General features: G+C 38.4%; 2 protein-coding genes and 1 long non-coding RNA gene across 3 annotated transcripts; 1 reads left to right on the top strand and 2 right to left on the bottom strand.

The window, feature by feature from the left end:
• Positions 1-431: 431 nt before the first annotated feature.
• DPYS (dihydropyrimidinase) lies at positions 432-29,522 on the bottom strand. The gene is made up of 10 exons (XM_008924014.3): positions 29,121-29,522; positions 26,548-26,706; positions 24,178-24,357; positions 23,154-23,343; positions 16,882-17,038; positions 15,793-15,934; positions 13,769-13,911; positions 4,175-4,382; positions 2,537-2,642; positions 432-670 (listed from the first exon to the last, which is right to left on the bottom strand). Exons 1-9 carry the CDS (start codon positions 29,388-29,390, stop codon positions 2,568-2,570), a joined length of 1,524 nt encoding a protein of 507 aa, XP_008922262.2. The 5' UTR covers positions 29,391-29,522; the 3' UTR covers positions 432-670; positions 2,537-2,567.
• A 6,531-nt stretch (positions 29,523-36,053) lies between these two features.
• LRP12 (LDL receptor related protein 12) lies at positions 36,054-84,095 on the bottom strand. Its single transcript, XM_029959278.1, has 8 exons — positions 83,896-84,095; positions 83,649-83,827; positions 55,724-55,780; positions 48,876-49,011; positions 47,252-47,454; positions 43,747-44,848; positions 42,745-42,877; positions 36,054-39,271 (listed from the first exon to the last, which is right to left on the bottom strand). The coding sequence occupies exons 1-8, from the start codon at positions 84,093-84,095 to the stop codon at positions 38,408-38,410; spliced, it is 2,874 nt and encodes a 957-aa protein (XP_029815138.1). The 3' UTR covers positions 36,054-38,407.
• Positions 84,096-85,765: 1,670 nt separating this feature from the next.
• On the top strand, positions 85,766-88,514 carry LOC108640272. Its single transcript, XR_001921050.2, has 2 exons — positions 85,766-86,259; positions 87,927-88,514. It is a non-coding gene; the product is annotated as an uncharacterized LOC108640272 (long non-coding RNA).
• Positions 88,515-121,896: the final 33,382 nt, after the last annotated feature.

Below are 121,896 nucleotides of genomic sequence, written 5' to 3'. Positions count from 1 at the left end.
CAAAGGGAATACTTGAACACACCAAGAAATGTTTTGTGGTGTAGTTGGCAGGGAAAAAATATATAAAGTTCTTTAAAGACAGTGACATGGAGATGTGGCACCAGCTCTAAAATAATGAGTGTTCTCCTGAATCAGCATTTCTCTGTACCTGACCCCTTCCAGGAAGGGAAAATTAAAAACTAAAATTCAGCATCTGCTAACAGAACTCATCACATTGCCAAGCACAACAGAGATCTTCCTAATACATGAAAGTAGAGAATTAGGATTCATGTCCTGTGACCCAACAGAGCAATAATTTAGAAAATGCTTAAAGACCATTGTTCATTGCTTTTACTTTACTGGGTAGTTGATACCTTCTAAAGATAAACAGTAAGAAATATCATCCCCAAACTCATTTACTTTTAAGAATGTACAGAGCTGTTGCCACACTATAATTGTAGTTATTATTTTATTATTACTCCATTTTCTAAAAAGAATTTTCCAGTTCTTATAACAAAATTACTTTTACAGAGAAATTGCAATGACAACTTTTATGTAGGAAGCCAAGCATAATGCTTATTGGTTACTGTTGTTTCATCTTGGCTCTTGAGAAGTTGATTGTAGATTGACTGTTGGACCCAGAAGGCACTGCTTTGTTGAGGACAGCAGGGTCATTTTCATTTGCTTTTATCTACAGAGAAAAAAATACAATATGATATAATCTTTCGAAAGAAAATCTCTTCTTTGCAATTTGTCACTCAGAGAGGTAATAATGGAGAAACAGTGCTAGGAGCTAGAAAAAACGATTATTGCTCCCTCACTCTATTGAAGCTTTAGCCTTTAGTCCTCTCTATTAGAAAACCTTTCTCCCTTATGACAGAGAAAACAAATGGGATGCTGCACTCTGTTGCTGCTACTGATGCCCTGGATGAGGTTTAAAGGAATGATACAATAAAATGTGGAAAAGCTAACTTTACCCTCCCACTATAGCAGATTTGTTCCTGTGCCCATATTAATTAACACTAAGAACAGGCCCATTTTATGTGAGGTGCAAGCTGGGGCTTTATATTTTTCTGTTGGAAAGTCATCCCTCAAACTAGCTGGTCTCATTGCTGGTACACACGCGCACCCAAAACCTCAGCCTGGATTTTGTCATGCTTACTGCCACCCACTGTTCCCCCAAAACATATTAATCAACTCCTCTGCTGTAGCAGAAAACATTAAAGCTGCAGTTGGCATACAGCAACATCATGGCTCAACTATGCTTGCTGAAGGTCTTACCGGGTTCTTTTACCTCTTCCTGAAGCATTTCCTCTGCTTGTTGAACTGTTAAAGAGTTAAGTGTTGTCACCTAGTCTTTGTCCCCAGCTGCCTTATCCCATCCATATGTTGCACTGTGCTGATCTCTGCTAGGTTCTTCTAGGAGACACTTGAACTCATCAAGGCAACCAAAAACTAACCCAGAAAAAAGAAGCTATTGGTTTCTGCTCGCTTAGCAAGGAAGTCAGCTCAAAGGTCTGCCGAGCACCAGGGCATGTACAGGTGAGAGACTGTCATTAACCGAGCTACACACTGTGAACACTGGAGAGGAGGGAAGGGGAGATGCCAGGTGTTATTGCCTTGTTAGCAGAGATGAGCTTACACTAACTCAGCCAGCCATTAGACCACTGCTGTCATTGACTGCAGCACCACTATTCATGGAATCGTAGAACAGCTTGGCTTGGAAGGAACCTAAAAGATCATCTGGTTCCAACCCACCTGACATGGGAATGGACACCTTCCACTAGACCAGGTTGCTCAGAGCCCCATCTAACTTAGCCTTAAACACTTCCAAGGATGGAACATCCACAATTTCTCTGGGCAACATGTGCCAGGGCCTCACCAACCTCATGGTAAAGAATTTCTTCCTAATATCTAACCTAAACCTACTCTCTGTGTAAAGCTGTTCTCTCTTGTCCTACTACTACATGCTCTTGTAAAAAAAATCCCTCTCCAGCTCTCTCATAGGCTCCCTTTAGGTACTGAAAGGCTGTTCTAAGGTCTCTCTGGAGCCCTCTCTTTTCATAAAGACAGCTTTTGTCCTTGCAAAACAAATCTATCAGCTTAACCCAAACAGCACATTTGTTGGAGGGTTATTGTCTGTAACACAGGGACACCAACAAATTTATTTTTTTACATCAAGTTGTTTTTGTTGGTGGTTCTGTTTTTTTTCTGTAAATTTGCACCCAAACATTCATGCTTTGTTTGTACTCCTGTTCATAACTGAACTCAGGTTTTCTATGGGCCTTTATACCCACGGCTCAGTCTAGCAGTTAAACTCCATCTGTTTCTTTCAGCCTAACTTCTTAAATGATGCTCCAGTCAGAAAGATGCTCTTCATACCTGGACTGCCACACTTTTTCATCAAATTTACAGATACCAGGACAACTCAGCTTCTGCGAGGGCTTATTTCAGACAAGCCTGTCACTGCCTAGGCAGCCTGCTACACTTTTGATTTCTTGAAGTTTCAGAGTAGCATTAAATAAAGTAGTTTTCACTAACCAAAAGAGATGGTTACCTGCAAGAGCCAGAACTGGTGAATGAGCACATTATTTTTGCGTGATGGATATTCCTGAGACCACGCCTGTATATGGTGCTCTCTTGACAGGAGCAGGCTGACAGACCTGCAATAAAATATTTTAAATTTTTTGTTACTTTGTCTTCCCCTTGAAATTGCTAATTGGACACAATTAAAATAGCAGTCCTATGATGACCTAGCTTTTTATGTAATGCATCCCAATACTTTCACCAAACTTCTCTCTGAAAAAGATCCCTTGCACTGGGATTAAACTGTTCAGTTCTCAGCTTTCATCAGGAGCTGGGTGGCTAGATATGTTCGACATTGTAACAATGCAATTCTAAATCCATTTTTTTAAAGAAGCAAATGACCGTGTTCCACCTCATTTTGTGGATGCTTCTCTTTGTTAAAGTATTCACATTTTCCAGTGACGATTTTAATACAGGTAAGAGATGTTAATAAATATCAATGAAACAAAGCAAATTCTGCCTTGTGTGGATATTTACCATCCACTATTCCAGCTGCTGGCTACAGGAGGCCGAGCTAGTTGAAAAATCACTTCTGAAGACATACTGCAATTGATGTTTGGGTTGAGGAAAAATTCTCCTACCTTTGATGGGAAATGGAAACCACTATGTTCATGGAATTCTTACAAATTGTGTAATTATCAAATTTCTTATAAATTTTAGTTTAGTTTTGATACTAGTTATCTACTAATTATGTGTATGAACTTGTAGGCAGCTCATTACCTCCTGAGAAATTGTGGTCTTTAGAGGAAAGCCTCATTCAGCCACTTTTGCATGCTCTTCTCAGTCCATAAAGACAATAGCAGAAAGAAATATACAGAATTATCTTGGAAGCTTTTCACTAGGCCATATCTCACATGGATGTTAGTCTGATTCAACTTTTAGATCCTGCAGTGAATTCCACTGATTAGGTACATTTTAAAATTTACTTACTCTGGGTGCTTTTGAAAATCCTATTCACAGTAAGTAATGGTAAGGACACAAAAGCATCATGAATGCTTGCACAGTAAATAGGCACTGAAAATTCAACCTTCAGGTATTTGCAATATTTCTCTTAAAAAAATAAATAACAAGAGTTTGAACACAGCTATCTTGCTTGGTCCATCAGTGTGCTTTGTACGTGTTCAGCTTTTAACACACTCTTACTGTAACACAGCAAAGTGTTTAATATTCTACAGGGTTTAGCTCCAAAGATCCGATCCATGAAAGAATTAGAAAATTATTGATTTCTTCCTTGGTGCAAGACTTCTTGCCACAGATTTTAAGGTTCTCTGATTTTCAGTGAAATCAGTGATGAAATGCAGCAGCTGGTCAGATTACTCAGGAGCAAAATTTTGTCCACTTTTATTGTAAGTAGGACATGTCTATTTTAGAAAGTACTGAGGCTTATTTCACAAGTTGTACAGACTACCATAAGAGCAGGAACTAGTCTATGATATTTTTGTGTAGATAAAGAGCAATAAACACTGAGTTCTCTAGTTTCATTTCCTCCCACCTTGGCATATTTTGATTAGTAAGGAAAATTACCATTGAATCCCCAAACCTCTCTTCCCAAGAGCTAGTTATCCTCATGTTGTACAAGGCATTACAGAGATTTATTAGTTTAATTAACCTGCTCCCGCTGCCTGACTCGTTTGTAGACATATGGAGGGAACGGTGGACGGGAGACATATTTGCCTTCTCCTGCTGTGACATTGAAAACTCCACCTTCATAAACCACTTTGCCTCTAGAAACTGTCGCAACTGGGACTCCATGGCAGACCATTCCTTCAAATATATTGAAGTTATTTGCCTGGTGGTGCGTCTTTGCAGATATTGTCCTGCGTTTAGAAAACAACACTCAAAATTACTATGATCCTTGCATTTCACTTCATTATAAGCTTTTGATAAATTTATACAGGAAGAAAATTTAGCAACATTATTAAACTATGACACTGCGCAGTACATCATGAAACAGCTTTAAAAATAGGATAGAGAAATAACATTTCATTGAACAGTAATTGCATTTCAAAAGAATAAAGAGGGAGTCAAAAAGACAGAACTTTGCAGCCTTGAAATGCAAAATTTTCCAATAGAAAAGAGATTAGTGGAAAAAAAAATCAGGCTGCAATATTTTCTTTGGATAACATGATTTCATTTTGCCTTGTCAAGCAAATATCTATGCACAATTCAGTCAATCTGACCTTTTAGCTGGAATGACTTGCAATTTCAAATTTGAAAAGCATGGTTGCAATATTTCATGTGTTGAGACTCACAAATAGCACAAAGAACATTCCACTGGAAAGTCAGCAGATGATAATGATTTTTTGGTAACTCTTAGTGTGAGTTGGATTGACTCGATGATTGACAGCTCAAATATTTCAATGCTGCTAAATAATAATGACAACATCACACTTCTACATACCTTTCCTTCAAGGGTATTAAGCAAATTATAGTTTCAGACCTCAACAGTCTCAACAGTGATGATATTATTGCTTTTGTACATATAGACCTCATTCTATATGATTACCATTTTTCTGTACAACTTCTCCAACCCTAAGTGGCTACATTAAAGGCAGAGTCAGTGCTAGAGCTGACATTAGCATCTGGAAGCGCAGGCTGTGTATACTTCCTTTATTATCTATTATTATTTATTATCTATTCTCCTTACTGAGCTAATGACTGTGTACTGTATCTACAACAGGTCAAACAATTTTGAATTTTAGTTAATTATTTTATTAACTTCCTGTATCCAGTCTACAGAGTTTTTCTATACATATAGTTTGGAGAGTTTATATTTTTATTATTTGTAATTTCTAAAAAGAAGAAAGCTTCATGCTTTTGGCTACCAGTCAGACTTTTTCCAGTATAGGTGCTCACACAATCAAAAACTTATCATGCCTATATTATAATACATATATATGGATTCATATTATTCCAGAGACTACATCTTTTGCAAAGGAATTATCAAAGTCAAAAGCAATATGAAATATTAATAGATTAAAGTATTTATCTATTTGGAGAAGAATTTTCTAAAACTTTATTTTGCTTATCAAAATGAGAAAACCACAAAAAAATTCTATATCTTACTTGAATTATAGCCATTTTCAAAAGTTATCACATATTAAATATTTCAAATGATTATTTATACAGAGGAAAAAAAGAATTTGTGGAAGGATACTTAGTTTTCCTTTCATATCATTCTGTTGAACTAAGAGAAATTGGTTTGCTAAAGGCTACATTTAAATCTTATGGCAACTGACTTTTCAAAGGCTGTGTATGTAGAAATACTCTCTATGACCAATCTGCCCATAGGAATAAAAACTTTTCCTTATTCAGCACACCTTGGACAGAAAGCTTATGCATGCCTGCTCACCAGTATCAGCATCACCTTGTAGATTTTTAGTGGAAAGAGTTAAACATCTCATTTTCAATTTCAGTCCTATGAATACTGTCAAACAACATTATCCATGGGTGTTATAATAGCCCTACAAGGCTATTATATGTGAACATATGTGAATAGGTTCCCATATTCCTCCAGTTTATTGCATTACCCTTATGGGTCCAATTGCTAGAACAGTAAATAAGAACAACTGTAGTATAATTATCTTTATAATTCTCTAGGTATACATCATATCTGTTTGCATAATAGCACTGGGACCCTAAAAGAAAGATCCAAAAGGTAATTTCAGCAAACAAACATAAAAATAAGTGAGACCCTTCAACTCAACATGTGAGCTGTTTAAATGTTCTAGGGCAGGATCACTAGAGATAAACAGACCTCAGAGATAAGTACATCCTTCATTTAAGGATACAAAATGAATGGAAGTTGGCACATTTAAAAGTAATATCCATTTGTACAGCTAAACCTTACAATATTAAAAGATACATTTCCAGAGCTTGTCTCAACAACAAACCTGGATAGAACTCATTTTTAACTCTTCAAGTTACCTTTTCTGGAGATCAAGTTGCCTGCTGGAGATCACCAAAATCTATCTGTGATTTAACCCTTTGACATTATCAATGGGAGGGAAAGTTTCAGGTAGCAAGTGGGCAACCAAATAAAACAGAACTAGACGGTGGGCTTGGGTTTGAAGCCTACAACTCAGCAACCTTATGCAACAAACTGTTTACTGCTGTGTCACCAATTTAGCTTAGCAATGTGCTAAAGTTTGCCCTCAGCTAATGGCAAGAACAGTTGTAACCTATTAATAATCCAAAAAATCAAGACTGCCACCATAGTGGAGTACAATTTAACAGCTGTCTCCAGCATCCTAAATGATGTCTGGCATAAAGGATTACTCAGTGTGAGAGAGCGGATTCTGACCCCAGGCTTAAAAATATGAATTTTATTTTTTTAAATAAAATTTGTAAAAATCTCTATTTCTGGTTCTAATTTACAGTGGCTCTTGTTTCAAACAACTCTCAAATTGAGACTGAGAACAGAATGATTATTTTGTAATTTAAAAGAACATACTCCTCTAGAAAGAGGATACTGCAAAGACATCAGGTCCTTTATTGTTCCTACTCACATCAGTGTTTCTGTGCAGTTCACTTCAGCAGCTTTTGATATAGCTGGCTTGCAAAGATATTTGAAGCTATTAATATAAATATTGATATTCCTCTAGTACCAAAGAGGAAGACATGCTTCTGAAGTTGTCTTTTCCTCAACAAAGTGCTTCTGTCAAACTAATTTAGAGTCAAAGAGTAATTTAGTCTAAGAGTAATTACCAGATTTTCTCTGTGGCTAGTAATACTGTCCTTATTTATACTTTAAGTGATAAAGGGCTTTACAGACACTCCTAGAATATTATAACTAAATAAACTACAAACTGCAGCTTGAAAATTTGGAAAAGAGCAGCAGATTAGACTAATGCAGCAATATGTAGAATGAAATTCAAGACTCTACAGGTAGTAAGCTCAAAAGTTATGACCTAAAGCTTTGTTAAGGAGTTAGAGGTACCAGTTTTCATCTCAACAAACATCAATGTCTAAGGATTTCCCTTCATCCAGGTCCCCCTCCTGCCCAATTGTAACTCTATTTAGCATTTCGGTCTCTGACTGAGACATAGAAGTGATCTTCTACCTTTCATAATGCATAGATGATGTAGGAAGCTACATCATCTCTAGAACCTAAACTTTGACTGCCATGAGGATTATCCCTTCATTTTTCAAGATGGCACAAGCAAATAAAGAATTTCATTACTTTCAATAGAAACTAAATACATACCTCACCCAATTTTCTTTAAAGTTTCAGGTACTAGAATATGAAGGAAAGCTGTAGATGACAGCCCTTAAGGAAGAACAGCGGCTCAATGCCTCAGTAAAGGGAGGACACCTATTTTATAATACTATTTAAAATAATACTATTTAAAACATAGTAATAAAGCCAGCTAAAATTACATGAGTCCATTATTGAAAACAACTGCTTTGTTGACAGTTGCCTTAAAAAACCAGCTTATGTAAGAGTGACTATTTGAGCTGTAAGCAACTTCTCTCAGTGCTTACAGTGCAATAACTCTAAGCTTTTCAGAGCTGGGGGTAGGTGAGAAATGCCAGTTTGCTAAGGGTAGTACCAGCCTTTGCGAGTTGCCTTTTCACACCACTTTCAAATGCCTTTGAACTCCTCTCCTGTTAACCTGCTTTTCTAAAATCTAGAAAAAAAATAAATAGATCTTTCATTTTCTGTGCTTTCTGAGTCATCTGTTATTTATAATGATAATTAAGACTAAGTTTTATTAAAAAGAAAGGCATAGAACAGGGAAAAAAAGAGAAAAATAAGAAAGTCTTAAAATCTGTGCGCCTATATGAGGGTTAAAAACTCATTTTCTACTTTATATTAAGGAATTGCAATAACTGCACATGCAAATATATTCAGGCAACTATTTGCAAATTTTTTATTCTTAACCTCTTAAAAAACATCTTCAATAAACATTGTTTTTGAGTAAACAAATGAATTAAGAATTGTGGATAAAACAACAGATGCAAGAAAATGCAGGAAGTTAATTTTAGGAGCTTCAAGTCAAAGTGATTTATCTGAGGAATAAGATCTTTATTTCACGCGAGCATATCTTCTAAAATTTGTTATTTTAAGGGAGGTAGAGAATGATAACAATTTTACTTTTTTTTAATTATGGTAAGTAACTCATTTGTCAACAAAATTATCAGTCTGGTCCTACCAATCACTCCAAGCTGATATCAAACTGTGGGCACAAGAAAAACAGCACTGAGAAATTAAGCTTCTAGAAAATCATACAAAGAGAGGAAAACACAGATTAGTCTATTCAATGACTAAAGAAGGTCTTGGAGACCAGAGAGAAAAAATCAAAATTATATAAGAGAAATATAAGAAAGATTTATTTTTTTTTCATAACATTTCTCAGATTCAGTTCCCTGAAGAGAACAACTGACATTTTGGAGACGGCAAGTTACTAGAGAGACGTACATCATGTGTTCTCAGAGAGGCTTATCTTGTTACAATTCACAGAACCAGAGCGTCACTGAGGTTAGAAAGCATCTCTGGAGATCATCTATTCCAAACCCTCTGCTCTGATCAGGGTCAGCCAAAGTAGGCTTTTCAGGGCCATGTTAAATCGAGGTTTAAGTGCCTTCAAAGATGGAGATCCACAATCACTTTGGGCAACCTGTGCCAGTGTTTGATCACCCCCACAGCAAAAAAAAATATTTCTTATGTTTAAATGGAATTTCCTACATTTTAATTTCTGCCTATTGTTTCTTTCTCTGTGTTTTCTTAGTTTGAGATAGAGGCCTTTGGCAGGAACACTAATTCTAGTGAATTAGTGTACATTCACGCAAACACAAAGTTTCACTTGTGCAAAAGAATATGGGACTATTGAAAATGCCAGAACATACTTGAGCTATGCATAGATATTTGTATGCCACAGTATTTCATTTTGCCTCATTGTGACTAGATGCAGTTATCCATACACTCAGTATTCAAAATTATGCTCATTCATCAAAAGAGTAAGACAGTTGCAGAATTATTTATTCTAATCTTTTGCTAACATCTTGGTTTCTTCCTCTCTCATGTTACTAAAAATTACAGGCAGTTGGTTGGTAGAGTGTTTAAATGTAGTAACTTGTCCCTACTTAAGCCTCTGAGGTTGAAGACTTGACTACAAATGAGGCAGACATAGGTTGCAGATTTTGGTTCTGATAAATGCAGAAGATTTATCCATGAACATATCTACATGCAAACAAAGGCACTGAGGAAACACATGCCAGCAGACTGGGGAACTCTGACTTCTCACTGATTCACATCCAGTCACTATTTCCCCCAAAATGCATAAACACTGGAATCAGGGTAGAAAACACAGCTTCCTATCATTTCATAGCAGGTAGATTACAGAGTAACCTGTCCTTTTCCTTCCTCCTATCCTTACCTTAGGACTCCTGTATCCCTGCTGACCAGGAACCCTGCTCCAGCAGCTGTTTAGTTGGGGTGCAGCCACCACTGCTGTGCTCAGGGCCTGAGCCCATCTCCACCAGCACACCTGAGGCACACACTGGGCCTGCCAAAGAGGGACACTCCAGCAAAGCTGAAAGAGGATGGTGCTACCTGCACAACCAGCTCAGCTTCCTCAGTCAGAAGTATCTAACTTTTCAGCTATATTTAATGGGGGGGAAAAAAAATGGTGAGTGAGGCTTCCTAAACTGCATATTGTTATAATGAAGTGGCTGGACTTAGAAAGTTAAACTCTGTTTGAGACAAGATTTTTATCTTCCCATTTGATCTTGCCTTTGGGGCTTGATCCAGAATTTATTTGCAAGGCTCCAACAGGCTACAGTGAATTTATTGAGCCCTAATATCTGCTGGGGGCTGAACGTCTCTTATGAGATTTTTGGGATCTTCTGCACCTACTTTACAAGGGATGCTCAGCTCTTTTCACTGCCTGAATTGGGTACTGCAGTATTCAGATTCCTTGCTGAGCATTTCTGAAACAAGCCCTGGAGATTTTGTACTCTTGTTTGCTTTCAAATAGCTAAAGGCATCAGCTATAGAGGACATGGACTTGCTGACAGGTGATATTCCCTTTTTCTTGCTTACTCTGCTCTCTCCTCCTGGAAAAGCCTTTAGAGCTGCTTTTGTTTCACAGACGTGGGGTTGTTACATTATTTGTGTGCAGCTGAAAGAAGCCAATGAACAATTCTTGATCAAAGCACAGATTAAAATAAGATGGTACAGTGAGTACACATTTGCTGCCTACATGCATTTTCCCAAGGAGTTTTCACAGAACAATCCTGTGTGCACAGGCTGTACTTGGGATGCTGAGGGTGTTGAGGTCTGCAAGATGATGTTTGGTGGGACATGGCTTGCAATAAGCCAACAGGTCCATTTAGTGTTTGTGTGATCTTTTACGAATGCAATGAGTATAACGAAAGTAAGAAATAGACCTCATCTGGCGGGATCCACAACCTGTCTTTTGAAATGCAGTTTCTAACCAACTTGTACATTTAATGTTTCTTACCAATAATGCTTGCTGTCATGTAGACCTGCTAAAACCATTATTTAGATGCTTTTAAATAGAGTAATGAATGTCATAATTGTTCACGTAGTCTTTTCTCTAGAAATTACCAGAAACTGCTACAGAAACAGAGCAGTCAGTGAAGCTGACCCTTAAAAGGAAAGCCTCAGCTGAAGTGGCAGAGTGCTGGAAGCAGAACCTTGAATTGCAATTGCTCCCAGCTTGTGTAGCTGTCACATTGAATTCACTAGGTTTTTGCAACCTAGAAAGAGAAAATTCTGAATACCCAAATAGCACCCAACATGCTGTTATTGTGCAATGATGTGGGAGGCGAAATGCAGCCAATTTTGTAGGGATACAAGTGTTTGTATTTTGAAGAGATTCACTACCTTTCTGAATTACTCTAGAATTTTCCCTACAGAATTCCTCTGATTGTGATAATATCAGTTCCTCACAGAAATACTCCAGTAATTATCTAATTCTTTAGGCTAGTATCAGTCAGTATTTTAAGACTATAGCAGCACAACATCAAACCAGAACTGTAAAATTACATTTTTCTCTTACAAGATTTAGATTTGCAAACAAGAAAAAAAGGCATGCACAAAAGAGGAAGGACTAAGCAAGAAAGAGGAACAAGTCTATTGTGAAACTGAAAATCACTCCCCAGAGTCAACAAAGCACATGAAGCTGCACCTTGTGTAACATCTTAAATGGCTGAAGTCCATTAGTGAGATCTCTTTTTTTTCTGCTGGGCTGTTTATGCCCTCTTCAGGATTTGTGGTGAAATGAATAGACAAGCACCAGTGAGATTTATTTACACTTACTCATGTAGTTCACACAATTGTACAAAGCCAAATGGATAAACGATGGGAACAGCGCCAGATTAGGGGGAAAAATACCCCTGTCTGAACTTAAAACCAGCTTGCTCAGTAAGAAAATACAGTTTAATGTTAAAAAAATACTTGAATTAAAACTGCACCTTCACAGCTGCAGTGGGCAAAAAGGCAATTAGAGTACTCAGGAGAGAGTGAAGAGAAGCAGAAGGAATGTTTGGGAGGCAAAAAAGATAACTACAGGAGCTGACAAAGCACCTTGAGAACATTGTCAGAACTCTGCTATCCTTCTAGATTTATTTGTCCCCAGGCAGAGCAGAAGTGAGGTCAGAAAACAATCCTTCAGGGGTTTTTTTTAGTCAGAGTTCATAGCTCCAGTCTCCTGAAATATCTCATTGCTGGTATCTCAAAATATGCTTGCTCAACATGCCAGAGGGCATAATGCACATGAAAATCTCCCTGACCCAGCACTGGGCAGGCCTCTGTGTTTATTTGGGTTGTTGAGACTCCTGCAACTTCTTTTGCTGGTGCTGCCAGTTTTTTGTGGGACTTCTGAATAGCAACCTCCACGTCTTCAAACATTGCAGCTTAAGGCAAAGAACACTTTTCTTCACATTCTCACATGTTTTTGGTACTCATTAGTATACTGACATGAGAATTGCTTTATCAAAAATTAAAAAATTAGGAGATTGGTCAAGAAATTTTCGGTTTTGTAAGGTAAATCTAGGATTAGGGGTTTTTTTTAATCTATTTGGTCACCAAAATCAGATATGTCCAGTTATGTTTCAAAACTTTCCTCAACCATGAGCAGAGTCTTCAACATTTTTTTCAAAAAATATGGCTGGAAAGCACCACTGGATGCTCACGCTGCTTCCTGAAGTTGACCCCATGACAAAAGCACCAGCCCAGCACATCTCCTGACCTGCTGCTGCTGCTCTGTGCATGAGTGGTCAGAGGTAAGACTCAGTTGTTAAAGTGCCTGCAGGTTTAAGTTATCCTGCTCAGCACTGGAACAGTGGAGATGCACTCACACAGCCCACAGGCACCTCAGCTAAGAGGGACAACTCCCCAGGTGCTCTGGCTCTGTGACATCCAGCTGCCAGACCATGTCCAGGCAGTTTAAACAAGACCAGAACGGGCACAAGAGCCAGAGCAAAACTCAAGACATATAATTCCTGAAATATTTATAGTGTCCTGAGCAAGGAGCTGGCTGATGCTGTGAATGTACCTTAAGACAGGAATCAGCTGTAATGCAGAGTACACTGTGTGAATTAAGGCTCTTAGACACTGCTCTTTCTAGCAAAAATGTACCATGGCATCAAGTCATGCAGGGTGAGACAAAAGGACACCTTTTGTGCATCTGTTCTTGGTGTGACAAACTCTATTTTAGCAGAATTACTGTGCACACAATCAGAAAACTTAAATAAAAGCATAAGCCTGCACAGACTGAGCTTCAGAAATGTTTCCCAGATTTAAATATGTCTGAAGTAGTTGTAAATTCAAACCACAAGCTTTTAATGGGTCATCCTGCAGCAACACAAGCTCTTCTCCCTGCTCTTTGTAGTGGGAGGAAGACAAACATACTCCAGCACTGAACAGAGTTACTCTAAAATCTCAAAATGATTATTTTTACTCTGAGGATATCAAGCCCTGGTTGCATAATGTACAGACTTTTTAATTTTTGCACTTAGTCAGCAATCTAGGAGAATACTTTTTAATCCATCTGGGGATTAAAGATCTCTCCTTACATACACTATTGTAGGAGACAAAAAACTTATAATTAATTCCTGTGAGGTGCTGTTGAAAGACATCATAACCTCACCGAAAGGCTTGTTGTTTTACAAAGGCTTTGAGATATTTTTTCCTGCAGAAAGGTTGGATAGGGGGAAAATAATTTCCCATACATACCTTGTAGCTTTAGGATCCCAAATTACAATGTCAGCATCAGAACCTACAGCAATTCTCCCCTTTCTTGGGTAAAGGTTAAAGATTTTTGCTGCATTTGTGCTGGTAACAGCTACAAATCTGTTTTCATCCATTTTTCCACTGTACTGCAAAAGAGTACACAAAACCAAACTCATTACTTTTTTAAACAAGGAATGAAAAAACTGTTCCTCTTATTGAAAAAGCTAGAATGAGTGACATCACATCAATTTTTTTTTGATGTCATACTGAAGATTTTAAAAGAAGTAAAAATAACAATTTGTCTCAGATGCCCATACTGCAATGTACTTTCACTGAATACCATAACTTTATCTTACTTTATCCCACAGCAAAGAGAAAAAAAAAAAAAAAGACAACTTTAAAGCCAAATGCTCTGTGGATCCAGTCATACGTCAACTGAAATCAAATGTTTTAGCTGGCTTTAAATCCATATTCCTGTTCAGTAGTTTCCTCAGGAAACATGTCCCAGGTATCTAGGTTTTGGAAAATAGTGAGACAGGATAAAGGAGAGTCTAGAAGATGATGAAGAAGAGGCGAGGTACAATGTGTAATATAGGAAAACTGATTTGCAAATTTCTTCAGCAATAACAGAGAGGATAGTACTGTTCAGTAAATGTTGAAATCAAGTAGTATAAGAAACAGATTTGCTGATGTGATACATCAGTAAAATGGAAAATCATAACGGATATATATGTGTCTTGGGACTGTCCAGTGCTATGTAATTAATTTAATCCAGTGTCCATGACTGTTGTTTGCTTGGAAAGCCATCTACGCTGGCAGTAATATTGTGCATAGTCAGAATGTCTAGGAATCAGAACGTCACAAAAACATGTTTGTATGTCTGTGAGCAGTCATCTGAGAAGAAAAGCATAATGAAAATGCTGAACACTACTCTTCTAAATAATGGTGTGTGGGAAGGGAGGAAGCTCTCAGACAAACATTACACAGTTGTGTAATATTTTACAAGTGAAAAAAGGGAGGATAATACCGATTGAAGAACTTCTTTAAAAACTGTCTTGCCCAACAGGATACACTGTTCAAAAGCCACACTGATGTACATATTCATGTCTCACTTTCCTACGAAGTTAAATTTCAGTTTATGTCATAAAAAATCACACTAGAGCTATGCCACACCTGAACATAGGCATAAATGTGTGTCCTTTGTATAAAACATCCCAAAAACAATAAACAAGAGAGATCATGGAGCAAATGCTTACCAATGTGTGGGGTAGATAATTCTGCTGTGACCAGTGTAATATGCTTCACAGTGCATTATCAACATGACTTCATTACCACAAGAGAACTTAATATTAAATAGAACTAGAGCCTCCAGAACTGAACAGTTTTTTATTAGCCAGAAAAATCATAACACCCAGTATGCAGCAGATCCCTCAACAGATTGCCTCACGTCCCCCAAATCAAACATGGTCCTGAAAAGCACTGAGCATTCTTGTGTTGATGCTGAGAATCTGAAATCAGTGAGATCTGAAAGTGCTCATTTCATCATATCACACAGCTGAGGCACACATTAAAGAAGCATTTCTTAAAACCCAAATTAGAAGTTGAGAGGCACATACCCAGTGAAGAAACTCCTCCAACAGCTAGGTTTGAGAGAGATCAAAGAGGAAAAAATACAGTGCTGATCAAATTGAAACTGTGGGTATATCTTTCTTTTTATTTTCATTTCATCAGTTGAAAAAAATGCTGCAAGGAATTGTACTGTGCACTACCACTGAAACAATAGCAATGCCTTACTGCTGAATGATAGAAATGATTCTTTAGTGATATATTTTAAGCACCAAGAATCTTATTCCATCTTCCAGGACCATAAAATGAGAGTTAGTAATGACTCTGTTACAGTCTTCAATAAAATGAGTTAACCTATGATAAACAAACTTGATAAAAATGGACAGATAAAAACTGCTGAGAGATTATATTTTTTTGGAGAAATCGGCTACCTCCATGTTCTGACATTTTGATATACTTACAACGCCTTTTTCCCATATGACTGACATTCTGTCTTCCACACCATTCACTCCATTAGGGATTTTTGTGAAGTCATCTTTTCCCAGAGCTTTCTGGCACGTGTCAAAGGTGCAATTGTCAGTCCCTGTCGCAGACAGGTCATCACTACAGAGAAACAAAGTTCATTATGAATCAAAGCATGTGCCAGACAGTGGCATATAGGAAAATATCCTTCAAGGAAAAAACAATATGCCCTGCCAGCCTGTCTTCAGTTCCATCCTCCAAGAGCAGCTCCACAGTAACAGACAGTTCCCCTATGAAGTTTCCTCTTCAGAAACCCCTGGGAAGAAACCAAGCACTAACACTAACATCTTTACTCTGGATATGTCAAAGGTGTCCCACAAGTGGAGTACTGTTCCACTTTGCCCAGAGCAACCAGCTTAGTTTCATCCTCATTTTGGGCAATTTTAGTCTGTGCCTCTCCATATGCCCTGCGAAATTACTACAGATCCACACAACAATCACTGAGTGTTCAGGCACACCTTCACAGGCTCTTTGGTCAAATTCAACCCTTTTGTGGAGTTAACCTTAATTGTTAATGAAATACCAGCAAACCACACATCTTATTAACTGCAGGTGTCTGAAAGATATTTCTTTTTTTACCTCCTTCTGACAGAGATTTTATGAAGTGCATAACTTATATGTACTTTCAGAAGTTAGCAGGCTTATTTTTGTGCAACATTCAAATTTCAAGTGAAAAAGGTAGCTGACAACAAAACCCAGAAAACTTAGATGTGACCTCACTTTTTAAACATTTCCCACTGACTTACAGCCTTACTGTCCTCCTGGGCATGTTGCAATTTTTGCTGCAGTATTAGCAAGGCAAGGTTTATTGAATACAATCACATGGGGACAGAAGGCCACAAGAGTTCAGAGAAACAAAATCTGGAAACTGAAATGTTTTTCTTCTATGGCTTCACCTTCTATTTCTCCTTCCTGATAATGTAACATTCTGTACTTAGAAAATCTCCAGAGCATCAACCAGCTATTATATAATCCAGATAGAATTTGCTGTGCACTTGGGTATCAGCTGTCACTGTTCATCTGCTTACTTGGCCAGTAAGTTCATGAGGAAACCAGGAGTAGATGGATCAGGTCTCAGTGGAGGTCCCATCACATATGCTGCAGCATGAGCCCAGTCTTTATTCCAGTAGTTGGTGCCATCAGTGCCAAGACTAGCAGCAATAGGCTCCCCATAAACCACCTTTCCTGAAAAATGTAAAGCAATGGTGTGTCATCATCAAACAACATAAAAATGCACACCTTGTATTTTTTCTGTTGAGGATCTTTTTGGTGGCAATGAATTTAAATTTGAATGAGTGTTTCAAATTAAACACCACCATATGGAAGGACATAATAAACTAAGCTATAACACAGAATCTTTGTTCTGAATATTCTGCTGGTGATCTTACAATATATTTCCTTATAAGAACATTGCTTGGGCAAGTTTTTTAATTAAATTGTTGACATATATATTATAATGGGTTCTACACATTGTTTACAAGACATGTGATTGAGATTTCAAAAGGAACACCGTTCCAATGTCCTCAGTTGCATTAATTATGTTCAAGATTCATATACTTGGTAGCACCTATTGGTGCTCTGAAATTACCAACAATATAACAATGTAAGTTAATACATACAACATATAGACTTTACAAGGTGTTACTTTTAATCATCAGGCTACAATTGTGCCAGGAAGAACAATATGGCACTAGACATAAACTGAAAAGTATAAAAACACTTCCCAAATCAAAAATTATAAATAATTTAATTTTAAAAGTTATGTCCCAAATTTTAATCTTTAATCCTTTGTTGCACAGTATTTTAATTTCCTAGGAAGAGGACACCAACCCAGACTGGCTGTTAGCCCTTGGACAGAGCTAACATATTTTAACTATTTTTTCCTCCTGGGTAAAATGGGTTTGAAACTCGTCAGAACAAGATGTTTCACTCCCTAAGGAAGTTGTCCAGCCACTTTGCCGTTCTGTAGCTGGCAGGTGGCAATGCCCCCAACTGCAATGATCACTACAGAACCAGAGTGAGCTGGGACCTTCCACACCCACTCATAGGCTGCTTGGTTCTGGTTAAAGGCAGCCTGTGCTGGATCCCCACAAGAGTCTTCTCCCTCCCTTGTTCCCTGCAGACTGTGGGCATTTTGCTATGGATCCCAGATTTCACTCCAGGCTCAGTTTTTATTAAAACTACCACTGCATTACCCCAGCAAGGCCTCAGCTGGTAATTGCTTGGTAATACAAGTGACCTTTCTCTATCTTTCTGTGTCTAAGTCACACATTCATGGTACTGTTGGAAAGTGACAAAGCAAACCTTTGCAGATTGTACATTGGACTCTCTTTTAGACTTAAAATCATGATTTAGGCAGTAATTTACTTGTTTTTGCATCTTATGTTCAGGTCTTAAAGCACTGACTATGAAGCCAGGTGTGGAAGTGATATGACCACTCATTCAATGAGGAGGTTTGAGGCAGATCAGTGTTTTCCTAATGCAGAGCTCCTGCAGGAGATCTTGGCCTTCCCTGGGCAACTCCAAGAACTGTATTTGAGGGTAGGTTACCACAAATGGAGGTATAGAGAGAAAAATTCAGGTATATGTAATTACTCTATCATATTTACATATTAGGCTTTTGGCAGATTTTTTATGATCAAAGCCAGGAGAAAGGGAAGAGGGGGGGAAGTGTGTGTGTGTCTCTCCTACTGCATCTAAACAAGCTGAAGAAACTTCTATTCAAAGTAAACCTGTACTATGAATCATTAGGATATATCTATAAATGATTAAAGTTGAAATGGCAGTAAAAGACTGAGTTTTTAGCTTCCATAAATAATTTTCTTATCTCAGTTTCACAACATCAAAGCGAAAGGAAGTTTCCAATCTCCCAGTTGGATATGCTTAGTTGATTCTAACTCATGTACCACAGCTGATTTCTGCAGTTAGAATTTGACTTGACCAGATTCCTTTGTTCCCATGAGTGGGAAGAGTAGATAGAGTTTTTTCCACAAGTGATTTTGAGTCTGAACATTGTAGTTTCAATAGACTACCTCTGGACAGTTCTGCTGACTGAGAAATTTCTCACATTTAATTTGGACTGTGACTAGCCAGACTGAAGGATAAAATAATATCAAGACTCTGCTTTAATCCAAATAACAAGGAAATTCCGCACTGAGACTCTTTTAGCTCGATTGGCAACAAGGATATTCTGCATTAAGGTTATTCAAGCTTGACTGACTTCTGCCTATAGGCATAAAAGTAGAGTAATGCAGCAATAAATCGGGTCTTTCCACTTGTTATGTTTTCCTGCATTCAAAAAAAAAAAAAAAACCCAAACTGGAAAGTGTTCTGCTGTTTGGTCTTGCTGACATTTCTGAGATGCTGAGAAATAGCTCTGGATGTGGCGACTTCTTCATCAGATGCCCAAACTGGCTAGCAAGATTTATTTTCACATAGATTACTATATAAAAGAGAACATTCAACTGCAATATATTTTACCACCTATCAGAACTCACAAAGAGCTACAATATTGATAAACACCAAAAAACATTTAAAAGCTTGAAAATCTGATCTGTATGTTCTTAGTCCAGTAGAAATTTTAGAAGCACTTAAAGTCATATGGGGCAAGGATACTCACTTACAAGCTATGCTCTGAAAGGTGCAGAACTGCAAGGCAGGGTTTATTAAATCAGGCACAGCATTGCACCAGTTAGGCTTTATACAGTCTGGACCTGAGATGTCCTGCATGAGACAGCTAAAAAGTTGGCATTTTCAGTTGCACTCCTGTGCTCAGAATCAGCTTTAGAGTCTGTATACCCTCAAGTATGGAGATGCCCTTCCTCTCACTAAGAGGAGACCTAATCTGTGACTGATGGTAGGAACTGACCTTGTAAATCTAAGCAAACTTCTTGGAATCTGGCCAAGTACATATTTTTGTATGCAGTTTTTAGAAAAGGAAAAACATTTTTAAAGGTTGACTTTTTTAGCAAGATTTTGCTCTCCACTTCTGATCTTCACTAGAAATTCTCACTTCCCTGGCTGTAACAGCACAGCTAAATGAGCAAAGGGATATAATCTTTAATCATTATACTAGATGATCTTTAAGGTCCCTTCCAACACAAACCATTCTGTGATTCTATGGTCTCCAGCCTTTCATGCACTTAAGACTGAAAGCATTTTTTAGGAGGAGACAGTATAAATCATCTATCCCTAAATCATATTTGATTAGCCTTGCTTTCTGCATAGGCAGTTCTGGTGGAAGGAAAGGGTGACAGGGCCCCATTAAGTTTACCTCACCTAGTCCAAAGAAGAGAAGGAGCTACACTGCCTGAGAAGTGCTCTACAGCCCTCTCTTCTCATTGTAGTGAAGATTTTATACAATAGCAGGATGATGATCCTTTTTGTTTTCCGCTTAAGAGAATAAGACTGTCATGCATACAGATATATCAGACTGCCCTTCTGTAAAAGAATACAGTTCCTCTACCTAATCTATCAAGATTCAAGATCATGTTTCACACATGGATGAAGAAACAGCCCACTGACACAAGCAAGGACAGTTCTCACAGAGAGGCTGTCTTTGCCCTCTCAGTGGAGAACTGATGAACCACTGCTTTTACAAACAGTCTGGTAGGGTGCCCAAGAAAGAACAGGATGGGGTCAGGAGTTAGCCTGTCCCTCTCCAACATAGTCACAGTGTGGGAATTTTGGATTTTCAGTTGAATATTCAGCAGCTACTACTGATGTACATGAGAAACTTGCTGCTACAGTCTGGAGGTTTCCTTCAGTGAGTGGTGTTGCTGGAGATCAGAGCAGACATAGATAATGAAGTTTGGCATGGAGGGGAGAAGGAAAGACTTTCACTCATCTGATTCTCTTAAAGTTTGTTTAATCTAGAATAAGAACTACTATCCCTTTACAGTCTGTATAACTGATTTTAGCCTTTAAGATCTGAACTATAGGTCATAGAAGACAACAGAACTATGCCTACTGTGTTCAGCAAGATGTATCAGGCCTTTGGTCTCTAAAATTATTTCTCACCTTGTGTGTCTAAATGAGAGACAAAGAATTGGGCTCTGACTTACATTTTTGACTAGGAGAATCACCACCCATAGAACTTGAGAAGCAATGCTTCAGTTCTGGTATCACACTGTCACTCAGAAAATAGATTTCACTGACTGAAGACCCTCCTTCTGAGGTCAGTGATGGAATTGGAAAGGGATAGCAATCTTCCTCCAACAAGGGCGGGGATGAATATGCACACACATATTGTTCTTCATGCTAAGTGCTTGGAAAGGACCAAGAAAAATGTCACAATTGTAAATAGCAGGAAGCTAGCATCAAGACATGGAGAAATAATCTTGGAAAGATGAATAAACTCTATTAGAGTTATTTTTTTCAAATGTTTGAGAGCTTTCCAGTATTTTAAGAGTTTGCACAGTTTTCACATTCCTGTGGTTTTAATCTGTCCCAGTTGAATGTCTTTCATCAAAATATTTGAGTTTTGTTTATGTCATTCATATAATAGTTTGAGAATTTTTTTTTTTTTGTCTGGAACTCATTGTTTTCTACTATCACTTTTCACCAAAGAATGGAAAATAACTTCTATTGAAACCAACAATAATGAACTTCTAATTGCCAAAATTTATACAGATCAGTCTCATTAAAAATGATCATTCTTGTAACTACCTTTATTTACCTTTTGAAATTTCTGTTTTTGAGATTTCTGTTTTCTAAACAATACATTTCTATGCAAATAGATATTAACTATGAAGAAATGTTATATGTTGCTGTGCACAAAGGTAAGCATTAATGATTCTGACTACATCAGCCCAGGAAGCTACAAAATACAATTTGCACCACAATAAGCATAAGTTGTCCCAATTTCATCTTCTTACATATCAAAGAATCAGATACCTATCATCAGTTATCAAACTGGCACTGCAGGTTATTCTTATAACACATACTTAAGATTATTTTACAGTATTTACTGTCAGCATAAAATTCTGTACTTGAATAATGTATTATAAAACACCATCTTCTATCTTATCCCTTTTGTGTTCACAGCCAGTGTTTCATCTTTAAGCCGGGTATTTTAACTGTTGTAACAGCTTCTTGTAGTTAATGTTCACACCATGCCTGTGAACATACAAATAACCATGCACTGATGGATATAATCCACATTCCCAGCAGCACTGTCATCTAGTGGAGGAATCTAATATAGCACAGTACTAAAAAATGTGCTTGTAAAATACATTCTGACGAGTTCTTTTATAAACTTGAATTACTTCTAAGTCTTACTAGAAGTCATAGTTAACACATATTCTGCATAAACATATCCATCTATATTAACACAACGACATCACACTGGCTTTGATTCACCAAGCTCTCATACTCTACATTTTAATATTAATAATCTATGCCCCCTGTGAAGGCACTATCTAAAGTCAAGAAGTAAGGAAAATGAGGTCGGTATGCAATTCATGCTAGGTCAGGTGAAAACAAGTTGTAAATGCAAAAGATGTAAAAATGAAGCAAAAAAGATGTAAAAAGATAATGAGGACAGATATTCCATAAAGTTTTAGGTTTTACAAATCACAGGTTTCTTTCCTGTTCCTTCCACCTCATAGTCTCCTCATGTGCTGTAGTTCCACAGGCTGCTCTGGATGAACTTATAGATAAGGAGATAAAACATCCTAAACATTTACAGCCTTCAGGCTGTTTCTACTCTGTCCAACAGATGGTCAAAAAGGTCAGGCTCCCTTGGCTGACCAGATCTATTTATGAATGCAGCAATGCAAACCTGAGAAACCCTGCACTACAGGCAATTGAGGCTTTCAGGCATTGTCATCATCACCATAACTTCTAAATGACCAGTGAATAGGAGTTGTAGTCATATCATGGCACTGTCTGTTAAAATATGGTATGGTCACTGTCGTAGAATGTCTCAACTAAATAGTGGATAAAGTCTTGCAGACTCAATGGGGGGCAATAGCAGAGCATTTATTGCCTTGGACTGGTGACATAATTTCTAATGCAATAGTGCTGTCCTGGCCCTCACTTTGACCTGGGAGGTACAGTATGAAGAGAAAACAGTTTGCTCTGGAGAGAAAGGAAAGTCTTAATTCCAGTTGCTGTTATTCCACACTGCTCCCCTTGAGCCCAAGAACACACACACAGTTTTGACATCCCACTCCAAGAAATTCACCCATGTTCTGAGGCTATGGCACTCATGACAAGTAGGACACCAATGCTGTGTTTGGTTTTCCATGACCCCTTCTCCAGTGTCACTGTCCAAGCATAAAAGAATTAGGACTTTTACCTCCTCTTCGTGCATTACTTATCACCCTTGCTGAAGATTTACTCATTACATGGACTACATAAAGGGGGCAGTTTACAGCATTTGCTATGGTAATTGCTCTTTGTGTAGCTTCAGCCTCCACCTCTTCAGGACGACACAGCTCGTGACCCTCAGGGCCAGTTATTCCCATTGCCAGCATCTTCTTTGCACCCTGAACACCACACAAAAACATGTAAGAGTCAAATAAAGTGTAGCCATGGATTCATGAACGTGCTGCCAGTCAAATGGATTCTAAACCACCCACTGCAACCAGTTCAAGGGAAAAAAACCAACAAGGCAGTTACAATTTTTTCCTAGATAAATTATTGTTGTTTTATCTGAAATCCAATATATCTCAATAAACGCAGGTCTCAGAATAGCTAAGTAAATTCAGATTCACTAGCTTGCAGGGGTAAATCACCACTTTTGAAAACCCTACTCCTCTCTCAGTATGTGCTCTTCAATGATCACAGCCAGTAACTGTGTTACAGTAGTAACCCCCACAGGTAAAAAAGAAAAAAAAAAAAAAAGAAAAAGGAAAAGTCCTTACTAAACACAAAGATACATATTCAGAGCCTCTGAAAACTCCTAGGTTTTAAGAGGCATAAGATTTTGTCCCTACTATATTTCAGTAGCCCAAGATTTGCTAATTTGAGATTATTTAGCAATAACTTAATTTTCATTTTGGGGCCTGGGCCAGAGTCAAAGCACTGTTGACAAGAATAGTTGAAGAAACTATTCTAGTATAGCCACTATAGTTATAACTGGTATCTAGTATAACCAGGACAGTTATACTCTCAGTGCCTCCACATAGCACTGACAGTGGCAAGTGTGAAGTGAGGCTAATTACACATAGAGAGATGTTGAGACTTTCATGCCCTGTCAGTGAAACTTTGTCCTTACTTCTGGATTTGTTCCTGTTAGATAAGCTGACTATGTTTGGAGAGACCTAGGGTTGGGACCATCTATGTTCCTGACTCTGACGAAAAAAATGTCATATGTGCACCTGTGCAATTAGCTCCCCATTCTCGGCATGGACTTGAGCAACTGCTCCAAGCTCCTTGCAGCAGGAAAAGGCTGCAAATAACTCCTCATCATTGACCATGTATATGTCTTTATAGGCCATAAACATCTTGAAGGAGTTGACTCCTTTGTTTTGAACAAGATGTTTCATTTCTTCCTTCACCTGAAAAACAGTCAGCAATTTTCAGAATACAGCAATTATCTTTTACATGTTAGTAACCTTGTATAAAGAAATTGTAAGTGTGAAGGGTGAGCCTTCACTCACTCATCAAACATACGTTCAGTATAAGCAGCCCAAGTCACATATGTAAAGACTGACTTCTACTATTCTTGTAATAAATTAATTCTCAAAGTATATAAATGAGTAGCATGGCAGTGCAGATATTGGAGGCACAAGTGAATAGCATGAAGGGAATGCTTTTTGCAAAAGATACTGAAGCAGAATTTTATTCCAAATAAACCTCCTGATATTGAAAACACCCAGTCCAATATTACAGTCAATGCATCCAACTCACACAACATATACATTTGTGCAAAACTGATTTTGAAAATTGGATTGTAGTAGGCTTCAGCTTCTGGCAAACAACAGAATGACAGAAAAGATCTCATCTCTTAGAGCTTTGTCCTAACTCTAAACAACACACAGCCTTTTGAAATATTTTGTTGTCAAACAAAATGGTTCCAAAATGCTAAATGCAAGCCTGTTTTGTCTGTTTGTTTTGTTTTTCCTGGAGTGTGTGTGTGTGTTTGTTTGTGGGTTTTGGTTTTTGGTTTGTTTTTTTGCTTGTATGCAGTCCTTGATAATATGCCCTGCTTCTGCTAGGGTTTATGAAGCCCAGCAAAACATTATGTCCCAAAGAAAGAAAGACACAGATTTTAGTCCAAAGGCTTCTTGCTCAGCTGGTTAGCTGTAACAACATTATGTAACTTTGGCTCTCCCTTCCCAGTAAAATGATGGTGACAGTAATTGACATGAATCTGTAATGCTATTACAATTTCCATGGGATTAATTCCTTTCAAAAAGTACTTTTTTTTTTTTTTTTTACTTTTCATCTGCTCTTTAATAATCTGGTTGGATCTGCCCAAGAAAGGAGAGATTTATATAAAACTCAAGGAATTTTTTTTAATTTGTCCAGAGAAGGAATGAGAGCATATTTTAAGTGGGAATTATCAAATAAAGGCCCTGCTCTGGCACAAATATAGAGAGGCATGTCATTTGTTCTCTTCTTCCCTATTTACTATAAAAAAGGGAAGGTATTGTAAAGAATGTATGCTTTTAATCAATACTTTAAATCCTGAGGAGATGAGAGCTAATCAGAAGGGCATGAAATATTAGTCTTCTTCACCCAGGTCCTTTACAGCTACAAAATATTAGACCTTTTTATTTCTTTCAATCATGGCCTTTAAAAACATTTAAATTCTTAATATAGACCAGAACATTTAATTGATTTACACTTCTCTAGTTTTATTGGATTTTTCAGTACTTCACTGTTCTCTACCAAGGCTGTTTCAAATGCACATTACTCAAACTTCACTGGAGAATTTATTTTATGTCTTTGCTTTAAGCTAGAAGTTGTGGTCAGCCTATTTTAGCGCTCAGCATACAGAATATCAAAGATGTGTTGTTTGCAGAGTGAAGACTTTGGTACTCTTATTTAAAAATGGAAATGACTTAATATATCCGTGTACTGATGCATAGTTCTCTGAGAATCCAAAGTGATCTTGTAAAACATGGGGCACATTCAGATAGATATCAAGCACCTGAAAAATTAATTAATTCAGTAAAGTTTCCAGGTTATTAGCAAACATTCACTCAACAGGGATGATTCTCCCATATATAAATTCCAAAAAGGTTTTTTAGATAATCTCACATTCAATTTACTATTTTCTCCAGTCCTGCTTTACTTTAAGGGGATGTTACTGCAGTTACCCAGGAATAGAAATCCTCCTTTACAAATGAAGTAAAGTACCATATTTTTCAGTACCTTATTAAAAAAAACCCAAATACAAACTACCAAGACTCAACAGGAATATAAAATTTCAAGTGTTCAAGTGAAAAAAGGCAAAATTATTGCAGAAACCTTTCCCCCTCTGGTCTGCCTAGTCTTGGTCTTGCACAACTGCTACCTTTACCTTTGCGCAGTATTATCCAAAAATATAGACTATCTGCAGACTTTCTTTAGTTTTTTAAATATGTGCACTTTTAGAATGGTGTGGGCTATTTCAAATGCTGTTTTTACTCACAAAAATGCTAACCATTACACTGCCAGCAAGCTATATTTAGCACATGAGGACTAATTCAAAGCAGGTGTGATACCAATTCATGGAACTGATAATCAGCTCTAGTTTCTACCTTGTTGCTCCACCATGTAACCGCCACGTGCAGTGAATAATCACAGCAGACTTTAGGGTCTGCCCAGCTTTTCCATGTATCAAAGGCCTCAGTAAGAGAACAGCCTTTCTGAGGGATGGCAAAGTCGATGATCATAGTGGTCCCTCCTGCTATAGCAGCCTGAAAAGAAGAAAGTCAATATTTAGCAATCAAGAGAATGCAAATTTCCTCCCACCCTCTCCAACTCCCTGTGCAGCAATTAATCTTGATACACTGGAAAGCCAAAAGCCACTGAAGAGTTTCCCTGAGTGAAGTCTGAACTTGCAAAATGATTGTGGAGATTAATTTCATCTGCTTTGAGAAAGATGTTCTCAAAAGGTATTCAGGAGAATCACAGTGAAATTCTCAGACTGAAAGGAAAAGCTTTCGCACATGTACAAAAACTTATCCTAGATTTGGAGATGAGCCTGTAGCATTCATGCATCACTGAGTTTCCTTAAGTGTGTGGAATCACAGAGAAAGAAGAGCACCAGAAGACCAAGGTCAACTTGAGAAATGCTTCCTCAGAACCTATATAGGCCATAAAGCAAGCCTGTGTGACAGGGAAGTATTAAAGGGCAGATACACAATCAATAAACCAAAACCAATTCAGTTTGAACATATACTGTGAAAATTCCCAAACTCTTGTCTAACACCAACAGGATTGTAAAAGTGTTTTACAGTTATTTTTATTAGTGGCAGGATATCATTTAGTGAAACTGTATAGCAGATTTTTAAATAGAATGAGGTAGTTACATATTTCATATAAATATTTTCAAGTAATTAAATAAATACCCCCCCCTTACTTTATGAATGCATGAGAATCAAAAATTGCTTTTAACTAATAATTTTTTACTCTCCTTAATGGAAAATTGAATTATTACTTTTTTTTTACTTTGAAGGATTTTTATCAATTACTCGGAGAAATCAGATTCTTGAATAACAGAAATTGATTCAATATAGAAATTACTTTTCTGAAATTTTTGCTCTCTTGCAAATTAGCAAGGGAAGTTCTCTCTATTGCTCTGAACAATATTCCTTTGCAAACCACTTCAAATCAAAATATACATAGTTTAAATTCATGCTATATTATTACTCTTTCTAGATCAATCAGTCTCTTCCCTCCTGCAGTTCACTTAGTACTCAGAAGCAAAATTGTAAATATGTCAGCATATTTTGCAAAATAAGAGGTTGGGAGAGTGACATAAGTATTTGAAAATCTGTGATGAATTCAGTAAAACATTTTCTCCAAGAAAAGTTCTTCAAACTGTCAAATATTTTTCAACAAGACCATCTAATTTGTTAAACAGGATTTAGAATTAAAGAATATTTATAGACTTCAAGAAAAAAAGATGTCATGGATTCCACAACTCCACTAAAAGACTTTTTTTATCCCCAATATCTTTTCTCCTCTCTTTGTAAAGAGAGGTGCCTTTACTTATTTAACTGAATGAGTAAATCTTAGCTAATCATTGTAGCATATTTTGCAATAGTTTTAACACAACTGTCTCCCTGAATTTCTTGCCAAAATATTTGTCAGATAATGACCTTCAGTGAATAGCTCTGAATGCTTTCCACACTTTGACCTGGATTAAGAAGGTCCACAATATCTAACTAGATATCTGATCACTAAGCTGGATCTAGAATCTTCTTCTTGTAGGCACCAAAGAGACTATCTGGACACTCTGTTTTGTATATGTAGTCTCTTTTTCACAGCTTCCCTGTCCAGTATCTCAAAAAGTTATTCAAAAAACAATTACTTTCTGCTTTTTAGCAAACCCCAGTTCTGCTGTGAAAGGAACAGGATATAAAAGCCCTCTAAAGGTGCTGGCTACCAGACAAGCCAAGCAGGGCAATGTGATCCCTTCTGTGAGCAAAGATTTCAACCTTCACAGCAAAGCTTTTAGAAAAGTGCCTTAAAAATTTTGGGGAGCTCTGTATTTTAACTGTATAGAGATGATGCATAATACTGTTAATGTGAGGAATTGATACTCTGTTCACATGCAGGGAATATAACGAGATCAGCTAAAAAGCTAAAAAAACCCCCAACATACCTAGGGTAAAACTGAGAGAAATTAGGTAACTCCAGAAAGTTTATTTGAACTGGACTTGCACTGAGAGACACACTAAGCTCCAAAGAGAATGACAGAAGAAAAGTGTGCATTCCCCTATGCTAACAGAGGAGAAACAACAGATTACCAGAGAAGTGCTCCAATGATGGTGGGGAATTAAACTGTTGCTTTAGTTAATCTTTGCTCAGAAAAGTATAAAGCTTGATGCATGTACCAATGCACGTTGAGGGTAAATGCCTGCCTTTAACACTTGTCACCCTCAGCCAGATTAGTTTCTGAAGGAACCTAAGTAACATACTAGTTGAAGGTGAACCTCTGAGTACTCCAACTTCTTTCTTATGACAATATCCTGGTCAAGGGACAGTAACAATTGCCTGTGCTTGATTCACACTCTTCTTTCTCATTTAGAAGTAATACCAAATAACCAGCAGACAGATCTGAGAAAGCCCAAATGCATGCACAGACACACATATGTGCACCCACCTTGGTTCCAGTATAGAAGTCATCTTTTGACCTGCTACCCATAAAAGGGAACTCCATGTGTGTGTGAGTATCGATGCCCCCAGGGATCACCAGCTTGTTGGTTGCATCCAGCACAATGAGTCCAGTCGAGGGCTCTGGGTTTAAGTTTGGTCCCACCTGCTGCACCACTCCATCTTCCACATACACATCAGCCACCACGGAGAGGTCATCATTCACGACTTTTCCCCCCTTGATCAAAAGCTTCTGCTGAGCCTGTTTTTGGGGTGGCATGCCAGCCCAGAAGGTGAGAGTGAGGCCTCAACGCAGAAAGTTGCTCTTGCCTGAGAGTATTTCCCTGCCCCCCCTGCTTCCAGAGCACCAGTTATCTCCAAATGGCCCTAAACACACACCACAACGTGCTCTTTAAACAGACACTGGAACTGCCCTCAGTGCCCCTGGCTGCTCCACCTCCCACCTCTCCTGTGGCTCAGTGAGCTGGATGGGGGCAGAGCACTGGCATCAGGCCCCTTCTGCTCTGGACTCTGCCCAGGGAAAGCAGAGCCAGGCTTACAGGGGGGTCTGGCAGGGTTCTCATGGCACTTGCTCCAGGCTGGCCTATGCACCTAGGGGTTTGCAACATGCTGGGATGTTTTGAAAATGTGGCCCTTCATTGCCTTGTGATACCCAAAGGTAACCCAAGCTCTTTGTACCTGCATTTGAGGAAACCAAGTGTGACCTGAGCTCTCTACACAAGAGAGCCCAAGGGTGACCTGAGCTCCCTACAGCCATGTCCAGGGAGCCTGAGAGTCCTGCCTGTGCAGAGTGGCTGTCAGAGTGCAGCACTTGGTGGTTCAAGTGTCACACTTTCCTCAGTTGAGACAGCAGGGTCAACTCTGGGGTCATGGGGCTGAGCCACCCCCGGAGGACACTGTCCATCAGGAACTGTGCCCGAGCTGTTTCTCAGAATGTGATTTGGACACACAGCCCTTAGGATCGAAACAGAGCTCCCCCCACCCCCACAACACCACTTGGAGAGCACTCTGGCCTGAGGGGGAAGTCATGGGTGTGTGTCAAGGTCCATGTGAAGATTTCGGTAGCAGATGCCTTGCTCCATCTGCCCCACTAGGCCTGTGCTCCCACACCTCTGGTACCACTGCCTGCACAACTGCCTTTGGCCCCATCCAGCCCTGGCAGCAGCCCCCAGGCTGTGCTGGCCCCTCATGCCTCCCTGCCCCATAGGGGTCTTTCTGAGGGCCAGGAGAAAGGGAAAATAGGGCCTTCTGCAGTGGGTTTCACACGCAGGGCTGGCGTGACCTCAGCGAGGAGATGCACCTTTTGTGTTTCAGGATATAGACCCAGAAAGAGAGGTGGGAAAGTAAAATGAAGATAACTGGAAAATTAGCTAAAAGCTTGGTGCAGAGGAAGAGAAAAGACCTGCTCTGTACCATCTCAGAGACATGGTTTCTATGGAATTTTCCCACTTCCCCCATAACCCTATGTGTGCATACTCAGCAGTGACATTGCTCAAGCGTGTCCCTAAATCTGCTGAGCGCCTGCAACTTCATTCCCTCACCTCTTCCAGTTCAGTGGCAGCAGCATCAGCAGGCAGAACATTGTCTCTGAGGGCTGTGAGAGAGTGCACATACATGCTACCAAAAAGCCACTTTGACAAATGACATGAGATTTGGAAAAAATTCACCTTCCCATCAGTGTGTCACCTTTGTTCCTTGCCTCATGATGGGTAGGAAAGCAGTACCATATATTTGCCTTTCTATCTGCTCATCCCAAAGTATCTTGTCTTATACCTCATCTCTGTGTGGTGGGACAAAGACCCACTAGGACTCATCACACCACACAGCAACAGAAAACGTCAAAACTCATTTGGAAAAGCAGAGGAGACAATGAGCAAAATGCCTCAATGCTACTGAGGCAGCTGTGCAGTGCTGAGCAGGTAGGAAATGGCAACATGCACCTACCATGTCTGCTGCATTTAAAACTGTTAAACAGACAAGGGTCAAGGTACTGTGATGGGAATTCAGGCAGGAACTCTGGTTTGCTAATTACAATGGCATTGATGAGCCAGGAACAGCTGAGTTTCAACAATATGATTACTCAGATGAAGAGCTGAGGAATAAAGATGCAAGAGGGAAGTCAAAGTAAGAGAGCAATTGCAAACATTAGAGAGTGAGGACAGAAGAGGTCCAGGTGGGCACCAGAATGGGGCTATAATCTGAATCTCTGCTGCTGCTAAGGCAGTGAACCCACTTTTCCCAACATGTAGATAGGCACCTGAATAGCTGGGCTGCCAGGGATCTGAACATGTCTCAGGCGCAAAAGTTTCACTTTGTATAAATGAAGTGACCTTTGTTAAGTGAGGAAAGTGGGTAGCGAAGTCAGAGGTTCATTTGATCGTGTGCAGTCATGGGGGGTAGAGCAGTCAAGTTCACATGCCTACTTCAATGGATATTTAATGATTTGATGTGGAACAGCCTCAACAAAATTTTCAGTATATGTTGACAAAGAGACTTCACTCTGAAGCAGAAGTTCCGGCACCACCTCACTGCCTGAACTGCCAACCTAAAATAGTCACTTTCCTACTGTTTCTCCCTGGCCAATGAATACTTAGTATTTTCTGTGAAAGGAGTTTCTACATGACAGACTTAGTTACCTGCGAGTATGCTCTTGGGCTAGTGGCAGCAGTAGACTGTTCCTGATCAAATCCTTCTGCCAAATTGGTCAGAGGGAGATTTGAAGGTAAGTCAGCCACATCACAGCAGATCATGGTACGTACATACCAGGATATTCAATTCCCTTTTTGTGTATGTTGCACAGGAAAGAGCTGACATGACTTTGATACTTAAATGCATGAAGACTAGCACAGCTCAAAAACCTTCCTATCTGAAACTTCATGCCCAACTCAGATTTGCAGAGCTGCCAACAAATGGGCAATGTAACTGAGTGTCAGGTCTTACAATGCTGTGCCTAGAAAAACTAAATTTATCCCACAGGTGGTTTTGAACACCTGTATTAGCACATAACATTCTGTCTAAGCAGTCCATTTATTTAATCTATTGGCACCAGCAAGATAATCTCACATCAGTTGCATTTACATATATTTGGTAAATATTTAATATTTCGCAGCTCAGCTATCCCTTGAAAAAATGGCCTGAAATACCACAGGTGGGACAGAAACAATTCTTTTAACACTGTGAGAAGACAACTGGCCCCGTATTCTTAATGCTCACTGAATATGTATTGCTGCTGCAACAAAGCTTCTGGCTCCTAATTCACTCCATTTCCAGTGAGATAAAACTAACATAAAGGATACCAACAATTTTCGGTAATGCTGAATGGATAAAGCACTTCGTTTTGGAAAATTGGTGCAAAGATGTGTCAGCTTGAGGTGAACTCTGGATTTGCAGATGGGAAAGAATAGTTATCTTTTCCCACATTCAGAAAGTCAAAAGGATTGTGAATACTCAAGTAGGCATTTCTCTGCAACTTCTATAAAGAATCCATAATGCCATCTCACCTGGGATTTACTTTCACACTTCTTAGTGTGCATTTAATACTCATTCAATAAAACCAGATGGTCTACACATAATTGCACCTGCAAAGTCTTCATAATTGTGAGACCAGTCAAGGTGCCCCTTGTCAAAACCTCTCAACTATTTTTCAGAACAATCTGGTGCTGACTACTTTCATGATTGATTTGCAGAAACAAATGAGTGGTGTTTTTTAAAATCTAATCTCTAAAGCCTTCTTCAGCTGTAAATGTTTTCCAAAACCAGAAAGCACACTCTATTGGTTTTCTATTAAAAAACGAGGCTAAAAAAACGTTATGAAAGGAATTCAATCCTGTAGTTTCACATAAGTGGTACAATTATAAATATGCTCCCCTTAGTACAAGTACTAGGCCACATCCAAGATCCTAATGCCAGTCTTTCCTCAAATACATTGGAAGTGATGGTGCAGCCCATTAGCACTCAGCCTCAGGCTCCACATGTGTGACACAAAGGAAGGCAGCCAAAGCTGTGCATGTGCCATCCTACTTTCTAAAGCAAGAGTAGGTAGTAACTGTTCCTTCTCATTTTCATAAGGCCTAGTGCCTCTTCCTCCTTGAACTTGCTCAACACAAATGATGGACCACAGACAGCAGAACCAACAAAGAGAAAAGAATGACCAGGAACCCAGGAGAGGAACATCTAAGGAACCCTAGTATTGTGCTCTTTGTTCTTTTTACTGATCCTTGGCTCAACAAGTGTCAGTAAAATGTCCACTTTCTAAATATCTGTGAGGCAGTTCAACTCAGGCATTTAAGTTCTAAGTTTCAGGATGTTCTATGAAAAAAGAAGACTCATCATATCTGTCAGTTACTTACTGGTGGACGACATCAAAGAAAGAGTTCATAGGTGGGATTTTTCCAACTCCAAGAAACATAACGACAAAAGTGGAAATTAGCTATGTTTGGAAACAGAACTATAACTGCTGGCCAACATACTAGGTAAAATAAAGCAAAACCAAACATCTCTGTTCCTTGCCATACCACTGCAGAAAAAAAATGTCTGTTTATGACAGTCCTCACTATCCTGTATATTGCTCCAGACTGTTTTTCCTCTGGTGCACCAGAACCACTTCCTCCAACTGTGGCTGTCAACAGTGGCTGTTAAATAACCACAGGAAAGATGACAAGTTTTAAAAAAATAAATATTACCAATTGTTTTTCCTCAGTTTTATACACCTGGAGAGATGCTAAAATGTTTTCTTAATTTCTGTTAGCATACCTTTAGATGCACAACTATTTGATTGCAAAGGTATGAATGCAATTCTACTAAACCACGAGTCAACAATGCTTAGACAAAATCTGAGATTTCTGCTCTGAATTCAGACACCTGCCTCTGGTAGGTAACATCTACAATGTATGCTTATTTCAGGGGTCAGTTCCTTGTTCCTTAAAATAATTTTATTCCTTTGTCCTTTACATTTTCCATAAGAAATTATTATTTGTTAGAAAGTGCACAGTGAACCAGAACTCCTTTCTTTCTCCAACACATTCCTGATTTGACATGCCCTACATTGTTGGGATGCCATCCTACAACTGCTTACCTAAAAAAAAAAAAAAAATAATCCTTTGTGCAATGTAACAGATTATAATTATATTCCTTTAGAGTTTCTAGTCTGTTTTATTACAACCCTTTCATCAGACAAGTTCAAAATTCAGTGACTCATCCTTTCATCTTAGTTGGTTTTGCCTCCTGTGTTTCATCCCTTTCTTTCCTGCACAAGCAGCATACAAGGTAACTGTAATCTGAAAAAAAAAAATCTTCCAAATTGAATGCAAGTATTTCAGATTGTATCTTTTCTTTTGTTCTTTGATAGTATGATGCCACTTGCTCACAAGGAGGAATTAATGCTGAAAGCTAAACTGTTCTGCTAGATTTCAGTGTGTGTCTGTGGAAATACCACAAACATTAATTTGTACCTGGATATTCACAATGATTAGCTAAGTTTTGTTAATGCCAAATGCCTTTTCACAAAGCATGACTAGGAATCAGTAACCAAGACTGCTTATAGAGCAACATCTCCCATTAACTCCATCACCGATGTGGGAGTCTTGTCGTTCTGAATTCTCAGACGATACTTCAGTTTAGTGAACACTACATTCTCTTCCCTCAAGTTACTATTCACCAGATAGACCACAGGGAGGTACTGCATGTGAGCGGATGCCTGAACCGGACACACTGACTTGAATGTTCTGCTATAAAACTTCTCTATTTCAAGTCCAGTAATTATGGACTTTAATCTACTTTGATGAGGGAAAGCTAACTACAGTAGTGAAATTCCAATGGAGGATACTAGGGAAAGAGTTGTAACCATCAGTCTGCTTACCTCTCCATACTTTTGGTGAGTTGGCAAAGGGACAAGATAGACTCCTCCCTTGTCCTTTCAGAACATATCCCATTTTGGGCAACTGAGCTGTAGCTGATGTCCTGCAGGAGTTCAGTTACCAAGTGCTTATTTGCAGAAACCCACAAGGGAAGAAGGAAAGAGATACAGTCAAAAAACCCCTGCAAACCAACAGAACACACTCCACAAAAAGGTTCATCCCAATTACAGGAAGATTAAAGCTGTTGACTTAAGATTTATGGGAAATGTGCAGCACTTCCTCAGGACAACTGTCACGGTCAAACAGCTGCAGGAGAATGAAACATTCACTTTTCAGAAAGGAAGTAAAAACTCATCTCAAAAGTAAAAGTCGTGATTTGATCTGCTGCGAGCCTTTAAAATAAAGACTCACTGACAAAGTATTTGTGTCTTAACTTGAACTGTGACTTTCTCAGACTGAATGCAAGTTTTGACACAAGTTCTTGCTTTGGCATTTGGATGGGAAGTGGAACACATGATACTGTAACTAATTCCAGTATCCTCTCCAGGAACCTGCTTTGAAAGAAGAGTTATCAGCAATACTTGCTGAACTTGTACTGAAAATGGACTTTACCTTGGAAACAAAACAAACCCTCAGAAACTTAGCCGTAAATGTTTCAGTGCAAATCAAATGACAAAAGAAGTGTGATATGTGAAAAGGAACAATGACAAACTCTTTCCACGCTTAAAAAGCTTTACACGAGGAGAAAACTTGCCTCACAATAACCTGCATTCTTCAAAGCTTTCAGATGAAAGTAATTTATTACAGAAAACAAGGTAATTCCACAGTAAATAATTCTGACTTTTGTTCAAAATGCTCTAGCATTGTAGCACAGCTAAATCAAGGATCAATTAAACAAAACACTAATTCAAGCTCTCTAGAATGAAAAGAAATGGGGTAATAATGACCTATTAGAAGCCTTCATAAAAGCAAACTAAACAAATACAACTCCAACCACTAATACATTACTCAAAGGAAAAAATGATCACTCCTTTTAATATCACCAAGAAAAAAATCACTGCAACAAATTTGCCTCATACAAATATGAATTTTATTTACAATTTTCCAAATTCTCAATCAAATCCAACTTCTCATTTAAATGTGTAGCATTTCTCCTTTAAAACAAATTAAACATTGTGTTCTTTTTACATCTGCAATATGGAGTCCATAGGTACATGCTATTTGGGGCATCTAATGGAACAAATTTAGATCACTATGTGTGTTTAACGCCAAAGGTATTCTGTGAAGACTTTCTTCAAAATTTATCTGCCTCAGGGACAAGCATTTCTGTAACCAGTTTCTAATGACAACTAGTTAGGAAGGTTTAAAAACCCAGTATTTTATACCAGGACATACCGTTCACATATATTTCAGGGTGCGTTACCATGTTCCTATTGCAAAGTTGCCTGCTCTAAAAGCAATGCTACTGAAATCAGACTAAAGATTGCCCACAGATTTAGATATTATTCAATGTGAATAAAAATGGCCATTGATGACTTTTACTCGAGTATGTGTAATTATGGGCCAACCTGTACCTGATCTGGTACCAGTGTGATGTGATCTGTTCTGAAACTTGAAACCGCATGGGTCATTATAATAATAAAATTTTTTACAACTGTATTGCACATAACATTCCTCAAAAGCACAAATCTACATAATTGTGTCCTGAACTCAGAATTTACCTGCTAACTGTCATGAAAAAATCAACCAGATGTTAAAATCGCTTATTTTTCTCATCCCAGTGTCTGTGAATGAAGAGAAGAGGGAGAAGATATGTACACTTTGGAATCCGTTCAATTGTTTGTTTCTTCTGCATGTGATTTGTACTTCAGAGATGAGGATTTAAAAAAATAAAAAGCCAGACAGACCTTGGATTTATCTTTAAAAGTACCTCAGAAACATAACAAAAATTCAATTTAATTTTGATACATATTAAAATTTTAGTCAGTTCTGCCCGACAGCATAACACGACAGAAATGCACAAGACTTTAAACATGCTTTAAAATGACATTCAACAAAGTATTTAAAATTTAATAAATAGCATACAATCACACACAAATACATTTCATACTGGATCTTTAAGCCTACTGAAAACAGACTGGCAAAGAATAAATAAAACAGTAGTTGACATTTTTGTTTTTAAAAGTGTAGTTTCTTGTTGTCACACTAGTAGCCACATATTAACCTGCTTATCACAAAATTGGAAGTTATGAGCTTTTTTTCTCACTGATCTGTTTTGCTCCAACATGTAACATCATAAAAAAATACACAAAAGGGGTTTATTTTTTTTTTAAACAACCAGTCTGCAACCAAGTAAACCAGTTTTTAAATACAACGAATAAATAGGGAATTAGTAAAGCAAATTCAATTGCAACAAAAATGCAACACCCCAAGAAAAGAGCCATGGAAATATATAGCCATTGCAATATTAGACAATAATAGTACTTAAAGTGATAGTGCTTGTGCACTAAGCTCATTAGAGACCTTAATATGATTTTAGTGCAAATCCCTTGAGTCCAAACAAGCTTTATACCCTACAGTATTAGGGAAAGATCTATTACCAGTTGGAACTTATTCTGTAGTGTATTTGTACATATCAGATGTTTAAAGAACTAACACATATTGTAATATCTTCGGCCCTTTTTTACTTCAAATCGAAAAGACTAATGACTGGGGATTTTACATACAATTTGGCTGTACCATATTAGACTGCAGTTTAGGAAAGTCAGTGCTATAAAAGCTTTTGCCATCAGTTTATCTATTATGTCTAAATTTCATATATCATTGCATTTTGTACTTCTGAAAGAAAAAGAATGCTCCTGGAGAAAGTTTCTCCTCCCTTTAAATAAGTTCACATTATGATGAAATTTAAGAATATTTAGACAAAGTGTTGTATAAACTTAAAGAAAAGTACATATTTTACATTAACAATCCTTACCAGTACTTAGTATATTAAGTTACAAGTATGTTGGCAATAATACAACAGAGTCAATTCCTAAATGAAAAGAATTCTGTACAAATTCACCTGTTAATATGGGGTTAAACAGGCAGCCAAATGAGTCTTGAGCAGCCATGTTTCTGGTTTGAACTACAGTACCAGGATAAACTAAATTTGAAACTAACTGGGAAAACTTCGGTTTAAGGAGTAATCTGATTATACTGGATACACACTGTGTATTCAGAGCCATTAAAATGTTCACTCTAATAGTTCCATAATGTCATCCAGTATAAGAAAAGTTTAATCAACCACACAGGCTAAAGTAGTTTTAACATACTGTTGTCCTGGATTTTTTAAAACTAAAAACTAGTTTTAACTGTGAAGTACAAAACAATGACAGATATTGCTCCAACTTGTACACAATCTTTCCTAAACAATCCGTACCTAGCAGAGTAATAATGCCTCATCGTCACTAGTTTCATTTTTCACTGTTGCCTCTAAGCAAGTGTCAGGTATCTGGGCAGTGTGTACGATGCCACAGCTCTCACAGGGGCCATCTCGACTGCATGACCTTACACTGTGATGCGTTGCACTGTAAGGCTGTCTAAGCCCTGGTCCTTGATCTGAGCTGAGATCAAGTAGAGGTCTTGAACAGTCATTCATGTCAAAGTCTGATGCTACATCAGAGACTGGAATTAACATTTCAACATCATCATCCTCTTCTCTTCCACTTACCCCATTATCAAGCTGTCTCAAAGGACTTTGGTTCTGATTCACTGAGCTTGATCTCCCTAAAGTGAAGCGCACCCAGCGCAAGCCTTGAGTCATACGACTGAGTGCGCTCGTGAGCTGGTGACGTGCAGGACTCGTGCTCGGGGGCTCTACACTCGTCACTTCTCTTCCACCATCCGTGTTACTGCCACTGCCACTCTGAGCAGAGGAACTCCCACACGCTCCCACTGTTGCTTCTATTGCTGTTGCAGGAGGGACTTTTTGAGGCAAGGTGGCAGCAACACCACCAACTGCTCCTGCTGTGTCTCTTCTTTCATTTTCTGTGTCTGTATCATCAGATTCAACTGAAAATAAACTTCTGTGAGTATTATTTCTTTCAGTTTCTCTATTAGTACTTTGGTTGGCAACATCATCTCCATCTGCTGAGACCAATGCCAACGATCCAGAATGGCGTGACCTTGCAAAATTAAAAATTCGATTCCAAATATTACTTGATCTGCCAGCAATAGGAAGTCTGATTGAGGTAAATCCAAGCTGAGATCGTACTGCCAGCCTCAGGTTTTCCAGAACTGAAGCCTAAATGGGAAGACAAGCAACAAGCAAGTGTTAATAGTATGTTGGTACTGTTCTAACAAAGAAAGAATGATAATGGTTGTGCGAAACAGCCTATAACCACGAAGTAAAATGTAGAGCCTTAAATATTAAAACATGTTGCACTTTAATAATAAGGATCTGGTAAACGTAGCAATATGCTATTTTAAAAAAAAGTCGGCATGACAAAAGTCTAGATTTTCTAGAGGAAAAAAATATTATGAACAAGGAAATTAAGTGAAAATACATATGGAAGGGGATAAAATAGCAATGAGGTATATATAAGGTACATTTCTGCCCAAAACAAGGATCTTTAAATAACAGCAAAGTGAAAAGCAAGGCACTATAATCAGGATATGGTACAACCACAGACCCAATACAGCAGGCAAATAGTTACAAATAGTCTTACAAGGAAGGTAAAGTAGTCACTGTAAATTTTAAAGAAAAGCACAAAAAACATGACTCAAAAACTTTAGGATTTGAAAACAAAATCTTTCAGAAAGATTTAACAGAGGTGACCACCTTTTCTTAGCCACTACTATAGGGCTGCCTCAAAGGGACTAAATTAAATATCTTCTCCAGCAGAGCCTTGTAGTTTGTTTTTTTTCCCATTTTGGCATAATCAGTTAATTCCTGTTTCAAAATGTTTTAATGCCTCCGTTTAAATAAAGTTATCTTATGTGTTTTAAATCATACATTTTCCAAATTCAGTATGTATTTTCCAGCCATTCACTTATAGAGGAATGCATGCCTGAATTTTCCTCTTTAAAACTTTGTATAACTTTTCAACTGTAAAGTAACACAAACACATTAACACCTGTGACTTGCAGATCCCTTAGTCAAACTTACACAGAAAACACTGCCTCAGCTGAGTAGCTCAATTCTCAAATAGGGCAGAAGATCTGCCATATGCCCATGATTCTAAAGATATTCATGAATGTGTTTAATTACAGGATAATATTCACAACTTTTAATGAAGATTACAGCAAAAATAAAGAATATTCTTCAGAACAGCCATTTTTCCCCAATCAAACCCTTAACATATATGCACATATTTCCCTTTGTTTACAAACACTTCAGTTGTGTCATGCTGTCACCATCAGCTCCCTACCACCACCCTTCAGACAATACAACACAGTATCCAAACAATACCTCATGCACAACCTACCTCTTCCCTTCCAATAGTTCACAAGATGGCATTTGAATTCAAGCATATAAATACGTGTTCAGCAGCCTTACTTTCAAAAGCTACTGAAGAGATTGCTACTCATCCTCAAAAATCCAGCTCTGAAGGCATCAGATTTAGACGGAAAGCATTACATACAATTTAGAGCACTCAAGATTCCTCTAGATTGAGACTTTGAGAAAACTTGAACTATCTTCAGTCCTACTGAGATTTGCAATCTTAAATGTATATATTGCTCAAAACAAAGTTGAACACGACTTAACATTGACTCCCCCAATACTTAACTGTATTAAAAACTAGAGTTTTATAATTTATAGAATTCCATTTACATTGCCTTGAGCTTTTACTTTTACTGATGTTCTCAGCTCTGAAAAACAAAGTTTTTAAATCGTGCAACTTCATTGGTTAAGTAGAAGTTTTTATCATGGAAGCATCAATGACTCCAGAATGACTTTTTATTACTTTTGAAGATGATGGCATGCTCACTACTATTCCTTATTTTTATGCTAGTTAATTGCCCAGTATAGCTACTTCAGTTTTCAAGGCCACAAGTCTTATCTGAAACACTGGTCTTCATAGTGAGAGTTCAGTAACACTCTTTCATTGTTGAAAACTATTGTATAGGCATCAATATTTTTATGGAGTGTTAAATCATAGTTACAGAGAAAGACAATGAATCTTTTGTTGTGTTTAATTACAAAAGATTGCCATATGATTCCATTATATTGTAATTCTGAAAAATAATTTAAAATATATCCAAAGCAACAGTGGTTAATTCAATTAAAGTCAAACTAAAGATAAAAGAAAATTTTAATAATTGCACAGCTTTTTAACAGATCCAGTACCAAACTCTGACTGCCACTACATGTCTGGATTTTCCAGAAAAATTCTATGAGGAGATTTCATCTTAGTAAAAAACAAGATCTTAGGTCACCTTTGTGAGGTTTCATGATGAAAAATGGGTCTGAGCTAGCCAGGTTTTTCCTGCAAATCTTAATTACTACACATGTTCATGTACATCAAACCTGAAGTGTCCCACACAGGGTAGGGATCTGCAGGAGTTTGTTCCAAGTTACCTGTACTAAAGGACTTGCACATCTGGGCATGACAACTGCACCGTCTTAATAGACTTCCTTCAGCTAACCCTGCCTAAAGAGACTTGTGAGCACAGATCCGTCACAAACTGGTGAAGCCTAATTTTGGAGAAGAGGACAGCAAGCCAAATTTGAAAAGTACAGAACCATTTTGAAACAGGAACTTATTGATCTTTATTATAACCACAACTACTCATCCAACAAGAATGAGGGATTCCATGGTGTTCATTTTAGGCATTTATTACTAAGTTTGTGAATGAAGTTTAGTGCTAATTTAGCTCCTGAAAAATCTTTACAGTATCTTCTTTCTGACACATTTGCAAAGCCTCTCATGCAAACTTTTCCTCTCCCGAATCCTTTGGGGCAGATCATAGCTGCTTGTGAACATGTATGCATGAAAGAACATGTAATGGTCTTGTAACTATTTTTCTTACATGTTCAGCAATATCTGCTAACAGTAAACTTTGCTGTATTAATTGCAACACATAATACAAGTTAATCCCAACTCTAATACTGCACAGCAGGATTCTTAGACTAGGACTTTTCTTCTGTTTCTCAGAGGAGCTTTGTAACTTTAGTTAATTGAAAATGTCTTTCAAAGTTGTTATGATAGAAACCTCATTCATTAACCAAGTTAAGAATTGTGCTAATCATATATATGAGAATCTGGATGACTAGACACTATTAGTTGCCATTTACTGGCTTTTACTTTGTTACTCGTTCATGTTAATTTTATATGATATTACAGCCTTGCCTTTTCCATCATCTTTTCTATGGGCATGGTTGTACCCAAGCACATGTGGATATCAACTAGCATTCTGCATTAGAAGTTTTAATTCTTCTTTCGCAAATTTCCAAGTGCTATCCTGCAGTCTTAACTTACACAACGTTAATAGAGAACATACAATTAGATCTACCAATCTATTACTTTTCATGCAAGAGAGGTTCTATAGTGTGCATTACCGGCATTCATTATCAACAGAAAGGCCTGCAAAAAAACCTGAGTGGTGTTACTGTATTATGATTTTGTCCAATGGTTAATCATTAGTGTAACGTTATTGACTTGAAAGGAAGAAAAGGAAATGCTGTAGAACAAAAGAATGCAGATGAAAGTTAAAAAATCTTTATTTCAGTCTCCTTAAAATTTAGGTCGTCTGCCTGCTATTTTGAAAGCTTACCTGATTTGGTGAACAAACAGGAAAATCTTCAACCGGTGGAATTAAACCCTGGGCAATTAATTGTCCATAGGATGGAGGAGCTTCTCTTCTTAACAGCTCAGCCTCGACCCTTGACAAATGAGTTTCAAATGATCTTTTGAAGAGAAAAGAAATTTCAGAATATATAAGACACTGATTTATAGATTTTAAAGATTAAAAGTACATCAGACTATTATAATCTGAAATAATAAATTTCAGCAGCAGAAGTTTTGCTAATTTAATTGAAATTTAATTGACAAAGAATATACAATATGTCCTTTCAGTCCTATGGGTCTGTCCATGGGTCCTATGTCCCATTGTTATGGGTCTGTCCAGCTGAAATAAGAACAAAAAAAATCAACCCAAAAATAAATTCCTTAAAAAACAAACAAAAAAACCAGCCCAAAAATACGGGTTAAATATAAAAAGCACCATGAGAGATGCTCACATTATTTTATAAAAACTGAAGAATGCATAATCCTGGTATGAGCTAGTCTACAATAGAAAAGAAACATGCTGTCAAATACAGAACTGAAACATTAATTGCAATTTAATTAATTGCAGTTTGTCCCACACTTTCTTTTTGGTAACAACATCTGAAAGCTAAGCCTCAATAGATTAGAATATATCCTCTTTTCTTCACTGAGAGAGTGGTCAGTCATTGGAACAAGCTCCCCAGGGAATTGGGTCATGGCACCAAGCTCATCAGGGTTCAACAAGCATCTGGATGATGCTGAGCCACAGGTCTCAGGAAGGTTTAGTTTTAGATGTCCTGCCAGGAGCAGGGAGTCAGATTCTAGGTTCCAACTTGAGATACTCTTATGATTAACTGACCTCTTTTTACTCTCAAAGAAAAAGGAACAATGTCTTTAGAAATCACGCACAACAATGTCTGTATGATAATAAAACTGCTTCAAGTACAAACAAAAAGGACACAAAACCATTTAATACATTTGAACTCTCAAGACCATCTGTTCTACTTACCTTCGCTCAAACATCCTGAGTGAGTACAATTTACAAGTACATCCCAGTGCAATGACAAGCAGCAATCCACAAATGAGACTCCCAATGACAGCTGCAGTTATCACTCTAGTGGGCACAATGACTGGGCAATTCTCTTCATCGCTGCCATCGCCACAGTCATCTTGAGAATCACAAACCCAGCTCTCAAACACACAGCGGTTATTTTTGCAGTGAAAATTTCCTGGCTGACAGAAGAAACAATTCTTTTCATCCGAACCATTAGGGCAATGGTTCTGGTAGTTGCAGCGATCTGAACGAGGGTAGCAAACACCATTTCGAGAGCAGGGAAACTCATCTCTTTGGCACATGGTGCAGTTGGTTTCATCTCTTCCATTTGGACAGTGCCAGTAGCCATCACAGCGTTGTTGCTCTGTGTAGCAACCCCAATTTCCACCGCATGGGATTTCCCAGGGCAAACAGAAGCCATCTACTTGATACGTTGCATTGAATCCTCTTGCAGCATTCACTTTGTCAGCACAAAAATGCACTCTTATCTGTCCTGAGGATGAAACAACTGTGAGGGGAGCATGAGAGTCAAATGCTGTTAGTACACGCAACAGCCTCCGTGGATTCTCCTCTAATCCATCATATATTTTAACATAGTCTCCATAACCTGTACCATCAAGTTTAAAATCAGTGAATCGCAAGATTACTTTGCGATGATCACCAGTGTCTATCAGCCAGGTGCAGTTGCTGCCAGGTGGGTAGAAGTCAGGATAGTTGGGAGAACTGAAAGTACCATAAAAGTATTTTAACCACTGCCCACATGTTGGCACAGCACAGTCTATTTCATCTCCTAGGTCAAGACAATCAATGTTACCATCACATTTTAAAGACTCTGGAAGGCAAGTGTAAAGCTTGGTGAAGCGGGAAAGACACTGGAACTGATTGGAAGCACAAGATTGAATGGAAGTAGCTGTCGGAGGATTAGCTTTGGCACAGATTTCTTCATCCGAGTTGTCTCCACATTCATCCATATTATTACATTTCCAGCTTTCTGGAATACACTTCCCATTAGCACAATGAAACTGGTCACAATCACAACTTGGTTCATCAGATTTCCCTGAAAGAAAAAAAAAATATCTTAAGAGTTTAGCACTTCCATGGTTTGTGTTGCATACGCATTTGTTGCAGCAGGTACTCCAGAATGGCAAACCAGCTACTTGAAGTCTCTGTAAAAAACAGCAACTTCCAGTAAATTTCAGGACAGAACAGTTTTTTCAAGTCAAATTTCCATCAGCAAATCTGCATGAACCTTACCCTTAGCTGCTTCCAGTCAATTAACTTTAACCCAATCAAGAAAACAATGCTCATTTATAGCTATTGAGAAATCTGACTTCTAAAGTGCTAAAAATAAGTTAAAAAAATACTGTTTCTCTTCTCTATCACTCAAAATACAGAAACATTTTGTGCTGCAGTACTGGTAACCTCTTCAAATTCCTTTCCATTAAAAGCTTTCTCTCTTCTGCTTTCATAGGTTTCTATTTGGTACCAAAGAATCTATGGCAAGAGAAAAGCTGACAGCTGAAAATTACATATTACTGCAACCAAAGAGGAGTCTCTGTCTTTAAGTCCTCCCACTGTTTGCTCCTGCCTCTCCTCCAGTAACTGAGAGCGCAGCAAATGCAGATGCATACTTGCCTGAACAAAAAACGGTACTTTAAAAGTTAAGAATCCAGGTAATGGTCCAGAAAATGTGGAGGTGAGGGTTTTGTGGGGTTTTCTGGTCTGGTCTCTTTTTTTATTTTTTTTAAATTATTACGGGGAGAAGAATATGTCAAGAGACACCTTTATTGAAGAAAATGTGGTCTACTGTCTACTACTGCACTTACAACATCAAGGATATTTTTCAGGTCTTCACTTATTAAAGTTCCAACCATGTGAAACACAGAAACACAACTGAGAACCAAGTTAATTCACTTCTCCAACATTTAAGCTGAGTCAAATACCACGGTATCATTTTAAATCACTATTATTGCTAAAAAACACAGTACAGACTGTAAAATTGGCTATAAAACAAACTGTCATGGTCAATCCCCAAAAAAATTTAAAAAACCATCTGCAATGAACATGGTTCTACACAGCAGTAATTCGGAAAATAATTAGACAAATATATACCCATTCTAAGTAACATTATACTTAAGGCTTTAAAAAGAAAACAGGAAAGACAGTATGATGAACTCACTAAAATCCAGACGTTCCCAGGAGAAGCATGTTCTCTCTTTTTTTACAAGAGAACAATTCAGATTTGAATGAAGGTTATGTAATCAAATCACTTGCTCAAAGCAAGGCTAACTGAAGTTATTAAGCTCTTAAGGGCCTTCTCCAATCAAGTATTTTTAAAGTTCCAGTGCTTAAACATTCAACATGATAGAAGTCTTCATAGTGAGCCTGAATTTTCCTTGCTGCAACTAATCTGCTCTGATAGGTCAAGTCATATCACACCTCTGTTCCCTTTTTTTCTACTTTAGTGTATATTATAAGGCATTAAGAATAAATACTGTTTCTTAAAATAATTTTTTTAAAATGTGCAACGCATTTTTAAAATTTCACAAATGCTAAGGTTTTTAAAAAGTGAATGCAGGAAAACAGGAGTGATAAACATTATAAGCACGCTGAAGAGTGTTTAAGTCAACAAATTTGGTGACAAAGAGTGAAAGGAGAGCAAAATGTATGTGCTGGCAGTGATCAATTTACAGAAAATGTTCATTTCACTAACAAACATGGAGAATAGATGTAGTATAAATGATACCATCTTCTTGTTCTCTTACATATATATACATATTTTTATATACATAGTACACTCACACACAGTTCATAAAATTAGGATGTCAAATAGAACCTTGGCCTCGACTTCAAAACTTGTAAAACTGAACTACTAGACTTGTCCTACCTAAATTAAATGAATATGCTCCATAGGTGGAGGTAATACTAGTAGAATATGTGTCATTAGACCTGTTCAGGTACTGATTACATTCTAACTCAATCCTTCTGCATTGCAAAATCTGGAAGAGGTTGAGAAGAAAGTTATAACATGGAGTTATAAATATTGATGGGAATATTGCAGTATCAAAACATGATTTTTTCCCTCTCTTGCCATATTTATCATACTCAGAAATCTACCTAACTAATTTAATCAACTAATTTTAGTCCAATGAAAACATTTCAAATCTCAAACTATGTTAAAAAAAACCTTCCAGGTGCCTAGTATTAACAGGTAACTTTTTTTGTTCCCCAAATCATTCACTCTGCTTATTGCTATCATTGATTCCCACTTTGAATATTCAAGTTGTGCATGGGATCAAAATACCTTAACTAACATATATTTTCCCTAATTTCAATAAACCTTGAAGTGACCACAGGTATTTCCTGTAAAGGGAGTTATCCTCCTACATGGAAATACTTCTTGAAAGATGAAACAAAAGGTGAAACCATAAAATTATACTAGGTATCATTTGAAACATACCAGCAAAGTAGGCTAATCTGAAGCCTTTTCTGGAGATGCTATCATCTGAATGAAACCTGATCCAAACATGATCCTGTGAAGAGATGTATGGTGAGGGAATGGAAGAGCCGCATGCTCTGTAGCCTTCAACGTTCTTGTAGCTTCCAATTGTTAACCAGTCTGAGCTGCACCGCCGAGATCCCTGAACATCAAAATCTTGAAAGCTGAAAAACAGAAAAGGTCAAAATTGCTACTGAACTAGATGTTACACAACCAAGCTGATGAATTACTACACATAAAAATGGAAATTAGCTGTACGTTTTTTTAGCATGAAATAAAAGAGCAGCTTCTCTATCCCTGTAAGAATAGGACTTAACCTTGTGGTGATACTTTTATATTATGAGGACAACAAGAATCCATTTAGTTAAACAAAATATTGCATCCACTACTTAAAGAAGCAGTTTTTCTACAAAAAACAAACATTAAGTCTTCATATAAAAATAAATTCTGTTATTGAAATTGCTCTTCTGTGTCTCATTTAATGACTTTTATATATTAGTAAGTGGTTCTGTTTAACCCAAATTCCATCAGAATTTTAGCTAATTCTACACTTATGACAACGATATGATTTGACATTAAAAATACAGCTAAATTGGTCAAAATTATATTTTCAGGTAAGGCTTTCTCCCAATTGCACTACTCGGCTACCCAAACATTGTATTATGGAATGTCATGGTATGGCTACTATATCAAGACAGGCTGTCATGGTAATGAAGTGTGAAGGGGAGACAATCTGGGCAAAACAGGTCTGTACAGACAACAGAGAAGTTTATCAGAACTGAAATGTGATATGAATGGAAGAAAACAATGTGAAAGGGAGAAAATTAGTTTTATTAAAAATAAACAGTATGAAAAAGTTTAGAAAGTGTTCCAGTAGCTAAACAGTTTTACCCACTTTACATTGCATTTATGCCAGTTGAATATTTAGTAGAAAGATGGTTTAAGTTAAGAAGCAGTACTTTAAATGAATAACTGATGTCACAGCAAGTCTGTACTGGAAATCAAAGTAAATCTGCAGGTAATGCAGTTTCAAGATCAAGTCTATGAAACGGTATTAACTTGTATCTTGATGCTCAAATAAACCAGTAATGGCGAATGAATCGATAAGAACTTCAATCTATGATACAAATTTTTGACATTACTACTTTAGAAAAGTGACAAGATTTGTGAAACTATGAGGAGCTCCCTACATCAAAACTCAGCCTTTCCAAAACTGCAGTCATAGCTACTGACTCGCTATTTGTCCCTGACATTTTTAAGCATACCATGAGACTTCATAGCAATGAAGCATTACAGAACTTCCTCTACACATTTTTAATGCAAAATTCTTATATTTCAGACACATTGAAAAGAATTCAAATAAATGAGCACATTGAACTTCTTGCTAGGCACCAATTCTCCAGCTGAAAACAAAGGCTACATGGCTGTGTGAGAGCAAATCAGATAACAGGAAAGGCAGAAAACAGACAAAACTGAAATCCTTCACTTACAGGAAAGAAGAGAAAAACAGTATACACAGTTGGCAGCTAAAAATGTCTAGTTAGTACTTCTTTGATCCATGTGGATAAAACAGGAGCACTGTTACCTTATAGTAATGATCTCCCCTGGGTTGGCATGGATGTACCAGCTACAATTAATTCGGGCAGGATACTCAGAGGGCCACCCTGGACTTGTGATTGTTCCACTTGGTGATCGAATTTGTTCTGGAATATCTCCACAAGCTGAAAAATACATATATATTGAAAGTAATTTGATTAATTCCATTTTTTTTTAAAGCCAATAGGACAGAAAAAACCTCCAGCCAATCAGCACTAATTAGATTATATACCGATTAAAAAACCCAGCTTCTAAAGGAGTTTGTAATGGAACATGTGAGCCAAAACATGCTTTTCAACAATGCCAGTGCAGCAGTTCTTACTTATATCAATTATTATTACAGATTAAAAAAAACATTATTCTATACAGACTTTGACAACTTTATATTAAAGTGAAAGATTTTGTATTTCATAATTTTATTTTTGGCCTTTACAAAGATTCAGTTCAATTTAACCATGAACTTAACACCTTAAACTGACAAGTGCATTGAAGGTACAAAATAACTTGAAGCTAAATTATCAAGTAGTTGAAATTTCCTGTCTTAGGTAGACCCAGTGTTTGACCACCATTTAAATACCTGCCTCCCAGTTCTTGACATGGAAATGATCTTCACACACGATTCCAAATGCTTGAAAGGCAAAGAGCACTTACTGCAGCACACTTCATTTATAAGTATGAAAAGTTAGGTTCATAAGAGATTATTCTTAAGAGAGACTTGTGTTACTACTTTTCTGATTAAGGACTAGAAAGCTTATATTTATAGGTCTAATTATATGCAACTGAAGTAACTCAGCCATTTGTATTCTTTATTGTAGAGTAGCTTTCTGCATTGGCCTTAACTCAGCTGCTATTCCTCTTACAGGAGTGTTCTCAGCTCTGCTGATTTTATTTCAAGTAATGTATTTACTGAGTTTGTGGTTTTGTTTTCCTAGTTTTTTTCCCCTTAGCAGCCTTATATACAACACCTGTCATGTATCCGATTCACAACCTTCAAGGTAGTAGGAAGGCTAGAATACTCTCACTGTAGACCTTCAAATTATGAGGAAGTTTCAGTGGTCAGAAAACACATTAAAAATAATTGCCCTCTGTGTTTTTATTTTTCAATTTTCTTACTGCTAGTCCAAAACCTGCAAGCTCTTAAAGTTTACTGGTAGCACAATCAGTTTACACACAATAGTTTAAACACAAGAACTGTAACAAATGAGGAAGCATTTTCATTATTGTCTAATCACCAAAAGCTTCTAGAATTTCTATTTGATTAAAATAAATCAGAACTGATACAGTAAGCAAACATGATGAAAAACGAACTGCATTTAGAACAGTGCGAAAGTTGTAATAAAGTAATTTGTAAAGAGGATTTTTTTTTTTCTATTTTTACAATCAAGTTTTCAAAATAATTTTGCAATACTATAAAGACCTGAAATTATTGTCTGGCTCTAATACAATAAAAAGTTATACTCTTAAATTATTACTATTATTACTTTAAAATATTTCTGCATGGCATTACAAATACATTTCTAAAAATATGTTTAGAAGTATTAAAAGACAAAAGTGCTGGCAAAATGTCAGAATTTTCTGTGTTAGCTTAAATACAGTAGCAAAAATAAACTCAGTAAGTTTATTGCTTTCCTGTACAGCTGTAAGAGAACATTGCTTTAAATGGTTTTTCACATGCTTCTTTTTAGAGCTTTATTCATGCTGTAAAGTATTAACATTAACTACAGAACATAAAACCTGCCCTTATATCTAGGGACAAAAAAGTCACAAAATACAGAAAGATTGCACTTGCACATGCATCGTTCACTTTCTTTTTAAATTTTGAGCAAACCCTATAGGTGGTGCTCTAAGACCATGATATTTTGGAACACAGCTCCTGTGTAAATGATCTTGTGATACTTTACATTTGTTCAGGCAAGAAACAGAAGGTCAGGAAAGAAAAACTGGTTATTCACTTGTTGAAGTAAAATAGCAGTTTTAACTGTTTCAGAATAAAAATATGCAAAAAACTAGAAGAAGGTATAAAACATTTTGTACCAAGCCTGCAAATGTTGGCAAACATTTCCACATACTACTTGGTTACTACTGAAATAGTGCTCAGCTTAAAATAAGTTACCCGCAGGTGAAATTTATACTACTACAACATTCACCTGATATTAGATATTTACAAACTGACAGACATGATTTTGTTACTGAGAACCTCTAAAGAAGCTTTTAAGTTTGCCTGACAAAGGAAACTTTGCACTAAAATACATGAAAATGATCCATCCAATATATATTCATTCAATTTTAGAGAGTTCACCCCCAAAAACTTAAACATGCTCAAAATGTAAGTACAGTATGTGTCTGTTGAATAGGAACCTCCAAACACTGCTAGCAACTGTAAACTACAATGCAACTGGCTGGGCAAGTTCCTGTGCTGGCACAGCACTCCCAACAACTCTCATCTGCTCAATCTGATCCCTGCAGCAGCACAAACAGTAACTTTAATGCAAGTTTGAATGGAAGAAATCCTGCACTAAAATCTGTATAACCAAGGTGATACTTCGAGAAAACCATGAAAACTCCCAGTTTTACTCAAATTCAGGATTTTTTTATCCTTTGTTTGCAGAGCCAGCCATATCCCTATAGTTTCTATATTCTTTCAATAAGATGGCTTTTTCTCTGTCTCCACTAAAGCTCACAATAAAGAGCTGAGGGCAAAATATGACCAGCTGCAGCACCACCCAATATGGGAAGAGAGAAGCAGACTACAGAGGGCATGAGGAAGCAAGAATGATCGCAGGCATGAAACAGGGGAACAACACAGTGCTAATGCTGTAGAAGAGAGGAAAAAAATATGCATATGACAAAGTGTAGGTTGAAAAAAAAAAGAATGGACTTGAAAAGGGAATTAGAGCTTCCTTAACTTCAGGTTAGCTACATATGCTAAATGCACTTGCATACTTGGTATATATTAATGTAATAAACATCTCTTACTTATAACTCAGGAGACAACAGAAATCTCCCCTTTGCTTAAAAAAATGTTAAAAGGTCAAGATGAACTGTGCAAAAGTCGCACTTCAAAAGTGCCGTCATTTTGAGAGAGAATAATTTCTCAGCAAGATTTTTTAAATCAAGGATAACCTTTTGAAATAGAACAGTTTTAAAGAGAATATACTTGATAAAGATAATAGTGAGTCTTTAAAATCAGTTCCTGTCTCTCTGCCTAACCAAAATGTTTCTCCTAGATTTTTTGGAACTATAATTTAAGATACATTTTATTCATGTGTTTGAAAACATGCAGAATGTGAGCAACATCAAGGACATGGGATTGCAACCAAGGCAGAAGCAGAAGTGAAAGTGAGAAGGTTTTATTGTAGAAAGCAAAGACACCCAGTGATGCGTGTCTCAGATGTTCTCAAGTCTCATGCTGGTGGCTGTAAGATTTGGAGGGAGAACCTTCTACATGGGTGTTACCTCTGCCTACATTCCTTTCAATGCCCTTTTATTCTTGAGTACAATTCTGCTCATCCATCTCCTACCTGTTTTAAACTCTTTCCTTTGAGAACCTTTATTTTGCTAACAATCTATTTGTAAATTTGTTTGTTACAATACTGCAATTAGGACTGAAGATGTTTCACATACTATAGTGCAAAATAATGGTCAAAAGAGCTGTGCACATCATTTTCTGGCATATGTGGATTTTCCTGTAGATTTTTAAAAACAGGTACAACAGTTTTTCTTATTTCCTTCTTCCTAAAATTTGTTTACCACCCCACATTACAGAACATTACCATAAACTACCTATGGGATGTTAAGTGGTAAACAGAAGAGAGCCAATGAAAACTTTACCAAATTCAATTAGCAAGTTATAACATGCAAATAATTAAGAAACCTATGCAGAAATTCTATAACAAGATCTAGAGAAGTAAAGTACCTGTAGTAAGTAAGAGTGAACAACATGTCAAGGAAAAAAGTCACTTCAGAAAAGCAGGGAGAGGGAGATTAGGGATTTATCTTCACAGTAATGCCAGAAGATTAGTTGAAAAGATAAAAGAATTAGCTTTCAATGTGAACCACATGATGATAAGGTATGCATTATATTGGACATGGTAAGGACATGAATGCAGCTGGATAAATGATCTGAAGGTGTTTAAAACAGCTTAGAGTAAAAAGAGAATAATATTGTGATAAAGTCTAAACCATGAATAGGGAGGGTAATTATTGCATTGTAACTCTCAGGAGCCACTGACAGTCTTATTTGCAGAACTACAGGAAAAAGGTATAGGAATCTTTACCTCCAGGGCAAGCCAAAAAGCATTATAAATTAAAGCCCTTTGCTCAGCAATACAGAGACACACTCAGCCAAAAGAAATAGTTTATATATATCTATATAAATAAAAACAATTGTTAATGAACAACTTTTTACACCAGTGCTGAAATTCTTCAAAATTGAGAGTGAGAGGGGGGACTGGGGAGATGGAGGAATTGGTTTCGCAGTTGGCACAATTATGGCTCAACACACCTCAAAGGCAGACCTGAAAATATTTCTGAATTTTTCAGATTTTAAAAGCATAAACACTTTTCTCTACACAAGAGACAACATTTCACTATTGTTGCTGGTAGAGAAAGCATGCTCATATATTAGAGTACCTGTAACTTGGAAGATATAATATACAGCAGAAGCATAAATACCAAAGACCACAGAGGTCTGTGCTATTAAAACTTAATTTAGGAAGGTATGTCACGTAGTCTTACAGCAGCAGCATGACAGAAAATCTACCATTGAGACAATCGTTTCATTTTAAATCCTGTCTCAGTAGCAACCGTCCAAGAAAATCACTTGCTTGGTTTCAACACCAAGTGAAAGTTGGATTTAGAAAGATTAAAGGCCAGACGTCTTTGGTTCTATTTTACAGAAACTCTGCTTGAAACTGTTCTGCTAAATATAAAGCTGTCCAGGAATGCTTGAAAAACATATCATTTACAAGTTCAAAAATATGTTTGGGGCAACGAATTTATTTAAAAGGAACTAAAAAAATCATGTAATTCATCCCCATCTTTTATACTTGGGCCATGCACTTAACATTTAAGATGTACATACAAATAGCAGTAAGGAAAATGCCACTGGGTCGGGCTACATGCTTTCTTTGGGTTGTCATTAACAGACCATCCCCAGATCCATTATCTGAAAATTCCCCAGCGAAGAATTTGCACTTTATATTCAGACAGAAACTTTAGAGTGTGATATTTATTTTTTCCCATCTGGAAAGCTATTTTGGAACGCAGGAACATCAGAGCTACTTTTATATATATTTTCTTTTTTTTTTTAATTTTCTTTTTTATTTATTTTTAAATGGATCTTTCCTCTCAGTAGTTAAAGGTCTATCTACCAGCTGTTGTTATCTTGCGTAGAAAGTACGTTGTGTTCTGCTCTTCTTGGCACTGCCTATTCAAGCATGCTGGCCAAAGCAATGGAAGCAGAGTCAAACATTCCATTCACCTCTTGCCCAGCAGATGCTTTTCTGCCTGTATTGTGACCTGTGACATGACTGTTGCAGTAAACAAAGGGGTGTGAGGTTGTTAAAACATACCCTGAAAGCTGCATAGCTAGATTGTAGGCTGTGTATCTCATACATTCCAATTCCAGCAACAATTGTTCCAGCAGGGGCAAGTAGCTATGCTGATATTTATTATTTACAGTGTGCCATAAATGTACTATATATGATACTTGATGCATTACTACTGTTAAAAAGCAACAACATTTTTCATGATGCAGCACAAGAAAGGATATGAAAGGTCTTCTATAATTAGACTTTTAACAGTGTTTGAGTGGCAAACAATGAAAGGGAAATAGAAAGCAGTAGGGTGTAACAGAGACCATCCACTGACTGTACATTTATCCAAAAACTTAACTGTGAGCACAAGTAGAAATATAATGTTTGAAGCAATACTGCAAGCATAACTACAGTGAGATGTGCAAGCTGTTTTCAAAAAGGACAAGTTTGCATTTTGACTCATTTTAGAAGAAGGGTGTGTGAAAATCAGTTTGATTTCTAGGGATTAGTGCCAGCTTTCCAATGGAAAGAATCAGGCTTGTATTCTTCTACCTGCTGAGGAGTGTTTATCTCCCCATTTGCACATATCCTGAGTGTCTGTATCATAAAACACGCCCAGCAGTTGGCTGATGCTGCAAAACATCTGAAGAACAAAGACTGTGCAATGGCCACACAGTCACATCACTAACACAGAGCAGTCCCCACCGTGGCTGCTGCCTGGAAGAGGCCTGAGGCCGACTGACTGGAAGAGAACACAGCAACCTTGGAGCAATGTCTGCTGCTTTTATACCACATATTCTCCCAGCATCTCAGTCTCTCAGTTTCATGAGTTCTAAAATTCTTTTTTTTTCTTGTATTAAGGAAACTGTGCAGTCAAGTGTACAGTAGTTTCAGTTACTGCTTCAATCTAATCAGGTGAAATGCATAACTCTTGGATTTATATTATTTGACAGTAGCAATGTCCAAAATTACATTTCAGCAAATTTCATTTCACAAAAACTTTACTGTGGAAAGAAAATATCAATTCAACTTAAACCAACTTTTCTCTTAGTTCAATGTTTGTATGGAAAAATAATTAAGCAGTCCACTTAGAAAGGCATAATCTGTTCATGAGCATGCAGGTATCAGTTTTATCTTATGAGAATTTTTCCATGTTCCAGTTGCTTCATTCCTTATTACATGCTGCAAAAGGCAGTAATAATTTTTATAGCCAAATATCTCTTCATAAGATACCAGGTGGCTTTCAATATTTACTATTTAAGTCATGCATGAAATTTAAACATTACAAAAAATGACTTACCCGTTGACACTCCTGAAATATGCACATTTTCAGAATGTTCTGCAAGAGCACCATTTCCTAAAATTAAACATAATGAATAAGCTAATTTCCAAGATAAAATTTGTAGAAATTCTTCAGATACCTTTTTACAGAACAGAACGAACAAAAATGAAGTTATTTTAATTAATATTAAACATTAAAGGTCTTACATTAATTTATGATAAAACTTAAAAGAGAAAACGTAGAGAAAAGTTACTATACAATAAAGAAACCTCAAGTATTGGTAGTTTACTAGGAACAATTAAATATACTAGAAAGTTAAGGAACAAGAGACTTGACAGTGGTAGAGTTTTGCAAAACTATGCATTTTAGATAGTAGACTTGTATGATTGTGCATCAAATGCTATTATATTTTCATGAAGGGTTTATTTCAATGCATCTTCCTCATCTTCTCCTGGATCAAGATTTGTAAGTTAATGCTATGCAAATCCAGACATCCAGGGGACTACAACCATCTATTTCACAATGAATTGCAGTCTATACCCTTTATCCAGAAAGAGGGTTCAAACATAGCAGGGAACTAGTGACCTTCACCAGTTAACTCCCGTGAGCGTTCAGTAAAACTACGGACACTTGCGAAGATGAGCAACAAGACCCATGAGGTCATCAAGAGTTACAGACAGAAAAGTTACCCCTCCGAATCCAATAGTTTGTACTTCTCCAGAGTAAAAGCAGCCTGCTAAAGCAAATACCTTTGCTGATAGGTGGTAGCCCTGGTACATGGGACAGATCAAGTTGTATTTGTGCACATTTCTCCCACTGAACAGATTTCTCCTCTCCTTTATTCACCACCCTTTCTTTTAACCTTTACAATAAATTTTTAATAAAATCTTTCAGGCATTTCAGGAGGAGTCACTTTGATAAATAAGCTCCTCCTTTGAATATAGGCAGTGAATCTAAAATATAAAATACATCACTAAGCAAATCTTAAAACCACAACTCTTAATCCCTCAAAGTTTTGTAATACTGAAGATTTGCCATGTCACACAGATTTTCATGCACGTGAAATCAGTTGTTGCACCAGCATTGCAATGTAAGTGTGGTATGTCTGGGTGACAAAAACCTTAAGTACACAAAGAAAACACAAATTCCTTTTATACCAATTTAAAGACTGTTACGAGTTGACCTAGAACATAATACACCTAAGCAACCACAGCTCAGTGCTCCTCCACTGCAGTGGTTAAAAATAAAATGTTCCAGAAATTGCTCCCAGGGTTGACACCAAATGCACAAAGACATAATTTTTTATTTCTTAAAGACACCATACAGTTAAAAACCTGATGATCAGAATTTGTAGAAATACAGTAAGTGCAATTTATTTATTTTTTAAAAAACTAAATTCCTTGGCTCCTGAAAGTGACATGTTTCCCACCCCTTTTTCAAGGTACAAATTTCACTGCAGATATTTACTTATCAGGTTGCTTTGTCTCAATTTTTAAAAAAAAAAAAATCTACACTGTAACAACTCTCCTCAATGTTCAAAAGCCTGAAGTATTTTAAAACAAGAACTATTTCAAATACTGTATAAGTGAGTAACTATTTTCCAATTAAATTATTTTCTAAGTAAAATATACTTCTAAGTTTTAAAAACCTGTTCTCCAAATAATCCCTCCATTTTGCATATCACTGACATGCCAAGGAGTGCTGCCACTCTGATTTTGTGCCTACAGTAAACTCAGCTCCCAATTTACAAAATAAGCATCTTTGCTGCAAAGTGATTTTAATTGTAACTGATTCCATAGAAGCACATTTCTGATTGTTTTCTATTATTTCCATCAGCATAAAAAAACATTAACAGATTTCAAGACCTTTTGTTTTAACCTAAAAATAGCTTACTGATATTTCATCTTTCAAATACATTAGGGATTATTAACCTTTTTTTTATTTGCAAAAAGAGGTACTTGTATGTTTAAGTATATCTATAGTTGTTGTCGAACACTGAAAATTAACAGCATGACAAAAAAGAAGGAACTCACAAACATTTAGAAATATGAAAAAAAACCCAAAACCTCAAGTAACTATGCTGAAGACAGTCAATACCTGGGCACTCCACTGATGCTCCCAGAATCTGAATTCCTGACAAGCTCCCTATGCATAACAACCAGGAAAACAAAAACCTCAGAATACTAATGAAATTAGTTCTGATAAAAATATAGTAAGAAAACATGAAAAATACTGACATAACAATGAAGTGATGGAAATCAAAGCAAAGGAGAGAGAGAGAGAGAGAAACTATAAATCAGTAATAACGAGAAGCATACTAAAAAGGGAACTCACATCTAAATCTGGTACACACTGACCCAGAATTAGTGGGTTAAGAAAACTTAAGCCAATAATCAAAGATAGAGCACTTGATTATTTTCCATCTAAATATGCCTTACAATCTAGCAATTAATCTCTTGAGATAAAGTGATGTCACATTTATCGTCAACCTAACTTCAGTGATCAGTCAGAAGCAGCACTAACATGCCATGATGAAGCCTGATTTCAGATCCAATACTACAGTATAAAAATAAGGTGGGGTTTTTTTCAAAATTCTTTCCTTCCCAATAATCTTCCATTACATGAAAAATTAATCTGAGAAATCTGTCAGATTATTACTTCCTTTTTTTATTGGAAACTGTCACTGAAACAGAGTGTGTTCAGATGCCATTTCAGTGTTACTAACTGCTGACAGACACCTTTAGGAATTTTTTAGGCAATGATCCTTATATGATCTCTACAATTATGTCACATATAAAGTGAGACTACTAGAATATCAATATATCAGATAACAGATCAGTAATTTCCATTAAGATATGGGAACATAATTATCTTTGAAATTCCTGTTAGTCTATTTAACACAGTAGAGGATGAGTATGTAAAAAAAATTTCTTAGGTCACCAACAATGTTTAAAGAAATATTTGCTATTGATTTCCATTTCAACACAGTGCTGGAAGACACACAGAGAAGCTCCTGCCTTCCATTCAGCCTGTGAGAAATCAAGATTGTTTTTCTAAAACCAACATATTCATTCCTTTTTTTCTGTTGACTTCTTAGAAGAGACCACTTGTGTAGCCAGGACTACACCCATCTTCTTCACATCCTTTTATAAATATTTAGCAGAAATAGGCCACTTATTTTAAGTTGTATTAAACCAAGAAATGTTTGTCAACTTTAGCCCTGCAGCTTAAGATATGGTCAGCAACGGCATGTAAGTTAAATTCAAATGGAAAAGCTCAAGATAAAAACAAGTACTTAATATGCTTTTTCTAAAGAACAAAAAAAACCCCAAAGAATGTTTCCCAAATAGAATACAAGATATATTAAACTACTGGTAATCTTTCGATTAAACAAAAGCATGGAAAGTACTTTTAATGGATTTCTATTGATGTGCACATGAGTTTGTTGCCACCACTCATAGTAATACCCCTAAAGGTTCCCTGACTGCAATATAAAAAAACCCAGCCAACTGGTTACTAAAAGAGTTAAGACTCTTGATAGAGTGTTTTACAGCATAGAATGACCTTCCAATTTCTGCCTTTCTGTCTTTGATAACTTTAACAATCTCTCAAATGGTCAAAGAATGGTTATGGTCAAAGTTGTTCGTTGATTCTGACAGATGCATCTGTAAAATTTTATTTTACCTTCACAGCACAAAGCTAGTCCTTTTGACCTTCACCAGTTTTTTCTATTCCACTCAAATCCCCTGGGTTGCAATGCCACCTCACCTTACGATCAGGCAGAAACAGACAAGTAGTTCCACAGACACTTGAATTAATTCCTTTTGATTCATGCCTCACAACTGGCTGACTACAGAAGAAAACAAGACAACACTAGGTTTGCCTTCAGGTTTTACAGCAGTTGGGGCATTTCTCCTCTGCAAGTCTATATGAAACAATGGTAAATTCCCCACACCCCACCCAGAAAAGCGAGACACCCTCACATCATCAATTCCCAGCAACCTCGTCCAAAGTCCTACACAGAGTCTGCGGAGGCAAGCAGAATTACACAGAAGGTAAAACCCATAGCCTTGGAAGGTATTTGACTCAGTAACTACTTCTGAGTTTCGTCACAGGCAGGAAATTAAACACAGGCCAGGGGAGTGGGGCTGGTCACAACGAAAAATGTGGCACCAGCAAACACTCCAAACAAACAGCAGAGTAAAACACCTAGAAAACATGGCATATTTGGAAAAAGCGGCCACCAGGTTCTATGTATTTGAAACCCAGTCAGCAGCAGTGATGCTCAGCCGCAGTGTAGAAGCTACTATAATGCAGTTGCCTTCATTTTAGGATGTGATCCCCTACATCTGTCCTTCCCCACAGCCTATAACACCACAGCTCTCTCAAAAATGTAATGAGTATCAGACTCAAAGGATTATCTGCATATAACTTTGGAGCACCAAACTATGCCTACAGTCCTGACACAAGCTTCTCCTTTGAGTTTTACTCAAATTCATGCAGTTTTCAAAAAGGCAAACAGACCCCCAGGCTCCCATAATGAAGTGTCCCTCTTAGTCAAAATATTCAGATTAAGAAAGGCAAATTCTGCACTCCAGATACATATATGAACTTGAATGCTTCAGACAAAGAACAAGTTTACCTAAATACTGATATCTGAGATAGCAAATAATAACTCTCAAATGAAGCCTCATTTCAATTTTGACTTGACTAAAATTAGTAATACTAATTTAGTACAGTGAAGTGATGAATATTGCAAAAGTACACACGAAAATGTGGTACATGCAACTTTGTCCACTGTGATTGTAAAATCAAATTTTATAACTGTGGTTTGACAAAACATCATATATCTTGGGACTAAGCTAAATCCAGATTGTGTTTTACAGAAAAATTAACTTAAGTGTTAAAATGAAAAATTAAAAGAAAAAATTCACAGTGGTAAAGGCCAATTTAAGTTACCTTTATTTCTGCTGTTGCACCAAGTAGTTACTGTCCACAAAAAAATAAAACAAAACAAACCAACATGCACACCTATCTCCACTGAAGCTAAATTCTTCTTTATCAAGATTAAGCCTCTGCCATTATCTTTAACAGCTAAATTACAATCCCCCTATAAACAGAACTGTATAAATTGAAGAACTGCTGTAACTGAATGGCTGTGAAGAGAGAGCTTTTTCTACACTACCTTGAGTTAAAAGGTACTGTGGTGCATAATGAATGCTACATAAGCAGACTGGACAGGATATTTTTCTTGCACCACAATTATCAGGGACAAGAGATCAACAACACTTCCTGTATATAATGTGTTTCTAAACACCCTTTATCGTGGTACGTGTTCAACTTGCTTTACTTTAGACAATGTATTCCATGACCAAACTTCCTTTCTTCATCCTACTCCCAAAATTCCTTTGCACTCTGTACCTTATGAAGGGTAAACTTAACTTGTTTACTCTGCCTCTTGTTAGCTGAAGTTACTTTGTAATAATCTTCACCAAATTTTGCTCCTAACTGACCAAATGTGGATGATGACACCAAAAAAAGGTTAACTATATGCTTTCATGAACAATTTGGTGCTGACTTCCATATTCCCTTACTAAAAAGTGATGGCCTAGTTCAAAAATAACAATATCCTTCTTCATCTACAGAAATGGTAGCTGGAAAGATGCATGATGCCTCTGCAACATTCCAGGCTTTTTGGGAATGACTTCTTTTGTTACCACATTTTGTCACAGTCCCAGCCCACTTCCTGCAAACACCTAAGCACAGCTGTGCAGAAACAAGCTCCCCCTCAAGATGCCACTTTGTCACACTGAACTAGTCTGTGGGAGAAAAGCGGGCTACTGCCCACCCATCATACCTACCTTCAATTCATAGTTGTGATGTTACATGCAGCTCAGAGCAGGGCATGCAGAAGACCAACAGAAAAACAAGTACTACCACCGTCCTTCAGATAAACTAAATGATCTTTAAAGGTTCCCCCCAACACAAACCATTCTATGGCAAAAACGTTTATTCGGTGTGTAACCAAAAATACTGTATTGAATTTACATGTAGGTCACATGCAGTTAATGAGCTAAAAAAATTAGGTAGGAGCCTCGTCAGATTTTTTGGCTCATCAATTACAACTTCATCTCCTGAAAACACTTATATTTGTTAAACTACTGTACATTTAGAATTAAATGCATTAGCTGTAGGAATTTAATGCTGTAACAACTGCACAGCTACACATCCATAGGTACATGGCCACACTGCAGCCAAGCTCTCCTGTTCTGCAGAAGGAGCAGTATACTGAGAGTATGCGACTGAGAAAAACCACTTTCTGTAATCTCAGATGAACATGAGGTTACAAAAGGGACTAGACTTGTTTTTTCCTCATTTATAACCTAGAAGACTCTCAGAGAATATGGTTTCTCCTGTATTTTCTTTTCCATCTGTGCAACGTGTTCTCCAACCACTGCTAAACCGTATGACAGAAATTCAGATTTTGCCCTCCTCAGAAGACAGGAAGAGCTGCAGGTGCACTTCAAATTACAAGAGAAAAGGAACTGAAAGTGGAGCAAACAGTGGAGAAAAAAACCAAACCAACCGCAGTCTAATCATTTGAAACTTACCTTCCCAGAACAGCCTGTGAAATAAAGAGAATTATTGCTACAGGGAATGCTTCAAATTAAGGTGCAGCAGAGCTGCACACAGTCCACTGAAGCCAGGTAATTATTTGCTACATCTCTAAATCCAGTAAAAAGGAAAAGCAGCAATATCATTCCCAGATTTCTACAGAAACCAGTCACAGCCTTTACAAGTACCATCATTTTATTATTTTCTGCCTTCTGATGGCTTAGTTTGCAATCACTACATCCCCTCAATTAGAGATATGCACAAAATAAACTTAGTTTATGCACCAATACATATTTAGATCAAGTTCTTGGGGTAAAATTCACAATTCACAGGAATCTCATATTTTCCTGTCTTTTTTTATATAGTGTATTGCACCTTGACCACAAGTTTTTGTCCAACACGCAACTACTGCTACTTCCTTGACAAAAGGTCACACATAATTTGCACAAAAGACAATTTAAAAAGCACCATGAGAAGGGACAGTACTGACTTTTAGGCATTAACTGATCAATAATCTCCAGTTTAGCTGCAGAATCTTCCCAAGAGTTATTGACAAATTTTGTATTATTTATTTTTAAATCAACAGTTTGACCTTACTAGTTAAGTGCAGCTTTTTTTTTTCCCCCCTTATTTCCTTAGAGTTAGGTACTGGAGTCATAGGAATTTCAGGTGCTCACTTGTAAATCATCATTACATTGCACAGCAAGATACAAATTCTCATTTACATAATAGATGGATTAAATAACCATTTCTTTTAACACATACAATACACAGAAACATTGAGAGAAAGCCTTACTGCTGTGCAGACATCAATCAGAACTCTCTACTAAAGGCAAGCAGAGCAACATAGTGACAAGATTTATTCCAAATCCCTAACAGAAGAACATATGCTACAAAAAAAATACAGTAAATATATTTAAAATTTCAAACAGTGAAAGTAAGTGTTCAGAGGAAATGAGAAAGTGTTGTATACTCCAATACTACAATGGCATCATTAATTTCTTTAATTAAGAAAAGAATAAAAATGACTAATAGATGAAACTATACTGAAATAGTGGCTTATTTAAATGTTTAATGATACAAAAGTAAGTAATAACCACAAAATTTAACTGTAAAGGCAGATAAAGCACAGAACTTGTTTACAATACCCAATGCTGTTATTTTATGTGGTACCATTTTTATTTTGGGCCAACTGTGACGTAGCTTTATTTAGTAAACTAAGACAAGAACTAGAGAATCAATTCTGCAATGGAATCATTTTATGTAGGTTTTAGATTTTTATTTTTACCTTTTAGGACAACCAGTACCTACCATTTTGTGCTTAGACAATTATTTCTTGGGTATAAAATAATGGGTATCATACTGCTAAAAGTCTGCACTGTATACTTAAAACATGTTGTTCAGCACTGTTTTCTTTAAATCACTCTCTCGTTCTTATAGAGTCCTTTCCTCCTCACGTAGGGACTTTAAATGACATGCAGCTGTATGACATTTTTGAAAAACAGGTCTTTATTCAGTCTTGGTGAATAAAACAGTCATGAAACTTCCAAATCTACATGCACTGTATAGAGCCTAAACTCAAAGTTAATCACTACTTGAATGAACAACACACTTTCACATTATTAAAAATAGAAATAGGGCCACAAAGATGATCAGAAGGCTGAAACACCTGCCCTATGAGGAAAGGCTGAGAGAGCTGGGGTTATTCAGCCTAGAGAAGGGAAAGGTCTGGTGTGACCTTATTGCAGCCTTTCAGTGCCTAAAGGGGCTTAGATAAGAGAGCTGGAGAGGGACTTTAGACAAAGGCCTGGAGTGATAGGACAAGGGGTAATAGCTTAAAACCAAGAGAGCAGGTTTAGTTTGGATATTAGGAGGAAACTCTTTACTGTGAGGAACAAGCTTCATAGAGAAGTTGTGGATGCCCCATCCCTGGAAATGTTCGAGGTCAGGTTGGATGGGGCTTGGAACAACTTAGTCTAGTGGAAGGTTCCCTGCCCATGTCAGGGGGGTTGGAATTATATGATTTTTCAGGTCCTTTCCAATGCAAACCATTCTATGATTTTATAATCCTGGTAACACTGAATTAAAAATCCCCAAAGAAAAATATCCTACTACTCTTACATTGTTTAGTATTGTAACATTACCCCCACACTAAAAAAGTCTGCATTCTTTCTTCAAAAATTGACTATTAAAATGCATACTCTAAAAAAATCTAAGTTCACTCCATCAGTGAATGCTTTGAATTTGAATATTCAGTGATCAGGTCATTACAGATCTATTAGCTTCTCTAACAAAACATAATACATCCTGTACTCCTGATAACTTTATGGTGTTAACTTAGGACTTGTCCACGTTAGTCATTTACTTTGGGTAAGGGGCATGCTTTCTGAATCTCCTGATGCTCTCCACTTCCTGTGCTTTGGTTCACATTACACCATGGCCTTGAAACCATCAAACTGGATTTCTTTTAGATGATATGCTCCTACTTGTAACGGGTACTCAGTTTTTTGGGCCACATGAGAGCTAGTCCAAGGAAAACCCCTTAGAAACACACACAGCACAAACATACATCTTCAGGGTAACTTGTTTTGCACCACAAATCTGCTCCTGCCAGGCTGTTGGACGTGCCAATGCAGACACCCCAAGCATGCTCTCTGCTCCCCACAGCTCCAGTGCTTCAAGGGAGGCTCCACCTCAACCTCAGGCGTAAGCTCAGCCTCCGCAGTCACTCAGTGTGAGCAAGACCGGCTCTCATTCTGGATTTATTAAGCACTGCACATGTTACTCAATAATACTACACCAATGGTGAACGCTGTCACAACACACAAAAGAAAATTTCCAAAATTCCCCATCACCTGAGATGTTAGCATGATGCAAATTTGGCACAGATGCTGCCAGCCAGATGATACTGAACTATTGAAACAGAGCCCACAGCACCATCCGGACACATCAAGCAAACATTTGGAAGATGCTGCAGTCTACAACTGAGTCACATTCCTACTCTGTAGCTGTGGCTTCCCGGTCACTGACCACTCTTCCTTGTCCCTGGAGAATGCTGTCATTAAAATACACAATTTTAAAGTAATAACTAAACTAATTTGACTTCAGAAAAGGATTTTTGTGTGAAAGTAAAAACAATTAAAGCTCCTCAGTTGTAGTTTTAAAGGGCAGGGACAGGAAAGAACCTGACATTAGTTTTTATTCTCAATCAAAAATTCCTCAAACTATTTATAGACAGTTCTAATATACTTGGCAGCAAGCAGTGGAAATTGGAAATCGAGCAGAGACACTGGTTCAGCTTCAACAAGATGCCTGAATTTAAGCACATAAGTAGTTCTATTCATGTCAAATCCTACACTTCTGCCTAGCCAGGTACAAAGGAGGTTACCTTACTGACCATTGCCTGCAAGTTGTACATGTTCTCAGGTGGTAATCTAATAGAGCATTTCAGAATAGACAGAGTAGAAAAACCCAGATTACTAAACCAAATTCGACAGTTCAAACAGTAAATACAGTCTCCTAAATTACAGCAAAATCTCAAGTAACTAAAATTAAAAAAAAAGATTAAGGGAAACGAGAAGAAAAATAAGTAGATCAGAAACTAGTGGGGGAAGCCACAGAGACTATGCTGCCTATCCATCCTTAAATGTGCTATGTCCTTAATAAGGCTTAGGTGCCCATTCTTAACTGATTAGACTCTATCATTAATTCAAACCTAACAATTTGCCCTCCTATCTGGAAACTTCCACTGCTATATAACTTGAAAAACCCTAAGTTTCTAGTTATTTTAAACAGCTGTGTTTAAAATATTAAAACTCAATACATTTAACAAAAGACTGTTCCAAGCATTTGTACAGGGTTCAGCTGCAGTAACTATTCTTTTCTTCTGAAATTCCATTTCGGAATTTCAAACTACGTCACATTTCAGAAGTGCCAGACTAGGGGAAAATTTCCATGTGTGGGCTGCACCGTGCTTATACAGTAGGGGGAAGAGCATTGCAGATTTGATTAATACTCTTCATGCTTTGTACTTTTACCTACCAGTTTCTTTAAATCACTGTTGAGTTAAAAAACTGGTTCTGATTTTGCTCCATGCAAGTTTAAATTAATCTTAATTCCTTATAATTATAGGAACAAATGTCATTTCACAACAGTCTACACAGAGCTGGTATATTATATTAAAAAAATAAAATCAAACCCCCTAACATCTACAAACAACCAGAAGATTTCATGCCTCTATCACAAGTTAGATGGTAACAGCAGAGCTTCAGGTCATATATTTTTAAAACATAATACTGCTGGTTATCCTATCTAGTGATTTGATTCCATACCATCTTGAAAAAGTGCTAACAGAAAAAACAAAATCATTATTAATAAATAACTGCAACCATCATGAATCTATTATAAGCCTGTAGAAATGAAAATATTATCTGCTCTTACCCCATGAATCCCCACTAGGAACCCTCAAAACATCCAAGCTTCTAGTTCCTGATGACAGTATGACTCAGACTTACAACTGACTTTTTTTCCAAAAAAGACTGAAGTAGTGTAGGAGTACTTGATAGTTGAGGGAGAATCACGAGGGTTTTTGAAAAGAAGAAAAACATTGCTCCATTGCTGCACCTTTATTATTGAAACTACATCTCATGTGACCAACGACTCAAAACAGAAGACAAAAACAGTAGTCATGTTAGAAAGAAACAGAGAAGAAAAAAAAAATGCCTAAGATAAGTCCAGAGACTGGTTTCAAAATGCAGGAAGCTCATTGGATTAATAAAATAAAGTTACAAAATCTATTTAAGTCTTTATTCAGCAGAAGGGCCAAGATGTTACAGTCCAGACAGGGATCAGGGAAGGAGTTTCATACTTCTGATTAAAGCAGGGGATTGAGAAATCAAACCATAATTTCCAGATCTGCTATAGTCCTTCTGGAACATTGGCCTGAGCAAACCAGGCAATACTGGAGTCAACAGAATATACCTGCTGAGCTTCAACTCCACCTTTATGAAGGTAACAACAATAAATTAGAATTAACTGCAACCCATCTCAGCTGCATTCACTGTAGTGACATAACTGAATTGAATGCAAGCAGTTTACTGGGAAAGGCAGTGAATCAACAGTATATTTACAGCACATTTTGCACATACATCAAATATAAAAATCATAAAAGCACTGTATGTTTATTGCATCTAGGAAAAATATTCCCATTTGAAAGATAAAACTGTGTCTTCTTTCCTTCTTACCACTTATTACTAGAAATAAAACTTTGATTTTGACAACTTTTTATACTCTTTAATGTGTTTTGCTTTCTTTCTGATAGAATTAAAAAGCACTGTAGAGTTCCCAAAAAAGCTTGTTTTCTTTAATGCACAAAAAAAGTTCACAGAAACCACAGACCTTGCAAAGACTTATGCAGACTTGTTTATGCAACGTCTGGCAGCTGGAGTTTTTAGACCCTATGCACCTTCTGACACTGAAACTGAACTTAGAGAAAATGTCATGGTGACTGCCCAGCTAACTTCCAGTTATGCAAGATAGTCTGAGTCCCTTATTTATGCTCTACTGAACTAAGGTGTAAAAGTAACCTTGCATAGGGTAAACTTGGCACACCATCATTCACAAGGACTGGAATAACACACTGAAAAGCACTGCCAAAGGAGGGGAGAGCAATGCACTTTTTTTGTCTGTCCCTTCAACATCTGTAAAACAGTGCTTTTTGTTAATCTCACACAAACAACCTTGTGCTAAATAATTTCATTATTTATTATTAATTACTTGATCAAGTTATAGCAGACAGAAGTGGAGATATCACTGAGTTTCAAGGGAGTCAAAATGTGTAGATGCTTCCATTCTCACTACCAAAAAGACATTGAATTGTCACAGTTTTTGGCCTACTGTTATTTGCCAGTTTGAAATTTTCAATTGCTATGATAGTAAAGGCTATTAATCAGTTACACAAATTTTCTAGACTTGCCTAAACTATACTGTTTATTAAATATCCTCAGGACTTAGGAAGAATAAGAGACGAACTTGCTATAACTTGCTGGTCATAATGTATTGCATTCCTCAAAATGCACTGCGAATTGCTGTTAGTCAAAAAAGACAGACATTAAAAGAAGACAGAGTGCCTGCAAGATTTGAAATCGATTTTACTCAGATTAATAACTTCTTTAAATAAGAAGCAGATCATAAAATTGCTAAAGCATACTCCTGCTTTGAACATGTGTACACACATACCTGCATGGCTACACTCAGCCATGAATTCTGTGTGTGACAGCCTTGATACTTTCAGGTTCTTTTGTTCAAATAGATTTGCTTCATCAAAGCAAACAAATGAGAAGGGAAATATTCAATAAAATTTATAATTTAGTGAAACTTATTTTCTCTCCCATGTTTTATGCAAGACCTATGTACACTTTGAGAAAACTCTGCTACAGCTACTGCATTGTTTTGAGTCATTGATGACAGGAAATTTCAGAGAGCCCCATAGATATTTTAAAGAAGTCTAGAAGAAGTCTATATGTGTTTATATAATTTAAAAAACAATAGACAAACAGGTGCATATTTTTAAGACCCAAACCCTCTCTCTCTCTTTGGAAAGGAGGTCTTTTTTTTCCCCTTTCTCTTCCATGTTATCTGCTGTCAATCTTGTGATTCTTGTCTCACAAAAATAATGCTGGTGCTGTATCTCATGTTAGCATGAGTACACCTGTTTTATTTCAAACATTATGCAGTGTCTTGGAAATAAATTTTCAAAATAAAGTTGTGAAAAATTCGGTCTTCTTTACTTGGCTCATGACACTCAAAATACTACTGCATTGCCTTTTTATTTTTTTCATAACAACTCAAACTAAGCTTTTCTCATGATTATAGCTGCATTGGATCAGGAATTGTACAAACAAAAAAATCAACTCTTATTCCTACTCACTACTTTGTAAAAACTGTATATGATACAGTTTTATCAGGTAAAGGACCATAAAAAAAACCCCACGATACATAAACCAACAGGAAATCCCAGCCCACCACGTGCCAAAACATAATCAACTGGCAGTGCTTTATATGAACCACAGCAGAGTCAGAAAGCAAATATGATGGCTTTTGTGTTTCCCATGGACAGAACTACCCAGGTGGCAGGAAGCACAAAAGAAAGAAAGGCTAAACTGCAGTAATGTTAATAAGTGATAAAGCTATCAGTACTAAAGAAACACTTAAGATCAACAGGATAGTAACATCAAGTGAGACAGAACTTTGACTTACAGCTATCCTATGATAACTCATTGTTCCTCACCTTCCCCCTCTCTCCTCCAAATCATTGAGGACAAAGTTCAAAATTCTGAACATGAAGGGGAAAGGTTTTTCTATTTCCCAAAGTGGGAACTTTGTGAAGCATTTGGGAAAGTCTGAATTACATTGATTGTGTTGGAGATAGTTACAGAGACTGGGGAACTTATGTGAAATCAGTTTTAATACAGTAATTGCAACATAAAGACAGTAAAGACTGCTGCCATCTTTATATGCACTGGAAACAAGAGCACTTCTGGCAGCCAGAATCCTACTTCCCACAGTACTGCAGGGTACTGCAGCCTCTTGCCCTAGGGCTTCCCAGTAGTTAAAAAAGATAAACACAATCTTCTACGCTCAGAAACTACAAACATGAGTGTTGGATAGTACTGTGATTCCACAACTGCAAAATACTGCAAAAAAAATTAATCCTTTCTGTAGAGTTGAATAAGCATTTGACTTGATAGCCAGTTTAGGCAGCTGCAATTCAGCAGAGTACAGCACAACCTCAAGAGAGCCATAGTATATATAACATTGGTCAAAGAGAATACAACAGTTTGCTTCAAAACACATAACTGTGTAATTTCCCTGCTATCAAACTAAATCCCGGAGACACATAAACTAACCCTGGAAAAACTTTAAATGTGTTAAAGTAGACACACAACTAATTTGCTGTATGGATTACAGTTTTGGCTTTTTACAAGGCAAGTATTAGTCACAGAAACTAAGGATCACAATTACTTGAAGATGCCAGCGTACAAAGGCCGTTTGTGTGACCCTAAATACACTTTCTGTGCCTACTCTCAGGAGGCAATAAGAAAAAGTCTCACATTGTATGAACCACAAGATCCCAAGTTTTATTACATTACTGTAGCTCTAAGCATGCAAGAAGAGACATCGTGCAATCCTTCAGCTTTATCTCATTCTTTTATGTAACAAAATTTGAACTACATCCAGCTTTCCTTCTTAAACGTGCACAGATATTCCTGTCTGACCCTCTGTCAACCACATCCATGTAGTCCTGTATAGCAGAACCATCATTTCAACTGAAGTATTTTGCAAGGAATGGGAAATGTCTATAAAATTCATGATATGTGCTTCATTTGTTTATCTCAGGGTCAAATAAACACGAATTTGGTGTCTCATTGCACTCTGAACCTTCATGTTTTCGATGTACTCTCACTGCAATTCAAAAGAGCAAACCTTTCCAAGTTAGGTAGTAGAAATGGGCAAATATACAGAGGTGTGAACTGGCCCACTCACTACCCCTTAATGTTACCAACTTAAAGAAAAAGCCCTATGGAGCTGAATGACAAAGAAATAAGCTTCCTCCTTTTACTGAAACAGGGCCATACCTGGAACCATACCCTCTCCCTCAGCCTCAACACAGCCAGCATGAGCCTGCTGATTTCCAACCCCCCTGTCCTCAGGCTTACCCACCTGCCAGTCCAACCAGCAGAACTAAGAAAGGAGGTTCACAGACACGTGTTCCACAGACCCTGGGATGTGCACCAAGAAAACACAGAGAGCTTCACACTGCAGTACTTAAACACCTTACCTAACCACCAGGTCCCCCAGGGAGGGAAAAGCTGATAGCTATTAGTTAATGTGTACACATATACATGCGTGTTCACTTCAGGACAGGTTTCCTATGACAAAAGCACAAACAGGAAGAGAGGTTTAAACACAGTTAAGAGGAATGAACACCTTGGACAAGAGAATGTCATCTAACAGGTATTACCAAAATCCTTATCACCATTTACTCTGACATTCATATTTATAATTACCTTCCAGCATGCCATCTCTAAACCTACACGTTATCTCCACTCTTGCCTTGACACAAGCTCTTCTCATCTATGCCTTTCTTGACCAAAAAAACATTCTCACTGCATATTTACATGAGTCATAAACTTCCTTCCTGAGAATAGTTTTAAACAACTTTTTTTTCTTCACTCCAGCTTCCTAAAAAAACTTATTAAATATATGGGGTAACATACAAAAACATGTTTTGACTCTTTCTCTGAGGAAATCCCTGCCAAGAATCATTCAGACAAAAACCAGATGAATGAGGGTCAAGTTACAGAATAACTGCCAACTCCTTTGTCCACCCAGCTGGCAACCCCATACTACAAAAGCCACTTCAGTTGTTTAGTTTGAGCGTATTCACTGTTAACTGGAGATGTGACTACCAATTCAAGCCTTGTTTTTCATGGATTACTCAGCATATGAGCAGTTGTGCACAGCTGTATATTCCCCACAACTTCCAAACACTTTGGACTATTTCTACATTTGGCAAAAGAGTAACAGTCCCAGAAATCCAGTTAATAAGAATTTCAAGAAAAAAAAATTCTACTTGTATTCCAACATAAAGGTTTGATTGTAAATTTCTTATTACTAAGTGTAAGAGATTCCACGCAGAATACAGTAGTCCATGATAAAAATGTTCTACCTCTGCTTCCAATAAAAAGGTAGCTTGTCTGAAGGAGGTCTTTAAGTGGCAGCAGTCGATCATCACTAAACCTTTTAAAGCACTCTGCATCCATTCACTTACACAACAGCTGAAATACACAACAGACCGTGTTTCTAAAGAGCAGAAGAGGACTGGCATTTTGGGGATGAGAGGAAATCAGCTGGTAGTAGCATTTGTAAAAACAGACAAGGATAGGAGCTGGAGTTTTAAATAAAGTAGAACAGACACAGTGCTCTGAAAGTAGCCTACTTCCAGTTCCACAACAAAAACTCAGTAACTGCGTATTTCCCAGAAGGGTGCTGTTCGCATTTAAATAATTTAGGACCTCTCTTCATTCTCTATCTTCCCTCCGAGGGCCAGACTAATCTGCCTACACTGAGAATTGAGACTTCTCTGAAGAGCAGTTCAGATCAGTAAGTCACACTCCCGTTGCCTCACTTCCCTTTAATAAGTCTCTTTTCCCACACTGACTCTGCCTTAAATTAAGCCCAACCAAGACTCCCCACTTCACACTCACACAGGAACAGCATAGGATCAGAAATGTGTAGTAACAAACTCTACTCATGCACAACCATGAAACAGCTATTTATTTTCTGTGCTTCAGCTTCTACCCTGCACAGCATACTGTACAGGAATACTCTCAAGGTGAGGGTTTATTAATATATCTTAATAATTAAACCTCAGATAAAGAGCTTTTAGGTGACTACACAAAGAATATTTTAAAACAAAAGTATTCATTGAAGGTTTGTTTCCAAGCATGTCACATCAGTAGAGCAAAGTGAATTCAGACACAAGTCAGGTTTATAGTGTTCTTTTGGGATAAGCCTATTTTTAAGAAGAAAGCTCAGCACCAGCCTGGTACACAAGTGCTCTTTTACAAAGATGTCACATGTGAAGTAACAGCCAGCTAGGGAAAGAAACCCAAACAGCAGCTATTTGTTGGGATGGTCAGATTCAACCTGTACACGACTGGGGAAAAATGGTTCTTTGAAGAAAGGGAGGAAGAATGCTTTAGAAAAATAGCTAAGTGAAAAAAATATTATTTTTTATGTTAATACCATTTACCAAACTTGGCAGGCAGTTGTATTCTTTTGGATGTAGCCTCTTTTCAATAAGCATGAAAAGCATTGTTACACTTGTGCATTGATGAAAGCAGATTACATCCCTTACAATTCCTTACTGGCAACTCTGTCTAATGAATAATAATAAGTCACAGTTTAAGGGCATTGGCTTCACTGTGTGTTGGTTATTTGAGAGAGGAATAGGGTATCACTAGAAGAGGCACAGTCCTAGGAAAGAAGTATAATGGAAGTCTGGAATATTTCATGGTACCAGAGTTTTCCATTCCCCATCTTTTATTAATGGTAGATACCTAAATGACTTTTTAAAATTAGGGAGTACTTTCAAGATGATATACAAAACTGAAGAGTAAGGCTTATCTGTGATAAAGAAGCTACTGTGGAGACAATATACTTGCAAATTTTTTTCTGTTTATACTTCACCACTGATTGTTATGCACTTGACTATTTTCTTGCTCTTCCTTTCTGGATCACCTGCAGAAGTACTCAGAGGCTCAGCACTGACATTACAAGACATACACGGATTCAGTCACTATCAGTGTTGGGGCACAAAAACAGTGTGATTTCTCAAGAGATCTGTGTATTCATTCTTGAAGTATTTTAGCCAGTTCAGTTCCCAGAGGGCAACTGTTAGGCTTGCTGTGGCTAAAAGCAACAGTACAGGTGGGATTCATGTCAGACTTTGTCCTCTCAAAGCAAAACAAACTGTAAAGGTGTTGCAAATAAGTGGTTTCTTTTAAAAAAATAATCGTAATCATGCTACAACAGGTAATACACTTCACCCTATACTGCTTCAGAAAGGTTCTAAAGCTCAAATAGGTATGGGTTTCCTTTTTGAAGAGGAAAACGAGCACATTAGGTTTCAATGCACTAATTCAACTGTAAAATAAAGGAGAAAAAGTACTGATACAGCAGACATTTCACTTTTAAAAGCCAACCTGGTAACAAAATTCAGCACTTGCTCCTACAGCCTTTTTAAAGGGAGGCAGTGAATTTTAAAATAGCAAAAAATGTGACACAGCATGGTGACAAGTACAAGATCAATGTCAGACATAATGCCTACATGTTTGAATTCCTATTTATCTGCTTTTATATAATGAAGTATATCACTAATTTAAGCACACATCCTTCCTGTTAAACAGCAGATTTCCAGATATAAGGAGAAAAGCAGACCCAGGACAATGGAATCCCATAATCTGCAAAATAAATTCTGATTACATGTCTAAATAAATTAAAATATCATCAGACACTTCAAAAATACATCAAAGTACACAATATTTCAGTAGAGGCATGAAGAAGTTGCTTAATAAGAATCTGATGCCATGATCCTTACATTCATAGCAATAATTTATAAACCATATTCAAGAACTCACAAGTTTAAAGCTAGTTCAGACCTCCTTCCCATCAGAGAAACTCTTAAAAAACCCCTGTTTGATGTGATCATTTTAGCTGAATACCACACACGCCTGAGAAACTGTGCATGTTTATTTCAAATTAGGTGCTTTGAGCACTTTATTGGCTCCCAAATGTGCAGTACGGTCAGCAAGCAAGATCTCAGATTAAAAATTTAAATTCAACTTTATTTTGATCATCAATCCTTTCTGAAAGCTTTTTCATTTTATGCTGAATTCCTTCATGCCCAACACTTTAAGCAGCTCTATCTAGACTTCATTTCCACCTCCTTTGTAAAGCCACAAGATAGAGAGAGTTTGAGAAAACAGATGAAAGAAAGTCAAACGTAGACCTGTTCACTTGATTCTCACATACATCTTCCTGGCTTCCATGCTTTTAATTAAGATTTTAAGACAGATGTACGGCTGAATATTTTAAGATATTCATTCAAAAAACCACATTTAGAACACAGGATCTCTTATTCCAGCAAAACTCCTCAGGGACCACAAAGGCACCACATACAAGCTCTGCAGTTCCAACTGACAGTGGGGAAAGCAGACTGTGCTCCTCACTCAGGGCAAGAAAATAAAGGTATAGTCCTTCTCCCAAGCCTTACTGATCTTACAGTGTAGAGGCAAAAGGCCTGTACAGGCAGCACTGTCCTACATTTCCACAATGGATGAAGAAAACCAGAAAGCTACCATTGTGGACTTTAAACAAGATAGTAACATTATCACTCAGCTGTGGTATGGATTGTCATTTACATGAGAACTGTGATATCACTGAAGCTTTGTTACAGGGTGCACAGATGACAGACACAACAGATATTTTGAAATAAGGAATTGAAGTGAGACAAACTAGGGAACAGGCACTGGAGACAGCATTAGCTGGATCACCAACAAAAGGTCAGTAGTAACTGGGCTCTATAAACATGCACCTCCCAGGCACACCCTGCAATAAAGCTGCTAGAGTGCACAAGTGCCAGTATCAGCCAGAAGAGGGATCACAAAAAAGGATGTTTTTGATAAAGCCATATACTGAATCAAAAAGTGTTCAAAGTTCTCCGTTTATCCACTTACTTTGTAAAGCACAGGTAAAATGCAAGACTAATGTTTCTGTAACATCCCTCTGCCTGAGAGGAGGGCCAGAGAGCAAGACCTCAAGCAATTTCCAAGCTCTTCCTGCACTCAAACTCCTTTTCTTGCTTGCCTGTAAGAGTAACCTCTTAGACTTATTAGATGCTCACTCAGCCACCATAGCACCTTTAAAATAAAAGGCTGGTTCCCTTCCTCCCTTCTACGTGCACAGCCTCTTAAACAACAACTGCTCTCGCAGACATCCTGGCCTCCTCTTCCACTCTGAAGAACAGTTCTGCCAGCTTTAGCTGTGAACATGCCTGAACAAGATGTCTCCATCTTTCCCGCCCTGGCCACCCCAGCTCTCCAGTCTTCATGACTATCTCTAAGCATAGACAACAGTTGTACTTTAGCCATGGAACTGGTTGCTCTTTCAGCACCTTTAGATAGGAAACATGACCAGTGGGAGGTGCTCTGACAAGGGAAGCCATTTCTACTAATTACACAATCACCCCAATCCATCCCAGTCAGTACTTCCAAATGCATGTTGCTATGATCAAAAGTCATGTGTCTGATGATTTTGTCATTCATCTTCCTGACCTATCAATAGGCATCTCTCTCACATTATTTAAACTGATGTTTAGATCATGGACAGGGTATATATTCTTTTGCCATAGTTTTAAAAAAACTAACTGGGAAAAAGTTAAATATGTACTCTTCCAAGACCAGTTAAAAATATTTCCATATGGTTTAGACATACATGTTGAGTTAAATCCCTATGCACTCTCCCTGAGCACTTCTTAAGAGCAAATGGAAAATTGTAATTGCTTAGGAATATGAAGAGCAGGCTGAAGCAAATACAACAGTATTATGAATAAAACAGCACATTAACTAGGACTCTAGAATCAATCTCTCTTTGGAAATTACTCCGTTGAGCTCTATGTGCAGGAAAAAAAGGAGGGGAGGGTTAAAGTCTCCACTTAAAACCATGTGATAAGAGGAACCTATATAAGGATTTGTTTACTGCATGTGGCCTATTCACTATCTCAGTCCCAGTAACTGCAATATCCCTAACTGAAGCTTTTATTTGAGATACTCAAAATACAATTTCATAGAAGGAAAACACCCTACCAAGGTATACTAATTCATTGGATTCTAATACACTTTGTTAAGTGTAGGAAAAAAAAGTAATTAACCGATGTCTTACGAAAATTCATATACAGCTAAAATCTAGAAGTCAGAGTACATGAATATAAGTGTGTGCCTTCCTGCTACAAGGCGTATCAACAAGACTTCCATTTCCTCTTCTAAATTGCTCACCTTCAATTAGTAAAGAGTTCTTTCTAAAGGAGCAGTTCCTTGAATGAGTAGGATCAGTAAATTTTTAAGAGACATTGACTAGAACAAACTTATTTCTTAGTAAAACTGTAAAAACTAGAGGAAAAAGAAAGTGTTTTTTTTTCCATGAAAGAACTATTATCACTATTATTCTGTACTTTCAGAGGGACCTATATGTGTCTCCCAATAGGTGCATACAAAGATGGAGTAATAAACCTAAGTTACAGGACCCTCTAGAGGAATAATTTTTTTCTTAACTTTTAAACACAAGCAACTTCATTATAGACTTCCTCTACAAGTCAAAGTGTGCTCACACCGTTTGTTAGAGGACCACTCTGCTGTTTTCTGGGTCCAACACGCTTTGAAAGTCTGCTCTGGTTACCCACAGTCAGTCCCAGGGGCTTCCCCTTAGCAGAGGAAATATCTCAGAGGTCCAGAGGTAGTCATGAATTACACACAATCAGATAGGTCAAACATGCAGTTCACATCCCAATATATAGTTCAAGTGTACTTTCCACTTACAGAGAAACACAACTAGTTCACTTCCATTGCTTTGCGGAATTTCTATTTTACTAAGGGTGGGCAAGTTCAGCTTTCTTGCACAACAAAAATTTCCATAACCAACTGAAGGTATCTGGGAAAGTACTGAAAACTCACAAGATGCTTAAGTGAAAAGAAAGACCATCTTATGACAACTCAAGGTACTAAACTAAATGGTTTTGTGTGACTCCCTTCCCCCCACTTCTAAATATGGTCTACTTGCAAGATTTCTGAATTTTGGGGAGGCTCCTACTTTTGCTTGCTAACTTCCTGACTAGCTCCAAAAAGTTGTTCCTCACAAAACAGTTGAGAAAGCTATACATAAATTCCCTCATAACCTAAAATTCAGAGTATCAAATAGAACAGAAGTGAAAAAAAATCTAACAGATAGCTACTAAGCTAACGTTGACAAAAAGTCACCATCAAAGTGTTAACAATGTAGCAAAAGTTATAGTACATCCAAATTTAAAGTATCTGTCCAGAGAAATAAGTCTGACCCACAACTGAGATTACCGTTTTTTAAGTACGTGCACTGATCTGTCAATTATGCAGAATTTAGTAGTTTTAACTTAGATACAAGAATCAACACTATATATTTCAATGCAAATGTAAAGCTTCCCGTACTGAAGCATCAGTGAAGTAACAACTGCAGCAAAAAAATCAAGTGTAGGAAACAAAAAAGATCATAGTCAGCACAATACAATTCTTCAGACTATGGTATCATACAGCTGGCTATAAATCACTTTGAGCATTTATTTCTAGTGAGGGGATAAACACAAGGAATCAGATCTACAACCAATTTCCATAGTATCAAATGCACTGGTACCCAGCATTTTCTTACAGCCATGTAAACTACAGAGGTTGAATTCTGCTGACCAAAGGACACCTCAGTAACAACCAGTACTGCAAAATGTTACAGCTAGTAATTTTGAAATACATACAAGCCAAAATCATCCCAGGCTGTCAACAAATCCCACTCTTTTAATTACTGCCTAGTTAGATGTCTCAGCTGTTCCAGCATTTAACATAATCATTAACTATCTGGGACAGTATAAATGGAACACTAAAACTAGAAAATGCAGAGACATCTAAGAAAGCAAAACCACACTTTACACTGTACAAATAAAACTCATGAATTTTTAAAAAACTGTAAGGAAATTAGTGAATTATACTTAATGAGCATGGAAATAATGTCTACAACTTGGGAAACTGAGGTATATGGTAAAAGATAAAAGATGTGAGAAGGAATGTACCAAAGACATTAAGTTTAAAATTCTCAGATCTGTTAACAAACTATAAGAATGACCATAATTAAAGTTTTAGCCAGGTCAAGTATAAAATGATAATATTTAGGGCTTACTTGAAAATAATACCCATACAGTTTACATCTATTTGAGACTGAAACTGGAGTGACTAAAGTAAACAGATTCACCTGTAGGGCCTTTCCAACACTGACAGAACAGAGCTCTTCCTCTCCTAGCAATGACAGAAACAGATGAAAAAGCCATGCTAATTACACGCTTTGCTCTGATGACAGGAATGGAGTCAGATGGCTTTTGTCCTGATTCTAGTTACAAGTAGGTCTTTGCTCTTCCTATGGATGACAAAGTTCTCATTTAGTGCATAGTAACAATCACACCAACTACCTTAGATTCAATTTTCAAATTCTTTTTGCTACAAGGTTGTCTTGGATGTGGGTTTTCTTCTTCTCCCCTCAAAGGAACATTGCTTTGAATATTGTCCATATGATCTCACAGATACTTTGACTACAGACCTAATTGTGGCTCTGAACAGCCAGTTGAATATGCATGTACTTGTAGAGTTGACATATGACCAACTTACATACAGTACAAATTTCTATGCCATTAAAATTAGGACATTTTCACTTCAAGGACTACAAAACTGTTCTACTAAATTAAATGCAGTGGTTTTGTCGACAATATTATTTACAGCTTAGCAAAATAAATCTGTTCACAAAAGTGGCACTAAAGACTGCCATTCAGGAGCTTAAAATACAATAATTTATTAAGCCAAACCATTCCATTAGGACAGTCTGTTCTGACTTCAGAGTTCAACTTCTTTAGAAAATTAAATAAACTGCCTGGCAGACCTTATTTGCTTACATGATTCAGGCTATTATTTCAAACAAGGTGAATGGATCCAAAGAACTATTTATTCTTCCTCATCTCATACCATCATTAGCAAACTGACATGCAAGTAAAATTCAGGTCCTGACCAGTGAACTTTTATGACAATTTTACCTGTCTTACCTAAAACTAAATGAACAATGAATTATATATATATGTTCCTGTTATAATCTCAAATAACATCCGTTCTATGGAAACCTGGAATGATTCTAATCCGTAACCAAGTGTTTTAAAGCTTATATAAATGTAGTATTTTTTTTTAAAGGGACGAAATAATGACCGTAGCACTGCTGTCTCAGTAGTCCAACATACAACATAGTTTCCACCACAATTTTTGGGAATAATAATTTTCTGACCTCCCCCGATGTTTCTCAGCCATTAGTCCTTCAAAGGGTACTCACTAAGCCAAAACAACACTGGAGACAAGGACAATTAACACTGATCTCTATCTGCCCCCACTTCTACCCTTGAACTCTTTTAGTCTCCCTGTCCTACTACTGCAAGTATTTCTCTCTGATGCACCTTTACATCTGGCGAAGCCAGAAGCAGGGAGATTTACCTACTGTACCACTGCACTGACTACTGCCAACTGTAGAGAACTCTGTTAAAGTTTCCTGTAGTCTTCTGTTCAGTGGGAAAGAAATTCAAATTAATTATCAGGGCAACAAGTATAGTTAAGACTATAAAAAATTTGAATTTCCAGAAACCTGAAGAAGCCAAATGCCCATGCTTCTAGACTCCATTCCAAAGGAAGGTATGTCCTAGTTTTTGCAGTGTGCCACCTCAGAGATTTTTCATAGCTCAACTTGTGCTCTGGAACACCAATCCCTCCCAAACCAGTCCTCAAAATGCTGCATTACAGTACCAGTAAGATATAAACTATTATTCTGCCAAGAGTGAAATAAAAATCAAACAAAAGGGTAACATCAGAAATTCAGTTCTCTAATCTAAACTCATGTTTTAACAAGAAAACAAGTAAGATAACCATCCTTGAAGTATTTAAAAGATGTGTAGATATGTTGTTTAGGGACATGGTTTACTGACGGATTTAGTAGTGCTAGGATTACAGTTGGACTCAATGATCTTTAAGGTCTTTTCTAACCTACATGATTCTGTGATTCCAAGATTCACTTGATTTCCAATTTTTCAATCATGGAACTTTGGTTTGAAAAACACTGCCCTCAAGAACAGGACTAATTTCTCAAATTACATTTTTCCCCCTAAAAATTACTTTGCAGCACATATGATTCTGTTTTGAACTCAGATAACTGTTAGAGCCTTTGAGACAAGAATAAATATCTTCATATTTGTACCAGTACAAGCTATGCCGGGATTATGTAGAGACATATACAATCAATTATTTCTTGGATATAAAACTCTCAAGCCAACAGGAAAGTCAGAAATATAAAACAAAAAATACCATTACCCAATGCTCTACCAAGCTATAATTCTTGTTAGTCAGTGCTATTCCAATATTTCACTCATCAGTATTCCTCCTTCTCAAATTTTTATAATTATAGTCATCATCAGAAGGAAGGTTTGAAAAATTCACTAACCACAGGGAAACAGAGGAACATTCTCTGGAGAGCTCAATGCCCACATAACAACCTTGGTGAATTTAGTATTTTAATTAGTGGAAAATTCTAGATATTTTAGCTGTGCAACTGCATAATGGAAGGCAACCAAACTGATGCACCATTGCTTTTCCAAGCATGCGTTTACCTTGGGCATTGTCTACAGCATTCAAAGCCTTATCATAATGATATCTGCAAGGCTCTGCTCAGGATCAGCATCACAGTCCAGAGTTCTGCTGACAGTAATGTCTTGTTCAGACTCATGCCAATACTAAATTAGTTTAGTTTCAAGAGCTAAAAGCAGTTGTACAGGAAGGTAAAATGTTTTAATGAGGCATAGTTCCCAGTCCCACTTCCTTCTCCCAAAAGAAATACACAGGAGAAATCAAAATGAAAACTAGGGAAAGGGCAGTACTACATAGTGAATGCTTTTGACGCTCTGGCCTGGGGAGGAGAAAGTTCCTTTCCTTTGAGCAGTGAAACCAGTCAGAACTTCAGACATTTGTAACAAAAAGTGTTAGGAGAAACTAATCCCTCATGAGGATGAGGCAGTATAGCATGCTGATCAAAATCAAAAGCAGCTTGTCTTTCCTGGCAATGGCAATAAAGGATGGTGATGCATTTCTCTGCAAGGCAAAAGAAAATTATAGAGCCTTCTTGGTTGAACTTTGGAAAGTCTTGATTAAAAGTCTATCAAAAATGTTATTCAGCAAGAATTTTATTTGGCTGTTTTTTCTCTAACTAAACATTGTGCTTATGATTTAAATTTTTATAAGGGAAATACTGGCAATAACAGCTAAGTTACAGCATCACAATTTGAAACTACCTACTTAGGTCAGGTTGATGAGGGATATCACAATTATCATTTTGACTTTCTACTTTGATTCAGCAACAAGTATAATAAAGTTAGCACACAGAGTTTGTTAAAAAAAAGTTTGCACAGAAATTAAATTTCTCAAGTACATAAAGTATGCAAACACAAGAACAGCTTAATATATCCAAATGAGATTTTTGCTACCACTTTTTGCTCTACCATTAGCCAATTCCTTTATAGCTGTGCTTGCAATTTAGCTTTTCACATGAAACTCTTTTGCTTCACTTTGTATGCATTTCAAAGACTGGTCAGTACCTTCTGTTGTTCGTGCAAGTAGGTCCCCCAAAAATTAAACTTTCCCAGAGTTGCAGGTACTGGCATATCTGTAGCTCTATTTGAAGAAGCCTACCTTACTTTTCTACTCACATAAATATAAAATGGGAAATGCTCTTACAAATTTCTGTGGTATGTCTACACTTTGGATTGATTGAGTTTGGATTGATTATTGTAGCACAGGCATGTGCTGGACAAAGCACTTGGCACAGACAAATCTAAAATATCTTGATGTTCCAGACTCAAGTTTGTTTTCCTAAAGAGTAAAAGAGATTCCAATTTCAGATGCTCAATCACGTGTTAAAGGCAAAGGCATCTACTTCAGCAACTGCTGAAGCAGGGCCCACGTCGCTGTCCTGCTCAGGGCAAGGCAGTACCCAGCGCTGTGCCAAAGGCTACTTCTCCCGCCGGAGGCCCATGGACACAACCCACGCTCGACTTCATAAAACAAACACAACTCCCTGAGAAAACATGAAACGACACTCCTTGTCAAGTATCTGCGTTTTGATCTATCATGTGTTACTGGGCCACCAGCATATTGCAAAAACCAACCTCAGTACGTTGCCTAACACATTTGCACAAATATTATTCATTAGCAGCTCTGTTTAAAGACGTGTTTATGCTGGGGGATGAAATGCCATTCCGGTATGAGCTGCAGGCAGGCTGAGCCGAAGCAAAGGTCCCCGGAAGGGCTTCCAGGCCTGTGCTGATGTGTCACAAACTCATCACCCAGCGCCGGCCCCCGGCCCAGACGGGCCGCCCTGCCCCCGACACCAGGCCGGACGTGGAACATCTCCCAAGCATCCAACCCCATTATCCACAGGCAGCGACTACTCGTGACTCAGAGGATTTGGGGCTGGTTTGTTTGCGCGGCCCGGCGCCAACTCCGGAGTTCCCGGCAGCGCACATCTGCGGGAGAGCTGGGCCAAGCCCCGGAACCCCCGTCCCACTTTTGAGGACTTCCCTGAGGAGATTTCCGCCCGCCCCCACAGCTAATAAATAAATAGACAGATAGACAGATAGGTAGATAACACACAAAAACCTCTAAACCAAACAAAACAAAGCAAAAAAACCCCCGAGCGAGTCCTGGAGCAGTTAAGCTCGGAGGGGGAAACGGGGCTGTGCGCGGAGAAGGGGAAGTCTGGCGGACCCCAGCGGTGGTGCCGGCGGCCCCAGGCCCCCGCCGAGCCGCGGCCGGGAGAAAGGCCGCTTTGTTCCCCTCCCCGCGGCCGCCTCCGGCCCACGACACGGAGGCGGGCGGCGGCGTCACTGCCCGGTACTTACCACAGCAGGAGGCGACGAGGAGCAGGAGCTGCGCTGACCTCCAAGCCGGGACCCTCTGCGCTCCCCAGGGGGCATAACACCGCCCGCAGGGAGGCGGCGCGGAGCCGGACCGCCACCGCCGCGCCGCGCGACACGGAGCCGGAGCTGCGCCACAGGAGGGGCCGGCGGCCGCCTCGCCCCTTCACCCGCCGGAGCGGCCTCGGGGAAGCGCTAACGGCGCGCACGGCCGGGCCGCCCGGCTGCCCACGGAGCATGAGCCGCCCCCGCCGCCGCCGCGCCGGCCTCGGCCGCCCCCCCCGCGCCGCTTCCGCCGCCGGCTGCGCCCGCCGCGCCTGCGCACTGCCCGCACGAGCGCGTGGGGCCGCTCCCGGCAGCCGCGGCCGGGGCGGAGCGGGGCCGCCCAGACGGCGGGGGGGCCGGGGGCGGGCCGGCTCCACTCCGCCCCATGGCCGGCACAGGCACCGTCCCCCAGGTGCCTCCACCTCCTCCGCCGCCACCGCCTCCGTCTCCTTGCTCTCCGTCGCCGCAGGTTTCGGCACGGCCCGCCCCGTCCCGGCAGCCGCCACCACCAGCCGGGGCTGGGGACACGTCCAGAGCAGGGAGAGTGGATCTCCCGGCGGAGCAGCCGGAATTTCGGGCTCGCACAGGATAACCGAGTGGGTGTTTCAGTGCCCTGGCTCTCCGCCCCGAGTAGAACTGCCTGAAACCAAACCCAGTCTGTAAAGCACAGAGACACGCTGGCAGCTGGCGGCTGTTGTGCTTCTGATCTCCAAATCTGCGTTTCTGCAGTGAGACTGAAAAATTGCCGTGGGAGCGCAAAAGCGTAACTCCTATAGATGGAAAATTATGGACCTCATAGAAATTCCTTGTGACACTTCCTGTTCAATTACGATGGCTCGTCTTTCACCCTTTAATGGCACCGTTTTCCGGTTGCACAATTATCTATTGTCAAAAGCAAGTGGGATTCACAGCACAACTTCTATATTTAGCTTTAATTTTGCAGTGCCTGTTGCAGACTGTGAGAAGTGTTTATTGCCCCTGTCGTGCTAGAACCATTTGTTTGGAAAAACAGAAGTATTACAGTTCCCTAGAAAAACAAGTTACATTGGTAGGGCGCTGTAGCTGCGTCCTGAAAACAGATGTGTTGAATTGGACCAGAGTTCTTGCTCCACAAATGCTGATTGCTATGGAGAGTGCTCTATGCTATTTCTCCTCACTCCTCTCATTTTTTTCATAGAATCATAAAATCATTTAGGTTAGAAAACACTCTTAAAATCGTTGAGTTCAACCATGAACATAACAATGCCAAGTCCACTAAATCACGTCCGCAAGGGCCACATCTGTACCTCTTGTAAATACCTCCAGGAATGGTGACTCAACCACTTCCCTGGGCAGCCTGTTCCAGTGGCTGACAATCCTTTCTGTGAGGAAATGTTTCCTAATATCCAGTAACCTCCCCTGTCACAACTTGAGGGCATTTCCTTTCATTTGTTGTCCTCTGATTTATCCCACAGTTACTTCCGATTGCCCATCTATTTGGGAAGAAAGATAAGTATATTGGGAGGGTGTCTCTTTTGGAAGAGAGTAGAGGTTTATTTAAGGATAAGCATCTGGATGAAGATTCAGCATTTATAATAGTCAGAAAAGAAGGACTGTAAACCAGACAAGCATGAATGCTTTCCAGCTCTGGGGAGTTGTAGTCCAGAAACACCCTGTACTAGAGTCACTATCATTAAGTTTAACAATATTCAATGGATTAGTCTTCAGTAAATTTGTCCACTCACAGTTTGAACCTATGAGGGGTGTGACTGTTCACCTCTCCAAAGCCTCTCCAAAATCAACACTTCAAGGAAGAAGAAAACACAACCTTCATTTACATGTTTCTCATGGGTTGAGATTGGCCCCCCTCTGAGAGTCGGGGGGGGGACTCAGAGGTGATTGGGTGCCAGGGCGGTGTTCCCTGGAGAGCCAATCACCATTCATATTGTTCGCTTCTGCTCAAAATCATATATATACAGCACTGGAAGCTGTTGGCAGTCTTGGTGTTGTGCTCTTGGTGTCTGCTGCGTGTAGGTGGAGAAGGCCAGGGGGTGGCTGGGCTCCCTCTGCATCCCCTCCGGGCGGGGGGGAGAGAGGAGCCCTGCGGCCCCCCCAACTCTGCCTGGGCCGGAGTTGGAGGCAGCATTTGGAGTGTGTGCTGTGAAGGAAGAAATTCACAGCACCTGACGTAAGAGGGAGAAGGATTAGCCCTCTTCTTCCCCCTCCCCCCCCCCTGCACCTGCAGTACGCTTGGGACAGTGTATAACTGGACCAAACTCTGCCAGTGGCCAAGGCTAGGGGGCTTTTTCCCCCCTCACTGCGTTAAGACTGGTGGGAGGTGGATTTTAAGGCTCAGCATTTAAGCAGAGCCAAGTGGATGGGCTGCTGACGAAACAGCTCGGAGCTAGGGAAAGGAATCCCAGGAGAAATTGGAGACAGACCGAAGAGAGGCCCAGAGGATGTCTCTGCCGTGATCTAAATGGAGGACAGCCGAAAACCTGAGGAGGAATCAACATTCCAGGACACAGATGCTTGATAAGCTAAACTACACTGCAGCAGCCTACGAACAGAGGTATGAGACTGGGAGAGAGAGATCATACAGCAGAAATGACACAGAACTGAGGAGAAAGGACTTAAAGCTATCCTCTTGGACTTTGTGAGGAGGAAAAACTGCAACAAACAGCTGGAGCTTGGTGAGGGGGGAGTGTTCAGGCCCAGAACACTCCCACGAGAGAGACTGTGTTACATATCAGCCTTGAAAGGCTGCTCCTGGACTAAAGTTAAAGGGAGGAGCTTAAAAGGACGGATAGAAATGTAATATATATATATATATAGTTGCTTTTAGTTTGTACAGTATATTTATTTGTGTAAATAAATGTATATACTTCCCCCTTCCCCTATAGAAGCTTCTGGCCTGAAAGTTTCTCTCCAGTGTTAGGATAAATTGTGGGAAGGGGTGGGCAAGCCTGGAAATTGGATTTTGGATTTCTAATGTGGCTCAAACTGCCACAACGTTTATACAAATAATTAAAGCTTTCACAACAGCTTAGCCAACAACTTTTTTTCATTTGTTTCTACTTGCAAGACTAACCAACTTCTTCAGTGAAACCTCAGGCGCCCTTTTTTTCATGCACTGGATTCCATTCCTCTTTTTGTTTTTAATTATTAACGATGGGATACCGGAGGAATGCTCAGGAAGTCTTGTCTGGAGCTACTGAGAGAAGCATTACTGGTTATATGACGACACCACATAGAGCCTATGAACACACAGGGACTTCTAACCCTCCCACAGTAATTACAGCTGTAATGGAGAGACGTAAAATGATTCTCTTTCCATAGAGTTTTGTTGCAATACAAAAAAGACAACACTAATTATAATTTCAGATTAAATGCTATTCCAAACAACCCAAATATTTCTATTGGCGAAACTACTTTCAATCACTTGCACAAAGTAGTGGTCACCCTTTACCATGTACCCAGGTTGAGTGTTCATGGCGGAGAGCAAAGCATCAACTCCTGGCATCACAGGCTTAATTTCAACATTCTTCTCAAAGACGAGGAGTGAAGGATGATATGCAAAAGAGTCCTGTTTCAGTACTAAATGAGCTTGGCAAGCAAAAGGTGAGATACTGAAGTGATGATCTAAAGAAAAAAACCTCTGCAGGAGCAGTTTTTCTGCATATGAGATGAGCTGGATCTTGGAAGTCCAGGGAAGAGAATATGTTAGTAGTCTGGATAAGACACTCAGGATGTCAAGCACCGTCTTCTCATGTAACACCCTTAGAAACTTCACCAGATATAGCAAAGTTTCCTGAGTAAAAAGTTGTGGGGGTTTTGGTTTTTTCTTTTTTCTTTTTTTTTTTTTTGTTTGTTTTTTGGGTTTTTGTTTGTTTGTTTGTTTGTTCTTTTGTTGTTGTTGTTGTTGTTTATTTGGTTGGGTTTTTTGGTTGATTTTGTTTGTTTGTTTTCTTTTTTTTTTTGCTTCTCCTGTTGGTCTTTGCTGAGAGCTTTCTTAATCTCTTTAGTGTTTGGGGAGGAGAATATTGTTACTACTATGCCTGAATAGTACATTGTAAATCATATACATAATTTTACATACATGAAATTCTAATCATGACTGCATTTTTTGTTTGGTGGTTTTTCTTTACTCTTATCTGAAGATGACTAATAAAACTTTATTAGTAGGAATAATTTTAAAATGACACAGAAGTTGATGGCGTCTTTCTTTTGTATTTGAAGGCAGATGAAGATAAAACATCCTGAAAATGCACACATGCTTCACCTTGAACCAAACCAAGATTGTTGTAACAGTTTGTCGCTCCTCTGTCTGATGCTCAAGGCTGGCACATGAAGTTACTGAAGCAGCTTCAGCAAGAATTATCAGGCACTCAGTGACAATATCAGCATATGATTTTTTTCCTCCTGTGATATTCCTTTCAGCATTGTTTTCTTTTTAATGATCGGTTGATTATTATCACTTCAGCTTTACTTCACTGCCTGCTGCACACATTTTCTTCTTGTCATCCTTGCTCTTCTTTTTTTTCTCTTACTCATCAGTTGTCCCTTTCATCACTTCAGAGTATGCTGTTAGCAAATACCACCCACAGATTTAACAACAATTTTATGGCCCATTGTAAAACTAGTCCACATTTAATTCTTTTCTCATTATTTGTGCTCTGACCATGTGTAAAAGGGGAGACAATCTTACAGTGTCTCTCCGATGCCATGTCCTGGATGGAACCTCTGAGAATCATTTTAATACACAATGAGGATAATTTAAGATGTTGACTAGATCTCACTAAATAAAGTAACAGCATTTTTCCTTTACCAATCTCATTGTTTTCTGTCCCATAACTTCCCTTCACATGAGGTCATAAGAAATGTTACTATATTCAGTACCAGTATTTAATTTTTGGTGAGACCTCTACCACATCTGAATTTACTTGACCTGTTTTTTTGCAGAAGCCAAGTACTTACTTTATCATAAGAAGGCCATCAGTGGAATTCTAAATATTCTTATTTTGTTATATTAGTTTTCAAAATCAATTATTTATAAACATAAAGCATAAATATAGGCAGCAGAGGAGGTAAATTTCTCTTCTAGACTTGCATTTATTTTGCAGCACAACCTATGAAGACTGGGACAAAAATTACTTGTGCCACCTATTGAGTGATTTATTTTTTTTAATAAACAGTTGTTTGCTCAGCAGTTGTCTAAAGGGTGCTAGTAAACTAGATTTTTGTTCTACAGTAATTTTAATACTAGACCCCAGTTACTTCAAATCTAGAGTACCCTACATAATTTTACTTCAAAATGATGAAAGACAGTAGAAGATGTTGTCAGAAATGTCTGGATCAAGGCCATTGTGCTAAAAATACATAGCATACATCAGAATCTGCTTACATTGTGCTGCTGTACATATTAGTATTGCTTTTGCATGCTGAAGGAAATATATCAAATGTGGTAAGTCATCATTTATTTCCTTGGTGTTTATTATTAGTATCTTTGTGCGGTCTAGAGGTCAGTCAAGAGTAGGGTCCCATTTCGCTAAGGAGTGTGCAAACATAGGACATGCTGTGCATTGTGCAGTGGAAAACAGTCCAAATATAGCTCGGTTAACTGCAAATGGAATATGCCTGGAGACAGTGGCAGTGTAGCTGCATCCTTGTAGCTTGCGCCTCCAAACTAATTTTGTAGGGCATATTAGTTTAAGCACCATGCTCCACCAGCTGCTTCTGGGATTCACGTTAGTTTCTTCAAACTGCTGCAGAGCCCTTCCAGTAAGTCACTGCTTTTTTTTCCATGCTTTGTCCCCTGAGGACCTATTTGTAGGCAATTTGTAAGCTCTTTGCCTAAATCTAAACAGAATAACTGGTTCCCCAGGAGGAGAAAGGGATTTGTGTACAAACAACTTTTAAAAAGTGCCTACAAAGTTTGTTACCTCAGTTAAAAGTAATTCATATTCAAATGTAATAGTAGTAATTTTTTTAGTCATCCAAATCTGTACTGTCTCAACTCATTTATGTTCATCTGACCGTTCATATTAAATCATGAGTTGTAGTCACAGGCTCAATAGTTTATCTGACAATAACAGCACTTCTGTCATATGCTACATGAATTGCTATTGCCTAATTTTGTAGTTTTAGACATTTCTGGAAATGGTGCCCAAGATTGTTCATTTATTAAAGTACAATGCTGCTCTTCCAAGGACAGTCAAACAGAAGTAACTTCAATTTGGAATAACCAGGTAACAAAAGCGTGCCCTAATTCAGTCTACAATTACACTGTGTAACATGTGGCTTACATAAGTACCTACAACATGATAACACCACTGGTATTAAAGCTGCTTTTGTTCTTTCCTTACTGTTAACTAAAACTGCTTAACCCTTACTGTGGTGATGGGGGCCCAGACGGCAGGCAAAAATCAACAAGTATGGTGATATATTCATTCCTCTGCTTCCTTCCTGAATAACAGCCCCAGAAGTGGCTTAAGAACTGTTATATTAGCAAAATAACTGTTATTTTCCTACAAGATTTACAATGCACTTGATAAACATCAGTGGTTATCTAAAGTGGTTGAACAGTATAAGAGGATAGAAGAGAATCTAAGTCTATAGTCACACTGCATCTCAGAAGAAAATTTAGTCTTGCACTCCAATCATTAGAGACCTATGGCTGCTTTTAGCAGCTGTTCTCTTACTTTTGGATTTATCTTCTCAGAATTAAAGAACAGCATCTTCTTGTTGATACCTGGAAGAAACTTCTATCACTGAAATTCCTATTTTATTTTTACATATTACTATATAAAACATAATAAACCCATAGGAAAAGCCTGAGTCTGTAAAAACAATGTATTTATATGTGAAGGTATTTGTATAAAGCTTTCAAATATTTTTTTACTAATTATCCAATCACAGAAAGAACACAACTGTTCAGGTGATTCATGGATAGAATTAAGAAGTAAACTATTATTATATTAATTTTAGAGCAAACCCAAAGACCAAAGGGAAGAGAAAGGCAAAAACCCCTCAATATGCCAAAAGAAAGAAAAAGCCAAGACAAAAGACTTCATGATTGCAAAGAAAACAAAAAAATTTCTTCAATACTAATAGAACATTTCATGAGCAGTTTTCTAAACCTAAGAGGCTAATTAGTTAGTGTGGAAGGAGCTATTAAAAAGCCTACAGGGTTTTCTTTTGTGGATTTTTTCATTTTTAAAATTAAATTTATTTTTTCTTACACACAATTTTTGAAGCAATTATCTTTTCAAGCTCCATACTGACACTAGTAATATTCTTGATTTTTAATTAGGTTAAATTAGAACCTCCTTTATCTGGCCTGCACATGCACATTATGTCCCCACTGGTCATTAAGGCAGAAACAGCACAAAGTCTGAAGTAGTGAACTAATTCCAAAGTACAGCAGTTGGGAGTTTACTGGAGTTACTAAAGTTTGAAGCAGCAGAATGTACTTTTATAGCAGTAATTATGTTCTGCATGTCGACAGGTCTGGAGGAAAAGGCAACCAATGTAATGTGTTAATATTTTGCCCAAATAGATTTTTTAATCTTGTTGAGTGCAGCTAATCTTTAATCACAGTTCCAGATCATCTATTTGTACTGTGCACCCATAACTTCCAAGGGGAAGACTTTGAGTCAGAGAGAAGGATTCCAGTCACATGAGTCCTCACCAAAGAAAGCTGCTAGAGTGAGTCCAGGGAAGGAGGATGAAGATGATCAGAGGGCTGGAGCAACTCTCCTATGAAGACAAGCTGAGAGAGTTGAGGTTGTTTAGTCTGGAGAAGAGAAAGCTTCAGGGTGACCTTAGAGCAGCCTTCCAGTACCCAAGTCACAAGAATCATCAAGTGAAACTCTTAAGTGAATGGCCCATACAAGGATGGAATCTGTAACCTTGGTGTTATTAGCACCGTCTCTAACCAACTCCTTCCTTAATGGATGCTAAAACTGATGCCAACAATTCTCCAGGACCAAGAATGAATGCTTTGTTTTTCTTACATGATAGAAATTAGAATATTGCTGTTTTTAAAATTCTTAACAGATTTGTTTGGCTTAGCAGTACCTAATGCCATTTCATAGATGTGATTTACGATTTGAAGAAAACTATGGGGTCTAAACTCGTAGAGGTGATCATGAGTACTCTGTAGGAAAACTGATAGCTTTAAAGGGAGAAACCCCTAGAGGAGCTGGATGTTCAAAGTGGGATTATATTACTTCAGTCTTACTCATCCTTTCCATTGTTCCAACCAGTGGAAACTATCCTTCAAAGTCATAATTTGGCTCTTAATGCATGACTGAACTGGATTTGGCAAGAACTCCAGTCTTAAATCCAAAAGCAGTCATGTCTCATAGGTAAAGATTCATGAGAACTGTGAGTCAGATAATCTAACTAACTATAGTAAAACCTTAACATAAGCCACAGAATAGTCAGGGTTACAAGAGAGGGCTTCTAAGAACTTCTCTCAAGCTGCTAAATGCGGACACAGCAACTGACAGCTACTGGCTTGAGCAAAAGCATTCCAAGGCATACTTCACTTTTCTACCTAAACTTTTGAACATGACAGTTCCTCTGTCAAAGGTCCAAATTTATCGTAGACACATACACACTTGTGTGTGTATATATATATACACACATATATATATTAAAAAAAGACACTCAATAAGACTTTGTATATGACTTAACTCATAAAACTTGGCAATACAGTCATATGCTCACCTATGAAAGCTAAGATATAAATCATGTGGTAATATATCAAGAGTGCCAGGGATTTACAAAGCTCTGGAAGTCCCCAAGATGAACACAAACTTTTTAGTTCTGAAGTATGTGTAAAATATGCATGTAAATTAGAACTCAAAGCAAATTTAATTTTTTAGTTTGTTTCCATTTACAAAGGTATTTCATAGACCATTCTAGTCTACTCCAACAAAACTGCCTTTATTTGAAATCTAATATACAAACTTCCCCTTATTTGTAGAAGCAAACCTGTATTAAACTGCACAAAAGACAGAGTAAGTGCATTTCAAGACTTTGTGCATACCCCTGAATGTGTACATTAGTAGACTCAAGTAATATAAATTAAAATAAAATTTCCTGAGTTTAATAATTCAGTATTTTAATTGGACTTTGTGTCAGGGTGATATCCTGTAGTGAAGAAAGATGTCTTACATTTTTATTTTAGCATTTGTCCATCTTTTAATAAAATTGCAAGAAAATGTGAAAGGAAAATTAAGATTATGACATTCACATTCTGTCACCTATTCTTCACAGAACATACCAGCAGTACATTTTACATCTAGTCATTAGAGCTACAGGAGTAAATTAAAGCCTGAATGTCTCAATCCCATTTGCATCTTTCAGTGCATCTGCCGTAAGTGACAGTGGGAGATCCACAGCAGAAGAGACATCCTCATATTCCCTGTTCCCCTGTATGTATAGAGATCAGTGGGTTACAATTAGCATGATCATTTGGAGAAGCATTTCAATTTACCAAAAATACATGAGACTAGACTCAGTTGTTTTACATTTTAGTTCTTCACTATGCTGGGCTGTTTTGCACTTCATTTTTCCCTTTCAAGCTTTAGTCCTACTATGTTATGCTGCTTATTTATTGAAATGAAGTTTTCAATATATTCCTGTCAGCCTTGTAGAAGGCTTTGGCACATTCCAAGTGAGCAGTAGCACAATAAAACTGAAATATTTTTGTGGCAATATTCAGAGACTTTTGAGCTACAGGCTGTATCATGAACTGCAGGAATTAGCATTGTTTCTCAAAGCGAATGAAGCTCCACTAATATCAGATTTTTCTGAAATCACTCTTGCATCAAGCTTCAAATTTTCTGTTTCTGAAAAGTTCAAGCATTTGATGAAGTTTCACTTGTCTGCAAACAGACATCTGGCTTTTTCTCCCCACTGGAAAAAAGTGATAGCAGCTAACAGACAAAGGCTTTTGTTTGTTTGCTACAGAACAGCTGCTCCTAATCTACCTTGGACTCGCACTGGTATTGCAGTATCAAGGAGGATGTAAGCAAACAAACATGAGGACAATGAGATCCTGAAGGGCAGATTTCCAGCACCAGAAAACCCAGTAGTAGTGGATTCAGATGCAATCTGATGCAATTGCAATGTACTTCACTGCAGTCATTTATTATATTGTCCTTTAGCTCCAAATGTGCAGAATAGTTTTCTACTGAGTCTGCATAATTGCATTGCAGGAGATATCTGGGACTCCTGGAAATGCTGGCAGCTGGGATCATTTTCATCTGAACTAGCATGTGAGGCTCTTAAAATTCAGAAAGACATTTTGTTATTTTTCAGTTACTTGTTTATTCATGACTGTCCAGGGCCAAAAGGTAAAGACACAGGCTCTGCCAGTAATAAACCCTCCATCACTATCTGCAATCCTGTCCCTGATGACTGACCTGTGTCACAGAAAGCCAGCTAGCTGACACTGCAGCACCTGTCTCTCATTTTAGTCCACTGTGTGCCCTCCCCCACCTCCTTATTCATCACAGATCTAGAGCTGGATGGATAAAAATTGAGGGGAAGCCAATATTTCCTTACACTTAATCTGTGTGTCCAGAGACAGTATAGTCTGTGACCATGCTGTTAATCTCTAAATCCCCTACACAGATAAAGCTTTCTAGAGAAGCTGCTGTAGACACCAAGGAGAAGATAAAACTCACTTGGTTGCTTCCTTGGAAGACTTCAACTTCCTAGCCTGAATGTGGACATAAAGTGCAGGAACAAATCCCTGTCTTGGTCTAGTAATTTCTTCCTGTAGGAGGAGATAAAACCTGATGAAAATAGGGACAGAACTATAAAACTTCATTCTAGCAATCTGAGGCATCAAGAAGCCTATCAAGACAAGCTCCAACGCGGCTGCTCTTTGGCTGTTTGCAGCAAACATGCTGGTTTTCCTGGCCAGGCTCAGTACAGACATGGCACTTGTTGCTCTAAAGATTAAAGAGTCCTTGACAAAGGAGAGGTCACTGAAAGCTTCACATATTGCTGCAAATTTTCTGTGGACTCTAAAGCTCTGCTCTTTAGTTACTCATTTCTTGCTCTTCTAACTAGTGGCGCAGAGAAGCGGAACGTATCACATTTATTTCACTTTGCTGACTACTTCAACTACCCATTAAACAGACCTAGACTAAAGTATCACTTTCAGTACAGACAATTCTGCATAGGATAATCCAGCCTAGCTGTAAGATCTGCTTAGGCCTGTGACAATTTGTGACATTTAGGCTTTGCCAGGAAAGAAAAAAAGGAAGGTCAAGAGTAACAGAAGATTGGAGTGCTGCTGACAGGACTTCCATGAGACCTGGCACAAACTGGCATTAAATCAACAGATAACTTTTTAACTCTGCTCCAGTTATCCTCACTGACCTTGTGAAAAAACAAGGCCTTTCTGAGTCTGAGTTTCAAAGGTAAAGAATGAGGTAACACTCCTTTGCCCACCATTTCCTTTAAACTGGGAAGATTTTGATGGTGGATGTCTCATTGCATAAATGTACAGTGCCCATAGTTCAAGGATTCTGATCTGAGTATGCTACGATGTATTTAGTAAACTAAATTAAAAAACTGTGTTTGTAAAAGACAATTATAATTCATGAAATGTACGTTTGGAAATTCAGCAGGCCCTTACTGTAACTCAGCCTATTCATTTGCCTTCTTTTAAAAACACAAGGACAGTGCAAAAGCAAAAGGTGGATCCATGAAGTAGAAATTCACAGAGTAGAGATGTAAAGATAAGGCCTCTGATTAATTTTACTGCAGCCATTAAGTTTCACCAAACATGTGCACCAAACACCTGGAAATCTTTTGAGTGAAATTTATAGCTGTAAATTGCTTGCAAATTAGATTTCATTGGAATATCAAGTCCCTCCATCCCTCCTCTGGCTTTATTTTCCTCCTCCAAAAGTCACATAAGGAATGTACAAACATTTTTTATATGCTTATATATACATGCATAAATAATATGTTGAGAGAAAAAGTACTTTAAAGTGCAGTGCATTCAGAAGTGAATCAATTTTAGCAATGGATGCACGTACAGCCTATGTTCTGTCTTTGTTCTTGTTCATTACATAGCACTCTCCAAAGAGTAAATGGGTATTTATTCTCCTAGTGTTCTTCTTAGGTGTCTAGCAGACAATATTTCCAGCATCAAATGGTTTATTTTTTAAACCTGTTGCTAATCTGTTCAACAGACTGCTCAAAAGCCATATGTGTGGGGTAGAAACCCCTTGACTAATAATTATAATTAAGTAATGAAGATTATGTCACTATATCTGGTGATCTGGCAGGTAAGGGAATACATGAAGAAATAGAATATATAAAGATGAGCCAGTCTAGAAGATATGCATCCTTGTAGTCTTCAGGGTATTCACTAATAAAATTACTGTATGACTTGTAATTATATTTTGTAAGTTAAGGGAGAGCCAGAATCATGTCTAAGGGATTGGAAATGAAAAGATGGATTAATTTTTTTGTTATATATAAAGAAATGGTAGTAATTACAATTTGCTAAACATATCTCGAACAATAGTAAATTTAATTAAGGTAATAAATAAGAAAATCTATAAGTATCCACATCAGTGAGGACTAATAACAAGTCAAAGAATGCAGATGCAAAGGCATATGACACAATATTTTAGGTCAGAATTTGATCAGATAGCTATTAGAGGCATCTATAAAATCTTGTGAGACTCTAGGAGTCATGGAGAGAGGAGCAATTCTATAATAAAGAGCAACATGAGTTTGAGATTCCTCTCTAGTGAAACACTACAATGACAAACAGTAAAATCCAAACTTGCCTAGTTAAATATAGAGCCTTCATTATAAAAAAGAAAAAATACTTTATTCCAAATTTGACAGTACTTTTCTAGAAAACTTTCTAATTAGCTTGAAATAGTATGGGTGGAATTCTACATGAATTTGAAGTAAACAAAAAATTCTGTCTCTCCTGTGGGAGCAGACAGTGTTTAGTACTGTTTTATTCAGCATAACATTTTTACACTGCATTTATTGTTGTACTCTGAATATCTTGGGAGGGACTGTCACCCATGGTTGCTCTGCTGCTCCCTTGGGGCAGAAGTGAATGTGTGCAGGGTGGTGCACTTTTCTCCAGGGGTGAAATGGAAAGATCCTGCCAGATAACTCCAGTGCTTCCTTATGAAAAAAACTGCAGTGGATGTGTATTCAGGAAGTGAAGTATATCTGGAATCAGGCATGTATGCTGTGTGGCTACTACGCAGGCATTTGGCTACTGAAAGGAGCTCTGTAATGATGCCAATGTACAGAGGCTGCCAGGAAAAAGGTCTAAGCCCATACCCGTACATCTCCAGCTTGACTGTACATGCTCTTTTACCAAGGTCTGAGCAGTGCTAGCAATGAGCAGCTGCAGGGGTAAGGGAATTTGCAGTCACATTTCACTTTCACAGCATTACACTGCCAGTCATTCATCTGTTGGCTTATCTGACCCATATTTCATCCTCTCCAAAGTAGCTTATCTTCTAAGAATCTTCCTCTGTCCACTTTTAATTCAGAAGAGTAGCTTGTACTGATTATCCTACAGGACCTCTGAGTTTTTCCACAGGTGCAATGACTATCTGTGTTTATTTAGCTTGCTCAGCAAACAGTCCTTTAAAGAGTAATTATTGACAAATCAAAAAAAAGTCAACTGTTGCAGAAATACAAAGTGATCACACAGTGTCTTAATGAGGAAAATACTGTTTGAAACAAGACATCATCAAAGACCAGTAAACTGAAAAAATGTAAAAAAATCTGTTTGATAAACCATTTACCTTTTTATCTACTGTCATAATTCTTAAAAAAACCCAACCAAAACAAGAAACCCAAAATGTTGCTGTAGCTGCTCACTGGTGGAATACAGAAGATAGTACAGTAATCAGGTGATACAAAATTGTGGAAATAAATAATTACTCATTTCTTAATTTCAGTAGACTCTAATGGTATCCAAATGAAAACTTCTGAAACTATGTCTTTCTAGTAAATAGTCAGTTTACATAGTGTACTTAGGGATTATATTGCTAGCTCTACAGAGCACCTAAATAGCAGATCAGTCATCCTCTATTTTATACATTTGAAGAGTACCGATAATATATCTGACGTAGCCTTTCCTCAAATGCTGTTCTTCATTGATCCGAGTACAAAGAAAGCAGATGTGATTTTTTTCCCAGTGTAACAGGCAACATTTTATAAAAGAATTCAAGGCTAAACAATCAACAAAGTCTCATTACAAATGGAAGAAAATTAAACACCATCATATTTTGTTGTTACAGTTATGAAAACGTTCAGCTTGTGTGTCATGCACTCCCTGCACGAAAAAGTTGAAGTTTTCCATAATACTGACAAGCAGAAGTCTCTTTGCTCCCCCAGGGAAATTTCACATTCACACTTCCTTTAAACTTTTCAGTATTTTCTTTTAAATGATCCAATTATGCTTTTTATAAATCTGGATGTATAAGTCTTTTGCATAAAATTAAATAGCCCTCACTTTTATTTCGTATATTTTGTATGCTGGGGAATTCAGAGCTGTTAGCAGTGATGGTCCAGAACAAAACTTCAGCTCTGACACTGGAACATGCACATTTCTTCCCAAACTTGGTATTCATATTCCTTTCTAAATCCACATATGCCAAGGGTCTCCCTTTTCATTTTGAGGGGATATCTTGTGTAATGTGAGCATAAACATATATGAAGAAATTCAATAAACACATCAACTGGAATATGCAGTATCAAACTTTTCTTTTCCTTTTTGCAGGTGCTAGCCATAATATGCACAAAATGAAAAAAATATTCCCAAGACCAGATGGCAGGATGGCAGGGCCAGAGCATGGCTGAACCACATGGACCAGCAGACAGACTGACAGCAGGTATGTACATCACTGATCCAAGGCCAAAGGGAAGAAGGACAGGAGAGCAGAGCCATCGTCCCAGAGAAGAGCAACAAGGCTGGTGAAGGGACTGGAGCATAAGTCCTATGGGGAGAGGCTGAGGGAGCTGGGGTTGTTTAGCCTGGAGAAGAGGAGGCTCAGAGGTGACCTCATCACCGTCTATAACTACCTGAAGGGAAGTTCTAGCCAGGTGGGGGTTGGTCTCTTCTCTCAGGCACTCAGCAATAGGACAAGGGGGCACGGGCTTAAGCTCTGCCAGGGGAAATTTAAGTTGGATATCAGGAGAAAATTCTTTACAGAGAGAGTAATCAGGCATTGGAATGGGCTGCCCAGAGAGGTGGTGGACTCACCATCCCTGGAGATTTTTAAACGCAGATTGGACGTGGCACTGAGTGCCATGATCTAGTAAATGGACTGGATTTGGACCAAGGGTTGGACTCGATGATCTCAGAGGTCTTTTCCAACCCAAACGATTCTATGATTCTATGATTCTATGATCCCAAAGACTCATGTTGGCAGCCAAGGAGCATACTGACCTCCCGAAGTGAAACTCACTGGAAAGGACAGCTTGGAAAATGTGAGGAAGTAAACTGGATGCAGCTATTTGGTCTTAGTATGTCCACAGAGGCAGGACGCTGTGTAGATTTCTTTGTAAATAAACTGAATTTCTCTAAAGAAAGACCTTATTGTAAAAATCAATTTCCCTTACCAGGAGACTAATTGAGTGCAGCTCTGAATACTGGCTAAGCACTTGAGTAAAAAACCAACAAGATAAAGCTTTGAGCGTGGTAGAAAAGTTACTGAAAGAATCTTTTCAAGCCTATTCTGGAACATTACACAACTTATTTCTTCTTCAGCCTTATCCCCAGTGCTCACTGCCACCATTCTCAGAGGTTCCTTTCTTACTGCCAGCATGTGAAAAGCATAAACACTAGAGATAGTCTCCCTTTCTACAGCAGATTTCTTTCATGCCTCTTCAGGTTACAAAGCAAAGTCCAAATAGAGATGATGTGGGAAAATCACTCCTAAGAAACAGGAAATTGGCAAATAAATAGGTGGAGGCATACAGGGAATGCTTATCTCTTACTAAACTTTATTTATCTTTGCATCACTGTGGAAGGCATATACAGGTCCTGACTGTTTTTAAAGGGGAGGTATTCGAAAGCCTATGTTGGCAGAGAAGGGTGAAGAATTAGGAGACATTCCAGTTGAGCAGTGGCTGGCTAGACTCATTATCAACTTACTTCCTCCAGCTCACAAACCACGAATTGTCCCTCCACAGCTAAATGTCATTATGCAAAAGGATAAGACTTGTCTTTTGTAACACCTCAATACACAATTAGCTTGGGGAACTTAGAAGATGCTATGTACATATATGTGTATATGCTTTTATGATAAAGTCCTAAACATCATTAAGGAAAGATTATTATTCAATAAGCTCCCATGTCCTTGTGCTTTGTGCCAAGATTAGGCAAACTACTGTACAACAGTCAAAAGAGTTCAATATCACCTGAATGCACGGAGATTTAATAGGAACAAAAGATCTCCCTCATACAGATGTGAACACTGAGCAACTTCACCAGCTGCAGGGAAAGTACTCCCTGTAACTTCAGCAGTTTATGCTTTTAGTGTTTAAATCCATGGATGTGCCTTCAATCTTGAGCCAAGTGTTCAGTAATATAAAACTTCATTTGTGATGTGTATTGTTAATTTGATTACATGTAAGTACATTTTGTTAATGAAAAAATTCCTTTTCTGTAGAATCACATTTTTTCTGTTTTGGGTCATAGGTAAATAAATGACAGTGTATGAAAACTCAATAAAAGTAACATTTGCACTGTGAATTATTTTCTTTTTCCTCTTGTTGAAAACATTCCCTCCCTTCCCGCTAGTAACCATAAATCTTTTTCTGTAATGCTCTGTTAACTTTAATAAGAAGTACAGCACAGTAGCCAGCACTGGCTTTCACTTACTGTAGCTGAATGTTAAGCAGCATTGCAAAATGTTAAGTCGCAAGAAAAAGGAATAGTTTTTTTAAGACTTTGTATTGGGTTTCCATGGCAAGGTTTTGAAAAAGGGAGGGCTACAGGGTAGTCTTCTCCGAGAAGTTGCTAGAAGCTTCCCCCACGTCCAATGGAGCCAATGCCAAGCAGCTCCAAGATGGACCTGCCTTGGCCAAGGCCAAGCTCATCAGTGACAGTGGCAGTGCCTCTGAGGTATCCTATTTAAGAAGGGTAAAAAAACTGTGCAACTACAGGCGGAGCCAGAAGGAGCCTGTGACCCTGTGAGACACTCATGTTGGAGCAGGTTTCTGACCGGACCTGTGGCCTCGTGGAAAGAGGAGCCCACACTGGGGAAGGTTTTCTGGCAGGATTTATGACCCCATGGGGGATCCACACTGGAGCAGTCTGTTCCTGAAGAAATGCAGCCTATGTAAGGGACTCATGCTGGAGCAGTTTGCAAAGAACTGAAGCTTGTGGGAAGGATCCACCTTGGAGAAGTTCATGGAGGACTGTTTCCCATGGAAGGGATCCCACACTGGTGCAGGGAAAGAGTGTAAGGAGACCTCCCCCTGAGGAGGAAACATGGGCAGAGACAATGTGTGGTGAACTGACCACAGCTCCCATTCCCTGTGAGAGATTGAGAATTAACAAAGCTTCTCACCTCCTTCTTCACACGCCAGTCGGAAAATGCTAATTTACTAATAACCTCATCATAGCTGTCTCACATTCCATTTTCTCTGTTTCACAATTCAGACAGGAACATATGCACTGACACCATGTGTCATTGATGGAAAAATACTTGAGTTTCCTTTCGGCAAAGATTCTGCTCACAAAACTTCATCCAAGAGAGGAAGAAAACTTGCAATACTTAGGCACGAAACCCATATATCAGAACTGCAATCCTTTCTCATATGATCTTGTTGATAATGTTCTGATGCTTTGTGGCTAAGGTTCCTAACTACAGATATCTATAACCTGAACTCTTAAAAAACAAAAATTACTTTAGTTTTCTTAACACTGTCAGTGGCAATATGTACTGAGAGGATGTGTTCATACTGTTGGACTGAATTTCCCACAGGAGTTCTAGTCCACAGTCATCCACACTGCCTACATCTTGATCTGTCTGCAAGGAAAAGTCTGGAGGCAGGTAGATAGTTTTGCAGCAACTGCAGGTGGTCACAGCTGATAGGATTCCAGCTTGGATTCCAGTTTGCCTGCCTGTTGCCCCCTGACGTACCCTGCCCCCATCCTTGCTCTGTGCCACCAGGCACAAGGCACAATGTGCCCGATGCTGTGTCAGGCAGTGCTGCAGTGAGCAGCTCTCACCTTCTCACTTCTGCTGTAACAGCAGCAAAGGTGGTGAGGATCAGCACTGTTTTCCCACAAGCGATGGTTCTATTGCAGTGAATCTGTCTCAGGCCTGGTACACACAGATTAGGAAACCATTTCACTTAGAAATAAAACTCCAATGTGGAACATCCTTATTCCCCTAAAACAAATCTTCAGTCTGGAGCAGCTCACCAGATTTACCCTTGTGTCACATGAAAAGGGAAATGTCCTCAACCCTTAGTGTGGGGAGTTTTCCTCGACTCTTAATGTTTTATTTGTCTGCCAGCACCCCAGGAAAGACGAGACCCTTGTACCCAACCAGTCCATCCTATTATGGGGACCCCTTACTGAACAGTCCTGTTGGATTGGAGGGTGGTTTGACTGACTTATTTAGGGAAATATGCCAACAGCATAAGGGAGACCCCTCAGAGGGTCTTCCCACTTTATTCGAATATGCTCCCCACTGCTGGCAACCGTTAGCACCCATGAAGGACTCACACTAATAGTTAACAGAATAACACTCTTTATTAACAGAAAATTGTGACAGCTTAAGGTTTGAGGGTTGCCAGTGATAGTATCTGGCTGCAAAAACATATTCAAAGCAGTATACAGACAAGCTCTAATCCCCAATAAAAGTGTTCAGCACGCATAGAGTCTAGTTCTTACCTAAATAGGCGCCCCTATGGGGGAGATGACAGGTTCAGCCTGTCAACTGATCCCAGCAGTTACAAAGGAGTCTTCCCTAACTTTTCATCCATTCTCAACTTATTTTTATACTGTTCCTTTATGTTTAGTTGGAGCTTGGGTGACTTTAGTCATAAATACCTTTGTTACTGTAAAATTGTCTTGCTGCGCTTTTAAAGATACAATCAAAAAAAATATAGAGTGCATGCCCAGTGGGGGGTGGTCATACCTTGGAGGCAGGTAACTTTGGGATGGAGGTGTGTGTTAATATTACAACTAGGCTATAATGAACCAATTTCATCTAAGGAGAGAGATTTCGCCACAGTTGTCTCAGTGGCAGGACACCTCCCATCTCCCTCGGGTGACACATGCTATGCGGTTTTATCAGCTGTAAAGTACCATCAAGTTCCCCTCCCTGCAAGGATTTCTACAGAGCCTGGCCGTGGTGTCTCTACTCTGTTCCACTCTCCATTCCATCCCTCTTAGCAGGTGCTTACTGTTGTATGGGGAATTCGTGGACCTGCCAACCTCATTCCATCCAGGAAGTACCAGTTGCATTTCAACCTGTAATTTCCATACCTTCTGTTAGGAATATAACTTCTCAGTTTCCTTTAACTTTTCCCCCAGCCGTCTTTCCATGGTGTTCGCAGATTTCTTTCCACACCTTGCTACCACAAGCCAGTCATGATCATTTATAAAGCAGTATGACAAAAATAGATCACCATTACTATAGACGTCCAGTCTATAGTAATTCCCAAGACATAGAGTATTTCTTCCCAAGCCCAGCCTGTGGACAAGACAGTGATACTTTTCCTCACCTCCAGGGTAAGTCAAAGCTAAGTTGGCTAACCCAGCCAGCATCGTGGCATTGCTCTGCAAGCATGCTGGTGCAGGTATGCACGCTGTTGGTGAGGGGAGCAAGGCTGAAGGGCAGACAGTCCTGTCTATGGAGAGGGGACATGCTCTGTATACCCTTGCTTATGGAGGTATACTGGCAGCCAATGGCCAGACCTGAGTGACTGGGGCTAGGAAGACTCTCCAAAGGACTGCTCCCTCTCCCAGTCTCTTCCACATTTTTGCTGTTCTCCCTTCATACACCCAGCAGTAAAGCAGGCACAGTGAAGGGGTTATACACTCTACCAGTTGCAGCTGCAGCTCCTCAGACCTCTACTGCAAATCTAGTCCTCATCTATCAGCTGTGTAAATAGGCAGATTTCAAGCCCTGGTAGTTGCAGGCTGTGGTCAACACTCCAGGCTAGACCACATTTTTCTCTGGTGTGGGTCAATGTGGCATTAAGCAGAGGTACTGTAACCAGAACACACCACTGCTTCACTAGTCTTGAATGCCCATTTTGCTCTCCAAGGACACACTGAAGGAGCCACGGGTTCTCTGGCCACATAGTTGCAGGTCAAACGTGTCAGACAGACAGACAGACATACAGACAGACAGCAGGGTAGTACCATTAGCATGGTGCCTTCAGAGAGACAGCCGTATCTGCCAGGCACCCCGGTGTTGCACCTGTGGCCAGGAATCTTCTCTAGGCAATTCTCCTGGGACAAGGCCTGCAGAGAAATGAGCCCAGCCTTGACAAAGGACTGTGAGTAGTGATCTGGCAGGAGCCTGACTTCTAATGTAGAGTCTGTCCTCTTCTCTTTTTCAACCTATTGGGAGAAAGAGGAGAGTGAAGATTTGCTTCTGGGAGACTTCTTCATGGCTCTAAGTACAGGCTCAAACTGGCAGGATAGGGCAATGAAAAATGGGACATGAACATCAGCGCCACTTCTGAGCCTGATCTTTGCCCATTCCTGTAAACTGCCCATTAGAGAAGATGTGTTACAGCTGCCGTGGCCATGCAGCAGCCTCTGTAGGGGAGAGAACGCAAACCCAGAGGATGGGGAGTAACACAGCATCTGGACTTTTTAAGATGTGAAAGAGGAACAGGACACACTAAGCATACATTTTCAGGCCAAGATGGAGAGAGAAGGATAATGAGATTTTTGCCTTTTGGGTACAGGTACCTCAAAAAGGACAGTAAAAAGCACATGTCTCTGTGGATAGGACTATTCTAAGAGGGACAGATACGTCTTTGCTGTGATATAAAAGACAGAGGTTTTTCTTTTGCTACTCTTTGGCAGAGTCGCCCTGTTTTGCTGAATTGAAAGTATCTGCTCTTTGGTTTTATATGGGAGTCATCTCCTGGCAGGACGAGAGAATGCTTTCCTCCTCTGAGGTTTTGTGCCCACACTGGACTGTGTTGGATGTGGCAGGGCAAGTGGTCACACTAGCACATTTTGGTTTCCCTATCTTAAAACTGCAAAGAGCAGATGGGTCCATCCTTGATTGGAAGTTTTGGCCAAATATTTCTTAAACTGTAAGTGCTTACAGAACTGTAAAATACCTTAGGACTGTTCCAAAATCAAATAACTTTAGTGCCTGCCCACTCATTGCCTGAGCTAAGTGGCCAATAAAGTTGTGGCAATAGCTAAATAAAAAGATACAGATGCTAACATTTATATGCAGAGAGGAAAACATTCTTTATGCATCTAATGGTATGCATTTGGTTCTGCTGTCTGTGCACTCAGAAACAAACAAAACAAAAAGGCTCATATATAATGATGGTTGTTCCTGATGTAGAAGTTGAGTATATGGTCCTATCAGCACTGGCAATGTCTCATTACCCAGTGGCAGTTCTACCCAGGGATGGCTCTCCAGAGCTGATTACTGTGTAGAGAAGGCAGAAGCAGGTTCTTATGTGGCATAACCTTCATTAATTCCCTTTGATATTGAGGAAAAGGCAAGTGTTTGGGACTGGGAGTAGGCATCATATGGCCTTCCAGTCCCAGGTCTCATATGATTTGTGGTCAGCATGGGAGCATTAGGCAGCGTGGTCATGCAATTGCTTAACAGTCTGGTGAAGGCTAAAATGATATATTAATCATATTTCCCATGTTATCATTTTTATCTGATTATTATTTTTAAAATGCCTACTTTAAATATCTTGGACTGCTGGATCACTGAAACCAAACAGTAACTTTTAAGCAAAGAATGGAATAATTTTATGCAATGAGAAACAAATGATATTACAGCAGGGCTTCTGCTGTGACTGTAATTCAATCTTTCACTGAGCATGATCAGCTCTTCCTTTCTTGGTGAGGAGTGTGATGGACAGGACCTGCCCTTTGCTCTGTGAACAGATGTAGGACTGGTGGCGCAAATTGTGCCTGATGTCAACTGCTTTGGCTCACCAAAGATATTAGGACACAGAAATCTGCTAATTACAGAAGTGGTGAATTGTTGCACCAACAGTCTTTCTTCCAACATTAGATAGCATGTATCAGTGTCACTACCTCTTGCTAGTTCCCTGCATTTTACAGTACTTGTAGATGAAGGCAGCAAAGTTTCCTTTGCCTCAAGCTATGAAATAATTAAATGTGCAAAAATTTAAACCCCTCGGTGCTGGAGTTTGAGAGGTAAAGGCAGTGGAAGGGCCAAAGGTGGGCAGGAGGTGGCTAAGAGGTGGGCAGTCAAGCTGTCTCTTCTCAGTCTCAAAACTCATTCAGTTGTAAATCAGATGACCTTCGTGCTACTTTTCCATTTACTTTTCATGGATAGATTGAGAAAACCCAGTAGCCTAAAGCAAAAGCTTAGCAAGCCAGGCTCTAAGTCAAGGCTTGCTTATCATGACCATTACTTGTGATGACTTTCAGCACTTTCTGAAATGGTTTTCTTGTACCCATGTGGTAGGCATTTTCCAACCAGTGGAGAAACTGAAAAACTTGTCCTAAAAAGCATAAAATTCATGAACAGTAATTGAAAGGAAGCAGTTTACAATAGGCTGCATCTTGATGCCTGAGATTGGCAGGAAGCGATATAAAATGTGAGAGGCATTGTACATGTAAGCCTTCCTTGTAAACACCATCAATGGGATGATGCAAAAAAAAAATGTAAGGTAAACAAATAAATTGTTTGAAAGGTTCTAGAAGGGAAAACTCAAACTGATAGGATGAAAAGGGAAGCAGCTGCAGATGGATGCAGAGGATGCATTTAGTCTGTGCTGGAGGGAAGACATTTAAGGCTCAAGGAGGCCAAGCTGTAACAAAGCCACCATAGTCAGGATGAGAGATTATGAGTACCTATAAATAAGCTATGATCTAAGAACTGCCTAATAGGATGTGAAGGATGAAGCAACAGCTTGATTCCAATTCAGCTGGAAAACTTTAAGATTCAAGTAATAATTCCAAAATCTACTTTAGAACTGAAGTGCAATGGAGCAATACATTATTAATTTCCCTCTTTTTGTCCATATCTTCTTTCCCCATTGTGCTGCTGCTGTCTGTGAGTTCACTTTAAATGCACCCATCTCTTCCAGAAATGATTCTTCTGTTTCCAACATCTTTCCTCATCTCAGACTCTTTTTTTCCTTCTGCTTTTTCCTAGTTCCTTGCCATTAATTTCTATCTACTTTCCTCTCTTCCCTGGCTTAGTCCCATGTCTCTCTTTACCAGCTCAGTCCTAGTAATTGTTTGCAGTTAAAAACCATATGTTAGATTCATCACAGACTACTCTTGGTTTTAAACGAAAGTCCTGATTTCAGCAGCCTTTTATTGAAATGATGCTGGAAAAATGACACAGGTGGGGAAGGGAATTGGATTCCCATATTTACAGTTGTTAAAACTACATAATCAGTGTTACGACCCGCCCCTGAAGGGTAACTGAGATTCTTGTTAATGGATCCCTTGCGGTGGATTAGAATGAAGAAAAACACTGAATGACTGGTGTTTATATATATATATACATATATATATATATATATATATACACACACACACACATATATCTATATGTGTAGGGTTTATTTTAGAACAATTTGGTTGAAATGGAAAGGAGGTATGTAGCTGTTTTTATTATTATTATCTATAGTAATATAACTATATAAAAGTATAAAGATATCCCACAAGAGGATACATAAAGAAAAGAAAGAAAAATAAAGGGTAGGTGCACATAGTGCAAAGATACCACCACCCATGGATCCAGCAATGAGACAATTGTTGCAATTTCAATGTCCGCTGGTTGAAGGGATGGTTTTAGTCTTGATCTGTCAGGTGTGGGGGAAGCCCGTGAAACATAGATTTCAACAGGTTAATACACATTCAGGTTTATGTGGGAACACCCAGGTACCTCCCCTGGTGAGGGGAGAGTCTTACACTGATGCAATGCTGTGGATCTGTTGCAAGACTGTGGACCATGGGCAGTCCTCTGGTAGAAGGCTCCAGAAATGAGTATGGGGACACTTTGAGAGTCTTTGATGGTTTTTGACAATTTCTAAGACATGACAGCTGCCCCTCACATTAGCACAGTTTAGTCAGTTATGCCCCATCAGAAGGGATGAATACCTTCAGGCCTACATGGGAATGTCCTGATACTTCCCTGGAGGGTGGGGAGTTTTACAACTGAGCCAGTTGTGTGAGAGAGGAAATTGGCATGATAAAAAGCATTATCCCACCTAGCAGGATTGCTTCTTATTGGCCTTCTGCCTTATCTGGCTCAAAACCCAGCTTGTTGCTAAACAAATCATGGTTTGCCGTGGTCATGGTCTGCCGTGGTCATGGTCTGGTGATGAGTGCTCACCTGCTCTGTCTTGTGTGGATCAGAGGTTTCACCACCACACACAGAAACATCTCCTCCTCCCCTTAGGTTGTAGGGTGCAAACCTGGCCTCAGCAAAGGACTCTTGCTTTTGCAAATGGCCGATTGTCTGAGTCATTAACCACTAACATTTCAATGTCTCACACTGAGTAAAGTTCAAAAGAAGTTGAAACTCTGCAGTTAGTTCTGCATCATGCCTTTATATGTGCAGAGTTGTTTCCTCTCTCAGCACTTGGGGTTAAGGTGCTAGAGGACACTGCAGCTCAAAGTGGGGAGGACATTTATGACACCAAGAGACATCTCTTTTAGAGTGACTGACTTTGCCTCCCGCAGCACACGGCAAGCTGCAGCACTGCAGTAGAATTTGAGGGTAAATCAGGACACGCTTGACTGTGAGCAAGGCTACCAAATGTCTGGGGTTTGCATAGACTTGACTTCCAGCTCCCAAAATCTTTCTGGGTGATCATCTGACATATGAAAGCCCTTTGACGATGAAATTTTTGTTCCTATCATGCTTTGTTGTCACAAAGTTACATTGGGCTGATGCTTCTCTTAGTGCTGATACACAGCAAAACCATCATATCCTCTGCATTTGGCAGCATAGATCCTAATCCTGATCCTAAAGACTATAAAAATATTCCCTTGGCCAAAAGACTAAGAGTTGAATGCAGTGGTTAACAAAGAGGAAAACAACAACAGTCCAGTTGTAAACAGTAAATAGGTGTTCCAGTGGCTCAAGGATGACCACAATCTAGTATTTGGATTATCCAATAGCATCAGGCATTGGCACAGCTAATGGCCCTGGTGCAGGGATAACCCTCGAACTCTTCTTAAACTAAATACAGACTGGTAGTCAAAGACTGGTCACTCTGATGACCAGTCACATTTTCATGGATAGTGCAAGTGATAAAAGCATAAAATCCACTGTGCATGCTCCACACAGTCACAGAACCCCTATGAACATCAAGGAAGGATGAGACAGCCACCCCAGTGGCACAAGGGGTCACACAGTGACAAGGGGCTGCTAGGTAGCTGAAGACTATACCATGCATTAATGTGGAAGGGAAACCCTTGTAAATCTAAAATACAGACAGCCAAATGTTTTGGTTTATTTGGTTTGGTCTGGAAGTTTATTGTTTGGGTTGTTAGGGGTTTTTTGGAGGTTTGTTTGTTGTGTTTTTTGTTTTCTTTTTTTTTGTTTTGTTTTGGTTTTTGTTTTGGTCTGTTTTAGTTTTTGTGGTGGGTTGACCTTGGCTGCATGACATACCCACCCAGCCTCTCTATCTCTCCCCCTCCCAGCTGGACAGGGGAGAGAGTAAGATGGAAAACAACTCATGGACTGGGATAAGGCAGTTTGTTAAAAGCAGAAGAAAAGCAAAAGCTTTCATGGGCAAAAGTGGAGCAAAAGATAACATAGTTTATTCTCTACTTCCCATCAGCAATGATGGTCAGCCACTCTTGAGCAGCAGGGCTTCAGCACATGTAATGGTTCCCTAGCAGGCAGCCATTGAATGCCTGCCTTACAGCTCCTTGCCTTGGCTTGTATATCTGAGCTGACATCATATGGTATGGAATATCCCTTTGGCCAGTTTGGGTCAGCTGTCCTAATTGTGTCCCCTCCCAGAAGGAATGTTACAGTGCTGATGCTGTACTCAGTAGTAGCCAAAACACTGGTGTGTTATCAACACCCTTCTAGCTACCAATGCAAAGCACAGCACTGTGAGGGCTACTGTGGGGAAATGAACTCCAGCTCAGCCAGACCCAATACAGTTTTCAACATTTTTTTTTTTCAATTTGCATTGCAAGCTGGTTTCTTGGAATGTTTTAGTACCATGACTGTAAGACAACATGTGCCAATACATGTCCTTACACAGTAAGTACTGCTGATAATATAATTTCTACATAAATGCTTCCTCTGGAAAAAGGGGTGATTTTTTCCTCTTCCTTTGTTATGGTCACTTGTGCCGACTGTTAACATTTTTTCAGAACATCTATCTTCTGAGCAATACCTTGTCCTAAACATGACACTGCCAAAAAAGTATGCTTAAATTAGGCACACTATTTTCAAACCTAGCTATTTAAACTTGTATATTTGTAATTGTATAAATAAAACTGTGGTCAGTGAAACTTCTCCCTCGTTCATCAGTTAGCATCAGTAATACTAAGTATCAGTTCTCTAAAAAATTAAGGCTCCATTAGAATCATCTGTCACTAATTAAAAATGCCAATGGTTGTTTTAATGATTTATTTTGATATCTGAATGTTAAAAGCAATGTAAATGAGACATTTGCAGAGCTAATACTTAGTACGTAATGAACACTCAACTGATGTCCATCAGTTTATTTATAATTACCACATGCGTAGTTAGAGTTAAAAATTTAGATTTGCATCTTTATCTTTGCTTTGATAAACTGATTTATAAAAGGCCTGTAGCATAGTATCAGTGTAAAAACATCCTTTGCCCTGAGCTCAGAAAGATTTTTTTTAAACTCTCAAGAGCTTTTGTTGGTTAGCTGTTAGAGCATGTGGGAGGACAGGACCAAATGTACAATTTTGGAGAATACAGCTGCCATTAGTTAAGCACAGAGCATGAATTAAAGTGTCTGTATTGCTGAAAGTGTTCAGAGCCTTAAAAAAAAAAAAAGCCTCCATTTTATGTCAGTCAATTTAAATACATTAGTTCTGAGGGTATTTTTGCAATTTATCATCACAAGAAGTCAAGATTTTTTATGCTCTTTCATATAGAAAAAACGTTGGATTATGTTAAATATTATATATATACATATATATATGCCATATGAAAGCTATCTTCATGATACATAGAGACTGCGAAACCAGTCAAAGTTAATGTGCCTGCACAACCTCTTGCATATTCATTACATGCAGGCTTTTTGAACGTATCCTTTCACAGTACTGTCTAGGGAATACTTTAAACCTGTTTTTCCCAGAAAAACATTCCTGTTCTATAGGAACCATAGCAGCATACCATCCTAAAATAAGCTTTTGGCATTTTTACACAGCAGCCCTACAGACTGCGTGTGCTATCGTATTTCTGGCTCTTTGTTGCCTACTCTTTGCTGTGAGCTGTTGCCATCCTCATTTTGCAGGGGGACACTTCCCTTCTTCACTTGCTGTCAGCATGGCCAGTGGATTCAGTCCACTCAGGGCTCTGGTTTCAATTCATCCAGATGACTCAGAAGTAGTGTCATGATTATTTTAATTTAAAAAGCTGTGGATGGGGACAGTCAAACAATGAGCAGCTTGGGTAAAATAATATCTCCAGTCAGTACAGCCAGCTTGGAAAAGGGTGGATGTCCACAGCCTCGCTTACACCAGCAAAATAGTATTTTTGCTGGTATGGCTGCTACCAGTTCCCCGGAGAGAATTAAGAACTTGTTCATCTGCTTTCTTTTTTCCCCTTTTTAAACTTCATCTCTCAGTGGAGTCTGGATAAACAAAAAAATGACAGTGAAATACCAAGAGATTTTTAGGTCTAGACCTGACATTAGACCTTCTGCCTTGAACATTGTCCAAAATTTTGAAAGTGATTACCATATGGATCACAGGTCTTCATGTAATAATCAATCTTTCAAAGAAGCAGTGATTAAGATGTGGATCACTGTTCTGCCTAGGAAATCCTTTTAAAAACCAGAAATCAGCTCCTGAGGCAAAGCTAATGATTTACCTCTGGTACTTGCTTAACTGAAGTTCCAGCTTTGATGTGGTTGTTCAGTTCCCTCTCGTATTGACTCCTGCACACGTCTCCCATGATTACCTCTGTAAAGATATGGTCTGCATAGGCCTTTGGTGTAAGCAGCATCCCAGAAACACTGATGTTCCCATGATTGAAGTTCTCTTAGAAAAATTCTTGGGTCCTGGTTAATATGAGAATCAAAAATCACAAACTTGGAATCACTTTTGTGCTTCAATGACTTGAGTGATTAGCGTTCATAAGAGGAAGGCACACCACAGATCTTGTAATACCTCTAATATTATTGTTCTTTACAGTCAGTAAGTTCACCTTGCACAATTCTCAGTCATTATATTCACCTCTTCACAAAGAATTATTGAAATTACAGAGTATGGTTCTGTAGTTCGATACTTACATTGAGAAGGTAGACAACTCCTGTTCTTCCTTCATAACAATTTTTTATTTCAGACGTGCATTAAATACTTGGAATAAATCTTCAGTTCTTCTCTTCTGACCTTGATTGTAAGACAAAAAAAATTATAACAAGCTACTCCTCAGTGACCCATCATAATAATTTTCAGCTTGGCTGATGTTGGTTGCTCACCTTGAGTGTGTATTTTCACTGTTCTAATAGACACCATAACCACTGGGAATAAAAGCTCTTCTTCAAATAAGACAAAAAAGTCTCATTCAGATTTTCTACAAATTCCCTGACTACCGCAAGAAGTCCTTTCCTCTTGGAAAGCAAATTAGGAGAGCCAGGTCTCCTGCTCCATTCTGCCAACCTTTCAGTCATTTCCGTGAGAGACAGAGAAATTTGATCTCTACAGTTTATTAACTTTTTGTTCCTTCTTTGGACTTGGCCAGTAAACTGGGTCAATTAACATAAATGGCAAAAGAGGCTGGACATCTGGGTAATGACACCAAATTCATTTTCCGTAAACTTTGAAGTAACCAGATGGCAAATGATTCAAAGTCCTATCTTCAAGAACCAGCTGTATAGTCCATTTACCAGAATAGTGTTAGAAGTCAGCCTTTACAGTAAGAAATTACACCTACAACTTTGCCAATGACCTTGCATAAAAAAATAAAAGTTAAAATAAGAATTGTCACACTACAGGAAATTTATAAGGAGCTTATCTGTAAATTAGGCATAGGCTATCAACAGTTAATTATATAAAGATAGTACTTAACAAGAAACAGGGTACACATCTTACCTATGCAGGCTGTATATTCAAAACAGATTAATGTTAATTAAATGGTCCATCAAGCTGGAGTGTGCAAAATCGATGAGCACTGACAGCAGTATAATAGAGATAAATCTAAGACACTGTCAACTATAGAAGGAAAAGTTTAGACATTACAAATAAGCCACGACACCCAAATTTTGATTGGGACCTCCTCATAGATTTAGTGTTTATTTTGGGTGGGTTTTAGGGTCATTTCACATTATAGATGGGGACCAACTTTCAATGTTAGTGGCTTTCTGACTAAGTACAAATCATCTCTACCAATCTCACATATTTAGGCTGAATTTCCCTCCCTCCACAGAAGCTAGATGAAACATGACTTTTAGAAAGAGAACTAAATCTCATGCAAAAGCTTTTCGTTGAACATTTACACTAAAGTCAAAGTGACATTTGACTAAGCAACATCCATCACTTGGTAATTTATTTCAGCTCTCTTTGTAGAATATGCAAATTTAATTAGGACAGTTTTTATAGCATAACATTGTTCCTAAAGAAGGGATTTTGGTCCTTCTGGAACTCCCTCCCCCTGATCTTTGTATTAGAAATACACTAAAATGACTTCCAGTTCTGAAACAAAGCAAGGTTTTAAATCAAAATGTCATGGAATATTAACTCCATACTTCATGAAGTGCAAGTATTTTACTTGTTTCTATTTAATACCAGTATGACCTAGAAATCTTATCTAACAATCTCATCTCTTTTTCCTCAGAAGACCTTCTTGATAGCAGGATTTCAAAACAAAAAGGGAACAAAGTACAGTTGATAAGCCTCTTTCTATCCAACATCAACTCTTCATGTCAACCCTGTGCCAAGCATAGCACTGTGGCATAAACGGAGACCAGAGCACCCCTTGATCATATATTGATATAGCTACATGACAGAGTGGAGAGAAATAGATTAGCTATACTTAACATGTATTTTTAGTTTCTTTTCTTCCCTTGACACTTTCCAGTCAGGACTCACTTTGGAAAACTGCAGGAACACACACATCTCACTGAAAGACTTTTTGCTGTCAGCTGTCCAATTCAGGTTCAGAAACCTTCCACTTTGAATAAATGATCACCATGGGAGCATCAGGCAGAGAGGAAGAGAAACCTTCTCTTCAAACATTACAAGCACTAAAATGAATGATGCCTGGTTTCTACACCTTGTAAGTGACTTCTGTTTTACTTTTCTAGAAAGATGCAAGCTCATCTGAAACTTCTAAGGCCAGCTCATTTGTATATCATCCCTCTGCTGCTGATTACCTAGAGGATGAGCTCACTTGACATCTTTTCCTGAGGGCATGTATGGTATCTCCTTCCTCTAATCAGTCATCTGTTTTCACAGTGCAATTATCTCTGAAGGCTGATTTCTACAAGGGCGGTGAGCTCAAAAGTGATTAAGAAGAGTACCCACATCTGTATATGCTTGCACAAAGGCAGCATTATTTCATTTCCATAATAAGCCAAAACCCAAAGCGCTTTTTAGATATTGGTCATTCTATGGAGTTTGCCCCAGTCAAAATTTGTGAGAAACATTAGCTAGCTACTTTCAATTGACTACTTTGGTCACCAAATAAAATAATAAAAAAAAAAACCTCAAGGAACTCAACTAAATAAAATAATAGCATAGTACAGGAATCAAAGGAGGATTTATGGAGGTACAACCATATAGAGGAAAAGGAAACAAGTAGGAGCACATCGTAGACAAAAGGCTAAGAAAAGAGCATTTGAGTGACTCAGCTTTGCCATCTCTCATCCTGCTGTACTTTGTGCTGGTGCAGTTTCTCCTTTAGTCTCGTGTCCAGTTTTGGGCACCACAATTTAAGAAAGATATAAAGCTATTAGAGAGTGTCCAAAGGACAGCTATGGAGATGGTGAAGGATCTAGAGGGGAAGCTGTGTGGGGAGTGGTCACTTGTTTTGTTCAGTCTAGAGAATAGAAGACTAAGGGAAGACCTTACAGTGGTCTACAGTTTCTCGCGAGGTGGAGTAGAGGGGCTTCTTCTATTTGGTGACCAGCAGTAGGACCTCAGGTAATGGCAAGAAGTTCTGTCAGGGGAGGTTTTGATTGGGTATTAAGAAAAGTTTCTTCACCCAAGGATGGTCAGACACTGGAACAGGTTCCCCAGGGAAGTGGTCATGGTGTCAAGCCTGGCAGAGTTTAAGAAGAATTTGAGCAATGCTCTTGGGCACATGGTATGATTCTTGGGGTCCTTTGAAGGACCAGGAGTTGGACTTCAATGATACATGTCTGTCCCTTCCAGCTCAGGATATTCTATGATTCTATGAACTCCACCACGCATGACAAGTAGTTCCCACATAAAAGCCTGATCTATTGTATGTACCCAACATTTCATGGTGCCACTACTGTCTTTTGGGAACTCCTCTTTCTTTATTTGTCTTCCACAGCATCTTTTCTTCCTTTTTGGGATCAATTGAGACACCAATAAACATTCATTCAAATGTTTTCTAAGCGGAAATATTTTGATATTACTTTTGTTCCATGAACAGACTGAATACCAAAATACTCTGAGAAATTATTTGAGTTGTTTTGGGAAAAAACCAAAATATACTTTTCCCCAAATCTAAAAGAAACATTTCAATATTTTCATATCAGCATATTTAATTTTCTTGCATTAAAACTAGCCAAAGAAAAGTTTACTGAAGGCCATATGAAGATGTGACAGCCTCTGAGGTTAAAGTGCTTCATGGGATCTGTCATTCTGGAGTCCTCCCTCCTGTTAAAGAGTTAGGCAGCATTTTCTGCAGTGCATGATTGCCATGACAGTATGCCATAATGCATCATGAAACAGGTGTATAGATAATAAAAAGCTCAGGCCATGGAGTAAGGGAAAGCCAGAAAACATTTGCACAAAGCCATGAAACCATCCGTAACACATAAAGGTTGAACTGAATTCAGAGAAAAAGTTTTAGTGATGTTCAAAATATTTTAATTTAGATCAAATGAATTCAAGACGAGCTCTTTTCTTTAGTTTTCTCCTTAAAATAAAAACTAATAATAATTTTAAAAAGTAGTGCATTAAAAAAGTTATAATCATAACTTCATTGTTTTGAGCAGAAACTTTTGAGTGAGAAATGGCTTCGAGTGAGTCCAAAGGAGGGTCACAAAGATGATCAGTGGGTTGGAGCACCTCTCCTATGAAGACAGGCACAGGGAGTTGTAGTTGTTCAGCCCAGAGAAGAGAAGGCTTGGCCTTTGAACAGCCTTCCAGTGCCTAAAGGGGGCTACAAGAGAGCTGGAAAGGGACTTTTTACAAGCACATATGACTCATCACCGTTTGACTCATATGAAAGTAAATGTAAAGTAAATTTCTATAGGAAGAATTTCAGTTAGTTATAATTACCAGGCAAAATGCTGGCAACCTAAACCAATTCTGGGGTGATTTACAAAGACACTGATCCCACACAAAACTCTTAGTTTTCTTTGGAGGTAAGTTTTGCTCTCAGAAATGTTGGCTGTTGTCTGGTAGGGTATAACTTTCTAATCTGTTTCCAAACCAGTTTGAAAGTGTTAATAATGCCCCATAATTTTAAGAATTAATTTCTCTTCCTAAAAGGTAAGAAGATTCAGGTGTCATCCTTTAGGGACCTTTGAAAACATTATTATATTCAGGAAAACTATCCATAATCTTGCACACAGAGAAGAAGCCTTAGAAGGGATTAGAAAAAAACAGTGTTCTTTGTCAGTAAGTACATAATTCATTCAATTTAGTTACTGCTAATCTTTTTTCTTTGCTTTTTTAGAACTGACCTGATGTGTCAAATTTACATACATTTCAATAGAAACACATTTTCTACTCACACAGAAAAGATTAGCTACATATAGCATGGTCCTTAAGAGTTCCAAACTGCTTTTCAATCCTACAAAAAAAATCCTACAAAGCAATAGTTTAAAAGATCACTGTGCTAAGTGATCTTTTTATATAATTGCTAATAACAACATTAGCACTCTTGCCACAGTATCAATTAATATCATATATTAAAGATAATTTAGAGTTAATGTATCATTAGATCAACAATGTTGATTTCAGAAAGTATATATTATGTATATACATTTTAGAAAGATCAGACTATAATAAAATTTGGTTTATAAGTGTCCTTTTCCCTATGCTTATCATTATTAAGCTTTTCAAATGATCCATTCCCCAGTCATACCAGGGGAATGATAGTAAACCAACTAATCACATTGAAGGAAGTGTAATCTGTTACATTCTCTGCAGCAACCACTGTACAAAATATCTCTCTAAAAATTAAAAAGAATATAATAAAGAAAAGGCTTTCTCTTAATGAAAGACCAAATAGAAGAGAGATTGGCTGGATTGCCATGTGATTAAAGGCTTGGGATTACAATTATAAAATCTCGAGTCAATTTTTATATTTACCAATTCACTTCATGTTTCTGTTTCATAAGTCTGCATTTAAGGTCACAGGATGAGGTACAAAGGAGTTTTGGAATCAATGTGCAGGTACCACTTTGAAGCTAGTCATCCTGGCTGGTTTTTTTATTTTGGACTGAGATGTGCACCTTCTACTCACTCAGAGAGGAAAGGATCAGCTGCGTAGAAGTTCAAGAGCTGGAAATCACTTCAAATCTCACAAGGCAGCAAGAAACATTTTCTGTTTGTGTTTTTTTCCCCCCATGATTTCCCCCATATGCTTTCTTTGCTTGGATAGATTTCAAGATGGAGGAGTAAGGACGAAACACCCCATGACTACTGACCTTGTGAGAATGGCTGATGTATGTAATTTCCCAGTTCTGTGGGAATTCAACAAACCCCTTCACTACCAGTTGAAAATCATTATGCACATCCTGTTTTTAGCTCACATGGTATTTGTTTGTGTATTTTATTTTTTTTCCCTGTCTCTTCTTCTTCCCAACAGACTGATTGCAGGCACTGTGGGAAATTCAACTCTTGTTTGATAAATATTAATTTTGTTTAGTTGTAACAAAACCTTCCACATTAAAAGACTAGAATGAACCATGGCCATAATCTTTTTTCTTATAGACAAAGACAAGACTATAGAATATCCTTGAATAAACAACCACTTAAAACCTTGTAGATCTATTAAAATGATTTAGATTTATTAAAAATAATAAAGGTGGTAGACCAGCTGCAGCATTCATTGGTTAATTGCTTGTCCTCATCATTCAAACAATAACAAAGCAATGACAAAGGAAAGTAAGCCTCCAAGTTTCAATTTCTAGGCTGACTTTTGTCAAGCATTAACTGCTGGGTGCCAGTCGTATCTCCATCTGCAACACCAAAACCCAGTTGTTCATCGGTTTTCCATAACAGGCTATAGTTGGGAAATAAGTCAACCCTTAGCTTTTTCTCTGTCACACTGAAGCAAACAGCACACAGAAATCTCTCAGTCAACGAAAGATTAAAGGATGGTTTCCAAACTCTTTAAGCCCTCATTTAGCATGGGGAAGGACACAGCCCTGAGACAGCTGCATGGCATTTGAGCTGTGTCCTGTGCATCTGGTTCTCTCAGCTCCTGTCTGCTTTCTTCAACCTTTCAAACAAAACTGAGACCAACTCTTCCAAGGTCTCTTCAATTGCATGCACAGGACCTGCATCTACTCTCCCAAATTTCCTATTTCCATTCTCATCCTCCTGCTTTGCCCTGGAAGGGCTCTGGCAGCCAAGGCCCTCTCCACAGAAAGAGCATCTTTTATGTCAGCTTCCCTTAGGATTGTCATAGCACTTCATTTCCAGATCTGAACTGCATCCATCTTGTAGTGGATGCAGGTAGGATACACTGAACTACAGCACACATAAAAGCAGTTGGAAGAAGCTGTGTGGTCAAAAGTTTTACACAGTTACACCCCCAAGGGCTTGTGCTGTGTTATTTATAGCTTTCTACTCCCTCTTATTCTACCCCTTTCCAGTTAACAAATCCTAGGTATACTTGGATAAGTACTTCAAAGCTTTATATTCAGAGAACAGTTACAATAGACAGCAAATATTTACAGTTGCCATGGAAAACAACTACACTCTATGCCATGCTCTGACATTTTAAATCTGTTTTAGTCCTGACAGGCTGAGCAACCAAGGTAATTACGTTTAAAATACATCTAACCAGAATCAAGCAGCTATTCTTTCATATACTGCAAAGACATAAAGAAGATGAGATGCAGCACTGATGGTATTAAACTTCGTGATAATTTTAAGGCTAAATGTGTTTGTCCCTTTTCCATTTACATGTTTGTCCTCCAGATGGGCCTTAAAAGCTTCATATCATTTGCTTAGTAATTACTGGCTTAACTGACACCCAGTTGCAAACAATAACAATAAAACCCCCAGATCTCTCAAAGGTATTTCAATACTCTTTGTCTTACCAAGGAGTCGTCAATGATCCTGAGGTGCTGGGCTGTCCTTTCCCTGCTCTCACTGGGTGGCACAGCCCTGTCAGCAGCAGCCACTTGTGCTGAGTGGAGCCTTGCTGCCCCTAAGACCAGGCAGAATTTGTCATTAGCTTCCAGAGGCACCAAAATCGTTTCTACGGAACAATCAAAGGGAGGTATGGCTCAGTCAGGTTTCAATTTTCGACATATACCTGAATCTTGCAAGAAAGCAGATTACCCTCATGCAGATGTTCAAGAATTCCAGTAATTGTGGAATTCTACATTTCAGCAGGACCATCTGAAACATCTACACAACTCTTAAATACCCAGTTGTGCAAATGTTTTCCAAAGCTGCAGGATAAAATGATATTACATTAGCTGTCTTGTGTGGCATCTTTTGGTGGCAAGTCATTCATCTATTTTAAGAGGAGAATTTGTAAGTTTAAAATTAATGGTGAAGTGTTGCATTTATCCTCCTGAGAACAAGGTGTTGAAGACGAGTATATTTACTTAGCCTTCTTTGAGAAATAATTAGAAAGCAAACTAATCCCTGAGTTGGCTTTGAGCAAGTATGGACTTTAAGGGCATCTATCTCTGGCTCCAGATCTAGAATTTGGATTTTACATTGAGCCTGTCTCTATTAATAACATGTCAGAATTATGCAGTCATTAACAAATTAGGAGTTAATTAAATTCCTTCCCCACTAACCTTAACAGTTAAGTGAAAAGGCGATTGCATATGCAGTCTAACAATCTTTATAGAAGGGTGAATGGAACAAACATGTCAAATGAGCTAGAATGAATAGTTATAATTATCTAATCATCTGTTGGTTAGTTCTCATTTTCAGATGAAGTACTGTGTTAACTTTTCTACTAGTAACATTATGCAATTCATAACCTAGCTCCTCATACTCATTGAAAGACAGCATATTTTTTTTTTTTTTTAATTTACAACACCATTTGTCTTTACCCATCAAGATCATAATTTTCAGGATTTTCTATCCTCTGTAATGCAGATAAAAACTGGATACACTGCAGTTTAGTAATCCCTAAAGTGCTGTTTTTCAGGCCAAAGAAGCCATGCAGAAAATTTTGTGAGGTCATCAGCAGAAAAGGCTCTGTGTTGGAGGAGGATAAAAAAGAGATTTTAATCATGAAGTGTGGAGTTGCAAGAGACAGCTTAAGGCTCCTCAGATGCATTAGCAAAATTGAACTTTGTCACTCCAAGGATGGAGGGCCCAGGGCTGTGACCATGGGAAGGGACAGGACCACCATGGGAAGCTTGTGAATGTTCAAAGCTTGCTGGGTTTGCTGCTGTCAGAGAGAAGGACTGGGCACTCCCATGGGACTGGGCTATGCACATGTGCACTCATCCCTGCACAGTAACTCCACTTCAAATAGTGACTTTCCCAATTTTGCCACAGGCAGTGTCAGCAGGAGGGCCATAGCCTTCAGCGGTCTGTCATCCTGAGCAAACACCAACTCTGCCACTGCCCATGGCTGGTGGTAGTCTTTAATTATCAAGATGTCCCCATGGCAGACAAGTTCCAATGTCTAAAAGCAGTGCATGGTATCACCTTTTCAATGTATAAATAAATATTTTTGCAATCACTGAATAAATGAGCACAATAAAAAAAAATAGGATCACGAAACCCCAATGTAGAATGATCCTTAAAAGGATCATCCTTTCTTACTTCCCCTTACTTGCTTGTTTCAAGCAATAAGGGCAGATACTCAGTTTCTACAAATTGCTACATGGTACATTCAGAATTCATTTGAAACCCACAGATCTATGGTAATTTTCATTTTTGAACAAATCACATAGTAGAGCACAATAGAGCATAGTAGAGCTGTAATTATGTTGCTGTGGTGTACATAGATGTCTGGAGCAAGTGGGAGCCATGTTACACAAGTCAACAGGCAGCACCCACTCAGCTTCAAGGCACCACATGTACAGACAGCGTGTGACTACTGGATGAGACCAAATCAGGGCATGATGAAGTTATGTAACAGCAAGAACATGGTTTAGTATCAACTAGTCAGGTGTATATTCTGTATAAAAAAGAAGCCATTAGTAACAGCAAGCACAGTATGAAAGTTACTGCTAGGAAAATAAATATATTTTAGCTGATTTTAGGGTCCTTTTAATTTCCACATTTATTATCAAATTCAATTTCCCTGAATTTGCTCACTCACAGCTATATTTGCTTTCTAAAATAGCTTCCTGAGAATGTCTGGTCCTCTGTTGTCAAATTTGCTATAGAACCAATAATGGACAGTGTTGGAAGTGGAGTTACATAAAGTTTGTATTGGGTTTGTGT

Source organism: Manacus vitellinus, unplaced genomic scaffold, assembly GCF_001715985.3.
Source record: "Manacus vitellinus isolate BGI_N305 unplaced genomic scaffold, ASM171598v3 scaffold_1_pilon, whole genome shotgun sequence".
NCBI classification, from domain to species: domain Eukaryota; kingdom Metazoa; phylum Chordata; class Aves; order Passeriformes; family Pipridae; genus Manacus; species Manacus vitellinus.
This window is presented reverse-complemented; position numbering and strand designations above follow the sequence as displayed.

Bases quoted from the DNA above. Each gene is read 5' to 3' on its own strand.
- DPYS (XM_008924014.3), bottom strand. From the start codon at position 29,390: ATGCCACCCCAAAAACAGGCTCAGCAGAAGCTTTTGATCAAGGGGGGA. The intron at 15,935-16,881 runs GTAAGCAGATGA...GTTTCTCTGTAG, and splicing joins CTCATGAACTTACTGGCCAA to TGATGACCTGTCTGCGACAG. The intron at 13,912-15,792 runs GTAAGTATATCA...ACTCTTTTGCAG, and splicing joins TCATATGGGAAAAAGGCGTT to TACAGTGGAAAAATGGATGA.
- LRP12 (XM_029959278.1), bottom strand. From the start codon at position 84,095: ATGGGGCGGAGTGGAGCCGGCCCGCCCCCGGCCCCCCCGCCGTCTGGG. The intron at 44,849-47,251 runs GTATGTTTCAAA...TTTTTCTTTCAG, and splicing joins CAGATTAGCCTACTTTGCTG to GGAAATCTGATGAACCAAGT. The intron at 42,878-43,746 runs GTAAGTAGAACA...TCTCTTCAAAAG, and splicing joins CTCAGGATGTTTGAGCGAAG to ATCATTTGAAACTCATTTGT.